Source organism: Melozone crissalis, unplaced genomic scaffold, assembly GCF_028551555.1.
Source record: "Melozone crissalis strain CALT ecotype California unplaced genomic scaffold, PUWL_Pcris_2 ptg000073l_1, whole genome shotgun sequence".
Lineage (NCBI taxonomy): Eukaryota > Metazoa > Chordata > Aves > Passeriformes > Passerellidae > Melozone > Melozone crissalis.
The window spans coordinates 4,170,355-4,313,794 of NW_026535850.1; positions in this window are offsets into that span (position 1 = coordinate 4,170,355).

Here is a 143,440-nt window from a genome sequence, read left to right on the forward strand (position 1 = left end):
GATCTGTCTATCTATCTATCTATCTATCTATCTATCTATCTATCTATTTAACATTTACATAATTGCATCTTCCTGGTTCTGGTCCAAGGCAGCTGGAGGTGCAAAGCTCATCGAAAGCATCCCTTTCAGGAGAGGATTAGAGACATGTTCCCTTGACCAATTCTGAGCAGGCAGAGATATTTTCCCCTCCAGATATGGTGGGGCTTTTCCCCCCTCAGAGTTGTTTTCCTCCTCTGGCCTCTTCTGCCCTCAAGTCCCCAGTTAATTCTTTCAATTTCTGCCTGTCCCAGAGCTGCAACAATTCCATGTTTAGGTGGTGTTTGGTGACTCTGGTCACACATGCTTTATGTGACACATGGTTTCCTTCACTGGCATCCCCAGGGCTGCGTAAGTGCATTCATTCATGGAGCCTTAGGAGAGTCTTCTCTTTCCCTCAGCAGCAGCAGCAGCAGGGAGCGGTGGCAGGGTCAGGACGAGGAGGAGGTGCCTGCCCTGGCCCTTTGCTCCCGGGCCCCAGGCCAGGAGGGCTCTGGCTGCAGCAGGGCGCTCTTCAGGCAGCCCCTGGCAGCCTCTGCACGGAGCACGGCACGCTGCCCCATCCTGCTGGTGCCACTTTTCTTCAGCAATACCCTAGCTCCTCCTCACAAGGAAAAAACTCCAGCAATCTAAAAAGAGATCATTCAAGTACAGTTCTACCTGCCTTTGCATTGTAGTTCAGGGCATGTATTTTTTGGTCTATAATTTCATGATTTTTATGAAAAACTGCATTCATATCTTCACATTCTTGTGGTTTTAATTATTCATATACCTAAACACTCCATTTTAAACTCTTGATTTATTGCAGTTGGTGATTTTGAGGTAGTATATTTTAAAATGCCACAAAACAACACCTTTTGGGTAGTTTTTCTCACTCTTAAAAAAACCCCCATAAGCCATTTTAGTCTCTGTCTCTCCAAATTGGTTGATATCAGCCTATTTTAAATCAGGGCTACAATACTTTTATAGGATTGAGAGAGCTCCAATTAAATGCACACCAGTGATTCCTCTTGTGCAATGTCATGGCCCCACCGTAAAGCCTCTATTTACTTTTTTTTTCTCTCATTAGCTCAACTGCAAACACACATTCAGTTGCAAACTTACACAAGATGAGCAAAATCAAAATGATGTGATGGGCCTTTGGGAGGTCCTTTCTGATCTTTCTGCTTCTTCAGCTGAGCAAGGCTCTGATCCAGGCAAAGAGATTGCACTTAGTGCTACACAACCATTTGGCTGGAACTCTGCTGATTTCTAGGAACAGCTGGAGGCCTCTCTCTCCCCAGGATGTTTTGGCTGAGCCAAGCTTTGCTGGGTTTTGGCTGCAAATACCATTGTCCTTGCTTTCTTCTATCCACAAGTACCATGGCTGGGCAAAAACTGCCACGTGGGTCATCTTCCAAAGGCACTTTGGTCTGGAGTTTGTGAATGAACGAGAGCCTCATCCACTTCCAAACCACATGAAAAAAATCAGGAAAGAAAACTTCCCATCCTTAACAAACAACTGACAATTCACAAGTGGATCTAGAGCTTCTTTACGCAATGAAAAGGAAGGCAATCTTCCAATGGAGTCGTGCTTTCGGGAGTTTTTCTTCTGACTCCAACTCCCAGCTGGCACTGGAAAAAGTCACGTCTCTGCAAGTGTCAGTGCCTTCTGTCTGCCATCAGTTGTTTTGCTGCAACAATCAGAACAGGCATCAGGCTGCAGAGAGGCTCAGCTGATGCTAGGAACAGGAGCTGCCCCAAGGAGAAAAAAGACATGAACTTTTACCTCCCAAACCCATCTCCCCAGAGGCTCAAACAGGATTCCTCTGGTTCCCAGAAATACAAAGAAATAGGGCTGAGAAGACCCTTTTGCAGCTATGTGTTCATGCCCAAGACTTTGCTGATGCCATTTGGGTTTTGCCTTTTTTCTTTTCTGTCTTTTCTGCATTCCTTGCACATCAATTTAGAGCTCTGTAGGCTACTCGATTTGTGACTACTTTTCCCAGTCCTTTTCCATGGCCCTTGCCTAAGCAGAAAGACAAACTTCCAGCGCTCCAAGCGCCGGTGGGTAGAAGGCCCCAGTGTTATCTTGGTTCTTCCTGGGACAGACCCCTGCAGGGAGCTGGTGGACTCACCATCCCTGCAAGCCTTTGAAAGAAGACTGGATGTGGCACTCGGTGCCGTGCTTTAGTTGAGGTATTAGGCCACAGATTGAACTCGATCATCTTGAAAGTGTCTGTCTTCCAAGCCTGGGATTCTGTGATTCTGTGACTGAGGCAGCTTTTCCTGCAGCCCTGCAAAGGGCTGCGGGGGCCCTTGGCCAAGGACGGGGATCAAGGCTCATGGAAAAGAAGCAAAGGGCTCAAGGCGAAGGCTGACAGGGCACAGCTGCCACAGCCTGGCCCAGAGCGAGCCTCATGTCCTCCTCCTCAACCTGCGCCCTCTGCGCTGCCCTTTGCGGCGCCAGCGGCTCCTCTGGCTGCGGGGTTCCAGGGCGTGCTGGGGGCCGGGCCCTTCGTCATAGGGATGCGCCGGAGCCTCGGAGGCGAGCGGCTGCTGCTGTGGCTGGCAGGGGAGACCTGCGGCTGCAGCCCCGGGCATGGCGAGCTGCCGCTATGGCCGGCTCCTGCCGCGGCTCCTGCCTCTGCTCCAGCCTCTGCTCCTGCCCTGTGCGCACAGACACGGCCGAGGGCTGCCCGGCAGCTCCATGCCGCTCCGCAGCGGGCCCGGCCAGGCTGCTGCTCTCTGCGGCCTCTGCCCGCCGCTGCCGGCCCCGCTGCGCTCCCGCCTGCCTCTGCCGCAGCCAGGCCCACACAGGAGGCAGCACATTGCGGCCGGCTCGGAAAAGCCCTGCCCGCAAACCGCCCGCCACGGCCTCGGCCTCAGGGCACAGGCTGCGTGCATCCTCGCAGCTGTGAGCCGGCCTGGGCCGCCTGCCGGCCTCGGCCACAGCTTCCGCCTTTGTCTCCATGGCCGCGGCTGCTCCGCACAGCGGGCTGAGCACAGCCAGCGCCAGCAACAGCTCCTCACGGGCCCAGGCTCTGGGCGCTCAGAGCCCGCCCTCCCCCGAATCCCAGCCCTGAGGGGCTTGGCGTCCCAATGCATCCCCTGGGGACAGCACAGTTGGCCGCTGAGCTCAGCCCATGGTGACACCACCAAGTGACCAATGGAAAATTCACCAAATCCTCATCAGAGACAAGAGAAAACTCCCATGGTGCCTGACAGCCTGAAGCAACTGCCAATTCCAGATCATTCCATCCATGTATGAAAAGAGGCTTTTGCATTAAAGCAGAAAAGAGTTATCAAAAAGGAGGGCAGGAACAAACAACAAAGTTATTTGGACTCATGCTTCTTGTGTCTGTTAGAAAGGCCAAGAAAATGCACTCCTTCCTCTTCTGACACAGCTCTCTCTGTTCATAATGTGGGACAGCGAGTGCTGATGATGTGCAGGAGCTGATGCAAGGGACAGGGACAAGGACGCAGCAGGCACAGTGCCAAGCTGACAGAGGGATGATCTCTGGCAGTGGCACTGAAGAAGAAGAGTTTGCAGGCAGCACAGAAAATGGCTCTTTGTTTCACCTCTTCTTTCAGTGCTGCTAAGAATGTAGCCTGGAGCAAGCTGGGAACACCAGAGCCTGGAACCCTTTCCAGGCAGGGCTGCATCAGACACAAACCAGCAGGGGACTGAGGAGCCCCTGGGGTGGCAGTGAGCAACCTCAGGCTCTGCTCACTGCTGCTGGCATTTTCTATTGAACCATCTCCAAGGACTTCTGTTGTGCTCTGTATTTCTAAGGGTTTTCCCCCTTGTTTTTTTTTTTTTTTTTGTTGTTGTTGTCTCCTGCACCTTTTTTCCTCCATATTTTCCTATCCTGTCAGCAGCAGCCCTTTTCCAGAACTGGCTCTAAAATATCAGCAAAGTAGCTAGGAACAACAATGGGTGGAATCCTGCGGCTCAGGAATTCATATGCCAGAGCCCTGCCTGTGCCTTATGCTTTGTCAGGACCTCCTTCTCTGTGCAAAACTAGGGATTAGTGGAGTTGTTTTGCCGAAGACCTCCTGAGAAGCAAATGTTGTGCTAGGTTTCTCAGGAGTGTATCCGTTAAGTTCATTGCTGGCAAACAGAAAGTAAGGCCAGGGTAGCAGAGCAGCTGGGAGCTGGTCACTCCCTGCAAAGGGCTGGTGTAGGATGTGGGAACACCACGTTCCAGGAGGGGTGAGCAGGGTCAATGTGCTCAAGGTGCTGCCAATGAGGTTTGGGTTCACTTAGAGAGTAGTCAGGGCTGGTGAGCATTGCAAGATCCAGCTGCAGTCCCCATCCACGTCCCTTTCAGTGATGGCTTTAGGGTGTCTGCAGCCTGGATCCAGAGCGCCCTGGGGGCTCCTGAGGCTGCCTTTGCACTCAGGGTGAGGATGCCCAGGAGCCCTGAGGCCGGCAGGGGGGACCAGGGCTGGGGCTTGTGGCCTGGCAGGTGTGGCTCTGGGGGCTGTGACATGCCAGGGCATGGGTCACTGTCACTGCCCTCCGCAGCCCTGGCTAGCTCTGTGATGCTCCAGGGACAACGGCAGGAGTGGGGATCTGGCTAGGTTAGGGTTTTGCCTGAGCCAGAACCTCTAGGCCAAATGCCGAGCAGAGACCCCTGGAGGACCGAGTGGAGGAAGCACAGGAGGCTCTTCTGCGGTGTAAAGTGCAGCAAATTCGTCAGGAGAGGCGGGGGGGAGGTTCTACAAGTCAGAATTCCCAAAGGGAACAGATGTTCAGAGAAGCCCCAGCACCCCTGTGCACTGGTTTTTAAAATCTTTCAAAACAGGGGGTGGACACCATATAGTAACCAATAAGCGACTCTTGGGGTGTGGTTTTGAGGGCTACAACAAATCAGAACAAGGGGAAGAGAGAGCGTTGGGATAGGGATTGGATCTTAGGGTGAGAGACAGGGAACTTTCTGGAACAAAGGGTAGGGTTTGGGCTGAGGGATGGGGCAAAGGGGCCGGGTTGTCTTCACTGACAGGGAAAAATCTGGTGAGGAGGAAGGGAATTCCTTGAGAGACACTTGGGTAGGAGGGCCTAACACAGGGGAGAGACTAACTCTAATAGCTCGGGGAACACTTGAACATACCACTATATAACAGAACATTTGGCTCAATAAAGTACCACACTGCAACACAGAAATTCAGGCTTTCAGCAGCTGAGAGGTGGCACTATTAGAACCCGCAGCAGCTGGTGAAAGCCATCTCTCTCCTTCAGGTTCTTGCTGTGTGGGAAGGTGCTGCGAGTTGTGGTGGCTGCACTCCCCCTTTGCTGGGAGGATGATCTGTACCAGGGCAGAGCAGAAAGCTGCCATGGTGAGCAGAACATGCTCAGAGCATTACAGTTCAGAGATTGGCACTGCCCGTGAAGGGCAAAAAGCTTGAAAGCATAGAATTCTGTGCGGAACCATTGCACAAATTTTCTCTTCTAGAACATGCCCATTTGTGTATACTGTAGATGAATACTCCAGGTTTTATAGAATACATGGGGTTTTTTCTTAAGGTTTTTGGGAGAACTCTCAAGTTTATTTCTGTTTGTATTTTACATCCAGCATGCATACAGGTTTTTTAATTATTATTATTTTTCTTTAGTAAATACTTAGGGAACAAATACCTAAGCATTTTTTAATCCTTTGGGATATTGTGACTAATATTCTTAGAAAGAAAACCTTGTTGAACAAGTGTGAAAACACAGAGAGAGGGAAAACAATATAAAAGTCTTTTAGAACAGGGCGTGTAATAAGGACTGCAGAACTGCGTAATTCCTCCAAGGGCAGAATTAGCAAGATATATTACCAAGAGTAACTGCCAAGATACTTCCTTAAGCCGAACGAAATGTGATCTGCAGCCATACTAAGTACAGCCAAAGCAAATGAAAACCTTTGGAAAAGAGGGAATTTTTCCAGTGACATCAGTCTGTGATAAATAGGTATGATTTGTGCTGATAAATATTGAAACAGGAATCAATATTGATACGATAATTAATATTTGAGAATAATAAAATAGTTTAAAGTTGTAATGCCAAAGAAGAGAGGGAGAGGAGGGGCTCCACCCGCCCTTCCCAGCAGATGTTCTCAAGGACCACAGGAAAGAAGCTGAAGATACAGTTGCTAAAAATTATTCTGCAGTTTCCTTTCATAGTCATTTGAAGCTTTGAAACTTCACATTTTAATTTGCTTTGCTTTAGGGTAAAATACTTCTGGGCCCAGTGCAAGCTGTAACCTTTTGACAGCAAAGTCCTCATGGTTGCCAGCTTTTGTTGTCACACAATGTCACCTGGCTGCATGTGCTTGCTTAGCTCTGGGTCTAGTCCCGGCCTAGTAAAGCCCAGGCAGGGTGGCACGTTGCAGGGAAAACTGGTCCGTGAGCTTATGGGGTTGTCATCAGCAGCAGAGTGAATGTGCCCTTTGGGGATTCCTCTGGAGACAAATTTAGTGACCTACTCCATGCCACAATATTACCTTAGATCTTTCTGCAATATCCTAGAAAAGGCTGTGAAACATCACATCTCCTTGCACAGCCACTGTTTGAATAGGGGCATTTTTGTCCCTCCTCAAAGTCATTGCTCTTGCACACCAGAAGCATGAACAGCCACCAACAGGAATGATGCATGGTCCTGCTGCTGCGGCTGCAGAGCACTGGGCAGTGCAGACCTGGGTGTTACCATTATGAGCACTTAATTAGCATTTCATGCTCCTTCAAGCTGTCCAGATCCCAGGGCTTTTTTTTTTCAAAGCAGCCACTGCACCATCTCTAGGGAAGAACAGGAAATGGGAAACAGTGACTGCCAGCCTTGCAGGGGTGTGGGGGAAAACCTGAAGTGTCTGCATCAAAAGATGAATGGGAAGAGTGTAATTGCCAAAGCAAATGCTTTGTTAGGATAGCAGGACCAGTTCTTTACTGCATGCTTGCATGAAGATCATTTGGGATCTCCTTTTTGTGTCTCATGCAGAAAAGGAGCTCTTAATAATCCCACGCTACTTAAACCAGATTGGGATGCAGCTCTGTAGTGGTTCACAATGAAGCAGACTGCCTGCTGTGTCACTGCCAGCCCTGGTGAGCCTGTGAGGGACTGTAGTGTATCCCATGCCTGTTTTGCCTCCAAGCAAAGCTTGGTTTTCCTTATTAGTGTGGAGTAAATACAAGAGTAATAAAATGGACAATTAAACTGGCCACTTTGGAGGATATGCTCATGCTTTCACACATCAGTCTTGCACCTCACACTCTCAAGGCTTCATACTCATCATGAAATATTTTAACAAAAAAACCTCAGCTCCCATGTTACATCTGAAAAAATTGCACAAGATCATAAAGAATTCTGCTGTCAGGAACAAGACAAGAGCCTTCCAACACTCACGTGCAGCTGTCCTGGATTTCTGCAGCCCTTTGTGAAAAGCTGCAGAAGACAGAGTGTTTGGAGTTGGTTTGGGCCTTTATGAAAGATCTGTGGAGCAGTGTGCAGGGCTCTCCTGGCAGGAAACTGTTTGTCCAAGCCCAGGGACACGGTGCCGGCAGGAGCGGAGCGGCCCCGCTCCCAGCCCGAGAGTCTGTGAGCTGAGCCACGCCGGGGAGAAAAGGCAGCAGGGGCTCCAGCCCAGCTGCTTCACTGCCCTGCCCGCTCCATGCAGCTCTGCCACGGGAGAAAGCCGACGCCGGACGAGCCCCCGAGCTTCCATCAGCTGCTGGAACTGCTCCGTGACAGCTCCTGTTCTTCCCGAGAGTGACACCGGCGCCTTCTTGTAACGCGTGTCATGGGGGGATTCTGTTTGTTAATAAACTGTTGGGGTTTTTCCACTGTCATCTATTAGTAATAATTTCCTATTGCTGGAAAGGGATTGTTGGAACACTTTAGAGGAGACGACTTATTGCACAATATCCTGTTTGAAGTTGTCTCAAACTGTGTGAGACAGATGGCTTCACACAGGAGCATCCCCAAGGCTGCTGAGGGGAAGGCACAGAGGAAGACAAACCCAGTATTTCTGAGGGAACTCCTTGACACCAAACCAACCTGAGTTGTCAAACAGCAGACCTGATGTTTCGAGACATGGGCCACAGGGGAAACCTTTCAGTGTGTTTGGTCCAGGCTGGGTTATGCTCAGGGCAAAGGTGTGTCAGTGTGTTGGATAATACTCTTTTCTTGACCTAGAGATGGGGCAACTGAGAGGTGTTTTAAAAACTTTTCTTCCATTTTCAGTCTCATGAGAAGGGTGAGACAATACAGATGTTATAATTCACGCCATCAAAGTTAAGAAGCCAACTATTTCCTAATTACAGTATTTCTTGGTCTATGAGCTTTTTGCCATGCCATGTTGTAGATGCCTTAAAGCCAATTATTTAAAACTACCTCTTGTGTGTCCCACTACAATGCATCTTTCATAGCTCTGTTTTTCCAAAGTCTTATTTGCAAGGCCATCTTTTGAAACTTGTTTCCAGCTCCATTTCTCTCTCAACAATATCTGTCCTATTCCATGGCATTTTTAAGTTAGCGTTTCCTGTCTCAAGGGTTATATACAGATGCATATATTGTGGGCCTTCTATTAGGCCCTAAAAGCTTTCTACAAATCCATTTCCTACATCAGTGCACTTGGCTCCTTCTTTCCTCATTGTGCCTGGCAAGCACAGGAGCCCAGAGCTCCTGCAGAACCCATCACAGCACTCAGTGGGAGCAAACTTGTGTCCAGTCCTCACCTGGAGCTGTGGTGCCCAGCATTCCACCACACTCGAATGAGGAACTGTTCCTGCTCTTTCAGAAGGAGCTAAGGAGGTTTGGCCTTCAGATCAATTGTCTGCAGGCTCCTGCAGTGCCTGGTGCTGCTCCCTTGCCAGAGGCACCCCAGGCCAGGGGAGCACATCTGGGCTGCTGTGTCTGGCTCTGGGGCTCCCTGTTCTGGGCAGTGAGGAGGAGCTGCAGAGGCTCTGCAGGACTGACAGGATGGGCTTTGGGGCTGGCAGGAGAAGCTGAGGGACCTGGGCTGCTGAAGCTTCTGAAGAGGAGGCCCAGGGATCATCCTGTGACTGCTCCAAGGGTGGTTTCATGGAATCCCAGAATCAGCAAGGGTGGAACAGGCCATGGAGATCATCAAGTCCAACCTGTGCCCTGACACCGCCTTGTCTCCCCTGAGCCTCCTCTCCTCCAGGATAAACAACCCCAGCTCCCTCAGCTGCTCCTCACAGGACTTGTGCTCCTGACCCATCCCCAGCCTCGTTGCCTTTCTCTGGACACGCTCCAGCCCCTCCATGTCCTCCTTAATTGGGGGCACCAGAACTGAAACAGCACTCAAGGTGCTGCCCAAGCAGTGCTGAGAACAGGGGAAGAATCCCTGCCCTGCTCCTGCTGGCCACACCATTCCTGAGCCAGGCCAGGAGCCATTGGCCTTCTTGGCCAGCTGGGCACACTGCTGGCTCATGTCCAGCCTGCTGTCCATCAGTCCCTGCAGGTCCCTTTCTGCCTGGCTGCTCTCCAGCCCCTCTGGCACCTTGTTGAGGGAGGGAGGCAGGGAGGGAATGGGTCCAGATCCAATCCTTCCTGAAATGTGGTGTTTGCTGGCACTGCCAGTTCCCAAATCTTGATATTTCCCTATTCTGGTACAGCCCAAGTGCAGCAATTTGCTGGCAAAGAAAGTCAAAACCAAGCAAAGACCTGGTACCTACTGCAACTCAATCTCAGGTTTGCTGACACCGCCACTACCCAGATTGAGAATGTTTCAGATGCCTGCACAGCCTAATTCCAGCAGTTTGCTGGCACAGAAAATTAGCATCTGGAAATTTCTCAGTGCCGGCACATTCCTCACCCAGATCTGGTGTGTGCTGGCACTGTCAGTGCCCACATCTGTCAATTTCCCTCTTCTGGCACCACCCATGTCCAGCAATTTGCTGGCAAAGAAAGCTAAAACCTGGCAATTTCCCCTTGCCAGTACCGCCCAATCTGGAGTTTGCTGGCAGCAGGACCCCAGGAAAGAAGGAAGGAAAGAAGGAAAGAAAAGAGGAAGGCATCCAGATCCAATCCTTCCTGGAGCCTGGAGCCTGAAATGGGCTGTTTGCTGGCACTGCCAGTGCCCAGATCTGGAAATTTCCCTATTCTGGCACAGCCCAAGTGCAGCAATTTGCTGGCACAGAAATCCAAAACCTGTGGCAGCTTCCTGCTACTGGGTCTGGCTCCACCCACATCTTGTTTTTCATGTAACCAGAACCCAGATTTGGAAATTTCCCTGTGTCAGCAGAGCCCAAATCCAGCAGATTTCTGTCGCTGGCAACGACACCACCCAGATCTGGTGTTTGCTGGCAGTGCCAGTGCCCAGATCTGAAAACTTCCTGGTGCTGGCACAGCCCAAGTCCAGTGATTTGCTGGCACAGAAAGCCAAAGTTTGGAAATGTGCAGGTTCTGGCTCCAGCACCATCCAGCTCTGGTGTTTGCTGGGACCGCCAGTGCCCAGATTTGTAAATTTCCCGATGCCTTCACAGCCCAGGTCTAGCAATGTGGTTTTAGCTAGCTTAGGAAGAGAAGTTCCTCGGACTGTGACTTTCCTTTTTCTTGGAACTGTTTAAACCTGCTCTGGACTGAAAACCCACACAAACACCGGCAGCTCACACCTGTGGCCCACCGAGTTCTGGGACGCTGCATTCCAGAACCAGAGGGACTTAGAAGAGACCGAGTGAGCCAACTACAACCCACAAAAAGGACTTCCTGAATTTGCCATCTCTTCAGCACTGTCAGAGGTTTGATTTAATATTGTTCATTTTTCATGCTTGTGAATACTTTACTTGTTAAATAAACTGGGGTTTTTTCACTTTTCTCCAGGGAAGTATTTTCCTGAACTAGTAGGGGGAGGGGCTGCTTGAACTTGCTTTCTAGACAGACCCCTTTAGGAGGTTTCCTCTCCAAATTTGCCCTAAGCCAGCACAAACTGTCACAATGAAAATTGCACCAGTGGCCTAATTTCCTGGTGGCAAATCTTGTGACAGAAGCTTGACCTCGTTCTCCATGAGAGATTCTTGGGAAGAGCAGACAGTAGAAGATTCCTGGAAAACTGAAACAGCTTTACAGAAGTGAAATGAAAAATGAAAGAAACAATCCAAGATATTTCCCTCTATTTGTTTCTATGCTCTCCTTTTCCATGTTGCATCCCAGTAATTCCAGATGCACCTCACCTCTAGGATCGATGACTTAGTGATTTTTAGACGCTCTAAAATACCATGAGCCACACACAATGTTTTCCTTCCCTTGTTTTTACAGGAAAGCAACACTGGAGATGTAAGTGCAGTGCTTGGGTCAGGTAGGAATCCTACCCCAAGGGAAGGTGGCCCGACAGTGTTTGACCCTCAGCAAGGACAATGCACAGCAGCAGGCGAGGGGATCGCTGTGCCAGTGCGCAGGAGTCAGGGCTCTGCATCCGGGCTCAAGGCTGCAAAGTTCCCGTGTTTGGGCAGACGGAGGGGCTGTCGCCGGGGCGCGCGGGGCTCGAACGTGGGGCTCGTGGGGCGAGCGGGGAACAGACACGGGGACGAACGGCCCCGGTGCTTCAGTTGCAGCAGCGGCAGCAGCGGCAGCAGCAGCGGCAGCAGCAGCGGCGAGAGCAGCGAAACCGATAATTTAAAACACGCTTTCTCCTATTTTTCTTCCTCTTTCTCTTTGTCCCTTTATTTCTCTTTCTCTCCCTTTCCCGCTGTCGGGCACCCTTCTCTCGGGGTCCCTTGCCCGGCGTCCCTCTCCTCTCCCCGCCTCCCTCTCCCCTGCCGGGCCGGGCCATGCTCCCGGCCCGCCCCCGGCCCCGGGCGGGGCTGCCCCGTGCCCGGCCCCGGCCGTCCCGCCGCGGTCTCGCCTCCGCTTGGCTCTGGCCGTACTGGCGGTGGCGCTGCTGGGCGGGAATCAGTGGCTGGTGCGGGGGCGGCATCGCCGCCCTTCGGCTCCGCCTGGCCCGAGCCCGGCCCCGGCCCCGGCCCCGGCCCCGGCCCCGGCTCCTCCCGGGGCCCGCAGAGGACACACGCGGCGCGGCCGCTCCCGCCGCCTCCGCTGCGGCTTCCCCGGCCCGAGCTCCGCCTCTCTGCAGCGCGGCCGCCGGCCCCGAGCCTCCCGTGCCGCGTTCCCGGAAGCGAACGCCTGGGCATGGCCGGCCCAGGGCGGGTGAGGGGCGCTCGGGGGCCGTTGCTGGCCCCGGGCCGAGCGCTGACCGCCGCGTCCCGCCCGCAGGTGAGGCGCAGGAGGCCCTGCAGGAGCGGCACCGACTGCGTTCGGTGCTGGGGCGCCAGAGAGCCTCGAGAGTGCCCAAGCTGGCCACTGTGGAGGAGGAGGAGGAGGAGGAAGAAGGCCCTGGAGCTACTCCAGCACAGGAGAATGAAGAGGCGGTGCCGTTCCATCCACCGCAGGAGGGTGAGTGGCAGAGCTGGGCTGCAGGACTGGAGCCTGCAGCCAACTTGGCTCCATCCCATCCCATCCCCTGGGGAAATGCCCAAGGACAGGACGGAAGAGGGGCCGGGCAGACATCCCGCAGGGGCCGTGCTCCATCCCCTGGGCCATCCCGGGGCTCTCTCTGCCTGGGGAGCGCAGGGCTGGGCTGTGTTCTCCGGCCTCTCCCGCAGCCCCTCAGCTCTGGCTGCGCTCGCTCTTTGCCAGATGCAGCCCTGGAGCGCACACAGCAGCAGGAGCGCAGACGTGGCCGCTTCAGCAGCACAGCACAGGTACCTGCAGCCATCCCCACCTGGGCTGGGCCTGCTGTCCCTGCTCAGCCCAGCCCCCTGTGTGCAGCATTCCGTGCAACATCCCCGGCTTCTTGCCCTTCTGCTACAGCTTGTTTGCGACTTCATCAGGAGCATTTGGCAGGAAGAGACCAGCACCATGGGCACTGGGCTCAGAGCACACTCAAAGCTCCTCAGTCATGAGACCAGTGCCGCCCTGCTGGATTTGCTCCTGGAGAAGGGTGTTGCCAGGCCAGAACAAGTAAGCAGCCTGGGGCCAGGCTTCAATTCCGCCATGAGTCCCGTGCCTTCCCCAGCCACGCCTGGTGGTCCCTGGGAGCCTTTGAGGCCATGGCAGTGCGCTGGGAAGGGAAGGACTTCTCTGGGGACCCTGGGGACATTGTTCCCTCTGGCAGCTTTCCAAGTCTCCCCGTGCCTTCTCCAGGTGCCCGCCATGGTGAGGTACATTCACCGCTGGCTCATGGCCAGTGATTCTGCCGAGCACAGGCTGGACAAGGCCCTGCTGAATCTCACCGCAGCACACCCGGGTGACGCAGTCGTGACGCTCCTGCGTGTGGCCCCGTCCTGTGACAGGTATGGGGCCCACCTGCCCAGAAGGCTCAGGCCTTCCCAGCCCATCAGCCTGTACCACCTGTCCCAGGTGTCTGAGCAACAGAGAGTTCCAGGGCCCTCTGGCTGCTCCTTTTCCCAGCCCTGGCACGTCAGCCCCCGAGCCTGCTGCCATGCTGCCTTGCTGCCCCTAAGGGCCCTGTCTCCACAGGGCTGGGCTGCCTGGCTGCTGCTGGCCAGGGCCAGTGGACAGAGGCAGAGCCCGTGGTCAGCCGGGCCCCTAGGGATGCCCAGGCCATGGTGCCGTGTCTGAGACCCCCCCTGAGACAGAGCTCTAACCCTACAGAGCTGCTTTGACCATGTGGAAGACCATCATGTGCTCGCTCAGGACTGCAGAGCCAGTGCAGCTGATACTCCTGGATGTGCTGGGGAGCTGGCCAGAGCACAGCATGTGCACCTCTGACAGGGACAAAACGGGTGTCTTTGGCCTGGCTGTGAGTTTCTGCAACTGGCCTTTGCTGGCCCCAAGGCTCCCTCTCCAGTAGCTCTCCTTCCTCCTTCCCCCACTGCATCTCCCTGCCTCAGGCGCTGATCTGAAACCTGGCCCAGGGGCAGCTTCAGGCCCACCAGGCTCCGTGCTCCCCCTGCCAAGGTCTCTTGGGGCCTCTCCCTGCTAAGCTTGGGCCCTGCCACACGGACCCCTCGGCACTGAGTGCTGTCTCGGGGGGCTTTGTCCCTTGCAGGCAACCGTGGTGATGTGGAAGATCCTTCAGGAGGCCCCTGTCCCACGTATAGTGGCGCCGCATTTCCCCCACCTGTTTGTGCATCTGCTCTTCCAAGTGTTCTTCAGCACAGAAGAGATGCCAGAGGAGGTTGATACCTTCTGGAAGCAATGCCAGGAAGAGCACGGCCTTGCCACCAGCCCCAACAGGTGCTCCATCCCACTCCTCCTGTCCCTGCCACGTGGCCTGCGAAGGAGCCAGTGCTCCCAGTGTGACCTGGGCTTTGCTGTGCACACAGGTTTGCAGTGCAGACCCTGAAGTCCCTGCTCTGCCTTCTCCAGTGTGAGCAGGTGGTGGTGTCAATGGAAGGCAAGCGTGGCTGGGACACGCTGCTCTGCGTTGATACCCATCACTCTGCCGTGGCTCTGCTAGCCAGGTGAGACACCTCCTTCTCCCCATTGCTCCTGGCATTTGTGCCCTGTGCCCGGGCTGTCCCACACAGTCCCCGTGGCTGTGGGTCAAAGGGACGAGCGACAGCCAAGCAGACTGGAAAAGGCTGGAAAAGGGGGAGCCAGATGTGGCCCAGGAGCGGCCACATCTCAAAGGGCCCAGGTCCCCTGGCAGTGGGTGGTGGGGAAGGACAAGAACCATGTGAGTCAGTGCTGGGAGAGGCTTCCCCCCGCGGCTCAAGGTCTTAGTGACACTTTCCACCTTCCAGGGAGATGTGCCATGCATCCAGGCCCTTGTGTAAAAGGATCTTATGCTGCCTCCTTGAGATGCTCAGCATAGAGATGCCATACTGGGATTTCCCTGCCCTGGCATTCCTTGTGGAGGTGAGCCTGATGGCCAGCGCTGCCTGGCTGAGCTGCCTCCCAGCTCTCTGCCCTCTTGTCGCCGCAGCCGCCTGGGACGGTGCCCGTGCCCTGCGCTGCTGCCTGGGCCCAGCCCCGTGCGGCTCCGGGCTCCTGCCGGCCGGCTCCCCCGTCACTGCCCTGTGCCTTGCAGGTCCTCGAGTGCCTGGACTTGAGGGAATGCAGGGACAGCATCATGGATCTTGTCTTGTCATGGCACCTGCAGAGGGACCGCGCAGACATTGGCAGCCAGCTGCTCAGGGCCCTCCTCCCGCTCAGGGACCATTCCCCGCTGGTGAGAAGGGGGCAGTGGCTGAAGCCGTGCAGGCAGCGTGGGGCTGGGCAACGCAGTCGCTTGGCCTTGCCTGGCCTTCGGGCGCTGTGGCAGCTGCTCCCAGCTCTCCTGCCTCCCGCTTCAGCTGCCCCAGTGCTTCAGGACAGGCCTTTGGCCTCTGGGCCCTGCGGCAGCAGGGTGGCCTTTCACAAAGTCGTGTTCCACACAGGCCGAAAGAATGTGGAGCCTGACCGAAAGGCTCGTGGAGCTCCTGCGGGTCAGGATGACCACCATGCTACTGGGTTATCTGTTCCTGGATAATGGTGCCCGCATACCCAGTCCCATTGCCCTGCATTTGGCTAAGGTGTTCCTGCCACTCTTTGACCACGTAAGGCTCTGTGCCCCCAGCCACGGCCACTGGCTGCTGCCCGGACACTTGGGGCCCTGTGCAGATGCAGGCCTGTGCCAATGTGGGCCAGAACCAGCTGATGATGAGCTCTTGCTGCCTTCCTGTTCTACAGGGTGATAGCCAGGTGCAGCAGCTCTCCATGATTGTCTTTCACACCTTGATTTCTGCTGTAGAAGAAGAAGGAAAAAAGCCCCTGATGACACAAGTGTGGCAGAGCCTGCTCCCACTGCTCTTCCACTGCCATGATGAGAATCTGCGTGTGGCACAGGTGAGGACTCGTGGGCTGCTGCTGTCCCCCTGGCAGGGGGCTCGGCTGCTTCCTGCCCTGCACCTGCTGGACCGCAGCCTCCTCCAGGCTGCGGCTCCTGTGCCCTGGGCTGTGGGGCCATGTCCGCATCTCTGCTGCTCTCCAGACTTCTCGGGAAACGCTGCTTTGTGCAGTCAAGTTCCTGAAAAGGAAAGATCTTGAAAAAACTGTGAAGAAACAGAAACTCTCGAAGTTCACTGAGCTCCTGGTAAGGAGGGCCTGCATGCCCCAGCCTCAGGCTGGAGAAGGCCCCTGAGGGTGGTGCTCAGTGTGCGGGGCTGGCAGCTGTGCCCCTGCCCGCTGCTGCAGCCAGAGGCCCCGCGGGCTCTTCTCCAGGCTCCCGTGGGCCCGAGCCGGGTGCCCATGGAGCCCCGGCCCGGCGGGGCTGCGGGGCGGGCCGGCACCGGGGCTCCCCGGGCAGCAGCCGGCCCTCCGCCCCCTCCCCTCGGGAGCCCTTGGCCAGCGGCTGCTGGCCGCGCCTCAGGGCGGTGCGGGCAGGGGAGGCCGGCGCTGGGCTCAGGCAGCGCCCGGCCCAGGGGCTGAGCCCGCACCAACCCTTCCTTCCTGCCGCTCTCTGCAGCTGGCAGAGGACAGGAGCCGAGCGGCCGAGCACCTGCGCCGGGCCCTGTGCTACGTGGAGAGCCCACAGGAGCCCCTGCGAGAGGCGGCCGTCAGGTTCATGGGTGAGTCCCGCGCCCGGGCTGCCCCTCCCCTCCCCGGCCCGCCGCAGCTTGGCCCCAGCCACACCTGCTGCCCCGGCAGCGCCAGCCGTGCCCTGGGGCGCCGTGGAGCCCCGCCTGGCCTGGGCATTGCTGCTGCCGCCCTCTGGCAGCCGTGCCCTGGGGCGGCAGCATGCAGCAAGGGCCCGGGCTGAGCCCTGCCGGGCCAGCAGCCCGTGTGGCCACAGCGCCGGCAGCGCCGCTGGCAGGGAGCTGTGCCGCTGGGGCCGTGACAGGCTCTGTGTTCACAGGCATGGCCGGGCGGCGCCTGAGGGGGCAGCAGCAAGAGCTCCAGCTGATCTGCAGTGGTGAGTGAGTGAGGGCAGCGGGCTGAAACCGGGGGCTGCCAGGGGGAGAGCTGCAAGCCCTGCCCCGGCTGCGGAGGGCACTGCTCCCGTGGGGAGAGCACACGGAGCTTTCAGGGCGACGTGGGCCATTCGTGGCCAGCAGCTTCGGGCTGATTCCCTTGCTCCCTTCTCCCTCCTGGCCATGGCAAGAGCCGGCTGGGATGGCCCTTGCAGGGGCTCTTCTTGGCTCCCCGCAGATCCAGCTCTGACCATAGCTCTGTTCCTCTCTCTTGCAGCCCTGGAATGCCTGATGGAGGACAGGAGCAGTGCCGTGTCACAGCTGGCACTTGAAACACTGCATGTCATCCTGGCAATACATCATGGGCGATATTCCACCATCCAGAGGCTGCAAGATCAGCTGCGCAGGGCATGGAGGGCTCGGCCTCGCCTGTCGGGGTTCGGCTGCCTGCTCTGCCGCATGACTTAGGAAGAGAGCTGATCCCGGGGGCTGTCTTTGCTGGGGCAACCTGTGCGAGGGGTAATTTTCCTTTTCTTTAAGATTTTTCTTTTCTTCATTTCCCAGCTAGGGTCTGGGCTTTGGCCTAGCTGTGTCCCCTGCTGATTGTGAAGTGTGCCATCAGCTGCAGGGCTTTCTGGGCTAAAAATATCATCAAGTCACTTGGACTTGCTCTTTTTGGCCTCTAAAATCTGGATCCAATTTCGGGGCAAATTTGGAGACCTCATCTATGGGTGGATGGAGCACCTAGGATTTTCCCAGTTGCTGGGAATGGTTCTCCACGTCCCTGGAATATCCATGGCCCTGGTAAGTTCCAGCTGCACACATGCCTTGGCAATCAGAAGCAAAGGAACCCAGCCCTTTTTGTGTTGCCTATGTCACTGCACCGGGCTCATGGGATGGGAACACGCAGCCCTTGGGCTGGAGCTGAGCTGCTCTGCCCAGCACTGGTGGCCGCCATCCCAGCTGGTTTTGCTTGTCCTGGTTCCCTGACAGCTGGGGCCCTGGGCAGAGCCCTGAGAGCCTGGTCTGCCCCCAGTGAAGGAGAAGGAGCCCCTGGAGAATCTGTACCGGGTGGGGATGCTGCTGCTGCTGCTGCTGCTGCTGGAGACAGCGAGGATGACATCAAGGATGACAAGCTCTTCCTCAGCCTGGCCACGGGAGGCTGAAGGTGATGGACTTTGATTCTGGCACCTTCTTCAAAGCCAAACTCCACAGGGAATTTGCAGGTGAGTCCCACCTGGGCAAATTCTGCCAGATTTGGGCATGGCCCAGCCTGGTGGGGAACCAAAGGCTCCCCCCTTGCTGTGGGGAGATGCAACTCATTCTTCAGTGGCTGCCCAGCTGCTTTTGGCAGGGCTGGGGCATGGGCTGGGGTGGGTACGAAATGGGAGCGGGCTCCTGGCCCTGCCAACAGCCCCCAGCACCCACTGTGGCCTGGGCTGGGGCTGGGGCTGGGGCAGCCAGCCCGACACAAACAAACCCCTATGGTGGGAGCAGAGGTGGGACTCCAGAACCTGAGCACAGCTGCTTTGCTGTGCAGGCAAGGAAAGGCTTGGGTTGCTCCACTGCCCTTGTTTGCTTTGGGGTCACTGTGATTTTTGGGGGCAGTGCAGAGGGGAAGAGAGAAAGTGTGGGCTTCCCTCACCCATGGCTGGGTTTTTCCCTGGCATGTGGGGGTTGGGCCTTCCTCAAGGCCCTGACAGAGATAGGAGTTTTTACCGTTTTTCTTGTTTTCCCTTTTTGCATCTAATCTCTTTTCAATAATGTGTTGTTTATTTTTCCAGAGGAAGCATTCCAGGTGGTCCAGTGTGGATGGGGAAGTGCTTGGGAGCAGCTGTGGTGTGGATGGGCCATGCCCTTGGAGAAGGCTGAGGCCGTGGTTTGGGAGCAGCTTTTCTTGCAGCCCTGGCTGGTGTGAGGTGGGTCCCTGTGTGCTTGGCAGGGTGGGATCAGAGCTTTTGGGAGATGGCAGCAAGCACAGGAGCATCCTGGTCCAGGCAGCTGCTGAGGGCTGGATGTGCCGTGGCTGGCTGCAGGCTGGGCACATGTGCTGCCCTCCTGCTCTGCTACCAAAGGCAGCAGGGATGGGCAGCTCTGGGCACAGCTCTGGGCACAGCCAGCATGGCCTGGGCACCGCAGGCCTTGTCACAAGGGCACAGGAGCCCTCAGCTGACGGGTGGTTTCTGCTTTCTCTCCTTGCAGCCGGGCTCTACGGGTGCTGAGGCTGCTCTGGGCTCTGCCAGGGCTCTGCTGGGCTCAGCCCTAGGCCCAGCTGGGCTGGCTCTGCCCTGACATTGCTGTCACAGCTCTGCATCAGACGAGCCCGTTGCGAGCACAGTGCCTGAGCTTTCTGCTTTGGCAGGTGAGTGAGACTCTGCTGCAGGCCCAGAGATTGCAGCTGGGGACACACATCCAACTGGCAAGGACCCAAACTCTCCACAGTCCCAGCTGAACGCCTGGATCTGTACAGGGTGTTTTGTCTGTCCCATTCTTCCTTCTTGATTGGCTGGAATTGTGCAATTGCACTTTCTTCCTCCTCTAGAAGTGCCACGAGTGGGCCAAAGCTGGCGAGTGGGCTGTGCTCCTGAGGCAGTGCAGTCTGGAGCTGGTGGATGGAGAATTGCCCTTCTGCACTTCCAAACCCGAGCAAAAAGCCGTAAGTGAGACTTTATGTCACTAAGAAATCCCTGACAGTTTCAAAAGGAATGTGCAGCTCATTCCCAGGCTGAGAAGGAAGGTGATCTTCTAAAGGATTTGGGCTTTGACAGAGTTTCCATTCCCAGTCCTGCTTGGAGCTGGAAGGGCACAAAGCAATTTCCTCTTGCTTCGACCGCAATTTCAAATACCAATATTGGAAACAAAGCCCAAAGTCTTTTAAGAGGCTTTTGAGGTCACAAAGATGGATCCCCGCCATCAGCACATTTACAATGTAAATAACTGAGTTGTCTTTTTAAAAAGATCATTTACCTCTTAATGCAAAGAATGTAATTTGGCATTTATGTTTTGTTTTTTTCATTAACTGTATGGTTTTTTTTTCACTAACACTTGGATTTTATTCTTATATTTTACAATTTTTTTTTCTTTTTTCCTTTTTTTTCCTTTAAATAGAAAACATGTCCTATCAAAGGAATGTCCTTTGCTCCTGATTCCCGTGTGGAGCAGCTCCCTTCCTGCTGGCTGAGCTGCTCAGGCAGAGCCCGGCAGCTCCTGGCCCTGCAGGGCTGAGGCTTTTCCCCGTTGCTGGGCACAGACTGATGGAGCAGCACTGCTGAACACGGGCACACAGAGGGACCAGCAGCAGCTGCCTTTGGCCACCTGAGGCTCCAAGGCCCAAACTCTGAGCAGCCAGGGCTGGAAGAGACTGGCAGGATCTGATCCCTGACTCTGGGCCAGGGCTGCACAAATGACCCCACAGCAGCAGCAGCAGCAGCAGCAGCAGATGGAGCTGACTTTGAGCACAGCCCCTGCCCCTCTTCCCTCCCGTGTGCAGCAGTGTCACAGCAGCCTGAGGCACCTGGGAGCCCCCAGTGCCAGCAGGGACTGGAGATGGCAGCCCTGGGCTCCTGGAGGCTGTGCAAGGAACAGAGCTGGGCACTCCCTGTCCATGGGGAGCTTCCAGATGGAAAAGGCTGCTGTGCCCAGGCAGCTTCAAGGGCACAGAAAGGAGGCTCTGGAGCGCTGGATCTGTGCCAGTGCCACAGTCCTGGGCAGCAGCCAGCGAGCCCTGGGGAAACAGAGGGCACAGCACGAGGGACAGAACCAGGCAAGGGCAGAGACTGGAGAGAGCCAGGCCCGGGAGCAGGAGCAGCTGCTCCATTGCACTCTTGGAGAAAGCTCTTGGCTGGTTCAAAGCGCTGAAAGGCGTGAAGGGCAGAGAGGAGGCCCCACCAAACAATGCTCCTGTTTGCACAGCCTCCCCTCTCCGTGTCCCAGAAGGAATTGCATGGACTGTGTTCTTCTCTCTGATTTGTCTCGTTCAGCAGGAGCAGCTCAGCACCAGGAGCTGAAGGAGCTGAAGCCTCAGGCCACAGGAGCTGGGCAAGAGGGAACTTTTGGAGCAAAGTAATGCTGCTAAAATAGACCCAGCTGAATGCAGTGGATAGAATCATGGAATCACAGAATCGTTTCTGTTGGAAAAGCCCTCTGAGCTCACCCAGTGCAGCCGCTCACCCAGCAGTGCCAAGCCCAGCACTAAACCACGTCCCTGAAGTGCCAAGGCCTGGACACCAGCCCTGAGTGAGGCCTGGACAGCAGGCCCTGAGCCAAAGGTGGCCTCTGGATGAACCTTCCAAGCAAAGGTTGTCTTTGTATCTGCTCCCTGATGAAATATGCATGGTCATTAGCACTGAGATAGATGTAGCCACTCATTAGTGCGACATGGATTGACCTTTGTGTATTTAGAAGCCAGACAAGGCCATGAAATCTGACATCTGGCCTTGTTTGGGGCTGTATGGTCAAAGTCAGCTCCCTTGGTTCCTCCTTGATCCCTGGCCAGGCTTTGGGAGGGACCCAAGAGGAGGATGAAACCAGATGTTGCCACACTAGCAGTGCTGTCAGTTTGTTCGTTCAGCACTGTCAGAGCTGGGCCCTCTCCCAGCGGGGTTGGAGCCTCACCTGGGGCTGGAGGCACCTGCAGGAATTCCCAGTGCCCAGGAGTGGCTCTGCAGCCCTTGGCTGTGACAGCTTCCCCAGCTGCTGTGTGGGTCTGGGAGATGGTAAAGCCTGAGGGTAAATGCTGCTGGATCTTTGTTAATCTCTGCAGGCAGTCTTTGTTGGGGATGGTTGGGTGCATTGCTGAGCTGCTCCTTTTGTGATTCTTTGCTGCTCTGAACTGCAGTGAATGACACTGATTCCTTCAGTTGGAGTCTGTGTCTCTGGTGCTGACTTTGGCCACTGGTAAAACAAAACTGGCACAGTCTGGCCAGATCCCAACAAAATGTCACTTGTTCAGTGTAAATGTGAGGAATCAGTCCCATCAGAAATTCCCAGCTGGGAAGCCCTTCCCTGGAGTTCCCTTGCTCTGGAGTGGGCTGAGTTTGGAGCCCCGTGTGAGCAATGAGACTGTTGGGTAAAAGAAGCTGCACCCCTGGATGGCTTCAAATGCATCCAAAAATTGCAAATGGAAAAGGAAAAGACTTTGTGGATTTGGGCAGACAAAGATGAATTTGTTGAGAGTACATAGGAAACAGCACCTTCAGAAGGAACAATCATTGTTGGAATGCTCCCACATGGAGCAACAAAAGAAGGTTTTCATCTTGAGCTCAGATGCCCTTGTGCAAGTGAAATATCAATATAACAAATAACTATATACATATTTATAGTATAATAAGACCTTCCTGTTTATATTTATAGATTTTTATGTATATATGTCTATATCTACATGTCTATATCTGTATTTATATATAAGTATGTACATATAATAATAATGTGAAATAGTGCTGACAATACTAATTTGGTATCTTTGGCTGCTGAGGGATGTAACACGAAATACCCTACAGAACAGGATTGGCCAGGACCCTAATGTCAGTGGTCAACTTTGTGAGATTGTATACAATGGAAAAAGGAGGAAGGGAGGAAATTGGTGATTTTTACAGGGTGTGCTGATACTGTGATGCAGAGTGCTTTGCCTGTTCCTGTGAAAAATACAGTGATTTTTCCTGCAGGGTTTTTCATGTACCAGACTATGCACAAGCTGCAGGATTGGTTGAAAGGGTGAAGGGGTTCTTAAAAGAGGAGTTGGAAAGATGAGGAGATGGGAACCGTTGCCCATGGAGAACCCATCTCCCAGATGTGCTCCATGCCCTTCACAATGGCCCATGGGGGAAATGAAACCCCCTGGCTGTGCACGGCTGCCCCCAATTTGCAAATCCAGCCATGGGCAGTGAGACTTGGGCTGCCTGGGAAATTGTTCTGGCTGTGATGGCCCCTGGCAGGGCCAGCCCAGAGGCTGCAGGGCTGGGCCTTCATGCATTGGAATTAATGAGGATAAATTCAAAGCAAATGAGAGCTATCAATTCTGAAACAGGAATTCAGATTCCTTCAGGACACTTTGCTTTGGTAACCGCTCCCTTGGAGCTTGGCCTTGCAAAGTGTTCCTGTCATGGCAGGAGGAATTGATGCAGAATATCCAGGAGAAATTACAGTAATTCTGTTAAACAATAATGAACGAGATTGGATTATTCAACCCCATGAGAGGGTAGCACAATTATTGATCTTGCAATTTTAAGAATGATTTTGAAAAAAAGAGATCCAGCTCCAATCACCACCGTTTGTGGAGATAAAGGGTTTGGATCCAGCAGCCCTAATAATGGAGCCAGTGTTGGTCCAGAGGCCAAATGGCCCTCCCGAGGCAGCTGAAGGAGCAGCTCCTAGGAAAGACAACTCTGAGTCCTGAAACCTGGGCAGGAACAATTGGAATGTGTCCCTGCAGCCAAGGATTGTGTGTGAGAACAAGTAGATCTGACAGGATATTGTTTTACACATCCTGCCAGACCAGATCTCCCTGTTTGCCCCAAGGGCCCCTTTGGAAAATGCTCTGATCCACAGGGCTCCATGTGAAGGCTGCTGTGACACTGAGGGACTTGCACAGGAATTCCATCCAGGAGCCTGGGTGCCCCTCAGGGACTGGGACCCGGCCCCTTTCCAGCCAGAGGGGAAAGGAGCCCCCAAGCCTTGTTAGCCACAGACAGCGTGGTAAAGCTCAACAGCAAAGGGCCTGGGGGCATTATTCTGGAATTAACATGGTGGCAGCTCCATGGACAACAGAATTCTTGTTCCTAATTGGAATGAGATTGAGAAAAAAGAATGAAGAACAGTGTCACTAAAGTACAGCTGATGTCTGTAAGGTGTACCTTGATAGTCAGCCAGAATCTTTGTCTGCCACAAACACCTCTGGTGTTTCACCAAGGGATTGGTCATCAAAATGTAATGATGGCTTATGATGGATTGCTGAGCTTCTTTTGTAATTCTTTGCTAATGATAATGTGCTTTGCTGAGCTTATCCTTTTGTAAATCTTGGCAGCTGTGCTCTATATAAATGACACAATTCCTTAAGTTGGTGTCTGTGTTTTTGGTAGTGACCCTGCCCACTGCTGAAACAGGGCCCCCTCTTGCCTAGGTGTTCCCTGGGAAGGCAAAAGCCCTCCCTCCCAAATTCCCCCCTTCCTCCCTGTTCCCCCACTTCACGCCCTGAGCATGATGTGCTCTGGTCTGGGCTATGCCCGGGTCAGTTGGGGTCCCCTGTCCTGGCTGTGTCCTCTGCCCAGCTTCCCTGCAGCCCCAGCCCCTCCCCAGCGTGGCTGGACGAGGGGCAGGACAGGCCTTGGCTGTGCTGCAGCTCAGCAAGAACAAAACCATCTCTGCGTGCTCAGCCCTGTGCTCAGCACCCGGCCCAGCAGTGTCTCAGTGCCAGGGGCTGTGCCCTCAGTCCCTGCCAGGGGTTTCCATGGCAACTGCCAGGCCAGGTGACCCAGGTGTGCCCCCAGTGCCCATTGCCATGGAAACAGTGCCCAGCCCTGCCCCTTTCTGTCTGGCTGACCTGGCCTTTGGCCCTGGCAGTGCCGTTGGCTGCTGGTTCCTGATGCCTGAGCGGCCAGCGCGGCACAGGGCAGGTGGCCATGGCACAGCCCCCAGCAAGGGATCCCCTCTGGCTCTTGGCAGTGACACCAGCCCTGAGCAAGGGGCCAGGACAGCTTTCCATGGCCACCAACCATCACAAGGGGGCCGGGCATTGGCTGCCATGACACCAAACCAAGGAATGGGTCCCAGTGGCCATTGCCATGGCACCTGGTGGCACCAACGAGTGTCACTGCAATTGTACCTGGAACAGCCCTGGCACCGCTTTGTCCCAGGGTTGCCATGGCAACCGAGGGCAGCAACAGCTCTGCAGGCAAGTGGCCATGGAACGTGGCTGCAGAAATGGCTCCTTGGGCTGGTTTCCAAGGAAACCTGAACTGATGGGGGTCGCCATGGCACCCAAACCCAGCAGTGGGGTCCTTGCAGTGTCCATGGCAATAGTCCCTTGCAATGGCACCACTGCATGTTGGGATGATGATCCACCCTCACAGCTGGCCCAGGGCAGGTCTGGAGTGCTCCTGGTGGCAGCTTGGGCTTGGCACACACTTGAGGAGGATGTCTGTTTGCAGTGGGGAAACTCAGGAGTTTTAGATTGCTTCAAAAAGAAATGAAGAAAAATCCCTCTTTGGCTGTGTGCAGCCAGTTCTTCAAGCAAAGCAGGTCCCAGGTGAGTGAGGAGGGACACAATGGGCTTGGGGAATGTGGAGCAAGGTTGTCTACACTGGCTCCGAGCTCAAGACACAGCTTCTGTGAGCAGGCCAGACCTCCTTAGGAGAGTCCCTGCATCAATATCAGTCACTGAATGCTGCAATCATCTCTTGTGTAATAGGAACAGCAATAAAAGACACCCTTTAAAATAGGACTACATATTTCCTGGAAGGTCTTGGAACTATTTCTCCATAACTGTCAAAGGAAAACCTCCTAATGAACTACACTGGAGCAGAGGGAAATCAAGGCAGAGCCAGGGTTTGTCAGGACTTGCTTGATCCTCATGAGCCTCACTGTGCATTTGTAGCTGAGCCCTTGAACATCAGGGTCTGGGAGGAGATTGCACAAACCTTGCCAGGAGTCAAAGGCAGAGGAAACACCCAGAGTGTCTCCAGGCATTCATGGCTCCCACTGAGGTCCCTCTCCAACACAGGCTCCTCATGGACTCCTTGGAGGAAAGAATTGGTGGCCAGGATGGCACAGAAACCTCTCAGACACTCAGTGTGGGAAGGAAAATCCAAAGTACCTTCAACACATTGAAGTGTCTCAAAGCATTAATTGAGGCCCCTGGGATGTGGGCTAGGGGAGGATGCTGAGGGCAGGACAAGGGGCTGACAGTGCCCAGCCTGGCTGGGGCTGTGCCAGGAGGCCCCAGGGCCTCAGGACAAGGTGTCTCCTCACAGCCCTTGGTGGCACAGACCCTGCTGTGCCCTGTCAGAGAATGACTTAAAGAAAAGGCCATGAGACATACAATTGAGAGAAAAGTATAGGGGAAAAGTAAAAGCAGTTTCTAACAGTTCTCAGCCTTCTGATTTGTATAAACAATTAGACTCTCTCAGGCATCATTCTATAAACAATGGAGTTCTCAGATTGTCTTCCCATAACAAGCAGAACACCGTCTCTGGGAAGGCCTGCCATCCTGAGAACAGATGTAAAAGTTTTGGGAACACTGGTTTCTGTTTTAGTTTCTGGTTTCTGTTTTGGTTTCTGTTTTTAATAAACAATTGTAGGTATTCTAAAACAAAGGGAGTGGTTAGAAATTTCTCTGTTAGCCTATCATGACATTGGATTACAGAATATGCATGAAGTTCGTTAACTTTGTTATTTAAGGTGATTGATTGATCAATAAAGTTGGAGTTCGATGCATTACCAGAATGGTCGTTCTCCCCTTCACTTCAATAGTGCCCCAGGGCACCAAGACTTGGCTTCTCTTTGTCCCCACCTGTTGTCACTTCCTCCAGTTCTCTGCTGTGCCTGGGGCCTGGGGACACTTTCTCAGTCGTGTCCCTGACAGGGATGTCTTCAAAGTACAAGAAACTTCAGTGTTTCAATGGAATTGAGTTCTTGAGGGTTCTTGAGGGTTCTGTGACATCACAGAGCTGGTGGTGACATCACAGAGCTGGCTGTGACATCACAGACCAGAGTGTGAGGCCATAGAGCAGAGTGTGCCATCATAGAGGGTGGCTCTGAGGCATCAGAGAGTGGGTTGTGACATCACCTGGTGACTGTGTAACATCATAGAGGAGGCTATGACATCACAGAACAGATTGTGACATCACAGGGTGACTTTGTGACATCAGTCTTCTGTGATGTCACAGCATTGCTGTATGAAATCACAGGGTGACATAGAGTTGGCCCTGTGACATCACAGGGTCAGTGTGACATCACAGGAGCAGTGTGACATCACAGGGGCAGTGTGACGTCACAGAGATGGCTGTGTGATATCAAAGGGGCAGTGTGACATCACAGGGGCATTGTGACATCAAAGGGCAGTGTGACATCCCAAGGGCAGTGTGACATCACAGAGGCAGCTGTGTGACATCACAGGGGCTGTGTGACATCACAGGGGCTGTGTGAGGTCACAGGGGAGGTCACTCTGCCCCGGCCCCCCTCATAGTTCTCCCCAGAGCAGTCCAACCCTGCTTGTGCACAGCGGGGTCCCCTGTCCCCCCAGGTCCCCCTGCCCCCGGCCCCGCAGCCTCCCCCAGAGGATGTTCCACGAGATCGACCCCAGAGCCTGACACGGGGATGGGGGGACAGGGCCCTGGGGGTGGGACAGGGGGACAGGGACCCCCCGGCAGCGTCCCTGTGTCCCCCAGGGCCAGAGCCTGGGCCAGGGCTCCTTCACCCTGCTACCAACAAGGGCTTGAGAGCGCTGAAAGGATCCCCAGCAAGGGATCAACAAAAACCAGATTTAATATTACGGAACAGCAGCACAAAGTTCCTTGGCAGGAGTCACTCTGCTCCTGACTGGACACTTCAGGCACACCAGGGAAACAAAGCAACAACAAAACCAAACAGAATCCAGGAATCAAACCAGAAATTAACTGAGAAATGTCCCTGCGTGTGTGTGTGACACAAGTGAGGGTAAGCATAAAAGGAATATGGCCTAAAGGCTTAACAGGTCTCACACTTAACAGGACTTAAATTACACCTTAAATGTGACCAATACCTTAAACAACAAAGTTTAGCAAAACAACCGTACTTAACACTTTTTAACCTTACTTATAACTATGACTTCGCAATTTAACAGAGGAATAACACTTAACAATATTTAACTTAACCAATAACTTAAATAAAATGTGGCAATTTAGAAAAAGAACAACTCTTAGCAGCATTTAATTTAGCTTAGACCTTGTGACTTAACCTTACTTACTGATATCTGGATATCTGACTGACTCAGCTATCCAAGGCACTCAAACTCCTCAGAGAGCAGCATTTCTGCCACATTTCCCCAGCACAGGCACTCCTGTGTGCACACAGACACAAGGAGTCAGTGCAAGACACCTGTGAGCAATTCCCCTGAGGGCAGGCAATGCTCCCTGTGGATCCTTTGGCATCTCCCCAGCGGGTGAAGAGCTGAGCCTGGAGGAGTGGGGGGATTGGCCCAGGCTCCGTCGTGGTTGGGGATCCCCGAGTGCAGAGAACGGGAGAGTTCCCGGCTGGGAGAGGCCCCACTCAGAGGGAGTCGCTGGCCCAGGAGAGCTCCAAGGGCTCCTTTTGGAGCGCTGTTTGCAGGGCTCCAAGAGAGGGGCTTCAGTCCCAGCAATGGTTCATCCTGGCCGCACTTGGCACCAACAGCTTTCTTTGGCAGTGTGAGAACAGGGATGTTGTGCCACTGAGGGAACAAAAACAGTTCCCAGGGCTGCTCCTAAAGGAACCAGGAGCTGGTTGGGCAGCAGCAGTGCCTGGAGCAGACAGTGTTTGTGATGAGCTGCAGAGGAGCTGAGCCCAGGTGCTGTTGGCCAAGGCCGAGGCCCAAGGAGCATTTCTCAGCTGGCAGGGCAGCCTGAGAAGGGGAGGGGGGAATGCAGCAGCACAGGGCCATGGAATCAAGGGAGCATTGTCACACTGGGGCCCTGTGAGACCAAGGGACCACTGTGACACTGTAGGGCCTCATGGAATCATGGGGAGCACTGTGACATTGCTGGGCCTCATGGAACCAAGGGGACTGTACTGACACTGTGTGGCTCCATGGAGTGTAGAGATCATTGTGACACTGTGTGGCCCCATCAAACCAAGGGTCCATTGTGACACTGCGGGGCCTCATGGCACCATGGAGACCATTGTGACACTTTGGGGTGTCATGGGATCAAGGGGCCATTGTGACACTGCGAGACTCCATGGAGTCAAAGGTCCATTATGACATTGCAGGGCCTCATGAAACCATGGGGAGACCATTAAGACACTTTCACAGCCTCATGGAACCAGGGAGCCATTGTGACACTGAGGGGACTCATGGAATCATGGAGACCATTGTGATACTGCAGGGCCTTATGAAACCTAGGGACCATTGTTACACTGCTGGACCCCTTGGAAACAAGTCACCATTATGGCACTGTGGGGCCCCATAAAAGCAAGGGAACACAGAACAGCTCTGGCTGGTTTGGCCTCCCAGGGACCATCTGACTGGTCCAGCTGACCTTGGCATGTTGAGGGTCTCTTCTCTTCTGCTGCTGAAACACTGGGGCTCCATGTTTTCCTTCCTATGGAAATGATCTGTCCTCCTCCAAGCACCCATGACCAGAATTGGGATTTCACCTCCGAATTTCCTTATATCCAGTGATTGTTCCAATAGGAATATTGCCAGAAGTCTTGCAGTGGTTTCACAAGGGTCACTTCCCATCTCTCCTCAAACCACTGGGGAAGGCTCCATGCTTTCCTTCCCATGGAAAAGAACTGTCCTGCTTCTCCAGGTGCCTATGGCCAAGACTGGGCTTCCACCTCCAAAATTCCCATAATCCAAAGACTGCTCCCAGACAAAATCTGCCATTCCTGACAAGTCTGGCTGGCCTTGGCCTAGTCAGTCTCTCACCTGCTTTTCAAACATTAGGCTTTGTGCTTTCCTTCCTATGGAAAAGAACTGTCCTGCACCTCTAGGTGCCCATGGCCAGAATTGGGATTTCACCTCCAGCATTCCCTATTCTGATAGACTGGAGGAGATTGTTGGCTTGAAACATTTCATGTGTAGGGGAGGAAGGGGCAGGTCCAGCCTTGCCCTGCCCTGTGACCCCAGTACCCCCAGAGCCTCCATCCCAGCCCAGCAGTGTCTGCCAGTCCCTGGCACAGCACAGGCAATGCTCCACAGCCACCTCTGCAGCCCCAGCCCAGCTCCTGAGGGACCAAATGAGCCCAAGTCCCACCAGGGGGAAGGGCCCAGGAAGATCAAGGGGAATTTAAGGCTGACCACAAGTCAAGCACACATCTTGACCCTACCTCCTCTTGGAATTTCCATCTTACCAGTACTGGAATCCAGGAGCTGGTACCTGTGTATGTGCTTCTCTGGATCTTTTTTGCCTTTCTCTCTTTCTGTGTCTTCTTCTGTTTCTGTGCTCCTGCAAATGTTGAGTAACTTAAAATTGAACAGGCTTAGAGTTTGTAAAGTTGAATGGGCCAAGTCAATGCTTTCAGAAGTGTTTTTTGTTGACTGATTATCTGTCGTGGTTTGACAGGAGAAGAATTTTAAAAAGTAATACAAAACTTTTTGTGTAACTGACAATCTGTTAAACCACTAAGATACTGAACACGCCTCTGTTAAACACAAATGTAAAAGACAAAAAATCCCAGGAACCTCCTCTTTCTTTTCCAGTCAACAAAGAAGCAGCAAGCCCTGGCCCTGGCCCCCATCTCAAACATACCAAACCAAACCAAACCAAACCAAACCAAGCAACCCTGCTGTGGGCTGAGCCCCTTCCCCCCTCCCCAGGCTGCCCCCCTCCATTGGCCCCATTCTGACCAAACCAAACCCCAGCAACTACCAAACAGGAAAACAAAAGAGGCTACAAAACCCCAACCAGAACAAAGCCAGTCACACAACATTAAAATCTTACCATCAAGTCCCCTCCCCAAAACACAACTAACACCAAAACCACTACAACCTACAACCCATACAAAATAACCATACAACTAAAAACTTAAACACAAAAACCACAAAAAGCAGCCAGAAAACCAGTCCTAATACAATCCAACCACAACTTCCACTGCAAGTTACCAGCAGATCAGGTGTAAACCCTTTCAAAACTTCAATCCTCTCTTAAGTAAAAGAAAAAAACAAAATACAAACATTTAAAAGAAACCATTACACCATCAAAGTCAGCAAAGAACAAATTAAATACCCAATAAAAAAGAAGAAAAAATACCTTAATCTTAAAACTAAAATCCTCTTATAAACTATAATTTTAAAAACTCCTTTTCTTTGTAACACATAAAACTTAAAAAAATTATTCCAAATAATATCAAACAAAAACCTCCATATTAAAATGAACAAATGATAAGATAACTGTGATTTCATAAAAAGTTCGGGCTGAAAAAAAAAGTAATCCAGTACCCCCAAGAGAAGATCACTATTCCCAGAGATAAAAATAATTTAATAAGGAAATAATAAAAACTTTTACCTTTGAAGAACTCATCTTTAAAACAATACCCCATAAGTTTTCATGGCCCATCAACAAGCTGTAAAAAAGCTTGTAGCAATAAAAACAACTACACAATAACAAAGTTACCCAGACAACTGTTATCCATGACAAAAATAAGAACAACAAAAAAATCTTTTTTTTCCTCTTGTAAAAAATCTGCATAACCTTAACAAGCTGAAAAAAGACTATTCTGGAAATAGCAAGCTAACTAGAAATTTTAAGGTTTTTTTCTTTACATTGTCAGTAAAAAGAAAAAGTTGTAAAGAAAAAAAAAGGACTCTACAATGTTTATTTTAATACTTACCACTTTTTTTCTTTTAGTTACTTTTAATAAAATTTTCTTTATACCCTTTTAAAATTTTAGACCTACTTTACTGTTCTCCTAAATCTATCTCTCAACAAAATAAATTCATAAATTATTAACTGACACTAAAATCCACCCTCATAAATATATTAATTAAAAAATGTCAAAATTAGAAAAATCCTAAATTAAAAAACCAAAACCCCTACAATGTCATATTAAACATTTTGCCAAAGTTTCTCTGACTTTCTAAAGATGCCAAAAATGACTGTTTGATTGTTTTGAGCTCCTGAGAATCTCTTGGTGGTATTTCTCCAGTACATCCAACTCAGAGTACACAAATAATTGTAATTCCTTTTAAATGTCTCCTTGAGAGAGTTGTTTGGGGAATGGGGGTCAGGGCTGGTCTGTCCTGCTTGGCACAGCCCAGGCAGGGCTTTCCCAGCCACATTCCACACTCCATTGCCCAGCTGGAGCCCCTGCTGCCTCTGAGCTGTGCTGTCCCAGCCCCAGGGATGCTCTCCTTGTCTGCCCATTCCCCCACGGTCTCTGGGCAGGGATGGCCTCAGTGGGGGCTGCTGACATCCTCAGCACCTTGGAGGCTGCTGCTGAATTTTCCTGCTCCAGAGGCTTGTTCAGCCTTGAGCTCTTCAGTTCAGTTCCCAGGGCTCATTAACATTCAGAATGCCTTAACAAGCCAAGCCTCAGGGAATAATTTAGGTGTTCAAATAATTTGTGGTTAATCAGGCAGATTTCAAAGTGTATTCAAACTGATTAGATTCTATTTAAAAAGACAGTGAAAAAAGATATTTTAGGTCTTGTTTCATTTTTCTCCTGTTCATAAATAATTATGTGCAATTTCCAGTTGACACTGAATCCAGGTACCTCCTCATGCAGTTTGAATAGAGATGAAAATCAATACCCTTCATGGCGGACAATCAATCAGACTCTGTCCCTACCCCCACCCCACCATTTTCCCCATCCAAGCCCTGGCACTCAGAGCAGCCTTGTGCAAATCTGAGCTCCCTCCAGCCCAGGATGCACCTGCAGCTTTCAGCTCCTTGGCTCCAACTCCCACCTGCTTTCCTTGGAGAAGGAGCTGCCCGAGACACAGAGGGATGTTCATTTCTTGTCAGCCAACAAAGCCAGGGGAAGGCACAGCTCCATCAATGCAACAGTCATTCTTCTGCTGGATAATAAATCCACTTTGCACAGCAGACAGTCTCAGAGCAATGGAAAACACCTTCTGTGCCCAGCACAGATCCAAAGGTCCCCCCAAACCCTCCCTGCCCCGATTCTGCCCAGATTTACTCTTTGCACACACGAGTCACACGCTGAAGTCAGGGGCCCTCTACATTCCCAGATGGAGGAAAAGAGAGAAAGGGGATGAAGAGCTCTCCTGTGCAGAGCCAAGGTCCTCTCAGTTGAAAGGCACTTGAATGACCAGAGAGCATCTAGAGGAAGAAACCTGGGAGCAGTGGGAAGGAGAAAGATCCAGCTGGTCTAGTAAAGATATATACTCAGATATGGCCATTTAAGCAGGAGAGCTGAAAACATCTGAAGGCAAAGGGAGATGATAAACAGAATATTGGTGATGCAAGTAGAAGGGAAGATCAGCATTTCTTTTCCTGCCATCAGTAAACTTCGAGGAAGTTGCTGTTCCTGGTGGGAAAACTTTGTCATGTCTTAAAAGTATTCAATGATGCAGATAATAAAATGTGCTTCCATATTATAAAATAAATAGGGATTAACACTGTGCCCCTTTTCAGGCAGGCATCAGTTGTGTGCCCATGAACAGGCAGTGCCACTTGTGCCCTGATGTTCCCAGCTGGGATTGGAACTCTCAGAGAGCACCTGAGGGAGAGCAGAGCACCTTGCAAGCTGCAGGTCCCTGACAGCCCCACAGGGCTCCTGGCCCATCAACATCTGCTCTGCTCCAGTCTGAAACAGGGCCCAGCATAGTGCCAGGATCATCAGAGAGCTGAGGTGTGTGCTGGAATTCAATGCCCTCCTCATCGCGCAGCAGCCCTGCATTTCCCTGCTGCAGCCTTGGTCTCCAGCACAGCCATGGAGGCTCTTTGGGCTCTGGACTGTTGCTGCAGCCCCCAAGGGCAGCTGAGCTCTGCCTTTGGCACAGTCAGGTCTGGCCAGCGCAGGCCATGCTCAGCAATTGCTTGTGTGTGCCTGGCCTTGCTGTCAGCCCCAGCAGCGGCTACGTGGCCCCTTTGTGGCCCTGTGCCAGCCCAGCCATGGTGGCCCAGCCCCTGTGCAGGCCCAGGCCAGGCCAGGAGCATTGTGACTGGGAATGGCTCCTGTGCCGTGGTGCCCACAGCAGCCTTGGGGCTCTGTGCCCCATGGCCTCCCTGCTGGGCAGCCTCTGCCAGCTCCTGCAAAGCCCGTGGCACCTGTGGGGCTGCACAGACAGCCCTGCCCCGGGCTCTGCCAGCCTCTGGGCCAGCAGAGAGGCCGGCCAGGGCTGGCCATGGCCGGGAACAGGCCCTGACGCCACAGGAGGATGGAGCTGGGCCACAGCCAAAGTCAGCCCAGGCCAAAGCTGGGCTCAGCAGCCATGGCTGCCAAGGGCTGGGCACAGAGGCTGGCACTGACAAATGTCCTGGGCCCCCTCCCTGCTCTGTCCATGCCACCCAGGGCACAGAACAACCTCCTCTCTGGGCCACTTGCCTGTTTGCAATGCCTTGCACAGGCGCTGGCCCTGCCCCACAAGACCTGGCCTGAGTCCTGCCCCTGCACGCTCAGCCAGGCTGAGATGGACACTGATGGTTTCTGGGCCAGGCTCTCTGAGCCCAGCTCAGCTCCCTGCAAGCTCTGCCAGCTGCCCTGAGCTCTGGGCAGCAGCAAGGGCCTCTCCCCAGCCCAGCCCAGCCAGCTCTGGCCCCACAGCTCTGCTCAGGCAAATGATCCAGTGCTGAGGAACAGTGAGACCACAGCCAGGTGAGGGAGGCAGGTGGAAAAGGCTTTGTGCCGTCCCTGCTCAGAGGGGATCCTCTGCACAGCCCTGAAGATCTACACATAGGAGAAAACAATGAACACAAAACAACAAAATGCTAAACAAACACTAACAGCACGAAATCCCAGTTCCCTGAGGTAGGATTTGGAACAGGAGAGCTTGAGGATTGGGGGAATTTCACAGAAGAACTGGCCCAGGGCGTTGCCATGGCACAGGGGCAGGGAAAATGTATTGGCCGTGTGCAGCAGTGAATAGACAAAGCCACTGGCCCAGGCAGCTGCTGCCATGTGGGCACAAGCTCTGCTGCCCAGGAGGGTCCCGTAGTGCAGCGGTTTGCAGATGGACACGTAGCGGTCATAGCACATGATAGTCAGGAGGGAAAACTCTGCTCCAGTAAAGAACAGAAAGAAAAAGAGCTGAGCAGAACATCCTGTGTAGGAGATGTTCCTGGTGTCCCAGAGGGAATTGTGCATGGCTTTGGGGACAGTGGAGAAGATGGAGACCAGGTCAGCGAGGGCCAGGTTGAGCAGGAAGAAGAACATGGGTGTGTGCAGGTGGTGGCCGCAGGCTACGGCGCTAATGATGAGGCCGTTGCCCAGGAGGGCAGCCAGGGAGATGCCCAGCAAGAGGCAGAAGTGCAGGAGCTGCAGCTGCCGCGTGTCTGCCAATGCCAGCAGGAGGAAGTGGCTGATGGAGCTGCTGTTGGACATTCCTTAACTGTGGGCATAGTGAACTGTTGAAAGAAGACTTTGACAAGCTTGGAAGATTTCCTTGAGTCCATCCTATGCTCTTTGTTTAGGAATCCTCTCAAAATACTTATCTTGTTTTGAAGGAACTTTTCTTAATTTCTTTATTTTTGATTTTGGATTTCTGCTCTTTCTGAGTTACTGCTTTATCTTCAGCATTGCTCTCAGGCTGAACACTGGGGAGCCCAGAGGGAAAACAGGCTTGCTGTGCCCCAGTGCAGTCAGACCTGCTGGTCCCACAGAGGTGCCCTTTGTTCATTTAACCTCTCTCTATTTCAGCATGATCACACTTAAATCTTTCTTGAAAAATACAGTGGACTTTTGGAATTCTCCAGTTTAAAAATAATTTTTTCCAAACCCTTCTCTCTTTCCCTATGCAGCTTAACAGGATGGGATACCAAGGGTTGGTCTGGCTCTCTGCTGCCTGGAGTTGTGCCTACTGGGAGCTGTTTCTCTCTCTCCAAGCCATGTCCCTGCCTGTGCTGCCAGGGCCCAGCCCAGCCCTTGGGGCTCAGCTCTGCCCTGCAGACACCTCCCAGCACAGGGCACTGCCCAGGGGCATCTCCCTGGCAGCAGGGCCTTAAGGGCAGGCCAGACAAACAGAGATGCTGCAAGCCAAGGTGCTGCTGCTGCTGTCTGTAGGGAGAGGAGGCTGAGGAGGACCTGTCTGAGGGAGATCTGAGGCCCATCTGCTGATGCCCAGGGTGACAGTGCAGGAGTCTCAGTGACACAGCCAAAGCTGACAGCCCCTTTCCCTTCCCTTCAGGAGAAAGCTGAGAGCAGCCCTGGCCATGCAGCACCATCTCCACAGCAGGAGGAATCTGCCCTGATGGGGGTGGCTCCTTCCACCTCAAATTTCTCCCCTGCAGCGTCCATGGGGAGCTGCCAGGCAGGCTGGGAGCTGCCCCTGGCAGGTGGCACATGCCCTGGGCTGGCCAAGAGCCCTTAGGGCTGCAGGAGCTGCTCTGCAGGACAACCCTGGCTGCACATGCAGTGCATGTTCATGTCCCAGTCATGCTGTGCTATGGCTGCTTTTCAAGTCTGCTTTGAGCCAAATAAATAGGAGAGATAATATCAGGAAGGGGAAATCCTGAGCTGGCCCTGTTGTGCCTTCTCCTCCTGCTGCCTTTGCTGATCCAAGTCTTGGCCAGCCCCCTGGCCTGTTGGCTCAAGGTGCTGATCTCCTGGAAAACCTTTTTGTTCCAATGGGCTTCCAGCACAGCCAGAGCTCTGAGCCAGGTCCTGGCAGGGCCATGTGCAGGCAGGATCTGGGGGCTACAGCTGTTTGTTCCATCCCTTACCTGCTTGACTACCTGAGCAGATTTAAGGACAGTGCAAATCTGGAGAAGATCTGGGTATTTCTGAGAGCTGAAAAGTTCTGGATGTGTCCCAGGCATGTCTGGAATCACTCTGTCTCCAGTGGTTTCCTCCTGTGTTAAACACCTGTCTACAGACAAGGCCAAACTCCCTCTTCCCGACTGAGCTGTGCCAGGAGTTACTGACCTCCTGTGCCAGGCTCTGGAGCTGCTCTCATCATGCCCAGATTTCCCTCTGGGAATGTTTGCCTGGCTTGAAACCACTGGCCTGAGCCAGCCTGGCTGAAGAGACCTGGGAGGTGGCCACAGACCCATTTGGTGAGCAGCAGACCATTGCCTCTTCCCAGGCTCAGCATCCAGCAGAGGATCTGACACCAGCCCCAGGCACACACGCACAGAGCAGATCATGTCCCTGCAGCCCAGCGAGCTGTGACACCTCTGGGAATTTACTGGAAAGCCCTACCACCTCTCTAAGGCTCTCAGGAACAACCATGAGGGAAGGAAATAAAAAATAAGCCCTCAGAAAAACAGAAAATGCTGTGTGAAGTACCTGAAATGCCCCCAACAGTTTAACTAGAGCATGGAGTAAGCTGAGAAAATGTATGAACAAATGAATCAAACAAGTGAGCACACAGCAGACAAGTTGGCATGTAGGTGTCTACTGAGAAAGCTTAAGCACAGCCAGGGGAGAAAAAGCAAACTCAAACCAAGGCATAATATCCCTCACATTTTGGAGCAGAGCTCTCAGACCATGTATCATCCAAACCACTCCAAATTACCATCTGCCAGAATGTCCTTCAAAGAAAAAAGGTCCACAAGTTTGCAAAGCAGCAGTTTAATGTTGTCCTATCAGATGAGAGGCTCTCTCCAAAGAAGATTTTTGCACTTGAGTAAGAAACACTACACAAAAGTGTGACTCTCGTGGCCACTGCTACACTGTCAGGTACCATGAGACAATGAATTTTTGGAGTCCTGGCCATGTCATGGCAGGTACATCTGGAAAGAAGCTCTTTAGCAGCCCCTGTCATTTCATAAGTTACCTGCAAATGTTTCCAGATCCTCTGCATGATCTTCTCTGTATGCAGAAAGAGTCTACATAAAGAACCTGAGCAAACCACTCTGGTATTGTTTCAGAGACAAAGATACACCAGAATATGAAGAGCAGGTTTTGTTTCTCGTGTATCTTCCTGTCATCCCTAAATCAGGCTCTGTTTCAGACTAGAAGCTGGATCCTTCCCTGGTATAAACCTGGGTACCTGCTCCTGTCCACGAGGCCCATCACTCCACACATGCTGAGGGCCAACGGCATTGCATATGAGATTGCCAAGTAAATGCAGGTCTTTGCATGCACCATGTGTTAGACTAGGCCATAAATAATTTATGATGCTGGAGAAGGTGACTGTATTTTTAGGTGTAGAAATATGCAGATAAGACAGTCCTGACCTTCAATTTTCACTCTGCACTTCTGATCATGAATTTGAGTCCATCCAATGCATTTCTAAAGCCTCTGCACCTCTGAATGAGCAACACATCCCCTGCAAAGCCCCAAAACCCATAAATCAAAAAAGGGGCACCAGGAAAACCCATGGAGCCCACAGGATACCTCCTGTAGCCAGCACTACACAGGATGCCCCAGCATAAGGAAGAGCAGGCTCCTTCCCCTGAACCTCAAATATTCTGCAGGTCAGTCTCCTCTGGATTCTGGCTGCTGACCCTTATTCCTGACCCCACATCTAATCAACACGCCTTTGATGTCAGAGGCACGTGTTCATGGGGCCCAAATCTCTCTCTAAAGACCATGGGAGCTGCTCAAATCAGCCCCTTGCCATCCTGAGGCAGCCCAGGAGCAAGGATGAGGAAGGACAAAGGTGCTCACTGGGGTGCTTGTAACTGTACCCTCTGTTACATCTTCCCCCAGAGAGAGCTGTCAGTGGGACAGAAGGAGAATTATTCCTTCCTTGGACTTTGTAGAAACAGGGAGCCCAGGGAAACCAAGAAACAATCATAGATTTGACACCACATTACTTCTGGATGTGTCCAATGAGCAAGATAAGGACACACTGAGGAGAAGGGGAAACATGTTGCAAGGGCGAGGAAGGGGACAAGACAGCTTTGTGGTGTGTCACAACACAGCTTTTGGTCTCTGCTATCAGAAATAAACCAAGGGAGGTGGAGAGAGGCACAGAGCCCAGGCGAGGGCAGGTCTCACCTGGACAGGGCAGCTCCCAGGACAAAGGCAGCGTGTTCCTTCAGCGAGGCCTCGCTGCTGTTCAGCCCCTCGATCATCAGCCGGAGCCCACCCATGGACAGGAAATCCTTGGCATTGTCCACCTGGGAGAGAGCAGCTTCCATCAGCACAAAGCCCCAGCCCCTGGAGAACACCTCCCTTCACACCCACAGCATCCCTTCCCTCCTGCTCTGACCAGCAGGGAGTTTTACAAGGGATTAAAAATTCCGAGGGAATGGCTGTGGCTGAGCTTAGCACAGCCCTGCCCACGAGCAGAGATGTCACAGCTGCCCAGGCACAGTGTCCTTGTGGGAGGACATTATCACACTCAGAAGGCATCACTGGAAACTCAAATACTTTGATTATAGCTATCAAAACTGCTCTTGACATGTATTTTGGCAATTCAGGTGGTGTCAAAAACTCGATATATCTGCTGATGTCAAAAAACTCCAGCTCTTTGCTCTCCCCTGAGCAAGCCTTTACTAGGGATCCAGGGAATTGCATGTTTTGCAAATGAAGTTAATTAATTGATGCTGTAATTGTAGCACCAGGAGTCAGGGATGTTTAGGAGCCTGTCAGCACCAACAGGGTGCAAAGGGGGCATGGGAGCAAGTAGCATGGGGAGTTCTGGGAGTTCTCCATGAGTTCCATCAACAACTTCCCATGGACAAGGAAGGAAAAAGCCAGTCCCAGCTTGGAGGGGTCATCCAGGAGCTTCTCCAGGGAGCAGCCCCACAATGACTTTTCTAAGCAAACAATAATGGATTAACTGCCAGTAGGGAAAACTTTGCACATTAGTGGGAATTCATCAGCCTCTGGCTCTAAGTGGATCAGGGGCTAGCCAGGCACAGTCCCAGCGGGCATCTGCTCTTGGAGAGGAGATCAGAAAAGGCTCTGAGTGCTCACAGACAAAATTTAGAGAAACAGCACAAACTACTTCAAGTACAAAATTCAGTCCAAAGTCAAATCAATGCATTTTGGTATTCAGTGATTTTTTTTTTTCAGTTTAAAAGAGGATCTGATGAATGCTCAGAACTGCCTGCACAGAAAAATCAGTTTCTGCCTGCACAGAAAAATCAGGTTTAGAAATTCAACATATCTCTCTGAAAGACAGGGACACAACAGCAATCATTGGCTGATGGAAACAGAATATAAAAATGAGTTATCAGCAGGGCAAGCCGACCCCCTGATGAGGTGGAACAGGACCACAAGCCATGCAGGGCATGTGGGACCCTCTTCTAGTCAATGACTTCATGCTCAGTGTTATATGTATCTCAACCATGTGCCTTCATCAAAATTGGCCCTAAGTCAGATATTTCAGGTACCCAGGAGAAGAAGAAGCTTTGTGTCCTACAGGTCTGTTGTTACCAACCAAAGCAGGACCTGGGGAGCTCCAGCTCATCTCTGCTCCCCAGTGGGACAATACCCACCAAGCTGCTCTCTGCAGGTCTGCTGGGGCTGATTCAGGATTTGCAGCAGCTTTTGTATCCTTTCAGATGCTGTTCATTTAACTGTCCCTATAAACTAGGCCTGCCAGAGCTCTCACTTTTCTGCAGACCCATCTTTATCTACAACGAAATCTATGCAGCAACCCAGTTTCAGCTGCCAGTGGGTCCTTTTATTACTCAGCCTCTGTAAAAACTGGTTTAGTGCTGGAATCAGACATTGACTTCTGCATGAGAGGGAATATATGGACAGGCAGGAATTTGCATCCAGCAGCTGGAGTGGTAAAACCATCCCCTGCTGTAACCTCAGCAGCACCAGAGTCCTTTGTGCTGCCCCAGCGTCAGTGAGACACCACAACAGCAGAATGTATTTGTGCTGTTGTGCTGTAAAGCTTATTCTGAAGATGTGTTTATCTTTTTTAACCAGAGTCTGTTGTGAGAGCTCCAGTTCTAAAACTAACAAAATCCCCAAACTTAACAACTTGAAGGTATTAAGCTCTCTGGGGAGCAGTGGATGCTGCAAGGCAGCAGCTTCTACCTCACTTCAGTCCACTGAAATCAGCACAGAAGAAAAACCAAAGATCAAAAGAGCTCTTGAGTAAAGTACACGGGCAAAGCAGGTGAGGGGAGGGATGGGAGAAGAGCAAATATGACAGCAGTTATTCAGGGAGCAGGTTTGAATTGGAGGAGAAAGAAAATAGGGAGGGAAGGTGAGAGAGAAAATTTTAGAAAACAAGAGCGAGGGAAAGCAGCATGTCAACTGCACATGATGGAGAGGAAATTAGCAGAGAGAGATGGTGTAGCATGTCAGAGCAGAGGAGAGGGGAAGATAAGCAGAGTAAATAATTGAGAGAAAGAGCCTGCAATGCCTGAGAACGGGCCTTGGCTCCACACACTGCTGTGCAAGCACCGTGAATGCTGTTTATGAGTTACGCTCTGACCTCTTCACATTTGCATTTGGGTTTTATGCGTTACAGATAACCCAGCAAGCCAAACCTCCCTACTCCTTCTCCAAGACGGGCTCCCAAACATGCCAAGCTGAATCGTGGCTGAGGAGAAGCAAACCAGAGCTGGCAACCAAAAGCTGAGCAAAGTCAGAGCCCTTGGGCTGACTCTTCAAAGGCAGGAGAGAGCATCTCCCCGGGCTGGACACCAGCCATGGCTCCCACGGCACGCTCCGAGGCACGAGCTGCCCCGCACCCACTGCTCCAGGGTGACCATGGCACAGAGCAGGGAGCAGCCTTTGCTTGCACGCCCTCCAGGGCATGGCATTTTCCACTCCACAGGGCATCCTGTGTCCCAGAGACAGCAGCAGGATGGCCGGGAGCTGAACAGTTCTGAAAAGCCATGGCACGGCATGGTACTGCTCTGATGGAGGCTGGGGAAGGTGGGACTTGCAAAGTGGCCCTACACAAGTCCTTGGCCACCCACATCTGCAAGGATCCCCTGCTCCCACAGCAGGGCTGTGACTCGCTGCAGAGGAGTCCTGGCAGTTCAGCCCTTCCAGAGTTATGCGGCACCAGTGTCCTTTGGCTGCTGCTCAGTAATTACATTAAGCCACTGCTGCTAAAGTCAGTCCCAAGCAGAGATAATGCTCTGGACACATTCAACTGACTGGAAGAAGAAAGAGGAGGAAAAGCCATGCTGGCTTAGAGACAAGTCATATTTCTTATCAGCTTCCTGCCTGACGAGAAGGTGCTGCCCAGCCATCTGCCCCGGCAGCGCGGGCACAGAGCAGCGCTGTGATCGGCGCACAAAGGAGCCCCTGTGCTCCTGCCAGCCTCCTGCCATTCCCCCTCTCTGACCCCTTTGATGCTGCATGTGTTTCCCTTTGATGCTCCAGTCCCTGCTCCTCTGCCATTCTGAAATTGTTTGCCCCATCCTGTGCTGCAGGGATTTTCTGCTGGAATAGTCCAGATCGCTATGCTGGAATTCAAGGCATGCCAGGGCATTTGGGGGTTGCTTTTTAGCACAATGGCCTGATGCTCTGGCACCCTTAATCAGGCAAGATTAGCCCTGAGTACAAATATGAAGCTCTTTGGGTGCCCATTGTTCACAGTTATTCTCTGAGTCACAGAGATGCCGTCAGTGACACAAAAGCAGGGAGAACAAACAGCAAGGAAGCCTCTGCATGCCCACAATGACAATTCAGAGTGGAAATTCAAGACAAAGAGCCCTGGAAATAACACTTGTATCAGCTGGCACATGGACTCTCTCTCTCACAGCAGCAACACTTCAGCTGCCTGCCTCCAAATACCACATTTGGTTCAACAAGTGCTGTTCCAGTGAAAGGGCTTGCACTGGCACCTCCCAAGAGTTGTCCTATTCACCCTCTGAAATGACAAAGTGCCATTGGAAACTCTCCCAGTGCACTCCAGACTCTCCCCAGTCACTGGGGAGGGAGAAGCCAAGTCCCTTCCCACACGGCAGAGCAGAGGCTGGATGCCCAGACACCCTCCCAGGGGTGGCACCAAGGCAGGCACCAAGCCCAGGGCAGCAGAGCTCTGTGCCTGCAGCTGCATCCAAGGGGAGGTAGGAATGTGTGAGCTGAAAGCAGAGCAAGAGAGATCAGAGAGAGGGGGGAAAAGTGTGAGCACAAACCCGAGGAAGCGAGATGCCAGGAAATATGTTCACCCTCACAAAGAGCTAATTAGCACAGCGAGGCTCTGCTTGCCACTGCTTACTCACACCAAGACAAAATAGGGGGTTTGGGGTGGCTGTCACCTTTCCTGGTACAAAGACGTTCTCTGTGAACTGATATAAAGGCACCTACCATCAACCACGGCAGCTTTCCATGGAAGCAGAGAGAAAATAATTATTTTCTGAGCAACCACCACTCTACTTACCCAAAAATGGCAGCTAAAACCCGATTTTGTAAAATTAAGGAGATAAAAAAGGAAAAAGAGAGGATAAGAAAACCAGCCTGAGAACAGACAACAAATCAGGCAACCACCAGGATACTGCTGGCTCCTGGCACAAGCGATGATTAATTCCAACCTGGATATAAAATAAGCCTGCACTAGTCCTCTGCTGTCTGTTATTGTCCCAGGATTATGGTAATTAAGCAATTTGTATTACCTGATACTGATAAGAAAAATAAAGCCCCGTTTATGACACCGTATCCCCTGGATTTTACAAGGTAGTTACTGAGGCATTCTTGTTACCTGGTGAACATAATATTCGAGATCATAAAGCGCCGCGACTTTCTCATCCAGCGTGGAGGCAGAGCTGTTGAATTTGCTGATTAATTTAAGCATAATTTCATAATCTGTTTCTATCTTCATGTTCAGCTTTTCAAACTCCTCCTTCAGCTGCTCTATGGGCCGGAACTTCTTCCTCACCTCTTCCTCTCGGGCCTTGGAAACAAAAGGAGCAAAAACCAGATGTGAGATAACAAGATAGGAGATGAAGAGAGACAAGACAGACACAGAAAGGAATGCCAGCCCCAAAATTCACAAAGGGAACCTGGCTGTCTGTGCCAATGGATTTATTGCTCTACATCAGAAGTGCAGGGGCAGGTTCCTTCTGAGAAGCCCAGGAACCCAGTTAGCTGTGATATATCCACAATATGAGAGAACAGTAGAGCTCTGTGCACCACTTCTACATCTCTACAGCATTTGTGCACTATTTCTACATCCCATTTCCATCCAATTCAACATCAAGCCCACAGGCAGCAGTACTGCTGTTCTCTGCTTGACTGCAAGTGGATCTTCTCAAAACCTGGCTGCAAAAAGCCCTGAGGCACCTCCCTGATCTTACAGCTGAACCTCTCTGGAACTGGACATGAGGCTGGAGAGCTCCAGAGGTCCCCTCCAGCCCAAAGTGCCCAGTGACTCCAACGAGTTCTCAGACACAGACAAAGATGCTTTTGCCTTTCCAAGTGTTGAGCAAATTCCTGGAAGGGTCTATCTCCTAGGGAGAGGTGTGAGGACAGAAGCTGTCAGAAAGGGAGGCAGAAGGAGCAGTGATAAGCTGGGGGCAGCTGACGTGCTGTGCCATGGGGCTTGGCCAGCACACAGCCTGTCCTGAGCTCATCTCCCTCGCAGTAACAGCACCCCAAGGGCTGCCCTGAACAGACATGCTGGAGCTGGGCTGCCCCAAGGACAGGAGAAAGGCAGAAAGCCCCTTTTGGAAGGCATTTGTCACAAATGCCAAGATGTGTTTGTATGTGGAGTGAGCCTCAGCTGGAGGGTTTGCACTGTCCTGCTCCCCATGAGGGATCAGAGAGGGCTGGAGGAAAACCAAGTGAGCAATGGAGGTGAAAGCTGTGTCAATGGAATGGTAAATTACCAGAGGTACCACACCAAACCCATCCCTCCCCGAGCTGCCTCTGCCGGAGCACAGAGAGGCTCGGTGTAACTCCATTTCCTCTGACACTGAGCCTTCAGGGATGGATTTGCTCTCTGCAGGAGTGACTGCAAATGGAATACTTTAGGTTCATTAGATGTAGCTGCTTTTAGCCTAGTTGCTGGGACAAAAGCTATTCTAACAGGGGGTTTTAAAAGATGGCTTATTTTCACCTAATAGAGTATCACTAATTTTTGCATTTCAATGATCCTCATTTCCAGCAGCCCTTTTCAGCAGCCCTGCAATCAATCAGCAATGCTACTATGGAAATAATCTCCAGCAAATGAAATCATGCCGTGCTGCCACATAAGGGAAGAAAAAGCCTTTCTGTGACACCAGAACTTTAGAGCCTTGACTCCTCTTTCAGTTTTTGTTTGAGTGAGCCAAGACCAAGGCAGCAGGAGGAGCGAGGGTTAAAGAAATACTGCTGAGGGGGAGAAGGGAAAGAGGCTCTGATGTACCTGATGAGTCACACATCTTCCCACCTATTTACTTCAGGTAGTGGGTTGTTTTGTAACTAAATGGACAACTTGGAGCTTGTGTAAGGAAATGTCAGCCCCTGCTTCCCCATGGCCACTTGGGTTTTGCTATCCAGAGCACAAGGTTGGAAATCCAAAGCAAGGAGAGTAAAGGGAAATACCCTCTGTAAATACCATCAGCTGCAATCCAGTTCCCTTTGGGGTCTGCAGACATTTTTGTGAATTGAGCTGCAGTGAAACAGATAAATTACATTGTTCAGAGCAGCTGTGGCTGCCCCTGGATCCCTGGAAATGTCGAAGGCCAGCTTGAATGGGGCTTGGAGCAACCTGAGATAGTGGAAGGTGTCCCTGCCCATGGCAGGGGTGGGACTGGATCACCTTTAAGGTCCTATCCAACCCAAACCACTCACAGAATCTTCGAGTCATACAGAAAAGTCAGGGAACAATATCACTAACAGGTTAATAAAGGTATTTTAGGTCCATATTCACTACAAAATTAGTTTGCATAGTGTTTTCCAAGCAATCATTTTAACCATTGTGTTTCAGCAGAGTGTAACAGGGTGTTTTCAGATCCCTGCAATGTGCATTGCTTTAGAAATGGGAAACTCACCTTCCTTTCTGCCTTCTCACTTTCCTTCATTTTAGCCAAGGCCTTTTTAAGCTCCTCAGATGTGAATGAATTTGCATCGAGATCAACCTTGCCCAGCCTTGCAGAAGAAACAAAACAAACAAGAACATGTAATGAGTGAAAAACGGCCTCAATTCTATTTTCACTGTGACATTCTAGCAATGGCTAAGGGCAGGAGGAAAGGAATGAAAAAACCTACCATACTCAAGAAAAGATTAGTCTGAGTGCTGGATTCTGTGTCAGGCTCACAGACACCACCCCCTGACAATAAAGGGCTCTGCTGACCCAAATTCTCAGATCCCACCACAATAAAAACAGCTGATGAATTGATACCTCAGAATTTCGTGTTGCCATTGAGGAACCACCCCAGCGCCACTATATAACTGCAGAGGGCCTACAAGCTTCAACTTGCAGATTTCAGCTTATGAACATTGTACAGAGAATCACAGGAGACTTCAGCACCTTTCCAGTGAGGGAAGGGACTACAGAGAAGTGGGAGAGGACTCTTGGTCAGGAACTTTAGTGACAGGACAAGGAGGAATGGGATCAAACTGCAAGAGATGGAAGAGATTTGATGATGGGAAGAAGTTCTTTACTCTCAGAGTGCTTGTCCCCGACACAGGGACCAGTGCAGAGAGGCTGTGGATGCCCCATCCGCAGCAACATCCAAGGCCAGGTGTGACAGGGGCTGCAGCAACCTGCTGTGCTAGGAGCTTGCTCAGCTTGGAACCAGATCATCTTGAGGGTCCCTTCCAAGCCAAACCATTCAAGGATTTGATCAATCTAACATCCCCATCTCCCACTGAGCAGCGGCCCTGAAACTTCAGTGACATCACAGCTCCCAGAGGGTTCCAGGTGGAATATCCAGGACCTGGAAACGAGCACAGCAGACACTTCACTGGTTGCCAAGGGTCAGTTGCTGCCCGCCCTGCACTCTGACCCTCAGCGCTGAGGTGCTGCTGCTGCCTGGGCTTTTCCTGCAGCCAGATCTGGAGCGCTAATCCCAGCAGGACATGCTCTGCTGTGCCCATGGAGGTACAGTGCCATTCCAGGAAGGGGGCACCCGGCTTGGGCAGGCTGCAGCCATGTGGGAATGGATGGTGTGGGACAAGAAGCCCACTGGGAGATTGTGCTGCCCCTTGCAGAATGACAGAGACACTGTGAAGGAAATGGAAGTGGACCAGGGGCTGGATAAGGAAGAAATGATGGAGGTGGACTCCTCCTCTACTTCCATGTCCAACCTGGTTGAGGACATGGAAGTAGAGGAGGACGACAACATCGACAAGATGGAGGTCGATGAGGAGGATAACATCAAGGACATGGAAGTAGATGAGGAGGATGAAAATGAGCCCATGGTCCTTGGATGAAGATGCAGCCCCACAGGTAAGACAGGCAGATGCTTCCCACATCCTGCCCACACACACACTGGGTCCCCTGACGCCAGGCTGGGGCTGGGCTGGATGGCCCCGCTCAGGGACACGGTGCCCGCAGGGGGCCTGACTTGTGCTGCCACAAGCACCAGCCCCGGCCTGCCCTGCGCTTGCCTGGGGCCACGCCAGCCCTGCCAGCCCCAGCCCAGCCCCTGGGGCCCAGCTCCCAGCCCTGCTGGGCCCTGTGCTGCCAGCTGAGTCCAGCTCTGCTGCTTCCTTTCTTCCAGGACTCATGCACATGATGGCACAGATCTGATGCCTTTGTAAATACGATCGAAGTTTAGAAGTTCCTTGTAAATATGTTTACTACGTTGGAAGTTTTTTGTAAATACATTTTGAAGATTGTTAGTCCATCAGATCCCATGTCAATATGTTCTGTATGTTTTTGTGGTTGTTGTTATAACAGTTGTTATAATGACACATGTTCTGTAAATCCTAGGTTTGCCGATCTTCGGCAAATAAATACTGTTTCTTTTTAAAACCTCACTTCTTTTGGCCATTCCTTTGGGCACAGGCAGCCTTTGCACACTTGTAGGTTCCACTTGTTCCGCCTTCCCGGGGCTGGAGGTCCCTGGGGGTGTTGGAAAAGAAATGAAATTTAGCAAAATGTGTAATTATAGTTTAGTTATGAGTTGTGTGTGAATTGGTTTGTTAAAAGCAGTTTTGCAGTTTTGTAGCCGTTGATAGTGTGTGTGTTGGGTTTGTGCGTAACCTAGCAGGTAGTCTTAGGAATTTAATAAATAATTAAACTAGTGCAGGAAAGTAAGAATGCTAACCTGTCTGGAGGCAGCATACAATGCTCTTAGAATAAGATAAGCAGAAGATTTATGATCTTGCTTGTGAACTAAGGAATGTATTACAAGGGGACCGTGACTAGGCAAGGGGAACTGTTTCTTGGAGACTTTGTTATGAATCGCATGTATAAGAGGGAAGCACCCATACGTGAAATCGGGGGCTCGGGTTTTTTTTGGGACGTGAGTCCCCCCAGCTCCCCGGGCCCTTAATAAAGCACCCACAAAACTTATTCAAGTTTTGTGTCATTTATCAATCGGGCAACAGTTTTTATGGCGACCGCGGCAGGACTCTGAGGGCAGCCGGGGCGGTTCCGCGTCTCGATCCACTCCGAGCCGGCACCGAGCATTTCTCGGGGAGTCATTGGTCGTGTCCGACCCCCGCGCCTGTTGGACAAACTGCATCAAGGTAAGCCCAAAGATGCTTTATATTGGAAAAAGGTGATAATTGGATTTGGATTTAGTGGTTGGTAAAAAAGCCTAGGCTCCGGCCATAAGACGTCTAAGGACGCAGGACCGGAACTCGCCTCCTGTTTTTTTTTTTTTGGGGGAAGGACGGCGAGAAGGTATATTGGTTTAAGGTGTATTGGTTTACTGGGACTAAAGGTGGAATTAAAGGTTGTAATATGATGTCTTGTAAAACTTTTAAAACCTTACTGCAAGCCAATGGTAAAATACCTGGAAATACGCCATTAGGTTGTATATTGAAACGGTGGAAAAGTGAGGGGTATTATCAAGAATTGGATAAAAGTAAAATGATAGATTATTGTAATCATTGGTGGCCTGAATATGAGATTGGGCAAGCAGGATGGCCGGTGAATGGTACACTGGAATTGAGGATAATAGAATCTTTGATGCAATTTTTAAGGAGAAATGAGAAATGGGATGAAATACCATATTTGGATTTGTTTTTCGTTTTGTACTGGAAAGATGAATGGCAAAAGGAGTGTGGTATTTTGGTTTTAGAAGTGAATGATGAGAGGGAGTGAGTGGGATGTAAAGAAAGAAAGGAGCGTAATTTGTATCCTTCAGTTGAGGAAGATTTGTCTTATTGTATAGCACGCCCGAGGGCTCTGGTTGCTCCTAATCTGCCCCCTGCTCCCCCTGCGGATATAGCTATAAAAATGGGATCTAGTGAGAGTGATAGTGATGGTGATAGTGAAAAGAATGAGAGTGTTAAAAGAACTCCGTTAGCAGGGCGGACTTGCAAGGGGAGGAAGGGGGCAGAAGGGGCCACAGTTAATTGTGCCGTTAAGGGAAGCTGTGGGACTACAGGGAGAAAGGATACTTATAAAGGTGCCTTTCTCCCCCGGGGATTTGGTAATATGGAAGCAATCAGCGGGGAGTTATCGGGAGGATCCTGAAAGGGTGGCAAGGGTGGTTAAAATGGTAATAAAGACTCAGAATCCGGACTGGAATGATTTACAGGTATTATTAGATACTATAATGGATTCCACGGAAAAGGAAATGGTTATTAGAGCCACTAGAGAAAAGGCTCGTGAGGAAATTCAGTTGAGACAACTAAATGAAACAGTTGATGAATTGGTACCTAGTGAGGAACCAAGGTGGGACCCAAACTCTACGGGAGGAATAAGGGCTGTAAAACGATATCAGGAATTGTTGGTGGAAGGAATTAGAACAGGAATACCTAAGACTATGAATTGGTCCAAGTTGTATTCGGTCAAGCAGGACAAGAATGAGTCTCCGTCTGCCTTTTTAGAACGATTAAAAGACATGGCTCGGAAGTTTACTAATTTACATGTAGAGGATCAATCAGGAAAACTTCAATGGGCATTGTTGTTTATGGGGCAATCACAAGAGGATATTAGGAAAAAGTTACAAAAGCTGGAAGGAGAGGACACTCGGAGTTTGGATAAAATGTTGGAGGTAGCGTGGAAGGTGTACAACAACAGGGAAAAAGAAACTGCAAAAAGACAACAAGCTAGTATTCTGGCTGTAATGCAACAGACAGGGGCAGGAGGAAGACCCATTAGGGGTCGAGGTCGGGGAGGAGCTAGTCACGGACAGAGGGGGCTGGCAAGAGGTCAGGGAGGATTTGGGTTTGCACCTAACATGGGGAGGTTGGATCCAAACCAGTGTGTGTTTTGCCGACAATTGGGACACTGGAAAAATGAATGCCCGGTTAGAGGAGGTATGGGCATGGGAAACATAGGATTAAGGACAGGTCCAATGGGGAATGCTCCTGTGGGAGGATTCACGGGAGGACCAACAGAAGTCGCTCAAGCACTAGTTTTGGGAAACTATCAGAATCAAAGCTGACTAGAAAAGGATCTTAGGGTAGTTTTAGAGATAGATGGAAAGGATCAAGAATTTATGGTAGACACTGGAGCAACATATTCTGTTCTTAATAGACGATTGGGACCTTTGAGTGACACAACAGTACAGGTGGTGGGGGCAACAGGGAAGCTAGAGGAACAACCATTTTTAAAACCTTTAAATCTTAGGTTTGGGGGGAAAGAATTAGATCACCAATTTTTGTATATGCCAAATTGCCCCACACCCCTTCTTGGCAGAGACCTGTTGTCCCGACTTAATGTGAAAATAATATTTGAGGGAGGAAGGGTGAAATTGGAAATACCTGAGGAACAAATAGCAGGCATTTTTGTGATCAAGGAAGTGGATGCCTCTCCTATTCCAGAAGAAATTGAGCAGGCTGTAATACCCTGGGTATGGGAGTCAGGGGTCCCCGGAAAATCTAAAGCTGCACAGCCAGTAAAGGTGGAACTAAAGGAAGGGGCCCAACCAGTGAGGGTAAAGCAATACCCCTTGAAGCTTGAGGCAAGGAGGGGAGTAGCCCCGTTAATTAAACAATTTTTGGCTCAAGGAATATTACAGGAATGTGAATCGGAGTATAATACTCCAATTTTTCCAGTAAAGAAACCTAATGGTAAGTACCGTTTGGTACAGGACTTAAGGGCTATTAATGAAATAGTGAAAGACATACATCCAGTTGTTGCTAATCCTTATACCTTGTTAACATCTGTATCGGAGGAGTTTAAATGGTTCTCAGTGATTGACCTTAAAGATGCCTTCTTCTGCATCCCACTGGCAGTAGAGAGTAGGAAATATTTTGCCTTCGAGTGGGAGAGTCCTGATTTTGGGAGAAAGAAGCAGCTTACGTGGACGAGACTCCCACAGGGATTTAAATGCTACCCTACTATTTTTGGAAATCAACTGGCCAAGGAGCTGGAGGAATGGAAGATAACCCAGGTAACAATATCCCCATCCTTGTATGTAGTCCTGCAGTAGGTGGACGACGTTTTTCTGGCTACTAAGGAAAGGGAAATGTGTGTGGAATTAACAATTAAATGACTCAACATGCTGGGCCAAGCAGGGTATCGGGTTTCTAAGGAAAAAGCTCAATTGGTCAAAAATAGCGTTAGTTATCTCGGTTGTGAGATCACACAAGGGCAGAGACGTTTGGGAGTAAACAGAATAGAGGCTGTGGGATCTCAGCCTCTCAGAACTGGGGGGCAGAGTGAACGAGACCACCCCTGGGGGGCTCGGGAGTCCTGGAATGTTGCCAGAAATGTCTGGTGGCTGGACTTGGATCCCACATGGGAGATGACATCAGTATGAGGATGGGAGGATTTCACCGGGGTGAACGGTGAAGGGACAGGTTAATTGGAGTGTGAGATACAGGGTTTAAAATTTCTGTACAGGGGGGTCGAGAGAGGTAAGATGGAGGAATTGGGGCGTGCCCTTCTCCTTCTTCTTCTTCCTTTAGGCCTCCATTTTCTGTGGTGATGTTGGCACTCCGGGATTGGACCTTACTAGGGGAACACTGGTTAATAAGGGTAGAGGGTATTGGAGAAAAATGATAAATATTGTGTACGTAACTCCGGGTATAAAGATAGGTGGCCGCCCCAGGGGCTCTCAGTGTGTGCCCATGGCTGACTGCTGAGCAGAACTCTGTCAGGCCAAGAGAAAATCTTTTAGATAAGCATTTAATAAACACCGAGACCGAGAAAAAATCTGAAGTTTCCTCTTGTCCTTTCGAACCTGGGGGCCCAAGGCCATCTTTGGGCTTTTTCCAGACCATCTAAACAGCCCCAAAATCCGACAACTGGAATCCCTGGGCGGGCTATCTCCCACCAAACCTTTCGGGGGGGGGAAAAGCCCTGAAGAGCTGAAGAGCCAAGAGGACAGCACTGATAACTCCTGAGGAGAGAAGCCTGAAGAAAGAAAGAAGAAAAAGAAAAAACCGGCCAGGAGGAACTGCAAAAATCAGCAGTCACTGAGAACTCCATCTCTCAGCTTCTGCTGAAGACAGTTCGTAGCAGAGCGGCCTGGACTGGGACCAGAAAGGTGCCTCTAGACCCATCTCTCGTGATCTGCTGGACGGAGACTGAGGGCTTTCAGACCACTCTGACGACAGATTCGGTAAGAAGGCCAAAATAAGATCATGAGGGCCACACTCTCCCAGGAACAACGGGAAATCTTATCCACCTTACAAAGTGTAGCAGAATTATATACAGAAGGGATCCCAAAGAAAGAATTAAAACAGCTGTTACTATGGGCAAGGCTCAATTATCCACTTGCAGAGACATGTTTGTTGTTCGAAGTGGGGTTTTGGCAAGAAATTAATAGGCATTTATATATTTTAGCAACAAAAAAAGATGAGACAGTGTTAAAGCTACTCTCACCGGCAAGAATCATGTTACAAGGTATCTCAGTGCAGTCTAAAAGACTGGAAAAGCAGCGAGAAGCTGCGGTACCCTCAGAGGTGGGGGCGGAGCGGAGCTCCGGGAAAAAATTAGCTCTGGCTTTAAAAAGCCAGGGGGAAAGGGCTCTCGAAAAAAGAGAGCAGGAAAAAATATTAAACCCCCCGATCAAAAAATGCAACAAACCCCAAGGGCGTCCTGAAACTCCAGAGAGTGTAGAGGAGTCAGGAGCGGAAGGGGGGGAGCAGGAAGATAAGGGATCGGGGGGGGCGCTTGTTCGCGGAGAAAGCGGCGACGCGGCGGCAGCGGCAAACGCGGGCAGCGCGGGTGAAGATGAGGAGACGCGTGCGGAGGGCGAAATTCGCAAAAACCGGGGTGTAGACTCACATACGAGCGCGGGGGCGGCGAACGCGGGAGGCGGACTAGGGGTAAATGTGCAGCCTCAGAGGGCCACCGTGGTGAGACGCAGGAGGCGCGCGGTTGTGACGTCAGACCCGGTGCGGAGGTCGGCTCGGATAGCGGCGCGAGCTGGGGTGCCGGAGGGAAAGGTGAACACAACGTCAGAGGAGGAGGAGGTGGACTCAGGGACAGACCGAGGGGCGGGGACCTCGGAGGTGAAACGGGGGGGAGACGATGACGTCAGCTTGGGGGACACAGGGAGCGGCTCGGAGAGCACGCATGCGCAGAAAGTAGGGCGCGGGCGAACCCGAGCCCGGTCCCCTGTGACGTCGCGGGTGAGGAGGGGCCGTGTTAGGGATTCTACGTCCTGGGGCTCCACACCATCTCCAGATCCGGTGCCTTTGGTTCAGACCCTCGGAGTCCTAGTCCCTTCCCTTCCCGGGAGACGCCGAGCCGGAAGATGAAGTGGGGCAGTCGAGCTTGCTCCGTCATCCGAGCCAGGGAGGCCGGTGACAGCGCCACCTAGTGGCAGGAGGGCAGAAGTGCACCACATGCCGGGTCGGCTCGGCGGAGCCACAGCGCCATCTCGTGGCGAGACTGCAACAATGCAGCAATTTTTTCCAACAATATATAAAAAGAAAAGCACCTCGAAGAAGAAAATGTTAACACGACAAAGGGATTATCCATCCACTTCGGAATTTCATGAAGATGATGAAAGCTCAGATGAAGAACAGCTACAAGGGGAAGATGTCATAAGGATCACAGCATCGGAAGGTGTCCCAACATGGATGCTATCAGCAGCAGAAGCAGCAAAAAGCTTCTTGCATTCATTCGATACAGTAAAGAAGAAATATCAACAGGATCCTCGAGTTTCCTTTTCGGATTTAGGAGCAAGGCCAAAAACCTCAAGGCGAAAAATGAGACACCATGAATCACCGATGACATCCACAACACCATTATTCATGCAAATCCCAATGGAGTCTGATGAAGAGGGGTTTCAAGAGCCGGTGAAGACGATGGATTGGAGGCAAATCAGAAAAGCATTGGAAAAGGAAAAGCATTTATTCCCGGGATCAGGGGATTTGACAATGCCAGTGACATATGATGCCCAGGGACAGAATCCAAGGTGGGAAAGGATGGGTCATGAGACACTCAAAGACTTAGGGAAGGCGGCTCAAACTTTTGGGCTGAACTCACAATACTTCAAACAGCTATTAAGAGGGACATTCTCTATATATGATCTCACACCATATGATATTCGAAGTATTGTGGCAATGATCCTCACTGACACACAGAGTCTTATCTGGGAAAAAAGGTGGAGAAAATATCTTGCTGAGTTGCGGAACAGATACCAAGGTGGGCCAAATGCGAACCTCACAGAAGGGCAATTAGCAGGGGATCCTCCAGATGACAATCCAAGGGAACAAGCAGCGCGGCTTCCACGAAGAGTGTTAAGCGACATCAAAGAAGCAGCGCGATTGGCAATCATACAAATTACGCCGACAGGAGCTCCGGATGTTCCGTTCTCTTGCATCAGGCAAGGTCCCACAGAGCCATTCATGTCATTCATCGACCGACTCACGCAAGCCGTGGATCGACAGGTGACAACAGAAGAAGTGAAGAGGCCTCTCTTGGAGAATTTAGCTTTCGGCAATGCCAACCCGGATTGTCAACGGGTGATTAGCACCATGCCAGGACGGCCATCCTTGGCAGAGATGGTGGAGGCATGCAGCAAGGTGGGGACGCCTCAGCACATCGCAGCGATTGTGAAGAATGAATTAAAAGATGAATGGGAAGAACAGCTGAAGGGACGCTCAGAAGGGCAATCAGAGAACAAGACATTGGAGAAGATGTTCGAGAAATTACTCCATCAACAGGACGAAAACATCAACAAAGTTCTTGCGGCAATGCAGAAAGAGAACAACCCCCAAGGAGGACAGTGCTACAGATGCGAGGGAGATCATTAGTGCTTGTCCAGACTGTCAGCTTGTGCAGCCACCTTCTTCTACCGGGGCCATCAATCCGCGGGGGCTGCAAAGTCTTCAGTTGTGGCAAGCTGATGTCACAAAATACCCATCTTTTGGGAGGCTCAAAAATATTCATGTTTCTGTAGATACATTCTCAGGTGCAGTCTTTGCTTCAGCACATGCTGGGGAAACAGCAGACCATGCTTGCCGACACTTTCTGCAGGCATTTGCAGCCTTAGGTGTGCCTCAGGAGATAAAAACAGATAATGGTCCAACATACACAGGCAGGGTGCTTGACAGATTCCTGAAAAGATGGGGTGTCAGACACACGTTTGGTATTCCGCATTCACCCACAGGTCAGGCAATCATTGAGAGAACACATCACACCCTAAAATCCCTTCTGGACAGACAGAGAAGGGGTGAGCCAGAGGCAACACCTCACATGAAATTAAATAAGGCACTGTATGTGCTGAATTTCCTAAATAGCTCATCCTCGGAACCTGATCCACCGATCGTGAGACATTTTCTAAACAACACACAGGCAAAGCTAAGGGAAAATCCTTTAGTTTTGATCAGAAACCCAGAAACAGGACAAATAGAGGGTCTTTTCAAACTAATCACTTGGGGCAAGGGTTTTGCTTGTATTTCCACAGATCAAGGTCTGAAGTGGGTGTCGGCGCGGCACGTGAAGCCCTTCCGGACGCGAGAGCACGAGAACACTGATCCGAGAAACAAAGAGACGAGTACTCAGACAGAAGTCGAGACTCAAACTGCGAAAAGCGACCCGGAAGAGAAATAAAAAGAAACTAAGAACTTTGGGGGGTTTTCACATAAAAACGAAAAAGATCTTTTTGGTGCAAACAGAAGGGGGAGATGTGGGATCTCAGCCTCTCAGAACTGGGGGGCAGAGTGAACGAGACCACCCCTGGGGGGCTCGGGAGTCCTGGAATGTTGCCAGAAATGTCTGGTGGCTGGACTTGGATCCCACATGGGAGATGACATCAGTATGAGGATGGGAGGATTTCACCGGGGTGAACGGTGAAGGGACAGGTTAATTGGAGTGTGAGATACAGGGTTTAAAATTTCTGTACAGGGGGGTCGAGAGAGGTAAGATGGAGGAATTGGGGCGTGCCCTTCTCCTTCTTCTTCTTCCTTTAGGCCTCCATTTTCTGTGGTGATGTTGGCACTCCAGGATTGGACCTTACTAGGGGAACACTGGTTAATAAGGGTAGAGGGTATTGGAGAAAAATGATAAATATTGTGTACGTAACTCCGGGTATAAAGATAGGTGGCCGCCCCAGGGGCTCTCAGTGTGTGCCCATGGCTGACTGCTGAGCAGAACTCTGTCAGGCCAAGAGAAAATCTTTTAGATAAGCATTTAATAAACACCGAGACCGAGAAAAAATCTGAAGTTTCCTCTTGTCCTTTCGAACCTGGGGGCCCAAGGCCATCTTTGGGCTTTTTCCAGACCATCTAAACAGCCCCAAAATCCGACAGAGGCAATATGTGCTATTCCTTTGCCTCGTAACCATCAGGAATTGAGATCTTTTCTAGGAATGGTGGGATGGTGTCGACTGTGGATCATGAATTTCGGTCTCCTAGCCAAGCCACTGTATGAGGCCTTGAAGCAGCATCGACTGGAGTGGACAACACAGCAAAAGAAGGCCTTCCAGGAATTGAAGCAGGCACTAAAGGAGGCCCCAGCCCTAGGACTCCCTGACCTGACCAAGGAATTCCAGTTGTACGTGAATGAGAGGCAAAAACTGGCATTGAGGGTCCTCACCCAGAAGGTGGGATCCTGGAAGAGGCCAGTGGGATACTTCTCTAAACAACTGGATTCGGTAAGTTCCGGGTGGCCCTCAGGTTTACGAGCCGTGGCGGCAACAATAATTCTTATTCAAGAGGCCCGGAAATTGACTTTGGGGGCAAAAATGAAAGTGTTTGTTCCCCATATGGTCATGGCCATTTTGGAGCCAAAGGGGGGTCACTGGCTATCATCCAGTCGAATGTTGCAATACCAGGCCATCCTGAGAGAACAGGATGATATTGAAATAAGGACTACTAATCATGTTAATCCAGCAGAATTTTTAGGCAGTGATCAGGAGGCTGGGGGACTGGTGCACGATTGCGTAGAGGTAATTGAACAAGTATATGCCAGCAGACCCGACCTAAAGGATGAACCATTGGAAGACCCTGAATGGGAACTATACACTGATGGATCCAGTTTTGTCGAGAATGGGACTCGCTATGCCGGGTATGCAGTGGTAACATTGGATCAGGTAATAGAGGCAAAGGCTTTGTTACCTGAAACTTCGGCCCAGAAGGCAGAGGTGATTGGACTCACCAGAGCCCTGTATTTGAGCAAGGACAAAAGGGTTAATATCTGGACGGATTCTAAATATGCCTTTGGTGTGGTTCATGTACATGGGGCGTTATGGAAGGAAAGGGGGCTTTTGAATTCACAGGGAACTAACATCAAGCACCGGGAAGAAGTGCTACAGCTACTGGATGCAGTACATAGTCCCAAAGCAGTTGCAGTTATGCATGTTAGAGGACATCAGACTGCGGAAGGAGACGTTTACAGAGGAAACCGATTTGCTGATGCTACAGCACGGCAAGTGGCATGGGAAATATGGATTCAAATGGCATTGGTACCGGTAAGAACGAATCCGGCTACCCCATACCTGAATCAGGAGTCCAAATATTCAATAGAAGATGGAAAACTAATAAACTTGCTAGGGGCACAGAGGAATCAACTTGGGTGGTATGTTACACCAATGGGACAAATAGTGGTACCAACCCGCATAATGAAATTTATTTTGGAATCAGAACATAACAAATGTCATTGGGGGGCAGAAGTATTGGTAAAATTTTTGAAGAATGAGATAATCTCTAATCAGATGTTAACAATGGCAAAAAGAGTTAATGCAATGTGCCCGGTATGTTTGAAAAATAATCCAGTAGTTAGGAGACAAATACAAATGGGAAAGCTGCAAGTCGGGTCACAACCGGGAGATTACTGGCAGGTTGATTTTTCTGAATTGCCTAGGGCACAGGGATACAGATATTTGTTAGTGTACGTATGTATGTTCTCAGGGTGGCCAGAAGCTTTTCCATGTAGAACTAATCAGGCTAAGGAGGTGGTAAAAACCTTGTTAAAAGAAATAATACCAAGATTTGGAGTACCTTTAGGATTGTCATCAGATAGGGGTCCGCATTTTATAGCCGGGGTAGTGCAGGAATTAGCACGACTGTTAGATATAACCTGGAATTTGCATACCCCCTGGAGACCTCAGTCTAGTGGGCAGGTGGAAAGCATGAATCAAACCCTGAAAGGACAAATCAAAAAGATTTGCCAGGAAGCTAAACTGCACTGGCCTCAAGCTTTGCCTTTGGCCCTACTCAGGATTTGAATTAAGCCAAGGGAAAAGGTAGGCGTAAGTCCATATGAGATACTATATGGCAAACCATATCATGCAACTGTATTAAAAGGGGAGGTACATGTGAGTGGGGACCAGGCAATTGCAGAGTATGTTATGTCACTTAATAAGATCTTAAATTCTTTAAGAAATACCTTACAGTGGAATAGACTGCTCACGCTGGAGAATTCTGTCCACGACATCCAGCCTGGGGACCAGGTGTACGTCAAGAAGTGGATCACGGATCCGCTATGGGAATCATGGAGCGGACCCCACCAGGTGATGATGATGACCTACACGGCGGTGAAGGTCCAGGGGATGGATGCTTGGATCCATTACACCAGGGTAAAGAAGGCACCGTTCCAATGGGAAACCCAGATGGTGTCTCCAACCCGGATGATCTTCCGCGCAAAGCCGCCTTCTTAATTATATTACTGCTAGTGATCATGAGACTATTACCCGTTCAAGGGTCTACTCTAGTACAGGTTGAAGAAACAAAGGTTACAGTCATGGAAGGGATGGATGTTCAATCAACTTGTGTTATATTTGACAGCCAGAGAGTTGAGGCCGATGAAGTTATTGCAATATGGCAACGGGGGGCTGAAAGAAGCCGAGGCAAGATGGGAGTCGGTTGGGATCAGGATAAACAACAAGGAAACACAGTACTGAATCTTACTAAGGTAACCACAAACGATACGGGAGAATATGTATGTTTGATCAAGATACGGGATAGTGTTGATTAAAAAAGAGTGAGTATGAGGGTTTTGCCAGGGACAGGGGATCGTGCTGAAAACATAAAGGTTGATCCAGTATCAATGACAGCGAACATGTGGGATGGGCCACCCCTTAGAATAAATTGTTCCTTCCTAGTAAGATCAAGATATCAAAGGAACCTACGGGTCAAATGGTGGAAGCAAAATAGGGAACTGACCTGGGACAGAATAGAGGATGGGACCAGTTGGTGGGAGAAGGAAGGCAAAGGTTGTGGGTGGTTGAATGTCACTAATCCCAGAATAGGAAATGCATGGTGGAGGCATGACAGAATGATGTTATCCTTACAGAGACACGGTAGAAGGAGTAGACGGGAGGCTAATGATACAATAGAACGGAATACTGAGCAGGAAAACTTAGTGGTAGGATTAATTAGAGATTTTGGGATCATGCAGAACGTGACTAAAATAACAGCTTGCCTACCATTACCACAGGCTGCAGGTGAACCAATTCCCTGGGGAATAATACCGGTAACCAAAATGCCTGAAACATTCAAGAATGTTTCATGGTCCTGCCAGTCAGTTCCCAAACCAGTAGATGTATGGAGGGATTTGTGTATGACCTTTCGGGCTATGACTAGAGAGGAATGTGAAAAGAAACCCAATCATTACGGTTGGATTCAAAATACCAGGAGGTGTTTGATTGCAACCCCAATAGATGAGCCATGCAATACAGTACGAATAAGAACGAAATCCCACCGAAATGAGATGAGTTGTCAGAATGTCACACAGAATTTTGACACCTGGAATAGTTGGAAGACATTATGGGGACCTAGTGTTTTGGAACACTATAATTACCTTGGGGAAGTACAATGGTGCATCCAATGATCAGGAGTAAAGAATCAGTCACATTGTAGGGCCCTTATCACATCTACATCTTCCCGAGAGTTCAGACCGCAGAAAGAGGATTGGAATTGTACTGAGGTTTTTACATGTGATACACCAGAAGACCGAATTGGATTGGTACCGGTGAAAATGGCATTAAAGTGGGGATGCGAGTGTAGGGGATATGATCATACGGTTAGCAGAGAGTCCATGGAGGGACCTATAGATTGCAGATATACTACTGTGCATAGCCCTGGAAATCTAGTCTGGGTGTTGGGACATGGACAGTGGACCACACATTTACCTCTAGATGGAACAGTAACACAAATCACCCTAGGGGTTCCCACATTGTGTCCATACTGGAAACAGAATAGATTGATCCAAAGGAAAGGACTCAGAAAGAGGGAAGAATCCCTAGAGGAGCAGTGGCGTGAACCTGGCTCAGGAGTACACTTTGGATGGATACTAGAGTCATTATTCCCTCTGGTAGCAACATATTGAAATAGGGAGATGCTCAACAACTTGTTAGGACAGAAAGGTTGGCAGCAGCTACTAAGAAGGGTTTTAAAGATCTAAATTTGCAATTGCAAGCTACATCAAGAATGACCCTACAAAACAGAATGGCACTGGACTTGCTACTGTTAAAAGAACATGGAGTTTGTGGTTACCTGAGTAGGAGAATAGATCATTGCTGTGTACACATTCCAAATGTTACACTTGAAGTTGAGAAAGATATTTCTCAACTGGCAGAAGTGGAAACAAAAACCAAGGAAATTGAAAAGGAAGCACAGCATAACTGGATAGGAGCAGTATTTGATTCTTTGGGGCTTCACCTGTATGGCTGGATTACGTCTGCTATACAGTATACACTAATGTTTTTAGTATTTTTAGTGACTGTATGGATTGTATATAGATGCCGCTTAGGTGTGATCGAAAAGGAAAAGAAACGATCTCTCCGGTTGCTGAAGGCGATGACCCGCGGGCGGCAGAATGAAGAACACTCCCTACCTCGTTATGAAGATGTTACTGTCAATACTGTTGATTGAGCATCCTTGCAGCAGGACTGAAGGATGCTCAAAAGGGGGGAAATGTTGGAAAAGAAATGAAATTTAGCAAAATGTGTAATTATAGTTTAGTTATGAGTTGTGTGTGAATTGGTTTGTTAAAAGCAGTTTTGCAGTTTTGTAGCCGTTGATAGTGTGTGTGTTGGGTTTGTGCGTAACCTAGCAGGTAGTCTTAGGAATTTAATAAATAATTAAACTAGTGCAGGAAAGTAAGAATGCTAACCTGTCTGGAGGCAGCATACAATGCTCTTAGAATAAGATAAGCAGAAGATTTATGATCTTGCTTGTGAACTAAGGAATGTATTACAAGGGGACCGTGACTAGGCAAGGGGAACTGTTTCTTGGAGACTTTGTCATGAATCGCATGTATAAGAGGGAAGCACCCATACGTGAAATCGGGGGCTCGGGTTTTTTTTGGGACGTGAGTCCCCCCAGCTCCCCGGGCCCTTAATAAAGCACCCACAAAACTTATTCGAGTTTTGTGTCTTTTTTCAATCAGGTAACAGGGGTGCTGGCACGGCGACCCCGGGGCTGGGGGTCCCTGTGCACAGGGGCTCCCACTGACACCACTCCTGGCACTGGGCACTGCTGCTCTTCCTGGCCTGGGGCACAGCGCTGCCCCCAAGAGCTCAGCTCTCACCAGCTCTTACACAGGAGGCTCTCCCAGCACTGGCCCTGGCAGCCAGGCCACCAAAGCAGGCAGCAAACCTTCAGCCACCCTTCCTGCTGCAGCCACAGGGACTCCTGGGCCCAGAGCCGCCAGAAGGCCACAGCCATGCAAAATCCACCTGCACGCTCTCAAGGCCACCACAGCCTTGGCAACTGGGCCACCTGCATCTGGGCTGCTGCAGGGACTGATCTTTAAGCCTTGCAGCCTCCAAAGGCCCTGGGCTCTGCTTCCCAGCCTGCTCTGCACTGCCCTGAGCCCGCTTTGTTCCAGAGACAAAAACCAAGCCAGGGCATCCTCACCCTGCCCGCATTCCTGCTGCTTCCAGCGGCCACTGGCCCCTGGGCCCCACTCAGGTGACAGCTGCAGGGACAGGGCAGCCTGTGCTGGGCAGGGGGAATGGAGCTTTAGGCCCAGGGGCCGCTGCTGCTGCTGCTGCTGCTGGGGGCCATGGGCCAGACAGGGCCCCGAGCTCAGCCCCTTCCCGGGCTGCTGCCCCCAAAGCCCCACACTCCCCAAGCATCCCCATCACATCTGCCAGGGGGAAATCCCACGGGCTTCAGGAAAGAAATTCCCAATAGTGACTAAACCAAGGGGTCCAAGGGGAAAGTCAGCACCAGCTGATGTTTACAGCACCTTGACAGTGGTGGCTGCAGGGTAGGTGAGATCTCCAGCGCCTTTGGCAGTGCCTGCTCTGCACGTGAGGCTGTGGGGCTGCTCCCAGTGGGACACAGCACTGGGCTCAGGAAAGCCCTCAGCCCCTCACAGCTGATCCCAAGGAGCAGGCTCACAAAGCAGTTTCAGACCACTGCCTGCAGATATTTCAAAGGACTACATGTCATTCAAAAACCCAAACTGCTGATTTATTTTTGGTGTCGTGGCATGAGAAGCCATGAAGGTGTGTCTAAATGTGCACTCAGGGCACTTCCACTGCCATCCCAAATGGATCACAAAGGACAGGCCTGTGCTTTCAGCACTGATGAGTTCCTCACCCAGCAAAGAAATCTCAGGAAGATGCAGGAACAAAGTTCACCAGAGAACCTGGCCTCTAATAAAAGGCATGCATCCAGTTGCCGACCCAAACCAATGCCTTACGTTTTCCTACATTTTCCGTCTTCTCTCATCTCTCGTGTCACTTTCCCCATTTTCTCTGACTGGGAACTTGGCTTCCCTGTCCTGTCTGCAGGTCCAGCCACATGTGTGACCCTGCAGGAACAGCCTGAGCCACAGGGAAGTGGAAGAGGACTCTTGGTCAGGAACTGTTGAGACAGGATAAGGAGGAATGGGATCAAACTGCAAGAGGCGGAAGAGATTTGATGATGGGAAGAAGTTCTTTACTCTCAGGGTGATTGCCCCCGAAACAGGGACCAGTGCAGAGAGGCTGTGGATGCCCCATCCGCAGCAACATCCAAGGCCAGGTGGGACAGGGGCCGCAGCAACCTGCTGTGCTGGGAGCTTGCTCAGCTTGGAACCAGATCATCTTGAGGGTCCCTTCCAAGCCAAACCATTCAAGGATTTGATCATTCTGCCATCCCCATCTCCCACTGCACAGCAGCCCTGAAACTTCAGTGACATCACAGTTCCCAGAGGGTTCCAGGAATGTCCAGGACCTGGAAACGAGCACAGCAGACACCTCACCGGCTGCCAAGGGTCAGTTGCCACTCGCTCTGCGCTCTGACCCTCAGCGCTGAGGTGCTGCTGCTGCCTGGGCTTTTCCTGCCACCTTCTCTGGAGCGCTAATCCCAGCAGGACATGCTCTGATGTGCCCGTGGAGGTACAGTGCCAAGCCAGGCAGGGGGCACCCGGCTTGGGCAGGCTGCAGCCATGTGGGAATGGATGGTGTGGGACAAGAAGCCCACTGGGAGATTGTGCTGCCCCTTGCAGAATGACAGAGACACTGTGAAGGAAATGGAAGTGGACCAGGGGCTGGATAAGGAAGAAATGATGGAGGTGGACTCCTCCTCTACTTCCATGTCCAACCTGGTTGAGGACATGGAAGTAGAGGAGGACGACAACATCGACAAGATGGAGGTCGATGAGGAGGATAACATCAAGGACATGGAAGTAGATGAGGAGGATGAAAACGAGCCCATGGTCCTTGGATGAAGATGCAGCCCCACAGGTAAGACAGGCAGATGCTTCCCACATCCTGCCCACACACACACTGGGTCCCCTGACGCCAGGCTGGGGCTGGGCTGGATGGCCCCCCTCAGGGACACGGTGCCCGCAGGGGGCCTGGCTTGTGCTGCCACAAGCACCAGCCTCGGCCTGCCCTGCGCTTGCCTGGGGCCACGCCAGCCCTGCCAGCCCCGGCCCAGACCCTGGGGCCCAGCTGCCAGCACTGCTAGGCCCAGTGCTGCCAGCTGAGTCCAGCTCTGCTGCTTCCTTTCTTCCAAGGCTCATGCACATGATGGCACAGATCCGATGCATATGTAAATACATTTGAAAGTTTTGAAGTTCCTTGTAAATATGTTCACTACGTTCCGAGTTTCCTGTAAATATGTTCACGACGTTCGAAGTTTTCTGTAAATACGTTTTGAAGATTGTTAGTCCATCGGATCCCATGTCAATATGTTCTGTACATTGTTGTTCTTGTTGTTATAACAATTGTTATAACGACGCATGTTCTGTAAATCCTAGATTTGCCAATCTTCGGCAAATAAATACTGTTTCTTTTTAAAACCTGACTTCTCTTGGCCATTCCTTTGAGCACAGGCAGCTTTTGCACAATTGTGGGTTCCACTTGTTCCACGTTCCTGCGGCTGGAGGTCCCTGGGGGTGCTGGCACGGCCACCCTGGGGCTGGGGGTCCCTGTGCACAGGGGCTCCCACTGACACCACTCCTGGCACTGAGCACTGCTGCTCTTCCTGGCCTAAGGCACAGTGCTGTCCCCAAGAGCTCAGCTCTCACCAGCTGTCACACAGGGGGCTCTCACAGCACTGGCCCCGGCAGCCAGGCCACCAAAGCAGGCAGCAAACCTTCAGCCACCCTTCCTGCTGACGCCACAGGGACTCCTGGGCCCAGAGCCGCCAGCAGGCCACAGCAATGCAAAATTCACCTGCACACTCTCAAGGCCACCACAGCCTTGGCAACTGGGGCAGCTGCATCTGGGCTGCTGCAGGGACTGATCTTTAAGCCTTGCAGCCTCCAAAGGCTTTGGGCTCTTCTTCCCAGCCTGCTCTGCACTGCCCTGAGCCCACATTGTTCCAGAGACACAAGCCAAGCCAGGGCATCCTCACCCTGCCCGCATTCCTGCTGTTTCCAGCGGCCACTCGTCTCCCTGGGCCCCACTCGGGTGACAGCTGCAGAGACAGGGCAGCCTGTGCTGGGCAGGGGGCACGGGTCTTCGGGCCCTGGGGCTGCTGCTGCTGCCGCTGGGGGCCATGGGCCCAACAGGGCCCCGAGCTCCGCCCCTGCCCGGGCAGCTGCCCCCAAAGCCCCACACTCCCCGAGCATCCCCATCACAGCTGCCAGGGGAAATCCCACGGGATTCAGGAACGCAATTTCCCATAGTGACTACACCACAGGATCCAAGGGGAAAGTCAGCACCAGCTGAGGTTTACAGCACCTTGACAAAGGTAGCTGCAGGGCAGGTGAGATCTCCAGCGCCTCTGGCAGTGCCTGCTCTTCACGGGAGCCTGTGGGGCTGCTCCCACTGGGACACAGCACCAGGATTAGGCCAGCCCTCAGCCCCTTACAGATGATCCCAAGGAGCAGGCTCACAAAGCAGTTTCAGACCACTGCAGATATTTCAAAGGACCACATGTCATTGAAGGAAGCCACCTTGCATATTTAGTTTTGGTGTCGTGGCATGAGAAGCCATGAAGGTGCCTCTGAATGTGCACTCAGGGCACTTTCACTGCCATCCCAAAGGGAACACAAAGGACAGGCCTCTGCTTTCAGCACTGCTGAGCTCCTCACTACAATGATATCTCAGTAGGACGCAAGGTTTTGGAGGTCCAGGGGCCTATTACAGGAATTATAATACCGCACGACAAAAATGATAAATTACAATAAAGTGAGGCAGCCCTTTTAATGCAATGTTTTATCAGTTTTACCTGGGTATACTAAATGCAGCGTTGACACCCTGAAGCAGCAACAGGGCCCTCTCAGCTGGTGAAGCCCAGGGGATATTTTGAAACATCTGCATCCAGCACCACCAGAGCAGGGTATGTGGGGACAGGCACCTGCAGTGCAGGATCCTTGGGTGATTTTTTAGTCCTGTGGGTGGGCCACCCTTTACATCAGTGGCAGCTCTGAGTAACAAATTATCCAAAGCTGAGAGGGACATTTATGTTCCAGTTAGGTAGTCTCTCCTTGCAGAGTGGAAGACTTTTACTACAGGAAGTTGGAAGTCATTTGTTCATTGGCTTTTTACGGAGTTCCCAGACATTTCTGTGTATTCTTTTTGTCTTATAGCATTCTGGGACTGAGTCAGAGAAAGTCTCTATTTTTAGAAAATTCAGGGAGTGATAAGAGTCACAAAATTTTTTCCCAACTTTTCATATGATATATGGAGTTTTCTCAAGGGTTCAAAGTTCTTATATTCAATCCAGTCTTCCAGTTCTTCCCCCCGCATTCCTGAACCGTCTGACACCATTAGGATGAGAGATGGAAACTGCTGTAAAGCACAGACAAGCCACCTTCTGTCTGACATCTCCCCTCCTTCTCTACCCCCTTCCCACCTCTGTAGTGATCACACAGGACTGGATTCTACCCTAACCTATTCTCCAGTACCTCTCCTCCCTGGATCCCCCTCAGATAGCTCACAAAATGGAGTCCCTCCTCTGGAAGGGGTTGTCAATGTCAAACTCCCTCCCACCCCCAGCTCTCTCATCGTGTCATGCCCCTGTGTTGGGTCCCAGCTCTGTGTCAGGTACCACCCCTGCATTGGGATCCAGCGCTTCCTTGCCTACTCCCGCTGGCCTACTCCCTCCAACTCAGCCCCTTGTGGATCCCACACTGTTGGAGCTGGAAGTGTGAGGGGCCGTTACCGGAAGGCCGCCATCTTGGCTGCCAAAGGCCCACAACACCGGGCCTGGCCAGTCATCCCAAGGCCCCGCTCCTCTGCCAAAGAACAAGTTCCCTCTTCTGGAGAGGAGAGGGAAGGTTCATCTGACGTTCAGCATGAGCCTGAGGATTCTTGGCAGAGGATGCGGAAGCTGGCGGCTGAAGAGGGGGACTGGGAATTGGTAGCTGAAATACAAGCAGCACCGGTGCAGTACCAGAGTGGGGCTAACCCCCAATGGGAAGCTGTCACACACAGGGAGATGAAAGACCTTTGTAAAGCAGCGAAAGACCATGGGAGGGGGTCACTGTATTTTAATAATTTGTTAAATGCCACCTTCACTGCACATGTTATGGTGCCTCACGATCTGCTCCATTTTATGCACATCCTACTTTCTCCCACTGAAATTATTCTGTGGGAAGAAATGGGGAAAAAACTAATAAAACAATTATTAAAAGACTATACTAGCGAAGACAGGTGGGCACACCTAACACTAGTCCATCTAGCCAGTGAGGAAGATTTCACAAAACCTCATTCAATAGACCTTCCCAGAGCTCTGTTAGAAGAGATAGAAGTGCTTCAAAGACAGCTCTCATGCAGACACACAATGGAACAACACCTACTCTAGATTTCACAGACATTCTGCAGGGACCTGGGCAAACCTTTCTAAAATTATTTGACCACCTTCCACAAGCAATAGAGAAGCAAGGTGAAAATCCAAAAGCCAGGAAGGTACTCCTTACTAAACTTGCTGAAACAAATGCTAACAAGACTTGTAAAGACATTTTACCTTCTCTACCAGTCACCACAAAGCCTAGCATTGCGCAAATGGTCGAGGCATGCACACTTAGGGCATCCTTACTTTGTCACGCCAGCCTAGCTAAGGCTACCAGTCAGGGTGTGGTAGAGTTGCTAGTAGCCTCCCAAGTTATTCTCTGGCATACACATGAAAAAGGACCTGGCTTTAAGTCTAGGGAGATGGGGCATTTTCAACAGAATTATAAAAATAAAGGCTATTACCAGGGACCTTCTAGCTGTTACAGCCACTGTCCTCACTGCCCCCCTCGTCTACATGCTTTTAAACACCGGCAAAACCAGTGGCCTGCGGGAAAACCCACACAGACACAGAAAGGGCCTGTGCAATGACACCAAACGCAAGGCTGTTCCGCCCTACTCTCCCCAACACTGTGGAGAATCAGCAAAGCGACCTTCTCAGATCCAGCAGGACACCTCGATCACTGCAGAAAACGCGACAAAAGACTGTTCTGCCCTGAAGCCGAAAGACAGCTGGTAGGGGCCTTTTCATTTCTAATCCATGATATTTATGTTCATCATATTCCAACAGGCAAACACAGGCCTGAAGAACGGCCCAGAGACATTTTGATTTTAACCAACACCAGGGAAGGGATGGAGACACTCAGTATATTACCTGAGGTAGTCACCTTGATATCTTTGCAGGAGATAACTGTCCAGGAGTTATGCTTAGACTCTCCCCTTTTCATTCCAAAAGGAACAGTTACAGCCAGACCCATCCTCCTACGGGACATGATCACCACACCATCTCATCCAATGGTGATGTGGGCACAGACAACATGCAGAAATAGACCTGTTCTAAAGTGTGCTTGGTCATTTAAAGCGAGAAAGAGATGTCTTTCAGGACTATTAGATACAGGAGATGACATCACCATAATTTCCCACTCTGATTGGCTAAAACAATGGCCCCTGGTTCCAGCTGCTGGGGTAGTTATTAGGTACCAGGGGAGCCACTACCAGCTTCTGGAGTCAAGGTACCATCTGCATGGAAGGTCCTGAGGGCACAGTGGTACACCCGGGCACCAATAACAATTTGAGGAAAAGATTTCTTGTCCCAAAGGGGGACAAGGCTAGAGATCCTATCAACACCTCAGGATTTCTAGACAGGGCCACTGAGCTGCGTGCCACCCTTCAGTCAACCTGGAAGTTCCAAAACCCCATATGGGTGGATCAGTGGCCCCTCCCAGGCAGAAAGTTAAAGGCCCTGCAATCCCTCGTACAGGAGCAGCTGTCTGTGGGACACATTTTTTTTTGTACCATCTACTAGCCCCTGCAATGCGCCTTTGCTTGAAATACGAAAGCCTGGCAAAGAAAAGTGGCAGCTCCTGAGGTCCTCAGGAAAATCAACGAGGTCATTGAGGACATTGGTGCCCTCCAGTCCAGCCAGCCCTCAGCCTCCATGTTACATCGAGTTTGGCAGATGGTTGTTATACATCTAAATTACTGCTTTTTTGACACCCCCTTGCACCCCAATGAAAACCCCTTGCTCGCCTTTTAATCCATAAGTGGACAAGCACCTTTTACAGAGGTACGAGTAGACCGTATTGCCTCAAAGAATGAAGAAGAACCCAAATACTGATCAATACCTTGGAGCCCAAATTCTCTTGCCCCACTGGAAAAGACAGTCTAATGTTATAATTTTTCATTACATGGACAATACAGTTGTTTGTGCAGAAGCTCAAATAGTTTTGGCTGTTGCAGTACAAGATGTCATCACGGTTGTACAGCAGAAAAGTTTTAAGATTACAGCACATAAAGTCCAAAGACAGCGCCCTGGAAGTAGCAAGGCCTAAAAAGCACAGAGAAAACCATCACACCCCAAACACTGCACATCAAGGACAAGCCAAAGACTCTGCAGAGACTCCACCAGCTCTGTGGAAGCATCAGTTGTGTACGTTCACTGCTGGGAATCACCACAGAAGATCTCACGCCACTATTCCTGCTTCTCCTTGAAGGCCGTGAAGGACTCGATTCCTGTGATCACTGACACCAGAGGCCAAAGCAGCTGTACAAAAGGTATCCTGGGTGATTCAAACTAAACAGGTACACAGATACCACCCTAATTTTCCTTTCTCCCTGGCAATCCTTGGTGTAAGTCCAAAATTCCATGCATTATTCTTTCAGTGGGACTATACTATCTCAGATCCTGATAATATTTGAATGCGTTTTCAGAGCACACCAACCTACTAAAACGATTACAATCCAACAAAAAGTTATTGCAGAACTATTGCAGGAAACCTAGAGTGCGTCTGTGCACTCTTGCAGGAATAGACCTTGTGAATATTTACTTACTTCTCACTCCAGAGCACCTCAATTGCCTACTTCAAACATCTGAGCCAGTGCAATACGCCTCAAATCAAATTTACACAGACTAGGATCAGCCAAAAATTCTACCACCAAAATATTCCTGCGCTGCTCAGGATGTTCAAAATTACCTGAGACCTGGCAAGGTCCATTGTAGCCACCTGCCCAAATTGTCAGGAACATGGCCTTGCTTCTGTCAGAGCAGGAGTCAGTCCAAGAGGATTAGAGAGTCTCCACATCTGGCAATCAGACACCACACACTAAGCCCCTTTGGGTACACTAAAATTCATCCACTTCTAAATCAATGTCTTTTCCAGTGTGATTTTTGCCTCTGCCCATGCTGTTAAAAAATCAGAAGATGCTATAAAACATTACTTTTTCGTTTTTTCCACCTTAGCAATCCCACAGGAAATTAAAACTGCTAATGCTCTTGCTTATACCTTGCACTGATTCCAACAAGCTTCTGACCACTGGGGTATAAAACATGTCACAGGCATACCACACTCTGCCACAGGACAGTCCATAGCCGAGAGGGCCCACTGATCCATCAAAAGGATCCTTGATCAGCTGAGCTGGGGAGTCCAGATATTATCTTCCATTGAGAGACTGGCCAAGGCCTTTTACGTATTCAACTTTTTGAACAACCCATTTATGGAGACAACTCCCCCAGTCATCAGGCAGTTTACTAATTCAACTGCAGCCCAATTACAACACCAGCAACCTGTGCTGAGCAAAGAACCTGATTCTAAACAAATTATGGGCCCTTTTCCATTAATTACTTGGGAAAGAAAAGATGCCCTTGTCTTTACAGTAACACTCCTAAGATGGATCCCAGCAAAATATGTAAAAACTCTTTCTGGGAACTGTGAGGCAAACACCAAAGCTACCATCAGAAGAACAGAATGAAAGCCTAAGAGAGACAGCAGCAGCCTGGAAAAGAAGAAGGAGAAGGACAGAAGAAGATCTCCTAAGCAGCGTTGACCACACACACCAAGACCAAGATAGCTCAGACACCACTAACTAGGATCTATGTCTTAACATTTGTAAAAACTATATTTTAGCATTGCTCTATGATTGTTGTAATAAGCTGTGTTCACACCCTTGCCTTACAGAAGAGAAAGTTTAGTGGGAACACAACTTACGTTTCACTTTCTACTCGCTTTATCTGTTTACTTTTAGGCCATCAAAGCCTCCAGATAACAAATTATCAAAGTCAGAGGATGCTGCCATTGGTTGCTGCTGCAGCAGGAATCTGGATGCTCTTCACTGAGCCGCATGCTTTCAGCTGGTTGCTTGCACAGACAAGCCACAATTTCTTGTCCATAACCATGCCTGTCAGGCTTTTGATGGCATGTGTTTTTTCTACCTGCTATCATATAGGGAGTCAGTATACCAGGGCATCCAGCTGCTAAAAGATCAAGGAAACAAGATCCAGATGGAAGGCAACAAGGACTGGTTCACTGGACTTTTCAAATATTGGGGGATGAAAGGCTGGCTTCCATCTTTAGTTAAGACCGTTTTGTGGACTTGGTTTATTGTATTCATTGTGTTGGTTATTTTATCCATTTTTGCTAAATGCCTGCAAAATTCTATGGCAGAAGCCTTGTTTATAGGCAACAAAAAGGGGGGAGTTGTGAGGGCCCCGGGGCCTACCATTGGAGCTGTAATACCTCAGGGCAAAGTGACCATGGTAAAAGAGAGACATGGCTCTGAATGCAATGGTGTCGCCCATGGGCATTTGCAGGTTCATGTTGATGCAGCACGTTTTCTCCATATCACCCAGTTCAACTGCTGTATTTTCCATATATGTGTTCCCCTAGACTGTTCCAACTCTCTTTACCGTTTTGCTCCTGGCTTACTGTAATGATCCTGCACTGTTCACCCCCATATTGTGTGCCCAGCCCCATTTTGGTCTCCCTCCCAGGACCCTCCTAATTGCAATCCACATTGGTTAGAGTTCCACAAAAATCCCACACTCACCTTGTTAACAAGCAGTTAAACAAGCGTGCTCCCAGCTCTGGGAGTGCAGGTCCCTCACACAGGCTGGCTGTGGACAGGCTGCAACACAGGAACTGAGTGCACAAGGGAACGTGGCCTCTAATGAAAGGCACGAATCCCACATACCACACAACCCAAACCAATGCTTGCATGTCTCTACTTTTTCCGTCTTCGCTCAGTTCTCAAGCCACTTTCCCCATTTTCTCTGACTGGGTACGTGGCTTTTCTCTCTCCTGTCTGCAAGTTAAGCTACATGCGTAACCCTGCAGGAACAGCCTGACCCACAGGGAAGTGGGAGAGGATACTTTGTCAGGATATGCAGGGGGAGGAAACGGAGGAATGGGATCAAACTGAAGGAAGTGGATCAGATGTAATGATGGGAAGTTCTTTACTCTCAGGGTGCTTGTCCCTGACACAGGGACCAGTGCAGAGAGGCTGTGGATGCCCTATCCCCAGCAACATCCAAGGCCAGGTGGGACAGGGGCCGCAGCAACCTGAGACGTTGCTCAGCTTGGAACCAGATCATCTTCAGGGTCCCTTCCAAGCCAAACCATTCACGGATTTGATCATTCTGCCATGCCCATCTCCCACGGTGGTGTGGCCCTGAAACTTCAGTGACATCACAGCACCCAGAGGGTTCCAGGTGGAATATCCAGGACCTGGAAACGAGCACAGCAGACACTTCAGTGGCTGCCAAGGGTCAGTTGCTGCTCACCCTGCACTCTGACCCTCAGCACAGAGCTGCTGCTGCTGCCTGGGCTTTTCCTGCAGCCAGATCTGGAGCGCCAATCACAGCAAAATGTGCTCTGCTGTGCCCGTGGAGGTACAGTGCAATTCCAGGCAGGGGGCACCTGGCCTGGGCAGGCTGCAGCCATGTGGGAAAGGATGGTGTGGGACAGGAAGCCCACTGGGAGATTGTGCTGCCCCTTACAGACTGACAGAGACACTGTGGAGGAGATGGAAGTGGACCTGGGCCTGGATGAGGAAGAGATGATGGAGGTGGACTCCTCCTCTACTTCCATGTCCTCCACTGTGGAGGACATGGAAGTAGATGAGGAGGAGACCATTGAGGTGATGGACGTAGATACGGAGGGCAACATCGAGGATATGGAAGTTGATGAGAAAGATGAGGATAAGTCCATGGTCCTTGGATGAAGATGCAGCCCCACAGGTAAGACAGGCAGATGCTTCCCACATCCTGCCCACACACACACAGGGTCCCCTGACGCCAGGCTGGGGCTGGGCTGGATGGCCCCCCTCAGGGACACGGTGCCCGCAGGGGGCCTGGCTTGTGCTGCCACAAGCACCAGCCCCGGCCTGCCCTGCGCTTGCCTGGGGCCACGCCAGCCCTGCCAGCCCCAGCCCAGCCCCTGGGGCCCAGCTCCCAGCCCTGCTGGGCCCAGTGCTGCCAGCTGAGTCCAGCTCTGCTTCTTCCTTTCTTCCAGGACTCATGCCCATGATGGCACAGATGCCACGCATTTGTAAATACGTTTGAAAGTTGTGAAGTTCCTGTAAATATGTTGACTACATTAGAAGTTTCCTGTAAATACGTTTTGAAGATTGTTAGCCCCTCAGATCCCATGTAAATATGTTCTGTACATTGTCATTGTTGTTGTTATAACAATTGTTATGACACATGTTCTGTAAATCCTAGATTTGCAGATCTTTGGCAAATAAATACTGTTTCTTTTGAAAACCTCACTTCTCTTGGTCATTCCTTTGGGCACAGGCAGCCTTTGCGCACTTGTAGGTTCCACTTGTTCCGCGTTCTCGGGGCTGGGGGTCCCTGGGGATGCTGGCCCGGCCACCCCGGGGCTGGGGGTCCCTGTGCACAGGGGCTCCCACTAACACCACTCCTGGCACTGGGCACTGCTGCTCTTCCTGGCCTGGGGCACAGCACTGTCCCCAAGAGCTCAGCTCTCACCAGCTCTCACACAGGGGGCTCTCCCTACACTGGCCCCGGCAGCCAGGCCACCAAAGCAGCCAGCAAACCTTCAGCCACCCTTCCTGCTGACGCCACAGGGACTCCTGGGCCCAGAGCCGCCAGCAGGCCACAGCCATGCAAAATCCACCTGCACACTCGCAAGGCCCCCACAGCCTTGGCAACTGGGCCAGCTACATCTGGGCTGCTGCAGGGGCTGATCTTTAAGCCTTGCAGCCTCCAAAGGCCTTGGGCTCTGCTTCCCAGCCTGCCCTGCACTGCCCTGAGCCCGCTTTGTTCCAGAACCAAAAGCCAAGGAAGGGCATCCTCACCCTGCCCGCATTCCTGCTGCTTCCAGCGGCCACTGGCCCCCAGGCCCCACTTCGGTGACAGCTGCAGGGACAGGGCAGATTGTGCTGGGCAGGGGCCACGGGGCTTTGGGCCCTGGGGCTGCTGCTGCTGCTGCTGCTGCTGGGGGCCATGGGCCCAACAGGGCCCCGAGCTCAGCCCCTGCCCGGGCAGCTGCCCCCAAAGCCCCACACTCCCCAAGCATCCCTATCACAGCTGCCAGGAGGAAATACCACAGGCTTCAGGAAAGAAATTCCCCATAGTGACTAAACCAAGGGGTCCAAGGGGAAAGTCAGCACCATCTTAGGTTTACAGCTCCTTTACAATGGTGGCTGCAGGGCAGGTGAGATCTCCAGCGCCTCTGGCAGTGCCTGCTCTGCACGTGAGGCTGTGGGGCTGCTCCCACTGGGACACAGCACCGGGCTCAGGCCAGCCCTCAGCCCCTCACTGATGATCCCAAGGAGCAGGCTCACAAAGCAGTTTCAGACCACTGCCTGCAGATATTTCAAAGGACTACATGTCATTCTAGGAAGCCACCTTGCACATTTAGTTTTGGTGTCATGGCATGAGAAGCCATGAAAGTGCCTATCAATGTGCACTTAGGGCACTTCCACTGCCATCCCAACACAGGGAACACAAAGGACAGGCCTCAGCTTTCAGGACTGCAGAGCTCCTCACTAGCAATAAAGTCTCAGGACAGGCAGGAACTGAGTGCACCGGGGAACCTGGCCTCTAATAAAAGGCATGAATCCAACAGCCCATCCAAACCAATGCCTTGCATGTCTCTACATTTTCCGTCTTCTCTCATCTCTCGTGTCACTTTCCCCATTTTCTCTTACTGGGAATTGGCTTCTCTCTCTCCTGTCTGCAGGTTAGGCCACACGTGTGACCCTGCAGGAACAGCCTGACCCAAAGGAGAGTGGGAGAGGACTCTTGGTCAAGAACTGTAGAGACAGGACAAGGGAGAATGGGATCAAACTGCAAGAGTTGGAAGAGATTTGATGATGGGAAGAAGTTCTTTACTCTCAGGGTACTTGTCCCTGACACAGGGACCAGTGCAGAGAGGCTGTGGATGCCCCATCCGCAGCAACATCCAAGGCCAGGTGGGACAGGGGCCGCAGCAACCTGCTGTGCTGGGAGCTTGCTCAGCTTGGAACCACATCATCTTGAGGGTTCCTTCCAAGCCAAACCATTCACGGATTTGATCATTCTGCCATCCCCATCTCCCAATGCACAGCGCCCTGCAACATCAGTGACATCATAGCTCCCAGAGGGTTCCAGGTGGAATATCCAGGACCTGGAAACGAGCACAGCAGACACTTCACCGGCTGCCGAGGGTCAGTTGCTGCTCACTCTGCGCTCTGACCCTCAGCGTTGAGGTGCTGCTGCTGCCTGGGCTTTGCCTGCCGCCTGCTCTGGAGCACCAATCACAGCACAATGTGCTCTGCTGTGCCCATGGAGGTACAGTGCCATGCCAGGCAGGGGGCACCCGGCTTGGGCAGGCTGCAGCCATGTGGGAATGGATGGTGTGGGACAGGAAGCCCACTGGGAGATTGTGCTGCCCCTTGCAGACTGACAGAGAAACAGTGGAGGACATAGAAGTTGACCGGGGCCTGGATGAGGAAGAGATGATGGAGGTGGACTCCTCCTCTACTTCCATGTCCTCCACTGTGGAGGACGTGGAAGTAGACGAGGAGGACAACATCGAAGAGATGGAGGTGGATGAGGAGGATAACACCGAGGAGATGGAAGTTGACGTAAAGGATGAGGAGGAGCCCATGGTCCTTGGATGAAGATGCAGCCCCACAGGTAAGACAGGCAGATGCTTCCCACACCCTTCCCACACACACACTGGGTCCCCTGACGCCAGGCTGGGGCTGGGCTGGATGGCCCCGCTCAGGGACACGGTGCCCGCAGGGGGCCTGGCTTGTGCTGCCACAAGCACCAGCCCCGGCCGGCCCTGCGCTTGCCTGGGGCCACGCCAGCCCTGCCAGCCCCGGCCCAGCCCCTGGGGCCCAGCTCCCAGCCCTGCTGGGCCCAGTGCTGCCAGCTGAGTCCAGCTCTGCTTCTTCCTTTCTTCCAGGACTCATGCACATCATGGCAATGATGCCACGCCTTTGTAAATACATTTGAATGTTTTGAAGATTTCTGTAAATACGTTTGAAACTTTAGAAGATTTCTGTAAATACGTTCACTACTTTTGAAGTTCTCTGTAAATACATTTTGAGGATTGTTAGCCCATCGGATCCCATGTAAATATGTTCTGTACATTGTTGTTTTTGTTGTTATAACAATTGTTATAATGACACATGTTCTGTAAATCCTAGATTTGCCAATCTTTGGAAAATAAATACTGTTTCATTTTAAAACCTGACTTTTCTTGGTCATTCCTTTGGGCAAAGGCAGCCTTTGCACACTTGTGGGTTCCATGTGTTCCACGTTCTCGGGGCTGGGGGTCCCTGGGGGTGCTGGCACGGCCACCCTGGGGCTGGGAGTCCCTGTGCACAGGGGCTCCCACTGACACCACTCCTGGCACTGAGCACTGCTGCTCTTCCTGGCCTGGGGCACAGCGCTGTCCCCAAGAGCTCAGCTCTCACCAGCTCTCACACAGGGGGCTCTCACAGCACTGGCCCCGGCAGCCAGGCCACCAAAGCAGGCAGCAAACCTTCAGCCACCCTTCCTGCTGACGCCACAGGGACTCCTGGGCCCAGAGCCACCAGCAGGCCAGTGCCATGCAAAATCCACCTGCACACTCGCAAGGCCCCCACAGCCTTGGCAACTGGGCCAGCTACATCTGGGCTGCTGCAGGGGCTGATCTTTAAGCCTTGCAGCCTCCAAAGGCCTTGGGCTCTGCTTCCCAGCCTGCTCTGCACTGCCCTGAGCCCGCTTTGTTCCAGAACCAAAAGCCAAGGAAGGGCATCCTCACCCTGCCCGCATTCCTGCTGCTGCCAGCGGCCACTGGCCCCCGGGCCCCACTTCGGTGACAGCTGCAGGGACAGGGCAGCCTGTGCTGGGCAGGGGCCACAGGGCTTTGGGCCCTGGGGCTGCTGCTGCTGCTGGGGGCCATGGGCCCAACAGGGCCCCGAGCTCAGCCCCTTCCTGGGCAGCTGCCCCCAAAGCCCCACACTCCCCAAGCATCCCCATCACAGCTGCCAGGAGGAAATACCACAGGCTTCAGGAAAGAAATTCCCCATAGTGACTAAACCAAGGGGTCCAAGGGGAAAGTCAGCACCATCTTAGGTTTACAGCTCCTTTACAATGGTGGCTGCAGGGCAGGTGAGATCTCCAGCGCCTCTGGCAGTGCCTGCTCTGCACGTGAGGCTGTGGGGCTGCTCCCACTGGGACACAGCACCGGGCTCAGGCCAGCCCTCAGCCCCTCACTGATGATCCCAAGGAGCAGGCTCACAAAGCAGTTTCAGACCACTGCCTGCAGATATTTCAAAGGACTACATGTCATTCTAGGAAGCCACCTTGCACATTTAGTTTTGGTGTCGTGGCAGGAGAAGCCATGAAAGCGCCTCTGAATGTGCACTCAGGGCACTTCCACTGCCGTCCCAAAGGGATCACAAAGGACAGGCCTCAGCTTTCAGCACTGCTTAGCTCCTCATTAGCAATGATATCTCAGGAGGACGCAGGGTTTTGCAGGCCCAGGGGCCTCTTACTGGAACTATAATACCTCATGACAAAAATGATAAATTAAAGTGAGGCATCCCTTTGAATGCAATGTTTTATCAGTTTCATCAGGGCTTGCTGATTGCAGCGTCGGCACCCTATGGCAGCATGAGGGATGAGGGCTGGCTCAGCTGCTGAAGCCCAGGGGACATTTTTAACACCTGCATCCAGAGCAACCAGGGCAGTGAGCTGGGGGATGGCAGCCTGCACTTCAGGATCCTTGGTTAATTTTTTAGTCCTGTGAGTGGGCCACCCTTTACATCAGGGGCAGCTCTGGGTAACAAATTATCCAAAGTTGAGAGGGACATATATGTTCCAGTTAGGGAGGTTCTCCTTTCATGGGGCAAGAGTTTTATTAAGGGAACTTGGAAGTCATTTGTTCATTGGCTTTTAAAGGAGTTCCCAGATATTGCTGTTGATTCAATTCGTCATGTAGCTTTTTGGGACTAAGTTCGGGAAAGGTTCTTTCTTTTGAAAACTCAGGGAGGGATAAGAGTCGCAAAATTTTACCTAATTTTTCACATGATTTATACAGTTTTCTCAAGGGTTCAATGTTCTAATACTCAAATCATATTTTGAGTTCTGCCCCTGGCATTCCTGAACCCACTGATACCAAGATAAGGGTGAGAGACAGGAACTGCTGTAAAGCACAGACAAGCCACCTGCTGTCTGACATCTTCCCTCCTTCTCTACCCCCTGCCCAGGTCACACAGGCCTGGATTTTACCCTAACCCATTCTCAAGTACCTCTCCTCACTGGATCCCCCTCAGATAGCCCATAAAATGGAGTCCCTCCTCTGGAAGGGGTCGTCAATGTCAAACTCCCTCCCACCCCCAGCTCTCTCATCGTGTCATGCCCCTGTGTTGGGTCCCAGCTCTGTGTCAGGTACCACCCCTGCATTGGGATCCAGCGCTTCCTTGCCTACTCCCGCTGGCCTACCCCCTCCAACTCAGCCCCTTGTGGATCCCACACTGTTGGAGCTGGAAGTGTGAGGGGCCGTTACCGGAAGGCCGCCATCTTGGCTGCCAAAGGCCCACAACACCGGGCCTGGCCAGTCACACCAAGGCCCCGCTCCTCTGCCAAAGAACAAGTTCCCTCTTCTGGAGAGGAGAGGGAAGGTTCATCTGACGTTCAGCATGAGCCTGAGGATTCTTGGCAGAGGATGCGGAAGCTGGCGGCTGAAGAGGGGGACTGGGAATTGGTAGCTGAAATACAAGCAGCACCGGTGCAGTACCAGAGTGGGGCTAACCCCCAATGGGAAGCTGTCACACACAGGGAGATGAAAGACCCTTGTAAAGAAGCGAAAGACCATGGGAGGGGGTCACTGTATTTTTATAATTTGTTAAATGCCACCTTCACTGCACATGTTATGGTGCCTCACGATCTGCTCCATTTTATGCACATCCTACTTTCTCCCACTGAAATTATTCTGTGGGAAGGAATGGGGAAAAAACTAACAGAACAACTATTAAAAGACTATGCTAGGGAAGACAGGTGGGCACACCTAACACTAGTCCATCTAGCCAGGGAGGAAGATTTCACTAAACCTCATTCAATAGACTTTCCCAGAGCTCTGTTAGAAGAGATATAAGTGCTGCAAACACAGCTCTCAAGCAGACAGCCAATGGAACAACACTTACTCTAGATTTCACAGACATTCTGCAGGGACCTGGGCAATCCTTTCTAAAATTAATTGACCACCTTCCACAAGCAATAGAGAAGCAAGGTGAACATCCAAAAGCCAGGAAGGTGCTTCTTACTAAACTTGCTGAAACAAATGCTAATAACACCTGTAAAGACATTTTACCTTCTCTACCCCTTAACCCAAAGCCTACCACTGCACAAATGGTAGAGGCATGCACACTTAGGGCATCCTTACACTGTGATGCCAGCCTAGCTAAGGCTACCAGTCAGGCTATAGTTGAGGTGCTAGTACCCTCCCAAGTTATTCGCTGACATACACATGAAAAAGGACCTGGCTTTAAGTGTAGGGAGATGGGGCATTTTCAACAAAATTTATAAATAAAGGCTATTACCAGGGACCTTCTAGCTGTCACAGCTACTGTCCTCACTGCCCCCCTCGTCTACATGCTTTCAAACACCGGCAAAACCGGTGGCCTGCGGGAAACCCCACACAGACACAGAAAGGGCCTGCGCAATGACACCAAACGCGTGGCCGTTCCACCCCACTCTCCCCAACATCGTGGAGAACCAGCACAGCAACCTCCTCAGATCCAGCGGGACAGCTCGATCACTGCGGAAAACTCGACAGAAGACAGCTCTGCCCTGGAACCCAAAGGCAGCTGGTAAGAGCCTTTTCAATTCCAATCCTCGATATTTATGTTCACCATATTCCAACAGGCAAATACAGGCCTGAAGAACAGGCCAGAGACATTTTGATTTTAACCAACACCAGGGAAGGGATGGAGACACTCACTCTACTACCTGAGGTACTCGCCTTGATGTCTTTGCAGGAGATAACTGTCCAGGCTCTATGCTTAGACCCTCCCCTTTTCATTCCAAAAGGAACAGTTACAGTCAGAGCCATCCTCCTACGGGACATGATCACCACACCAGCTGATCCAATCGTGATGTGGGCACAGACAACAGGCAGAAACAGACCCATTCTAAAGTGTGCTTTATCATGTAATGGGAGAAAGAGGTGTCTTTCAGGACTATTAGCTACAAGAGCTGATGTCACCGTAATTTCCTGCTCTGATAGGCTAAAACAATGGCTCCTGGTTCCAGCTGCTGGGGTAATTATTAGCTACCAGGGAGTCACTACCAGCTTCTGGAGTCACAGTAACCTCTGCAGGGAAGGTCCTGAGGGCACAGTTTCTACAGTAAGATCTTTTGTCACCCGGGCACCAATAACAATTTGAGAAAAAGAGACCTCTTGTCCCAAAGGGGGACAAGGCTAGAGATCCTATCAACACCTCAGGATTTCTAGACAGGGCCACTGAGCTGCGTGCCACCCTTCAGTCAACCTGGAAGACCAACGATGCCATATGGGTGGATAAGTGGCCCCTCCCAGGCAGAAAGTTAAAGGCCCTGCAGTCCCTCTTGCAGGAGCAGCTGTCTGTGGGCCACATTGTACCATCTACTAGCCCCTGCAATGTGCCTGTCATTATCATATGAAAGCCTGGCAAGGACAAGAGGCGGCTCCTGCAGGACCTCAGGAAAATCAATGAGGTCATCGAGGACAGTGGTTCCCTCCAGTCCAGCCTGCCCTCAGCCTCCATGTTACCTTGAGATTGCTGATGGTGCACCATGCTGTAGTTGTGGGTAGCAGTTTTTGTAGTCCTCCTATTTTTCGGATATCTTGTTCGACATTTAGGCTGTGATTGATGGAGCCTGAGCATAGGAAGAGCATTGCTTTGAAGATTGCATGGGTAAGATCTGAAGGAAGGCTAGTTCAGGGAGGTTTAATCCAATTGTACCTATGATTACACTGTTATTGGCAGATGGTTGATATAGATCTTAATGACTACTTTTTTGACACCCCCATGCAGCCCAATGACACCCTCCTGGGTTGCCTTTTCCATCACTAAATCGACAAGCACCTTTACAGAGGTACCAGTGGACTGTATTGCCTCAACGACTGAAGAGTAGACCAAATATTTGTCAATTGCTTGATGTCCAAATTCTCTCGCCCTAATGGTAATCGCTTTTCATTATATGGACCATTAAATGAACATCCTAATGCTATCATTTTTCATTACATGGACGACACAGTCGTTTGTGCAGGAGCTCAAATCATTTTGGATGTTGCAGTACAAGATGTCATCACTGCGGTACAGGAGAAAGGTTTTAAGATTGCAGCAGATAAAGTTTGAAGGACAGCCCCTTCGAAGTGTCCTGGCCTAAAAACTGCAGAGAGAACCATCACACCACAAGCACTGCACATCAAGGACAACCCAAAGACTCTGCCAGAACCCCAAATGCTCTGTGGAAGCATCAGTTGGGTACATTCACTGATGGGAATCACCACAGAAGACCTCACGCCGCTGCTCCTGCTCCTTAAAGGCAGTGAAGGACTCGATTCCAGTGATCACTGACACCGGAGGCTTAAGCAACTGTACATAAGGCATCCTGGGTGATTCAAACTAAACAGGCACACAGATACCACCCTAATTTTCCTTTCTCCCTGGCAATCTTTGGTCTAAGTCCAAAATTCCATGCATTATTGTTTCAGGGGGACTCAACTATCTCAGATCCCCTCAAAGAAATTGAATGCGTTTTCAGAGAACACCAACCTAGTAAAATGATAACAACCCAACAGAAAGTTATTGCACAACTAATCAGGAAAGCTAGAGAGCATCTGTGCTCCCTTGCAGGTACAGACCTTGTGAATATATACTTACTTCTCACTCAAGAGCACCTCAATTGCCTACTTCAAACATCTGAACCACTGCAATACGCCTTAGATCATTTTTACACAGGCTAGGATCAGCCAAAAATTCTACCACCAAAATATTCCTGCGCTGCTCAGGATGTTCAAAAACACCCAAGACCCGTCAAGATCCCTTGTAGCCACCTGCCCCAATTGTCAGGAACATGGCCTTGCTTCTGTCAGAGCTGGAGTCAATCCAAGAGGACTAGAGAGTCTCCACATCTGGCAATCACACATCACACATTAGGCCCCTTTTGGCAGACTAAAGTACATCCACGTCTCAATCGACACCTTTTACAGTGTGATTTTCATCTCTGCCCATGCTGGTGAAAAATCAGAAGATGCTACAAAACATTACTTTTTAGTTTTTTTCCACCTTCGCAGTTCTACAGGAAATTAAGTTTGATAGTGCTCTTGCTTATACCTTGCACTGATTCCAACAAGTTTCTGACCACTGGGGTATAAAACATATCACTGGCATACCACACTCCACCACTGGAAAGTCCACAGCGGAGAGGGCCCACTGATCAATCAAAAGGATCCTTGATCAACTGAGAGGGATAATCCAGATATTATCTTCCATTGAGAGACTGGCCAAGGCCTTTTACGTATTCAACTTTTTGAACAACCCATTTATGGAGACAACTCCCCCAGTCATCAGGCAGTTTACTAATTCAACTGCAGCCCAATTCCAACATCAGCCACCTGTGTTGAGCAAAGAACCTGAATCTAAACAAATTATGGGCCCTTTTCCATTAATTACTTGGGAAAGAAAAGATGCCCTTGTCTCTACAGCAACATTCCTAAGATGGATCCCAGCAAAATACATAAAAACTCTTTCTGGGAACTGTGAGGCAAACACCAGAGCCACCATCAGAAGAACAGAATGAAAGCCTAAGAGAGACAGCAGCAGCCTGGAAAAGAAGAAGGAGAAGGACAGAAGATCTCCTAAGCAGCGTTGACCACACACACCAAGACCAAGATAGCTCAGACACCACTTACCAGGATATATGTCTTAACATTTGTAAAAATTATATTTTAGCATTGCTCTATGATTGTTGTAATAAGCTGTGTTCACACCCTTGCCTTACAGAAGAGAAAGTTTAGTGGGAACACAACTTACGTTTCACTTTCTACTCGCTTTATCTGTTTACTTTTAGGCCATCAAAGCCTCCAGATAACAAATTATCAAAGTCAGAGGATGCTGCCATTGGTTGCTGCTGCAGCAGGAATCTGGATGCTCCTCACTGAGCCGCATGCTTTCAACTGGTTGCTTGCACAGACAAGCCACAATTTCTTGTCCATAACCATGCCTGTCAGGCATTTGAAGGCATGTGTTTTTTCTACCTGTTGTCACATAGCGAGTCAGTATACCAGGGCATCCAGCTGCTAAAAGATCAAGGAAACAAGATCCAGATGGAAGGCAACAACGACTGGTTAACTGGACTTTCCAAACACAGGGGTTTGCGAGGATGGCTTTCATCTTTAGTTAAGACCGTTTTGTGGGCTTTGTATTTTGTATTCATTGTGTTGGTTATTTTATCCTTTTTTGCTAAATATCTCCAAAAGTCTATGGCAGAAGCCTTCTTTATAGATAACAAAAAGGGGGAGATGTGAGGGCCCAGGGGCCTTCCACTGGAACTGTAATACCTCAGGGCAAAGTGACCAAGGTAAAAAAAGTCACCGCTCTGAATGCAATGTTGTCGCCCATGGGCATTTGAAGGCTCATGTTGATGCAGCACATTTTGATGGCATCACCCAGTTCAACTGCTGCACTTTTCTTATATGTACTGGCTCGGAATGTTCCAACTCTCTTGTATCAATTTGGTCCTGGCTTACTGTAATGATCCTGCACTGTTCACCCCCATATTGTGTGCCCAGTCCCATTTTGTCTCCATTCCTGGACCCTCTTCAGCGCAATCCACACTATTTGGATTTCCACACAACGATCCCTCTCTTGCCTCATCCATCAGCCATCCAAGCAAGCCAGCTCCCACCTCTGCTAGTGCAGGTCCCTCACAGAGGTTTCTGTGGGCAGGCTGCAACACAGGAACTGAGTGCACCAGGGAACGGCCCTCTAATAAAAGGCATGAATTCCACAGCCCATGCAACAAAAAGCCTTGCATGTCTTTTCTTTTTCCTTATTCTCTCAGTTCTCAAGCCACATTCCGCATTTTTCCTGACTCGGAACTTGGCTTCTCTCTCTCCTGTCTGCAGGTCCAGCCACAGGTATGACCCTGCAGGAACAGCCTGAGCCAAAGGGAAGTGGAGGAGCACAATTCGTCAGGAACTTTAGAGAAAGGATAAGGAAAAATGGGATCAAACTGCAAGAGGTGGAAGATATTTGATGATGGGAAGAAGTTCTTTACTCTCAGGGTGCTTGACCCTGACACAGGGACCAGTGCAGAGAGGCTGTGGATGCCCCATTCCCAGCCACATCCAAGGCCAGGTGGGACAGGGGCCACATCCACCTGGTGTGCTGGGAGGTTGATAAGCCTGGAACCACATCATCTTGAGGGTTCCTTCCAAGCCAAACCATTCACGGATTTGATCATTCTGCCATCCCCATCTCCCATGGCGGAGTGGCCCTGAAACTTCAGTGACATCACAGCACCCAGAGGGTTCCAGGTGGAACATCCAGGACCTGGAAACGAGCACAGCAGACACTTCAGCGGCTGCCAAGGGTCAGTTGCTGCTCACCCTGCACTCTGACCCTCAGCACAGAGCTGCTGCTGCTGCCTGGGCTTTTCCTGCCGCCTGCTCTGGAGCGCCAATCCCAGCAGGATGTGCTCTGATGTGCCAATGGAGGTACAGTGCAATTCCAGGCAGGGGGCACCTGGCCTGGGCAGGCTGCAGCCATGTGGGAATGGATGGTGTGGGACAGGAAGCCCACTGGGAGATTGTGCTGCCCCTTGAAGACTGACAGAGACACTGTGGAGGACATGGAAGTGGACCTGGGCCTGGATGAGGAAGAGATGATGGAGGTGGACTCCTCCTCTACTTCCATGTCCTCCACTGTTGAAGACATGGAAGTAGACGAGGAGGACAACATCGAAGAGATGGAGGTGGATGAGGAGGACAACATCGAGGATATGGAAGTTGATGAGAAAGACGAGGAGGAGCCCATGGTCCTTGGATGAAGATGCAGCCCCACAGGTAAGACAGGCAGATGCTTCCCACGCCCTGCCCACACACACACTGGGTCCCCTGATGCCAGGCTGGGGCTGGGCTGGATGGCCCCGCTCAGGGACACGGTGCCCGCAGGGGGCCTGGCTTGTGCTGCCACAAGCACCAGCCTCGGCCTGCCCTGCGCTTGCCTGGGGCCACGCCAGCCCTGCCAGCCCCAGCCCAGCCCCTGGGGCCCAGCTCCCAGCCCTGCTGGGCCCTGTGCTGCCAGCTGAGTCCAGCTCTGCTGCTTCCTTTCTTCCAGGACTCATGCACATGATGGCGCAGATCTGATACCTTTGTAAATACGTTTGAAAGTTGTGAAGTTCCTGTAAATATGTTGACTACATTAGAAGTTTCCTGTAAATACGTTTTGAAGATTGTTAGCCCCTCAGATCCCATGTAAATATGTTCTGTATATTGTTGTTGTTGTTGTTATAACAATTGTTATAATGACACATGTTCTGTAAATCCTAGATTTGCCAATCTTTGGCAAATAAATACTGTTTCATTTTAAAACCTGACTTCTCTTGGCCATTCCTTTGGGAACAGGCAGCCTTTGCACAATTGTGAGTTCCACTTGTTCCACGTTCCTGGGGCTGGAGGTCCCTGGGGGTGCTGGCACGGCCACCCTGGGGCTGGGGGTCCCTGTGCACAGGGGCTCCCACTGACACCACTCCTGGCACTGGGCACTGCTGCTCTTCCTGGCCTGGGGCACAGCGCTGTCCCCAAGAGCTCAGCTCTCACCAGCTCTCACACAGGGGGCTCTCACAGCATTGGCCTCTGCAGCCAGGCCACCAAAGCAGGCAGCAAACCTTCAGCCACCCTTCCTGCTGACGCCACAGGCACTCCTGGGCCCAGAGCCACCAGCAGGCCACAGCCATCCAAAATCCACCTGCACGCTCTCAAGGCCCCCACAGCCTTGGCAACTGGGCCAGCTACATCTGGGCTTCTGCAGGGGCTGATCTTTAAGCCTTGCAGCCTCCAAAGGCCCTGGGCTCTGCTTCCCAGCCTGCTCTGCACTGCCCTGAGCCCGCTTTGTTCCAGAGACAAAAGCCAGGCTAGGGCATCCTCACCCTGCCCGCATTCCTGCTGCTGCCAGCAGCCAGTGGCCCCTGGGGCCCGCTCGGGTGACAGCTGCAGGGCAGCCTGTGCTGGGCAGGGGGCACGGGGCTTTGGGCCCTGGGGATGCTGCTGCTGCTGCTGCTGCTGCTTCTGGGGGCCATGGGCCCAACAGGGTCCCGAGCTCAGCCCCTGCCCGGGCAGCATTCCCCCAAAGCCCCACACTCCCCAAGCATCCCCATCACAGCTGCCAGGGGCAAATCCCACGGGCTTCAGGAAAGAAATTCCCCATAGTGCCTAAACCAAGGGGTCCAAGAGGAAAGTCAGCACCAGCTGATGCTTACAGCACCTTGACAATGGTGGATGCAGGGCAGATGAGATCTCCAGGGCCTCTGGCAATGCCTGCTCTGCACGTGAGGCTGTGGGGCTGCTCCCACTGGGACACAGCACCGGGCTCAGGCCAGCCCTCAGCCCCTCACTGATGATCCCAAGGAGCAGGCTCACAAAGCAGTTTCAGACCACTGCCTGCAGATATTTCAAAGGACTACATGCCATTCTAGGAAGTCACCTTGCACATTTAGTTTCGGTGTCATGGTATGAGAAGCCCTGAAGGTGCCTCTGAATGTGCACTCAGGGCACTTCCACTGCCATCCCAAAGGGATCAAAAAGGACAGGCCTCAGCTTTCAGCACTGCTGAGCTCCTCACCCAGCAATGAAATCTTAGGAAGAGGCAGGAATTATGTGCTTGTCCTGGTTTAGGACAAATTAGGGGAAATCTCCAAAAGGGTGTCCCCCCAAAAAAATAAACCTCCAACCACCCCTCCCCCCAATACCAGGTTCGGGAAGGAATTTCTTGGAGGAGCAAAGTGGAAAAGAAAACCTGTTTATTGACAAATGACAAAAGAACACTCCCCAACACAAGAAAAGGAGAGAAACCAGTCAGCGTTGTGGAGGGCGCCGAGCTTCTCTCGCAGACTCCGGGGATCCCGGACATCCCAGGTCAGGTCCGGAGCTGGTCCAGTATCTTCAGGGTAGGGTAAGAAAGAGAGGACGAAAGAGAAGGAAAAAAAACAGCACAGAAAGCAGAAAGCAGCAAAGGGAAAAAAGGCAGCTATCAGCTAGGGCTAAGGCAGTAGCAAGCAAGCAAAGCGTCAAGCCAAGCAAGCAGGCCAGCCAGCAAGCAAGCAGCAAGCAAAGCCAAACAGCCGAAAGCGAATGTGCCCCAGTCCCCCTCACTCCTCCCTCCCCGCCTCACCGCGGCAAGACGGCCGGGGGGTGGGGGGGAGAGAGAGAGAGAGAGAGAGAGAAAAAACACAGCTGCCAGACCAATACACGATACTGGGATAAAGGCTGTCACCCCATGACACTCCACCCCTTATCCCATATCGTGAACATACAATAAAAAACTTTCATTTTACTTACTCACACCTTTGACACTTACGCATTCCTCTCATCTTACTTGCTCAGACCTTTGACACTTACAGTTTCCTTCTGTCTCACATTCAACAAACAATGACATTCATATATGAGTCTCACCCCACAATCGGGTCTCCCTGAGGTACACACCATGTTGTTCCATCTTTCTGCATTATCCACCATGTATAACCTGGTCCTTGAGGAAAAACAATCCCACGGATGGGTTTGTCTGTACTCGAGGCAGGGTTGATCCATACTGTCTTTCCCAACAAACCTCTGACATGGGCCACTGGGGCTTTATCCCCATCTACTATATTAAGGAGCTCAGACTGAGCAGGACCCGCTCGGTTGGTGGAACCTCGAGTGTTAACTAACCAGGTAGCCTTTGCCAAATGCTGCTCCCAGTTTTTTAAAGACCCCCCACCCAATGCTTTTAAGGTGGTTTTTAACAATCCATTATACCTTTCCACTTTCCCTGCAGCAGGTGCATGATAGGGGATATGGTATACCCACTCGATGCCATGTTCCAGTATGTCCGGTACAGCCGCACTCAGTGGTGGAGTCACTTCATTCAAGGCACGATAGTCCACAGTCAATCTCCATTCTCCGTCAGATTTTCGCACGGGCCAGATAGGGCTGTTAAAGGGTGAGTGGGTTTTACTGACCACCCCTTGGCTCTCCAGCTCTCGGATCATCTTGTGGATGGGGATCACGGCATCTCGATTCATCCGGTATTGCCTGCGGTGCACTGTTGAGGTGGCAATTGGTACTCGTTGCTCCTCTACCTTCAAGAGTCCTACTGCAGATGGGTTCTCTGATAGTCCAGACAAGGTATTCAATTGTTTAATAGCCTCTATCTCCACTGCAGCTATTCCAAAAGCCCACCTGAATCCCTTAGGATCTTTGTAATAGCCATTCCGGAGGAAGTCTATGCCCAAAATACACGGATCCTCTGGACCAGTCACAATCGGATGTTCCTGCCACTCCTTCCCAGTCAAGCTCACCTCAGCTTCCAATAAAGTCAACTGTTGTGATCCCCCCGTCACTCCAGCAATGGAAACAGATTCTGTCCCCACGTGTTCCGATGGCATTAAGGTACACTGTGATCCATTGTCAACCAATGCTTCATAGTCTTGTGGCTCTGATGTGCCAGGCCATCTGATCCACACCTTCCAAAAAACCCGGTTTTCCCGTGCCTCTTCCTGGCTAGAGGCAGGGCCCCTCTAAGCCAGACTGTCCTTCTTTCCTTGGGCGTATGCCTTAGAAGTTCCTTCAAGGGGATCGGACATGTCATCGTCATACTCAACATCTCAGCTACGAGCAACCAGAGCTGCTCTCTTTTTGGTGATACTTCCTCTTTTCTTCAAATCACGCACCCGTTGTGCCAAAGCAGCGGTGGGTTTTCCATCCCATCTCCTCATGTCTTCTCCAGACTCACGCAGAAAGACCCATAACTCAGCCCATGGGGTGTACCTTCTCTCCCCATCAAAGGAGCGCCAGCGTTGGATACCAGGGCCTCTAATTTGCACAGCTGAGATTTGAATAAGGTCCTCCTTAATCTCTTCCCGGAGTTTCTTATGATTCTCCTCTATTTTGTCCTCTAGTTTCTGCAGTCGGGTTTCCACTGCTGCAATTCTGGCATGAGTTGGTCCATGCACAGCATCTGCATACACTCGAAGCTTCTTCGCCATATCGAGCACAGTCTCATATGTATCATCCCGCTTCATTATTGCTAGGACAGAAGCGTATTCAGGTGGCCCAAGTCGCACAAGTTTCCTCCACATTACGGGTGTGCATGGTACCAGGTCCGGATTCTTAGTTGTTATATCATCTGAGAAAATGAGCTCTGCCACCGCCATCTCTCTCAGGCGTTGGATCCCCTGTTCTATGGTCTTCCACCGTGTCTGCTGTATATAGAGATCATCTGCACATAAGTATCTTTGTGCTACACTATCCAGGACCCGTTCCCAGAGGCTGTGAGGGCTAGCCCTGCTCATCATACCTTGATCGATGACAGGATCATGTGACAGGGATCCCAAATGCCTCGCTTCAATACCATCCAAAATCGTAACCTCCCCTGCAGCATCCCAAAGGCGGACTAACCAACTAATTATAGATTCGTCAGGTTGTCGTCTGTAATCCTTTCTTAGGCCTCTGAGGTCCTTCAGAGAAAAGGAGTCAATATTAGCTCCAGAATCTGTGCCCTTTGATGTGGCCTCTGATTTTGGTGAGGGTCCTTCTCCTGCATCATCATCATCATCTTCCACCTTTCGATCGGTCTTGCCTTTACACTTTCCACCTCTTGTATTAGCTGCGACAGCCATGGGTTGAGGCCTATTGTCTGATTCAGCTGCTAGCCTGGAGCCTGGGATGTTAGCTGCAGCCTGGGTCACTGGGATAGTAACTAACTTATCTCCCTGTTCCCTTTCTGCTATCTGCTGCTCCACAGTATCTAGCAGAGTACGGTAAACAAGCGCCAAGACCCAGCTCGCTGCAGTAATCCTTTCCTCCTTAGTATTACAATGGCACTTCTCCCTCAAATACTTTGCCACCTCGACTGGGTTCTGAATTTGATCAGATGGAAAGTCCCAGTCTATAGGATCAGAAAATTCCTTTAAAGTCTGGCCCATATCCTCCCATTTCCCACTCCAGTCAAGATTTTTCCTGCTTTGTTTTACTCCTGAATCAGGAGTCTCTCTAACCCCTCTAGAAATCTCGGCTTTCATTTTATATACACTCCAGACAGTATAGAAAAGGCTTAATAAATTAAATGCCAGAAAGATGGTTTCTTTTAAACTCAGGGGAAATTCAATATTTTCTAATAGAGATGTCAACAATTTGGAGGAGAAGAAGGAAGACAAAAGCTGAGAAGCCCCTTCCCCTTCTTCTCCCCAAACAAACTGAGTACACAGCCATGACAGCAATCCATACATTCCTGAAACAAAGTCTTTCATAAACCTCCGACAAATCAGCACACATACGACCAGCCCAATGACTATTCTGGTTAGTGCCCCCCGCTTACAATGGTTACTTATTAGGGACAACACCAGAGCTATTTCTGGGTAAGGAAATAACCCTAGGGACCACAAAGGTATTAAAGCTTCAAAAACCCCAAGGGACCAGAAATACCGGCAAGCTTTCACCCCAAATGACATTATGAATTACCAATATGCCCACAAAACAACCAAAACCAAAATATTATTGTTATAGGTTTTTTTCCACTGGCTTTGGCCTCTGTTTCCTGGCCAACGCACCAAAAAGATTGTCCTGGTTAGGACAAATTAGGGGAAATCTCCAAAAGGGAGCCCCCGCAAAAGACAAACCTTCGACCACCCCTCCCCCAATACCGTGTTCGGGAAGGAATTTCTCGGAGGAGCAAAGTGGAAAAGAAAACCTCTTTATTGACAAGTAACAAAAGAACACTCCCCAACACAAGAAAAGAAAAGAAACCAGTCAGTGTTGTGGAGGGCTCTGAGCTTCTCTCGCTGACTCCGGAGATCCCGCCGGACGTCCCAGGTCAGGTCTGGAGCCAGTCCAGTATCTTCAGGGGCGGGTAAGAAAGAGAGGACGAAAGAAAAGAAAAAAAACAGCGCAGAAAGCAGCAAAGGGGAAAAAAAAAAGGCAGCTATCAGCTAGGGCTAAGGCAGAAGCAAGCAAGCAAGCAGGCACGCAAGCAGGCCAGCAAGCCAAAAGCGAAAGTGCCCCAGCCCCACTCACTCCTCCCTCCCCGCCCCGCCAGGCAAGACTGCCGGGGGGGGGGGGGGGGGGGACCAGGCAGTGCCACTTGTGCCCTGAGGTGCCCAGCTGGGATTGGATCTCTCCGAAAGCACCTGAGGGAGAGCAGAGCACCTTGCAAGCTGCAGGTCCCTGACAGCCCCGCAGGGCTCCTGTCCCATCAACATCTGCTCTGCTGCAGTCTGAAACAGGGCCCAGCATGGTGCTGGAATCATCAGAGAGCTGAGGTGTGTGCTGGAATTCAATGCCCTCCCCATCCTGCAGCAGCCCTGCATTTCCCTCCTGCAGCCTTGGTCTCCAGCACAGCCATGGAGGCTCTTTGGGCTCTGGACTGTTGCTGCAGCCCCCAAGGGCAGCTGAGCTCTGCCTTTGGCACAGTCAGGTCTGGTCAGCACAGGCCATGCTCAGCAATGTCTTGTGTGAGCCTGGCCTTGCTGTCAGCCCCAGCAGCGGCTGGGCCTGTGCTGGCCCAGCCATGGTGGCCCAGCCCCTGTGCAGGCCCAGCCCAGGCCAGGAGCATTGCGGCTGGGAACGGCCCCTGTGCGGTGGTGCCCACAGCAGCCTTGGGGCTCTGTGCCCCATGGCCTCCCTGCTGGGCAGCCTCTGCCAGCTCCTGCAAAGCCCGTGGCACCTGTGGGGCTGCACAGACAGCTCTGCCCCGGGCTCTGCCAGCCTCTGGGCCAGCAGAGAGGCAGCCAGGGCTGGCCATGACTGGGAACAGGCCCTGACCCTGCAGGAGGATGGAGCTGGGCCACAGCCAAACTCAGCCCAGGCAGAAGCTGGGCTCAGCAGCCAGGGCTGCAAAGGCCTGGGCACAGAGGCTGGTGCTGACAAATGTTCTGGACCCCCTCCCTCCTCCATCCCTGCCATCAAGGGCACAGAGCAGCCTCCTCTCTGGGCCACTTGCCTGTTTGCAATGCCTTGCACAGGCTCTGGCCCTACCTCACAAGGCCTGGCCTGAGTTCTGCCCCTGCACGCTCAGTCAGGCTGAGATGGACACTGATGTTTTCTAGGCCAGGCTGTCTGAGCCCAGCCCAGCTCCCTGCAAGCTCTGCCAGCTGCCCTGAGCTCTGGGCAGCACCAAGGGCCTCTCCCCAGCCCAGCCCAGCTGGCTCTGGCCCCACAGCTCTGCTCAAGCCAGGCTGCTCTGGGCACTGCCCCACGGCCTCAGCCCCTGGCAAGGGCACAGCAGCAGCCACAGGACTCGGCTCCAGCCATGAGGGAAGGTGCTTGGCCAAGGCCAAAGGAGGCTCCCTGGATGCCCTGCTCCCCTCGGCCTGAGGTGCTGAGAGCTCTGCAGCCCCTGCTGCCATCCCATCTACCCAGGGCAGCACAAGAGCCCCGGCCTTGGGGACCTCAAGAGCTGCTCTTGCTCCAGGCCCAGGGCCCATGCCAAAGCTGGGGCAGCCACAAAGCTGTGCCCATTTCTGTTCATTGCTGCTCTGATGGAGATGGAGCCTCAGCCACTTGGAGGGTGCTGATGAATTTTACTACTCCAGAGGCCTCTTCTTTCTTGAGCTACTCAGTTGAGGAATTCAGTGAAAAAGGCTATTAAACATTTGTTTAAAACATTTCAACAAGAAAACCCCGTGGGAAATATTGAAGTTTTCAATTGTTCTGTGGTTAATTAGTCAGATTTCAGAGGTGTATTTAAAGTGAATATGGTATATTGAAAACTAAACAGAGAGAACTGGTTTTGTCCAGTTTTCTTTTCTTGTTTATAGATTGGTATCTTGTTTATAGATTGGTATCCAGTTGATATGGATCCCCAGCACCTCTGGACTTCAGGAATTAAGTAAGAAAAGCTCATAAACATTTGTTCAAAACACCCAAAACAAGAAAATCCCATGGGAATAATCTAAGTTTTCAGATCTTCTGTGGTTAATTAGACAGATTTCAGAAGGCTATTCAAAGTGAATATACCATATTGAAAACAATGCAGAGAGAACTCTTTTGTCCTGTTTTATTTTCTTCTTTATAGATTGATATCAGCAATCCCCAGTTGATATTGATCCCCAGCACCTCCTAATGCAGTTTGAGCAGATATGAAAATCAAGACCCTTCATGGCTGACAGTCAATCACACTTTGTTCCTACCCCAACACCACCATTTCTCTCATCCAACCCCTGGCAGTCAGAGCAGCTGAGGAATGGGGTCACATCCAGGGATGTCCCCAGGGCTCAGGATTGGGGCCAGGTCAGCGAAATCTCTTTATTGTTGATCTGGATGAGGCCATCAAGGGCACCCTCAGTCAGTTCCCAGGTGAGCCCAAGCTGGGTGGGAGTGTGGCTGTGCTGGGGGGCAGGAAGCTCTGCAGAGGGATCTGGCCAGGCTGGAGCCATGGGCCCAGGACAATTGGATGAGGTTCACCAAGGCCAAGGTCTGAGTCCTGCCCTCGGCTCACAACAGCCTCCAAATCCCTGGCTGTGCCCTGCCCCTGATCCCCAGAGCCTGTCCTGTTTCCTTCATCCCTGCATTGCCAAGAACTTTCTGGGACAAGGGAGCTCTGCTCTGGCTATGGAGGGAGGTGCAAGTGCAGCCACTGGAGTGGGAAACACAACTCATCGGGTTTGTGTCCTTTGGGGGTCAGGAACTGGTGAGACTCAGAGGCACAGAAATTTTCCCTTCATGGCCAACAGACCACAGTTGAACAGGAAACAATTTATTAACAATTATTAAGGGCAGACTTTGGCTTATTTAGGATGCAGATTTGGGGAGTAATGAATCAGGCACTGATTTCTTTTTAAGGAAAATATCCCTTACAAACAAAGGGGTCCAGGAAGGATGGACACATTTCAAGGAAGTAATCTTAAGGGGGAAGGAGTAGCCTGTCCCAGTGTGGCAAAAGATGAGCTAGTGAGGAAAATGACTGGCCTGGCTGGCCGTGGAGATTTTGTGGGAACTCAAGGGTAACAAGAGGTGCATCAACTTTGGACAGAAGGTCAAGCAGCTTAGGAAATGTTTAAGGATGTTGTAAAGTCGTGCACAAAAAAAGTCAAGAGGTGAAAACTCAATTAGAGTTTAACCTGACCACTTCTGTGAAAAAAAATAGACAATGTTTCCACAATTAAATTAATAGCAAAAGATGGGATAAGGAGAACCTCTACTCTTTATTGGATGCAGTGGGGAATATAGTAACTAAAGATAAGGAGAAGGCAGAGCTACTTAACATCTTGTTTCTCTCAATTTTCAATATTAGGACAGGCTGTCCTCAGGACAAGTACTCTCCTGAGCTGCTAGATGGGCACAGGGACCAGAACAGCCCCCCTGGAATCCAGGAGGAAGCAGCTGGTGACCTGTTGAGCCACTCAGATGCTCACAGGTGAATGGGATTGGATGGGATCCATCTCAGGGGGATGAGGGAGCTGGTGGATGAGCTCCCCAAGCTGCTCTCCATCATTTACCATCAGTGCTGGCTCAGCAGGGAGGTCCCAGAGCACTAGAGGTGCCAGTGTGAGCCCATCCTCAAGAAGGACAGGAAGGAGGAGCTGGGGAACTCCAGGCCTGTCAGCCTGACCTGGGTGCTCAGCAAAGTTATGGAACAGATCACCTTGAGTGCCATCCCAGGTCACCCACAGGATGGCTGAGGGGTCAGAGCCAGCCAGCGTGGATTTCAATATCTGCATGGAATGGTCTGGATGACGGGATTGTCTCCAACATCAGCAAATCTGCAGATGACACCAAACTGGGTGTGAGTGTGGATCTGATGGAGGATGGAGGTAGGAAGGCTCTGCACAGGGCCCTGGACAGGCTGGATCCAGGACCCAAATCCAACAAGGTGAGGTTTAACAAGTCCAAGTGCCGGGTCCTGCACTTTGGCCACAACAACCCCTGCAGCAATACAGCCTGGGGACAGAGCGGCTGGAGAGCAGCCAGGCAGAAAGGGACCTGCAGGGACTGATGGACAGCAGGCTGGGCATGAGGCAGCAGTGTGCCCAGGTGGGCAAGAAGGCCAATGGCTCCTGGCCTGGCTCAGGAATGGTGTGGCCAGCAGGAGCAGGGCAGGGATTCTTCCCCTGTGCTCAGCACTGCTTGGGCAGCACCTCGAGTGCTGTGTCCAGTTCTGGGTCCCCTGAGGAGGGCAATTAGAAGAAATTTGTATCAGGAAGAGTAAAGAAAGCAAAGGTGAAGCAGAGGAAATGCTGAGGGCAGTTTGGGGGTGGCTGCTAGGCAGCCCTGGCTCTGAGCAACAGTGTCTGCAGTGGGACAGGAAACTCCCAGCTGATGGGAACAAACTTTCTGGCTGACTGCAGAGGCCAGGACAAAGCTGAGTGGTTTCCCTGGTGTCCCTCAGCCCTTGCTGGCCCCAGGGGCTGATGGCATTTGTGCTCCCTCAGGTTCATGTCCCCACACCAACAGCATGGGGGTGCTCCCGCTGCTGTGTGCAATGCAAACAGGGGCTGCTGAGCCAGTGCTGCCGTGTCTGTGCCTGCAAGGATGGGGCACCTGTGTGAGCTGGGGAGAGGCCAGGGCTGCAGAGGGGGGATGTTGTTGGCAGCTCCATGTGGACGCTCTGGGACGCTGCCCTGGGCTGTGCAGCGCACTGGGGATGGATCAGCCCCTGCTCTGCTGCTCCTTCCCATCTCCCCCAGGGCCCTTGCAGAGCCCCAGCTGTTGCTGCCCTCAGCTGCCATTGCAACCCTCAGGACAAAGCGGTGCCAGGGCTGTTCCAGGTACAATTGCAGTGACACTTGTTGGTGCCACCAGGTGCCATGGCAATGGCCATGGGGCCCAGTCCTTGGTTTGGTGCCATGGCAACCAATGCCCAGCCCCGTTGTGATGGTTGGTGGCCATGGAAAGCTGCCCTGGGCCCTTGCTCAGGGCTGGTGTCAGTGCCCAGAGCCAGAGGGGATCCCTTGCTGGGGGCTGTGCCATGGCCACCTGCCCTGTGCCGCGCTGGCCGCTCAGGCACCAGGAACCAGCAGCCAACGGCACTGCCAGGGCCAAAGGCCAGGTCAGCCAGACAGAAAGGGGCAGGGCTGGGCACTGTTTCCATGGCAACCGGCACTGGGGGGACACCTGGGTCACCTGTCCTGGCAGTTGCCATGGAAACCCCTGGCAGGGACTGAGGGCACAGCCCTGGCACTGAGACACTGCTGGGCCGGGTGCTGAGCACAGGGCTGAGCACACAGAGATGGTTTTGTTCTTGCTGAGCTGCAGCACAGCCAAGGCCTGTCCTGCCCCTCGTCCAGCCACGCTGGGGAGGGGCTGCGGCTGTGGGGGAGCTGGGCAGGGGACACAGCCAGGACAGGGGACCCCAACTGACCCGGGCATAGCCCAGACCAGAGCACATCATGCTCAGGGTATGAAGGGGGGAACAGGGAGAAAGGGGGGAATTTTGGAGGGAGGGCTTTTGCCTTCCCAGGGAACACCTAGGCAAGAGGGCGCCCTGTTTCACCAGTGGGCAGGGTCACTACCAAAGACACAGACACCAACTGAAGGAATTGTGTCATTTATATCATGCACAGCTGCAAAGATTTACAAAAGGATAAGCTCAGCAAAGCACATCATCATTAGCAGAGAATTACAAAAGAAGCTCAGCAATCCATCAAAACCCATCATTACATTTTGATGACCAATCCCTTGGTGAAACACTAGAGGTGTTTGTGGCAGACAAAGATTCTGGCTGACTATCAAGGTACACCTTACAGACATCAGTAGTACTTTAGTGACACCGTTCTTCATTCTTTTTTCTCAATCATTCGAATTAGGAACAAGAATTCCGTTGTGCATGGAGCTGGCACCTTTTTAATTCCAGAATAATGCCCCAGGACCCTTTGCTGTTCAGCTTTCCCATGCTGTCTGTGGCTAACAAGGCTTGGGGGGCCCTTTCCCCTCTGACTGGAAGGGGCCGGGTCCCAGTCCCTGAGGGGCACCCAGCCTCCTGGATGGAATTCCTGTGCAAGTCCCTCAGTGTCACAGCAGCTTTCACATGGAGCCCCGTGGATCACAGCATTTTCCACAGGGGCCCTTGGGGCAAACAGGGAGATCTGGTCTGGCAGGATGTGTAAAACAATATCCTGTCAGATCTACTTGTTCTCACACACAATCCTTGGCTGCAGGGACACATTCCCATTGTTCCTGCCCAGGTTTCAGGACTCAGAGTTGTCTTTCCTAGGAGCTGCTCCTTCAGCTGCCTCGGGAGGGCCATTTGGCCTCCGACCCACACTCTGGCTCCATTATTAGGGCTGCTGGATCCAAACCCTTTATCTCCACAAATGGTGGTGACTGGAGCTGGATCTCCTTTTTTATCAATTGCTCTTAGAGTTGCAATATCAATAATTGTGCTACCCTGTCACACGGTTGAATAATCCAATCTTGTTCATTATTGTTTACAGAATTACTGTAATTTCTCCTGGATATTCTGCATCAATTCCTCCTGCCATGACAGGAACACTTTGCAAGGCCAAGCTCCAAGGGAGCAGTTACCAAAGCAAAGTGTCCTGGAGGAATCTGAATTCCTGTTTCAGTATTGACAGCTCTCATTTGCTTTGAATTTCTCCTAATGAACTCCAATGCATGAAGGCCCAGCCCTGCAGCCTCTGGGCTGGCCCTTCCAGGGGCCATCACAGCCAGAACAATTTCCCAGGCAGCCCAAGTCTCACTGCCCATGGTTGGATTTGCAAATTGGGGGCAGCCGTGCACAGCCTGGGGGTTTCATTTCCCCCGTGGGCCATTGTTAAGGGCATGGAGCACATCTGGGAGATGGGTTCTCCATGGGCAAAGGTTCCCTTCTCCTCATCTTTCCAACTGCTCTTTTAACAACCCCTTCACCCTTTCAACCAATCCTGCAGCTTGTGCATACTCTGGTACATGAAAAACCCTGCAGACAAAATCGCTGTATTTTTCACAGGAACAGACAAAGCACTCTGCATCACAGTATCAGCACACCCTGTAAAAATAGCCAATTTCCTCCCTTCCTCCTTTTTCCATTGTATACAATCTCACAAAGTTGACCACTGACATTAGGGTCCTGGCCAATCCTGTTCTGTAGGGTATTTCGTGTTACATCCCTGAGCAGCCAAAGATACCAAATTAGTATTGTCAGCACTATTTCACATTATTATTATATGTACATATTTATATATAAATACAGATATAGACATGTAGATATAGACATATATACATTAAAAGCTATAAATATAAACATGAAGGTCTTATTATACTATAAATATGTATATAGTTATTTGTTATATTGATATTTCACTTGCACAAGGGCATCTGAGCTCAAGATTAAAACCTTCTTCTGTTGCTCCTTGTGGGAGCATTTCAACAATCATTGTTCCTTCTGAAGGTGCTGTTTCCTATGTACTCTCAAAAAATTCATCTTTGTCTGCCCAAATCCACAAGGTCTTTTCCTTTTCCATATACAATTTTTGGATGCATTTGAAGACATCCAGGGCTGCAGCTTCTTTTACCCGACTGCCCCACTGCTCCCACGGGGCTCCGACCTCAGCCCACTCCAGAGCCAGGGAACTCCAGGGAAGGGCTTCCCAGCTGGGAATTTCTGATGGCACTGATTCCTCACATTTACACTGAACAAGTGACATTTTGTTGGGATCTGGCCAGACTGTGCCAGTTTTGTTTTACCAGTGGGCAGGGGCAGCACCAAAGGCACAGACTCCAACTGAAGGAATCAGTGTCATTTCCTGCAGTTCAGAGCAGCAAAGAATCACAAAAGGAGCAGCTCAGCAATGCACCCAACCATCCCCACCAAAGATTGCCTGCAGAGATTAACAAAGATCCAGCAGCATTTACCCTCAGGCTTTACCATCCCCCAGACCCACACAGCAGCTGGGGAAGCTGTCACAGCCAAGGGCTGCAGAGCCACTCCTGGGCACTGGGAATTCCTGCAGGTGCCTCCAGCCCCAGGTGAGGCTCCAACCCCGCTGGGAGAGGGCCCAGATCTGACAGTGCTGAACGAACAAACTGACAGCACTGCTAGTGTGGCAACATCTGCTTTCATCCACCTCTTGGGTCCCTCCCAAAGCCTGGCCAGGGCTCAAGGAGGAACCAAGGGAGCTGACTTTGACCATACAGCCCCAAACAAGGCCAGATGTCAGATTTCATGGCCTTGTCTGGCTTCTAAATACACAAAGGTCAATACATGTTTGTTGGAGAGTTTTTCAAGAATGACTTAAAGAAAAGGCCATGAGACATACAATTGAGAGAAAAGTATAGGGGAAAAGTAAAAGCAGTTTCTAACAGCTCTCAGCCTTCTGATTTGTATAAACAATTAGACTCTCTCAGGCATCATTCTATAAACAATGGAGTTCTCAGATTGTCTTCCCATAACAAGTAGAACACCGTCTCTGAGAAGGCCTGCCATCCTGAGAACAGATGTAAACGTTTTGGGAACACTGGTTTCTGTTTTAGTTTTTGGTTTCTGTTTTGGTTTCTGTTTTTAATAAACAATTGTAGGTATTCTAAAACAAAAAGAGTGGTTCGAAATTTCTCTGTTAGCCTATCATGACATTGGATTACAGAATATGCATGAAGTTCGTTAACTTTGTTATTTAAGGTGATTGATTGATCAATAAAATCGGAGTTCGATGCATTAAAGGATGGTCGTCTCCCCCTCATCTCCAACACATGTTTCACTAACGAGTGGCTGCATCTATCTCACTGCTAATGACCATGCATATTTCATCAGGGAGCAGATACAAAGATAACCTTTGCTTGGAAGGTTCATCCAGAGGCCACCTTTGGCTCAGGGCATGCTGTCCAGGCCTCACTCAGGGCTGGTGTCCAGGCCTTGGCACTGCAGGGACGTGGTTTAGTGCTGGGCTTCGCACTGCTGGGTGAGCGGCTGCACTGGCTGAGCTCAGAGGGATTTTCCAACAGAAAGGATTCTGTGATTCCATGATTATATCCACTGCATCCAGCTGGGGCTATTTTAGCAGCATTACTTTGCTCCAAAAGTTCCCTCTTGCCCAGCTCCTGTGGCCTGAGGCTTCAGCTCCTTCAGCTCCTGGTGCTGAACTGCTCATGCTGAACGAGACGCCTCGGAGAGAAGAACACAGTCCATGCAATTCCTTCTGGGACACGGAGAGGGGAGGCTGTGCAAACAGGAGCATTGTTTGGTGGGGCCTCCTCTCTGCCCTTCACGCCTTTCAGTGCTTTGAACCAGCCAAGAGCTTTCTCCAAGAGTGCAATGGAGCAGCTGTTCCTGCTCCCGGGCCTGGCTCTCTCCAGTCTCTGCCCTTGCCTGGTTCTGTCCCTCGTGCTGTGCCCTCTGTTCCCCCAGGGCTCAGTGGCTGCTGCTCAGGACTGTGGCACTGGCACAGATCCAGTGCTCCAGAGCCTCCTTTCTGTGCCCTTGGAGCTTCCTGGGCACAGCCGCCTTTTCCATCTGGAAGCTCCCCATGGACAGGGAGTGCCCAGCTCCGTTCCCTGCACAGCCTCCAGGAGCCCTGGGCTGCCATCTCCAGTCCCTGCTGGCACTGGGGGCTCCCAGGTGCCTCGGGCTGCTGTGACACCGCTGCACACGGGAGGGAAGAAGGGCAGGGGCTGTGCTCAAAATCAGCTCCATCTGCTGCTGCTGCTGCTGCTGCTGCTGCTGGTGCTGCTTCTGTGGGGTCATTTGTGCAGCCCTGGCCTAGAGTCAGGGATCAGATCCTGCCAGTCTCTTCCAGTCCTGGCTGCTCAGAGTTTGGGCCTTGGAGCCTCAGGTGGCCAAAGGCAGCTGCTGCTGGTCCCTCTGTGTGCCCGTGTTCAGCAGTGCTGCTCCATCAGTCTGTGCCCAGCAACGGGGAAAAGCCGGGCTCTGCCTGACCAGCTCAGCCAGCAGGAAGGGAGCTGCTCCACACAGGAACGAGGAGCAAAGGATGTTCCTTTTGTAGGACATGTTTTCTATTGAAAGGGAAAAAAAGGACAAAGGGAAAAATAGGTAAATGTTAAAAGATAAGAGTAAAATCCAAGTGTTAGTGAAAAAAACATAATGTTAGTGAAAAAAAACAAAATATAAAGGCAAAGTTAAATTCTGTGCATTAAGAGGTAAATGATCTTTTTAAAAAGATAACTCAGTTATTTACATTGAAAATGTGCTGATGGCATGCATCCATCTTACTGACCTCAGCAGCCTTTTAAAAGATTTTGAGCTTTGTTTCCAACATTGGTATTTGAAATTGTGGTTGAAGCACAAGGAAATTGCTTTGTGCCCTTCCAGCTCCAAGCAGGACTGGGAGTGGAAACTCTGTCAAACCCCAAATCCTTTAGAAGATGACCTTCCTTCTCAGCCTGGAAATGAGCTGCACATTCCCTTTGAAACTGTGTCTCTAAGAAATCCCTGACAAAGTCCCACTTACAGCTTTTTGCTCTGGTTTGGCAGTGCAGAAGGGCAATTCTCCATCCACCAGCTCCAGACTCCACTGCCTCAGGAGCACGGCCCACTCGCCAGCTTTGGCCCACTTGTGGCACTTCTAGAGGAGGAAGAACGTGCAATTGCGTAATTCCAGCCAATAAAGAAGGAAGAATGGGACAGACAAAAGAGATCCAGGCATTCAGCTGGGACTGTGGAGAGTTTGGGTCCTTGCCAATTGGATGTGTGTCCCCAGGTGCAATCTCTGGGCCTGCAGCAGAGTCTCACTCACCTGCCAAAGCAGAAAGCTCAGGCACTGTGCTCGCAACAGGCTCGTCTGATGCAGAGCTGTCAGAGCAATGTGAGGGCAGAACCAGCCCAGCTGGGCCCAGGGCTGAGCCCAGCAGAGCCCTGGCAGAGCCCAGAGCAGCCTCAGCACCCGCAGAGCCCGGCTGCAAGGAGAGAAAGCAAAAAGTGCCCGTCAGCTGAGAGCTCCTGTGCCCTTGTGCCAAGGCCTGCGGTGCCCAGGCCATGCTGGCTGTGCCCAGAGCTGTGCCCAGAGCTGCCCATTCCTGCTGCCTTTGGCAGCAGAGAAGGAGGGCAGCACATGTGCCCAGCCTGCAGCCAGCCACGGCACATGCAGCCCTCAGTAGCTTCCTAGAGTCAAAAGCAGCTGGGCAGCTGACTGAAGAATTCATTACATCTGCCCCAGCAAAGGGGGAACCTTTGGTGCCCAGCCAGGCCGTGCCATGCCCAGATCAGGGAGCATCCCCCTGCCTGTGGACTCACCTGCGAATTGGGCCTGGAGCCTGGCTTTGAAGAAGGTGCCAGAATCCAAGTCCATCATCTTCAGCTGGCCAGGCTGGGAAGAGATTGTCATCCTTGAGGTTGTCCTTGGTGTCTCCAGCAGCAGCCCCACCTGGAACAGCTTCTCCAGAGGCTCCTTCTCCTGCCCTGGGGCCAGACCAGGCTGTCAGGGCTCTGCCCAGGGCCCCAGCCATCCATGAACAGGACAAACAAAACCAGGGGGATGGTGGTCACCAGTGCTTGCCACACCAGGTCTGCAGCTCAGCTCCAGCCCAAGAGCTGCATATTCCCTTCTGCTGACCCCTGCTCAAAGCTACAGGCAGGACAAAACCAGCCTGGTTTGCTTTGTCACTGATTGCCAAGAGATGCGTGGAGCTGGTACCTGCCAGGCCCCTGGATCCAAATGTGCACGTGGATCTCTCCCATCTTCTAGGGCAGAGGAACACCCTTCACCCAAGGATGACAGAAAAGATCTTCTAAGGATGGCCTCTCCGAGGGCTGCATGGACAAACACCTCTTAATGATATCCTGGCAGTCTGGGGAGAGAAACCAGAAATCATCAGTCAGTTGGAGAAGTTGCCCCCCTGTTCCCATGCCCAGGCCATGCTGGGTGTGCCCAGAGCTGGGCCTAAACTTCCCCATGGATGTTCTGTTTGGAGGACAGCAGGAGAGCAGGACATGTGCCACCTCCTCAGCAGCTGCCAGAGCGGGATGCCCATGAGCCTGCTCCTGTCTCCCAGCAATGGTACTGCCCCCGTGCCCAGAGATGAGGATCCACCTTGAGAGAGCCATCGTGGGAACAAGATCCGCCCCCGGATGATCTCCTGGCCCCTCCTGAACGGGTGCTTCCCCATGACCAGGTGACACAGCAGGAGGCCCAGGGACCAGATCGTGGCTGCCTCGCCGTGGTAGCGTTGGTGCTGGATCCACTCTGGTGGGCTATAGGACAGAGTTCCTGTGGAACACAGACAGAGATCAGCAGGGGGATGCTGCTGCTCCCAGAGCCTGGCCCCAGAATCCCTGGGCATGTGGGGGCTGCCCCAGAGGCACATGGAGTGAGAGCTGCCCTCTCGCCAGCACCTGGGACTTGTGCACAAACTCGGGGCTGGAAAAGAAGCCACCGGTGCTGGAAGAGGGCAGCACAATCCCTGGGAAGGCCAAACCATGACACACAAAGAAGAAACCCACCCAGTAGTGGAGAAAACTCACTCTCCTCCCCACCTCCATGGCCCCCAAAAATGTTAATAAGCCAAGGCAAACAAGGAGAGCGGAGCAGTCCAGCCCTTCCTCGCCTGCACACCAAACCATCCGGGGCACGCGGTCAGGCCTCCCTCTCTGCTACCCCCATGGGGGTTTGTGTTGGGCTGGCTGCCCCAGCTCCAGCCCCAGCCCAGGCCACAGTGGGTGCTGAAGGCTGTCAGCAGGGCTGGGAGCTGGCCGCCCTCACACCCCACCCAGAACAACTCGGCTCCAGCATCAATCCTATCCCGGCTGCAATAGGGGGAAGCCCCAGTGCTGCACCCAGGCTGGGCCACAAGATGCCCAGGAGCATCCCCTGCGAGGGCTCACCTGCAAACTGGGTGTAGGCTGTGTCTTGGAGGAAGGCGCCACAGCCAAAGTCGATCAGTTTCAGCTGCCCACTGGCCAGGTCGAGCAGGACATTCTCGGGCTTGATGTCCCGGTGCAGGACCCCGCAGCTGGTGCAGTGCCGCACGGCCTCCAGCACCTGGCGGAACAGCCCCCGCGCCTCCTCCTCGGGCAGGAACCCCCGCTCCGCCAGGAAACCCGAGAGTTCCTGGCACCGCTCCGGACGCTCCAGCACCAGCAGGAAGCTGTCGGGGAGCTCAAGCCACTCCAGGAGCTGAATAACACCACCACAGCCACGGGACACCTTGGCCAGCAGCACGATCTCCAGCGGGGCGCTGGTGCCGTCGGGCTGCAGGAGGAGCGCGGTGCCGTCAGTGGGGCCGAGGCCGTGCCGGGGCTCTGGGAGCCCTCAGCCAGCCCGGGATGCTCTGCACGCCCCGCTCAGCCCACGCCCGCTCTCCCCGCAGGGCTCCCAGCGGCTCCCACCCTGCCGGGCCCCGGCTCCTCGCCGCCTGGCACGGCCCGGCTGCTGCCGCTGGCCCTGCTCACTCACCAGCTCGCCCCAGTGCCGGATGCGATCCCGCGGCACGCGTTTGATGGCCACCTGCGAGCGAGGGAGAGCAGCGGGCTGAGCTGGCCACCCGTCCCGCCGCGCCCCGACCTTCTCCTCCTCCTCCCTCCTCCTCCGCCCCCTCCTCCCGCGCCCGCCGCCGGCCCCGCCGCTCACCGGGGCGCCGTCCGAGAGCCGCGTGGCCGCGAAGACGCTGCCGAAGCCGCCGCGCCCCAGCAGCGATCCCAGTCGGTACCGCTCCTGCAAGGCCTCCTGCGCCTCACCTGCGGGCGAGACGCGGCTGTCAGCGCTCGGCTCGGGGCCAGCAACGACCCCCGAGCGCCCCTCACCCGCCCCGGGCCCGGCATCCCCACCCGCCCCGGGCCGCGGCGGCTTGGGGCTGGCGGCCGCGCTGCCGAGCGGCGGAGCTCGGGCCGGGGAAGCCGCAGCGGAGGTGGCGGGAGCGGCCGCGCCGCGTGTGTCCTCCGCGGGCCCCGGGAGGAGCCGGGGCCGGGGCCGGGGCCGGGGCCGGGACTGGACCCTGCGTCGGGTCCGGAGCCGGGCTCGGGCCAGGCGGAGCCGAAGGGCGGCGATGCCGCCCCCGCACCAGGCACTAATGCCCGCCCAGCAGCGCCACCGCCAGTACGGCCAGAGCCAGGCGGAGGCGAGACCGCGGCGGGACGGCCGGGGCCGGGCTCGGGGCAGCCCCGCCCGGGGCCGGGGGCGGGCCGGGGGCATGGCCTGGCCCGGCAGGGGAGAGGGAGGCGGAGAGAGGAGAGGGACGCCGGGCAAGGGACCGTGAGAGAAGGGTGCCCGACAGCGGGAAAGGGAGAGAAAGAGAAAGAAAAAGAGAAATGGAAAGAGTGTTGAAAACTATCTGTTTGCTGCTGCTGCTGTCGCCGCTGCTGCTGCCGCTGCTGCTGCCGCTGCTGCAACTGAGGCACCGGGGCCGTTCGTCCCCGTGTCCGTTCCCCGCTCGCCCCACGAGCCCCACGTTCGAGCCCCGCGCGCCCCGGGGACAGCCCCTCCGTCTGTCCAAACACGGGAACTTTGCAGCCTTGAGCCCGGATGCAGAGCCCTGACTCCTGCACACTGGCACAGCGATCCCCTTGCCTGGTGCTGTGCATTGTCCTTGCTGAGGGTCAGACACTGTCGGGCCACCTTCCCTTGGGGTAGGATTCCTACCTGAGCCCAGCACTGCACTTACATGTTCAGTGTTTCTTTCCAGTAAAAACAGGGGAAGGAAAACAGTGTGTGGCTCATGGTATTTTAGAATGCCTAAAAATCCCTAAGTCACTGATCTTAGAGGTGAGGTACATCTGGAATTACTGGGATGCAACATGGAAAAGGGGAGCATAGAAATAAATAGAGGAAAACATCTTGGATTGTTTCTTCCATTTTCATTTCACTTCTGGAAAGCTGTTTCAGTTTTCCAGGAATCTTCTCCTGTCTGCTCTTCCCAAGAATTTCTCATGGAGAACAAGGTCAAGCTTCTGTCACAAGATTTGCCACCAGGAAATTGTGCCACTGGTGAAGTTTTCATTGTGACTGTTTGTGCTGGCTTAGGGCAAATTTTGGGAGGAAACCTCCAAAAGGTTTCCATCTAGAAAGGAAGTTCAAGCAGCCCCTCCCCCTACTAGTTCAGGAAAATACTTCCCTCGAGAAAAGTGAAAAAAACCCCAGTTTATTAAACAAGTAAAGTATTCACAAGCATGAAAAATGAATAATATTAAATAAAACCTCGGACAGTGCTGAAGAGATGGAAAATTCAGAAAGTCCTTGTTGTGGGTTGTAGTTGGCTCACTCAGTCTCTTCTAAGTCCCTCTGGTGCTGGAATGCAGCGTCCCAGAGCTCAGGGGGCCACAGGTGTGAGCTGCCGGTGTTTGTCTGGGTTTTCAGTCCAGAGCAGGTTTAAACAGTTCCAAGAAAAAGGAAAGTCACAGTCCGAGGAACTTCTCTTCCTAAGCTAGCTAAAACCAAATTGCTGGACCTGGGCTGTGAAGGCATTGGGAAATTTCCAAATCTGTGCACTGGCAGTCTCAACAAACACTAGATCTGGATGGTGCTGGAGTCAGAACCTTGAAATTTCCAAATTTTAGATTTCTGTGCCAGCAAATCACTGGACTTGGGCTGTGCGGGCACCAGGAAATTTCCAAATCTGGGTACTGGGGCAGCAAACACAAGACATGGGAGGTGCCTGACCCAGTAGCAGAAAGTTGCCAGGTTTTGGATTTCTGTGCCAGCAAATTGCTGCACTTGGGCTGTGCCAGAATAGGGAAATTTTCAGGTCAAGGCACTGGCAGTGCCAGCAAACCCCACATTTCAGGAAGGATTGGATCTGGACCCTTCCCTTCCCTTCCCTTCCCTTCCCTTCCCTTCCCTTCCCTTCCCTTCCCTTCCCTTCCCTTCCCTTCCACAAGGTGCCAGAGGGGCTGGACAGCAGCCAGGCAGAAAGGGACCTGCAGGGACTGATGGACAGCAGGCTGGACATGAGCCAGCAGTGTGCCCAGGTGGGCAAGCAGGCCAATGGCTCCTGGCCTGGCTCAGGAATGGTGTGGCCAGCAGGAGCAGGGCAGGGATTCTTCCCCTGTGCTCAGCACTGCTTGGGCAGCACCTTGAGTGCTGTGTTCAGTTCTGGAGCCCCCAATTAAGAAGGACATAGAGGGGCTGGAGCGTGTCCAGAGAAGGACAACAAGGCTGAGGATGGGTCTGGAGCACAAGAGCTTTGAGGAGTTGCTGAGGGAGCTGAGGTTGTTTATCCTGCAGAAGAGGAGGATCAAGGGAGACAGGGCAGTGTCAGGGCACAGGGTGGACTTGATGATCTCCAAGGTCTTTTCCAGCCTTGCTGATTCTGGGATTCTCTGGAACCACCCTTGGAGCAGTTGCAGGAGGAGCCCTGGGCCTCCTCTTCAGAAGCTCCAGCAGCCCAGGCCCCTCAGCTTCTCCTGCCAGCCCCAAAGCCCATCCTGTCAGTCCTGCAGAGCCTCTGCAGCTCCTCCTCACTGCCCAGAACAGGGAGCCCCAGAGCCAGACACAGCAGCCCAGATGTGCCCCCCTGGCCTGGGGTGCCTCTGGCAAGGGAGCAGCACCAGGCACTGCAGGAGCCTGCAGACAATTCCTGCAGCACTTGTAGGATGATCCTGCTGCCCAAGGGACGTTCCCATGGTGCCAAGTCAGGAACTGCAATGGGGAGTGGGGCCAGAGAGGAAAGGGCAAACAGGGATGGGCTGTTTCAGGGGAGGGGACAGGGCTGGGCAATAGGAAGAAACTTGCGGCAGGAAGAGTGAAAAAAGCAAAGGTGAAGTCAAGGAAATGCTGAAGGCATTTTGGGGGTGGCTGCTAGGCAGCCCTGGCTCTGAGCAACAGCGTCTGCACTGGGACAGGGAACTCTCAGCGGATGGGAACAAACTCTCTGCCTGACTGCAGAAGCCAAGAAAAAACTGAGTGGTTTCCCCGGTGTCCCCCAGCCCTTGCTGGCCCATGGGGCTGATGGCATTTGTGCTCCCTCAGGTTCATGTCCCCACAGCAACAGCATGGGGGTGCTCCCTCTGCTCTGTGCAATGCAAACAGGGGCTGCTGAACCAGTGCTGCCGTGTCTGTGCCTGCAAGGATGGGGCACCTGTGTGAACTGGGGGAGAGGCCAGGGCTGCAGAGGGGGGATGTCATTGGCAGCTCCATGAGCATGCTCTGGAACGCTGCCCTGAGCTGTGCAGCCCACTGGGGATGGATCAGCCCCTGCTCTGCTGCTCCTTCCCATCTGCCCCAGGGCCCTTGCAGAGCCCCAGCCATGCTGTTTGCCCCCAGCCTGCCCACAGCCAGCCTGAGGCTGCTCACGGGGGTTTCTGTGCAGAGCATTGGCCTGGGCGTGTTCTTGAGAGAGCCTGGGCAAGGAGCCTGGAGCCCCCAGGCCCTGGGCTGAGGCGTCAGTGCTGCCCCAGCAGTGCCCATGGCCTGTCCCTACTGCAGCCCTGGCACTGCCACCCCCAGGGCTGTGCCCAGCCCCAAGAGCACTCAGGCCCTACAGCAACACCAGGGCCACCAGGGCAGCGGGGCAGGGCCACGGCAGCAGCACTGGCAACACCAAGTGCGGCTGCTGCTGCTGGGCACAGCTGCTGGGCCAGCACTGATCTGCCCCCAGCTCTGCACACAGACATTGGTGCTGCACCTCCAGAGAAGGCAACAAAAGGGCATCTCTGCAGAAAACTTGGCTGGGAGATCCTTTAGTTCCTTTAAAGCCACCAAGACTGCAGCCCCTCCTTGACACAGTCTGTGGCCACAGGAACTCTTGAGATACACAAAATGTGAAATGGAATGAACTGTGGCTTTTCTTTTGGAAAATATGGAAAAACTACAATCAAGGGAAAAAAAACCACCAGCAAGAAAACCAACAAGAGCTATCTAAGATGACTTTTATTACAAGTGATTTGCAAAAACTGTCATCTAATTTAGTCTTTCTGAATGCATCCAGCCATCAGTCTCCACACGGCAGCCTTGAGCTCCTGGTTCCTCAGGCTGTAGATGAGGGGGTTCAGGGCTGGAGTCACTACCGAGTACAGAACTGACAGGGTCAGATCCAGGGATGGAGAGGACATGGAGGGGGGCTTTAGATAGGAAAATATACCAGTGCTGATAAACAGGGAGACCACAACCAGGTGAGGGAGACAGGTGGAAAAGGCTTTGTGCCGTCCCTGCTCAGAGGGGATCCTCAGCACAGCCCTCAAGATCTGCACATAGGAGAAAACAACGAACACAAAACAACCAAAAGCTAAGGAGGCAGTGAAAACAGAAACTCCAAGTTCCCTGATGTAGGGTTTGGAGCAGGAGAGCTTGAGGATCTGGGGGATTTCACAGAAGAACTGGCCCAGGGCATTGCCATGGCACAGGGGCAGGGAAAATGTATTGGCCGTGTGCATGAGAGCAGTTAGAAAGGCACTGGCCCAGGCAGCTGCTGCCATGTGGGCACAAGCTCTGCTGCCCAGGAGGGTCCCGTAGTGCAGAGGTTTGCAGATGGACATGTAGCGGTCGTAGCACATGATGGTCAGGAGAGAAAACTCTGCTATGATGAAGAAGAGAAAGAAAAAGAGCTGAGCAGCACATCCTGTGTAGGAGATGTCCCTGGTGTCCCAGAGGGAATTGTGCATGGCTTTGGGGACAGTGGTGCAGATGAAGCCCAGGTCAGTGAGGGCCAGGTTGAGCAGGAAGAAGAACATGGGCGTGTGCAGGTGGTGGCTGCAGGCTACGGCGCTGATGATGAGGCCGTTGCCCAGGAGGGCAGCCAGGGAGATGCCCAGCAAGAGGCAGAAGTGCAGGAGCTGCAGCTGCCGCGTGTCTGCCAATGCCAGCAGGAGGAAGTGCCTGATGGAGCTGCTGTTGGACATTTGCTGATCCTTGGCATGTGGACCTGTTCATGGAGAAAAAGACAGTGTAGAGATAGAGGAGACACCCGTAAGCAAAATCAAAGCAATTTCCCATACGCTGTCCCCTGTAAGTGACACAGACCTCCTTTTGTGTTCAAGTGTTCTGCAGTTTTCTTTTTAAGCTCCCTCCATGTCTGTCTTGGTATTCTTGGATATCATAAGCCCTCAGCATTTTTGCTGCCCCCCGCGAGAATAGAGTGATTTCTCTGAGACAAAGTGATGAGTGGAGACTAAGGGGAGGTGTTCTTTCATTCTGATCTGTTCAGATTTTGTCAGGGGTTTAAACTTTAGCAGGTGGAGGGTGATCAACTTCCCATGTTTATTCCCAAAAATGCCTTAGGTACTGCTGAGAGCAGATGGATCCACCACAGCCCAGCTCCACATTTGTGGCCAAGGGCTCTCTTTGCTCATTTCACCAACCCAGCAGCATTTTCAGTGTAACAACACCGCTGCCTTTCCCCACCAATCTTATATCTCAGAGATACTCCAGGACAGGTTTGCGCCCTGGATTGAAGCTCCCAGCTTGGACTGAAATCTCAGGGACACTTCCAAGTGTCCTTATGATGGTATTGGATGAAGGGAGATGCAGCTCCTTCCCTGGCTGCACTGACAGCATTGCCCAGAGCCGGGCACTGGGGACAGCGTCACCCTGAGCCAGCGGTGCCCCCTGCCAGAGCCCCCAGGGCCGGGCAGCTGCTCCCAGCCCTGTGCTCTGCAGAGGGAACTCGGCCTGGGGCTGCAGAGCTGCCCCACGGCTCTGCTCAGCTCTGCCTGCACAGGAGGGGCTGCACGCCTTGGAGCCCCGGCCCTGAGGGCAAAGGCTTGGCTGGGGCACAGGAGGGAGGGGGCTTGTTCAGAGGGAGGGGCTGCACTGGAGGGGATCCTGTGGGCATCTCTAAACTCTCCCTGCCACAGCATTGCTGGGTTTTGTTTTCTTTCATTCCCTGATCTTCTCTCTGCTTCCTGCAGATTTCCCTGCTGCAGGTGTTTCCCTGTGCCTGATCTCTCTGTGCCAGCACTCACAGACCCCAAAAAATCTCTGTGCACTCTCCTTGGTCCTACAGAACCCTGCCTGTTTGCAGGGCACTGGATGGGGCAGGTTCTGTTTGCAGCTTGGAGAAAGGACAGCTCAGACTGAGCCTGATGGGTCATGCAAAGGTGATGCTGGTGCTGTCCATGGGCAGAGGAGTGGCTGAAAGTACATTAGGAATCTCCTGTGAACCTATTGATCACTAAAAGTAACAGTTCAGATTTCTCAGGTACTTGTCAAAATTCATAATCATCCTTTAATATTTATACCCCCTCCCCGTCATCCTCCAATAGTAGGAAACTGAATACAGTCTTAGGAATTTTCCTCATTTTTATCAAAATCCTTGTCTTGGAAATATTCTGTGACTGATCAGAACCCATCAGTACATCAGAGCTTCATGAGCATTTCACCTCCCCTGCACCAGAAATACCCAGAGTTGTACTCACAGAGTCTATAGGCATTGGAATGGTCCAGCAGCAGGAGATGGCTCCAGGAGCTGCAGCTGCATTGTCCTGCAGCCAGAGGTTCCTGTGCCAAGGGCTGGCAGTGATTCTGCCCCAGGCACTTCTCAGCACCTTCCCAGCCGTGACTGATTGAAGCTCTCTGTGCCTCTGTGCTGTGCCTGGGCTGGCTGCAGGCAGTGTCCCAGCCCTGCTGGGCTGGCAGAAGAGCTGCTCATCAGGAGAAATGTGCTTTTGAAGCTCTTCTTGGTTACCAGGAGCTGCATCTGTACCAGGAGCCCAGCTCAGCTCAGCAGCACAGATACAGGACTAGGACTGTAATGAGCCTCTGGGGCTTTGTGCTCAGGCCCTGAACATCAGTCCCTGAGAAGGAGCTGAAGAAACCTCTCCAGAACTCCAAGTCAGAATCCAACTCCAAAGTTTCTTGGACTTGTAATGAGTCCCACTGAGGGACACGACTGAAAAAGTGTCCCCAGACCCCAGGCAGAGCAGAGAACTGGAGGCAGTGATGACAGGTGGGGACAAAGAGAAGCCAAGTCTTGGTGCCCTGGGGCACAGCAGGGTCTGTACCACCAAGGCCTGGGAGGAGACACCTTGTCCTGAGGCCCTGGGGCCTCCTGGCGCAGCCCCAGCCAGGCTGGGCACTGTCAGCCCCTTGTCCTGCCCTCAGCATCCCCCCCTAGCCCACATCCCAGTGGCCTCAAGGATCTGCTGGAAGGAGTCCCTGGGGAGCCTTGCTCAGGAATGGGGACTCCTGAATGCTCCCTGCAGGGATTGCAGGTTTTTCAAAGGACTTTGGGTTTGGCTTTTGCCTTGGAGTCTCTGAGAGCTTTGTGCAATGATGGCCTCCAATTATCTGCTGTAATTAGTCCCTGGAGAGGCTTTGTCAGTAACAACACTCAGTGGGGCTCATTAATGCTTCAAGGTACTTCAGTTCTTTTAAGGTACTTGGTGTTTCTGTTTTGATACAGACTCTGTGAGAGGTTTGTGCAATCATGACCCCAATTATCTACTTTAACAAGTCCCTTGGGAGCTTTGTACTGACACTCAGTGGGGCTCATTAATACTTTGAGATACTCAAGGTTTTTAAGGTACTTTGGAATTTCCTTTCCACGCTGAGTCTCTGAGAGGTTTTTGTGCCATTCTGGCCTTCAATTCTGTCCTCCAAGGAGTCCATGAGGAACCTGTGTTGGGGATGGACCTCAGTGGGAGCCATGAATGCCTTGAGACACTTTGCGGTTTTCTTCTGACTTTGACTCCTGGAAAGGTTTGTGCAATCTCCTCTCAGGCCCTAAGGTTCAAGGGCTCAGCTCCAAATGCACAGTGAGGCGCATGAGGATCAAGCAAATCCTGACAAACCATGGCTCTGCCTTGATTTCCCTCTGCTCTCATGGAGCTCATCAGGAAGCTGTCTGTAGTGGTTTTTGTTCACTAATTTGAGATTTCTTGGAGAATACAGCAATGATTGTGATGGGTTCAGTGTTGGCTATATACCAGTACACTCACTAGATTATACGTACTTATTTCCTGCTGTGAGGTAGGATTAGGAGAAAGGCAAAGTAGCCTCAAAACTTTAAAAGGGTATAAAGAAAAGTTTATTACCAGTAACTAGAAGAAAGAGTAATATGAATGCAAAAAAAACTTTTGGAATACTTCTCCTCTCCCTGCAAGCTTTTCTTTCTTACTGACAATGAAAGAGACAAAACCTAAAATTTTCAGTCACTTTGCCACCTCTAGAATAGTTTTTCTTCAATTCACGTAGGGAAAGGAGTCTCTCTTCCATGCTATGGAAGCTTTACAAGAAAACATATTTCTCGTGGCTCTCAATTCCCATGAACATCAGCCTCCCAGAAAATCTGCAATCATGAAGTCCCTCCCATTTTTTCACATCTTTTGCCACATCTGTGTTTATGGGCATGTTAGTTTATGGGGTATTAGTTTAAAGATGAGCTGCTTAGGAACAAAGGTTCTCTTCATCTATTTCTGAAATCATCTTCATATCTACAAACAGAGGTCTTCTTCTCTTCATGAGGCACAGGGTCTCATCACTAGTCTCTCTTTGTTCAAATTTCTCATGGGATCATAGCTACTTCAAGGTTTGCTTACTTTAGCATGGAGGTTTTTGCTGAACAAGTCATCTTCCCATGCTTTTCAATGCCTTATAGGGAAAAAGAGAGTCTGATGTATCAATTACATCCTTCTCCATTGCTTTACAAGAGCATTTCAGCTCCAAGATCAAGACATCTCCTCGTCCCTCCTATCTGGGACTCAGCTTCCACTTCACTGACCTCCATGTCTTTGTGCTGCTCATGTATGTATCTGCACTTTGTCCTTTTCTCTCCCTCGAGGGAGGATGGAAGCACTGAAAGAGTTCATATCTCACCCGGGGCCTGCAGATGGTTCTGTGACCCCAGCTGGGCTCGGTGCTTGTGGCTGGAGCTGTTTTATGATGGAGGTTTCTGCAGCAGCTGCGCTGGGGCTGTGTCAGGATGGGCCGCGCTGGGGCAGGGCCAGGATCTCAGCAGCCAGGCCAGAACACAGCAGCAGCAGCATGGCCGGGGCCGATGGCTTCTCCTCCCCCTGCCTGGGGCTTGCGGCTGAACCCCAACGGTGGCAGAATCTTGGCCGAGCCAGCCCGGCCCAGGGCTGCTCCTGGGGCCCGGTGGATCATGGCTCAGCCTGGGCTGGCGGCGGGGCAGGGCTCAGCAGAGCCCAGATGGTCACAACTGCAGCCATGGCCTGGCCGGGCCTCGGCCCCGCGGCCTCCCCTGCCCTGCCCAGCAGCCGATGGGGCCTGGCGGGGTCCCTGGGAATGGGCCCGGCCCCACGGCAGGAGCCGCCCGGCCCGGCCTGGCTGAGATGGGGGCCGGGTCGGCCTTGTTAACTCTTTGCCAGCCAGAAGGTAAAGAGACCCTCTGTCCTGGTTTGAAAAGCAAGTGAGTTTTTTGGGATGCTGTAGTTAAACCAATAGGTGCCCAGATTTGAATATTGGCACGTGGTGTGGCCACTGAGGACATGGATACGCCTCTGAGAACACAGGGGGTTAAAAGCAGAGAACTGCCAAGAAAACTTTCTTTTGGTTCTGGTGGGTGAAAGAAACCTATGTTGTTAGCTTTTTCTGCTATTTGAAATATTCCTGATTGTTGGATCCAAATTATTCCTAATTGCTGTAAGTTTCTTGTTCACTGCATGTATTATTTTGCTATGATGTTTCATCATACTTATAAAAAAAGACATGCATCTCATTCTTAAAAAACAAAAAAGAAGAGGAATGAACGCCTTATGAACATTCAAGTAATGCAATATGTACATGAGAAATTTGGACAACTAATCATTTTGAATAATGCAATATTTACATGAGAAATTTGGAAAAAAGATCATCACATCTAAATCCCAATAGGCTCTATCACAGTGAAGCCTAATTAATTCATTAACTTCAGGAGAAGATGTGCCTGCGTTTTATCATCAGCAGTTCAAAGCAGTCACCTGTTCATTCCATCAGATACTGATCAGTTCTGAAAAAATGAGGCCCAGTGAAAGGAGAAATAACCCCATCACCTTGCAGCCTTTGTGGCCAGAGCAGGAGCAGAAGGAGCACTGCCAAGACATGGCTGTGGCTGGAAACTGACAGAGGCAATTTGCCAACAAAAGCCTCATGGCATCCTCATGGTACAGTGCTCCTACGAACCTTCTGCAGTTATTCCCTGTTCCAGTGCCCAGAAGGACATTCAGTGATGTCAAAGATCAGCATTTCCAGCTCACAGACTTTCTCATCCTTCTCAACTAATTGGAAACAATGGTCATTTCTTTTCATTTCCCTAAGAGACATTGGACATTTTTCTTTTGTTTTCTCATGCTGCAAAACCCTGTGTCAATGACTTGATAGAATTTGGTAAGTTTTGTTGATTGTAATTGGTCATTTATCTATCTTATCCCATATCTAATAGATAACCAGGGACAACTGTGATGAGATAATACCCTCACAAGAGTGAGCTGTTTCAACATCAGAACATAGGAGCCTTTTTTAAATGAACGAAAAGGGGGAGATGTCATAGACCAGTAGAATAATGATAAAAGAAAGGCCTTTTGAAATCAGGCCTTCTTCTGCCATATTAATAGCTGGCCTGTCATCTCTTCTGAGTGCAGCTAAGCAGTTACAAGTTCCCATGTGAAGCTATTTGGAGAATGAGACTTTGTGAACAATCTATTCTGAGGGTGAAAAACTGCAAAAATGCACCTGCAACAACAAGGGATTAGTCCCATGAGACTCGGTGAAGAGAACAGGTAAACAGTACAATAGAGAGATTTGATGCACAAGTAAAATCTAATTTATTAACCAATAACAGAAGAACTGCTAGGAAATCTATGAACTAACTAATGTTGCACACGAGGTCTGTCAAACTGTGTAAAACGAATTTTGTGAATAAAGAGTAAAGAGTTCTCCAGCTCAGCTGGGTCTTCTGGGATTGCAGTTCCCCCCTTCTTTAGGGCTTTCCTTTCGCACTCCTTAGGGCTTTGGTTTCGCTCTTCTCTGGAGATTTGGGTTCCTTCTTCTTTAGGGCTTTGGTTTCCTTCTTTTCTGGCGCTCTGGTTTCCTTCTCTGGGATTTTGGTTTCCTTCCTCTCTGGGAATTTGGTTTCCTTCTTTTCTGGGATTTTGCTTTCCTTCTTCTCTGGGATTCTGCTTTCCTTCCTCTGTGATGCTTTTGCATGGGCTTCTTTCTTCTCCCGGGTCTTGGTTTTCCCCTTCGCTGGTCTTGGAGCTTGCTTCCCAACAGAGACACTCTTCTTTTCCTTCTTCTGCCTCTCTTCCTCCTTCCACCTCCCTTGCTCCTCTAAGGCTTTTGCCTCCTCCTCGACCTTTTGAGCTGGCTCCTTCAGCTCCCTTCTGCAGACAAAACAGAAAACATGGCTGCGAGTCCCACCAGAAACTTGGGCTCCCTAGTCCTGGCTGGCCCTGCACTTCATTCCTTGACCCTGAGGCCATTTCCATGAATTCTCCTCAACCCACATAGGTTGGGAACATCCCAAGTGAGGGCATGGGTGGAAGGGGACCTCCAGGACCAGCCAAACCTGAGCTTTGCCATCATAAGGTGTTGGCTGTGCCAGCTCCCTCTGAAGGCACAGCCAGACCCCTCCAGCCCCTGCCAAAGGCTGATCCAGCAGCTCTCTGCGCTGGTGCCTGGAAACGCCCTTTGTCTCTTGGCTTCCCATTTTAAAGCAGAGCACAGATTGCTGACATCTGCTTAGCTCTCCTACAGTTCTTACTCAGCTCATTCAGCCCCCTTCTCCCTGGGCATAGCTGAAGCATGATTTTAAAGAGTTCAGATTTCAGCTGAGGGTTAGAAGCAATTCCCATAGATCAGGATGTAGGTTAGATAGGCAGACCATAGGTTAATGATTATGAGATGCTTAAGCTGGAGCTGATTGTGCTATTGTTTACCATTAGGAGCTTCTTTCTAGAAGGAAGTGGAGGAAGTGAACTGTTATAAGAACATCTTGAAACCAGTAGAACAATGGTTAGCACCTGGGCTTGATGTCAATCAATCACTAAGTTGGGGACCTTGGATGGTGCCAGAGGGTCACAGAGATCTGATGAAGATATTCCTGACTTCATCCCTTAAGACCACTGACCCAATTCGAGACCACCAACCCAATTCAAGGGAAGAATTGCACAGGAGTGAAGGACCAATGACCTCATTTGAATACAGAGCAGGGATGGGAGGTGCTGGGGTTGTGCAGATGTATTGTATGTAAGATCTTGGGAAATAAAGAGAGGGCAAAGAACCTTGGACAACGCGGGCACGCCTTTTAGGGACGGCTCTGGTGCCGCCCGCCGGTGTTATTAAACATCCCACAATCTAACTTTAATTAGTTAGAGAGTCTCTGCCTGTGATCTTCGGTTTTAACGACTCCTAGCCTGCTCCTTCATGAGAACAATCCTATCAGTCAGAAAGCAAAGGCTGCAGGAACTCCTCTCCTGCAAGACAGGCTCTTGTCAGGCAGATTTCCTGCTGGAACCCGGCTGGGACCAAGCAAACCAGTGCTGGCTGCCATGGAAACCATTGGAAGCAGCCTCATCCATCTCCTCCCCATGAAACCAACTTCAGCCTGGCCTGAAGAAGTCCTGATGCACAGGCTTGCTTTAAGCACCTCCACTCCCAGCTCCACACTTGTGCCTGTGGGTCCTGAGCTGGGCTGCCTTGCTGGAGCTGAGCTTCTCCTGTGCTTGCCTACGGCTGCAGCTGCAGGGGAGCCTAAAGGACAGGAGCTTTTCTGGCTGCTCTGCCACCATAAGGAGAACCCTGGCAGATCAGCAGTGCAAGGACTTCATCTGTGGCAGGAGCAGGACCCAAAGCAAGGTTTGCTCTGTGCCCCACGCCTGCCCATACCACAATCCCACTGTTCTGGTGAAGAAGGCAGATGATGAAGAAGATGCCACTCAACACCATGGACTTCAAGACACCTCTAGAGGTGGTGCCAAGGCAAGCCCAGAGCCCAGCTCCCTGCAGGCAGCAGCTAAGCCAGGAGGGCTCAGAACTCAAATAGAGAAGAAGAGGTACTGTCTCAACAGAAGAAGGTCCTTCCTCTCTTGGCAGCCAGGGAGCTCAGAGTGGCCATCCCTGTGTTGCTGCTGGCCTTTGCTCTGCAGCTCCTCTGAGCTCAGAGGCCTTGGAGCAGGGAAGCCCTGCAGGGACAATAACCCATGGCAGAGCAGGAACCCACAGAAGGCTGACTCACCTGTCCCTGAGAGGGGCCTGAGAGCCACAGCTGATCTCCTGGGGGCTCAGGGAGGAGCTGACACGTGAGGCCGCCCTGGGCACCAGCACCTCGGAGGTGGAGCCTCCCTCCATGTGGCACAGCTCCGGGACATTGCAGGTGATGTTTAGGTTGCCAGAGAAGGTGGAGGAGACCTGCTGGCTCTCTCCTGGCTGCAGCACACCTGGCAGTGGCAGGATACTGAAAGCCTGGATGGAAGACAGGAGAGATTGAGGTGTTGAGCATGGAAATGGAGGCAGAAGAGCATCTTGGAGCAAAGTGCAGCTGTAGCCAGAGGGGCTTATTCCCCAAACACTGCCAGAATCACCCTCACCTCATCCTGCATCCATGCCACTGACCAGTGCAGGGACCATGGGGAAAATCTTCTCCCATACTCACGGGTCAATGCATTAATTAGTACATGACATGAAAGTGAACTGGGATGGCTCCTGGCAGTAGAAATTCTCTCTGATGCCCAACTTGCCTTTAAAAAGTTTCAAAACTTCCTGCTTTTAGAAAAGGAGGAGACTCAGAGTGAGAGCTCTTGGAGCTGAGGGAAGGAGTCCAGCCCAGCTCATCTGACTCCTGAGGCTCTTCCCCTCTGTCTCTGATTTAAATGCTTCTTTCTAAAGGTGCTACAGCAAAAGCTCCTGCAAAAATTTCCTATGGAGCACCTGAGGAGTTCCAGGGGGAGCAGTGCCCTCCACAGGTGCCGCACAGCGTCCTTGGACAGCCCTGCAACGTGTCCTGCACGGCCTCTCCAACAAGCAGCTGCTCCAGCAGCACTTTGTGATGGGCCTGCAGGGATGGGAGGCCCCTCTGTGGCCAATGCTGAGGGCCCCCAGTGGCACTGGCAGCTCCAGCCCTGCTTGCCACACTGACAATGGGCACGGGAGACAGATTCCCTCTTGCCTTCTCTGCTCCCAAGGCAGTGTGCGCCACGTCCAGGGAGCACCTGAATCCCTCCAAGCCTCGAGGGAGGTGAGGGTGCTCAGCAGTTGGTGCTGGCACCCAAAAAACAAGCCATTTTCTATGCTGGGAGGAAGAGACAGCCCCCCTGCAAAGTCTCCCTTTGTCAGACAGCTCCAGGGCCAGCAGTGCAATAGCAGCTCTGGGTGAAAGCAGAGCCCTGCAAACAGGGAGTCTGGCTGCCTTGGGAAGAGGCTCCATGGAGATCAGGATCAACCCAGCTTGCTCTGAGAGGGAAGCTGGAGGTGTTACCATTATAATGCAGAGAAAAGCCTCATCTTACATTGGGAAGGAAACAAGGCAAAAAATCCCACACTCAGCACAGGCCTGTAGGATCTGAGTCAGCTTCTCCAAGGAAAACTCTCCTATTTCTCCCTCCCCCTCAGCCCATGTCCAGCCACTGGCCCTGCTGCCCAGCCCACTGTCAGGGCACAGCACAGCAGGGCAGCAAAAAGGGAGCTCAGCATGAGCAGGACTTGGTGCTGGCAGGCTGGGGAGGCAAAGCAAGCAGTAGGTGTACAAGAAAATCTACCTCTGCTCCTGAAGATTGGCTAAAATCCTGCACTTCTTTCAGGGCTCTGGCTGCCTCCTCCTGTCCAGTCCTGAAGTGCCTCCATCGAGTTGCTGCACAATCCAGACTGGTTCTCCTCTCCTTCGGTGGCTGGGGTTTGAATTTAGGTGGGTGGAGCTCATCTCTGGAAAATAAATAACTATGAACAGGGACCTGCAGTGGGAGGGAGGGAGGGACACCTGCACGAGCAGCTCCCGGCCAGGATGCAGCCCCTGGCGGAGTGCTCGCACGTTGAACTGAGAAATGGTTTGATCCAGCCCTTCCCAATCCAGGCTGGGGCAGGTCTGCTCTAAAGGCAGCCCAGGGATGACACTGAGGTGCTGCAGCAGCTGCAACTGCTTGCATTGAGCAACTACAGAGGACAGGCATGAACACCTGGTGGGGATGCAAAAAGCACAGTGGGAGAGGAAAAGACAGAGAAGGCAGCAAAAAGGTGAGATTTGAGACACCGAGGGGCAGACCCAGCCAGTGCCCAGCCAGCACAGCCCACCCAGTGCCCAAGGCCAGAAACTCGGCAGCTCCACCGGGGATTTATCAGGAACGTTCCCCTGACACCGCTGGGGGATTGGTTGACATTTTCCAACACTCCCAGGTGACTCAGGTCGCATTCCCCATCCATCCATCCTTCCATCCATACATACACAGGCTGTGGTGCGGGGACCCTGCCAAGCTCTGCCAGCCTTGGGCTTGGGGAGATTTCTGCCAGCCGTCCTGAGCTCCGTAATTGTGCCCTCTGTTCCAGGAAGCAAGCAAGAAAGATTTTAAAAAACCCAAAACAAACCACAACAGAGAAACCTAAAAAAGCTTCAGCAGCTCAACCCTGCTCAAGTTTTTTCTTTAGGGACAGCTACCACTCTCCAGCTGAAATGCTGGGCTTTTGGGGAAAAAGAAAATTACATGTTCACCTCCAAATCAAAAAGGATTAAGGTAAGAGAACCTTTCCAACTAAAAATTATTGGCCCAAAGCTTTTATCTTTCCAAGAAATCTCTAATGAAGACCAGGCTGACAGTTAAACAACTGGTTCTTCTGGTGGGGAGAAACCCTCCTCTTTAAGGGAAGCAGCCTGATAGTTGAAAGCAACTGTTTGGTCAAACTTCAGGCTCCCTGGCACAGCCTGCATTGCCTTTCCTACCTGTTCACTGATTTACAGGCAGTGCCACGATGGCCCAGGTTCAGATGTTTGGTGCCATCCAAGGAATTTGGCATTGCCATTTCCATATGTTTTAATCGAAGTTTCAATCCTTTCAACCAGTCGTCAAATGCCAGCTTTCCTTTCTTTTACAGAAAGCTCAAGGTTCCTAGAAGACTCCTGACATCCTCTTTTGTGCTCAGAGAGATGACATTTTCAAACAGATGTTTCCAAAGTTAACAGCATTTGAAAGAATAATGAACTCAAATGCCCCTGGATTCCAGCTTCGCCCAACTCCATTCTGTGTCAGACACTGAGATTCCCACCTCTAAGGCAGGAGCTGTTTGTGCCCCCATCCCTCCTGTCCTTCTCCCCAGCAGCCTGTGCCTGTTTTCCCCAGCACAATCCCTGTCCCTGTGCACCCTGCCAGGAGCAGCTGCACACAGGCTCACATCTCCCCTTGCCCTCACCAGGGGGTTTCTCTCATCCCCGAACACGCCGATGAGAACGTTGGTGCGATGAGTGCCCAGGGCCTGCACTGCCACCACAACTGGGATCTCTGCTGTGCTCTGGGGCTGCACAATCCCACAGGGCCTGGGGCTGGAGTAGAGCACAGCAGAGTCCTCCTTGCGTTTCTGGAAGGGACACAATGAAATGCAGATTCAGAGGGACCTCTCAAGAAACTTTAGGCTCCTTAACATCCACCACAACAGACACTTACACACACCTTTAAAACTCCCCAGGACAAAGGTCAAAGGCACAAACAAGATGCAAGAATTGTAGGTTTACCGCTCCCAGGGCATCCTGCAAGGAGGCTGCCAGCACAGGCACTGGTGTCTGTGGGTGCAGCAGCTTTTCACAACCCTCTAAGATCTCCCACAGGAAAACGCCCTGAGGACTGGAACATCAACTGTTTCCTCAGGAGCTTAAACTGCCTCCTAAAGTTTACAGTAGGGTAGGATCCTGTTCTCAGCAGATCTTTAGGACTGATTAGAAACCAGCAAGGTCTTATCCAAACCCTTTTTTCCCTTAATAATCTCCTCAGGATTATTTGACAGGAGGAGGTGGATGTGATGCCAAACCTGGGGAATAAGCCCGTAGCAGCCAGGAAGGTGGCTGGGATTCCTAATGAAGATCTTCCTCTCATAGGGCACCTTCAGGTGGCACTCATCACACAGCAGCACTTGGGGGGACACTTGGAGCTCAGGAACGAGACATCTGGGCAAAGAGATGACCCCAGGACAATCAGAGATACTGAGAGAATGGAGAATGCCTACCCCCAAAGATTGTGAAATGGAGCAGAACATGTTGGTCACTGTCAAATGCACATTGAAGAGCCCTACAGGGATAAATTGCCTTCTACCTCTTCCCACTCCAACATGTCTTGTCAAGGAGGGGCAAACCCTGAGAGGCAGCACCCAGAGGCTGCCAAGTGCCCCAGGCAGAGCGCTTTGCCCCACAGCTGCCTCAGCCCCTGCTTTACCCAAGAAGGCTTGCAAGGACTCCTGGAAGAGTCCCAGTGACCCACGAGCTCTGGGGGAGCCTTGCCAACAAGGATCAGTGCTCCCTAAGGCTCAAGGAACACACAGCTCCAGGGTCTCAGTAAAAATGACTCCCTTCTCTGCCATGGTGCTGTTGCCCTGCCTGAGAACTCAGCTCTTTGCCCCAGCCCTGGAGGGCACAAGACAGCAGCTGCCCCACAGAGGGGCTGATCAGCCCCTGCCAGGCCCTGCAGCTCCCTGGCTCCTTCACTGCACAGCTCCAGGCACTGCCTGGCCCCAGCTCCACCTGCTGTACACAATGGCAGCCCAGGCACTGCCTGGATGGCTCTGCCTGGCACAGGGAACAGCACCAGGGAGCTGCATCCCTCTGGGCATCACACTGACACCCACAGCAGCACAGCAGCATGGAATTCTGCTGCAGCAACGACGACTTTTGGCCTCAACTCTGACAACATTAAAGGTCAAAATGGGAAGCAGAGGGAAGGACAAAAACTGGAGCTGACCTGCCACATCAAGGGCTGCTTTCCCCTTGTCAGACCTTGCCCTCCCCACTCTTGCTGGGAGCCACTTCCCCCCTGCCATGTGCCCTCACGGACAGAGCCAGAGCCTGACTCTCAGCAGCTGCTTGCTGTGGCCCAAACCAGTGCACGGTGCTCACAACCAGCACAACCCCACCTCTTGCAGCCTGAAGGAGAGGAGGCCCTCAGGAAATTTGTTCCACCTCAAGCACCAAAAACAAGGCCAATCAATGATATCATTCCTGGTGCCTTTAGAAGAGGGCCCAGGACCATGCTGAGCTGTGAGCAAACGTGCTTTTCACCACGGGCTGCTGCCCAAGCACTGCTGTTCTCGTGTCCAGCTGGCACAACATGAGGGCATTCAGCAGCACTTCTCCTTGGCAGCTGCAGCCAGCACAGCCTGGGCAAGGCAGTGCCTGCGGGAGGCCAGGCAAGGGCTGGTACCTGGCTGTGATGATCAGGGCTGCCACTCCCTTGCCAATACCCTCCAGGTCCACCAGCAATCTCCGGTAGAACTCCATCACCGTGTTGGAGCACAGGGTCACCTGGTGGAAGAGAAGAACAGTCAATTCTTCCTTCCAAAAGCTCATTACCCACGGGTGATATCCTCCAGTTCCTGAGGGAGGATTTGCCCTTCATTCTTCTGCTGCTCCATATGTAGAGCACAGTCTCAGAGTAACAAAAGCCTTCTGGCAATACCAGATTTGTTTAACACACCTTGCTATCAGGGCACAGGACAGCTACATTAAAACATTAGACTACAGCTCCATGCACCACTGCATTCAAATTAAGGGGCCAATTGCTCATCTGACTACAAAGACATCCATGTAGAGGAAATCTGACTTGACCACAATGAGTTCAGCTTTGCAGCAGGAGGCTGAGGGCAAAGTGTGGCCCAGCAGGTGCTGGGCAGTTCATGGCTGCCCTGGGACCCCGAGCCCAGGCTGGCTCTGAGAACTCCAGCCCCAAGCCAGGAGTGGGGAACTGTGCTGGGGTGGGCATTGACCAGAGGCAGAACCCTCAGAACTGCCCCAGGCTGGGCATTGACCACAGGCAGAACCCTCAGAGCCTCTTGCTCAACACCGCAAGAGACAAGCCACCAACGGGACCAGGCAGAGAAGAAAGGAGAAGGATCTCTATCTTGAAGTTCCACAAGGAAGGGTTTATTCCAAGCAAATGGATCAGAGCCAAAAGAGCCCTGCACACTCCGGTGCAAGGAATTTTGTAGAGATACAAATCAGGGGGTGGATACAAACAGCAAACCAAAAGAGAATCCTCAGCAGAGCACTGAGGGGATTACATCAAGTGTCTGGGGCCACTTTGGATAGGAGGGTGGGGAGGATGGCTCACATGGGCCAATGGGGCCTCCAGGAATAGGGGAATTCCAAAGGGGCATTGCAGACAGGGATTGGCTCCAGGTTAAATTGGCAAAGAAGGTTGGGGAACAAAAGGGGCTGGGTTTGACAGGAAGGAAGAGAGCTGGAACAAGGGGCAGGGAATGGCATGAGGGACAGCTTTGTGGGAGGGTAAAACCCAGGGGTAAACCAACTTGGGGAGAACACGGGGTACAACAGAACAAACCACTTAACAAGGAATCAATACAATAAATTTGAACCGCTACACATGGCTGCAGATTTTTTTGTCTCCACTGGAGCTTCCTGCAGTGAACACAAATCATTCTGCTCCCCAGGAGGAGGGAAATGACACCACGAAGAAAAGCTAACTGCTTTATACAATGACATCTCTCTAACAGCCACCTTCTGCCCTCATCCTTGCTCTGCCCCGTTGCAATCAAATCAGTCGCTCTCAAAAACACAAGAATGGCTTCAGGCCTTGGCCATAAGGTCTGTGAGCTCAGCATATGATTTTGGAAAGCAAACAGTGCTCCCTGAGGAACATCCCGAGTAAGCCAGCTAGCAGAGGCCCCCAGCAGTGCAGATCTCTCAGTGCCAGGATGCTCCAAGCTGGCACCAGAGCTAAAGCCCTCCCACCCTGCAGTGCAGCTCCAGCCCTGGTGCTGCAGCGGCTGTGGCTGGGCTCTTGCCGTACCTCGATGTCCTGGTGTCCCTGGGGGAGGATGGTGCCTTGGCTGGGATTCAGGGTGAACTCCTTGGGCTCCACATGGAAATGGATTCCCTTGCTCCAGGCCGGGTCGGTGTCCCTGCGGATCTGATCCACGCTGTCCACAGCCGGCTGCGTGCCATCGTCCGACATGCGGAGCTGGAACGTCAGGGGCACCGCGGAGCTGTTGGTGAGGCGGCAGCGCTGCGTGTAGGGAAAGCCTTGGCAAGGACACAAATATCCATTCAGGCACCCAGCAGGGCATGATCCTGGGGGCAAGATCCTGGCAGGATCAAAGTGGGATTGGAGCTGAGCTCTTTATTATCTGAACTACAGCTCACCTAGAAGCTGCATAAGGAACTAATCGTCACTTAGTTCCCTTTGACACAGATTCCAGACTGCAGCCTTGAAAATGCCCACTCCTAGCCCTGCTGAACACTGCAAGCTTCTCTCTTTGGGATGGGAACCAGCTCCCTCACCTGCCCCAAACCAGCACCAGTTCTCTCTCAGTGATGAGTGTGCACCCAGACCCAGCATTTACTCTGAGAATTCAAGCTGTCCAATTCCCTGCTCAGCCTGCCAACACTCCCACCTTTTTCAAGACATATAAACAGTGAGTTGTCAGTGAGAAGAAGCTACAGCGAAAGAAAGTGAGGATGGAATCAGGAACTAGAACGTGATGCAAAGCACCCTAATGCAGCTTCTCTCTGCAGGACCCTTAAGGCATCTCTTGCTTTGGGCCAAACAGACTGAGCACGTGACAGCTCAGAGCCCACTCAACTGGGGGCACAGCCAAGCCTTGCTTTGAGATTAGCAATTAGGAACCAGGTCCCACCTCAGCCCACAAACAGGGACATCACAGCCATGCTGCTCACTGAGAGTGCTGCCTGCAAGGCTTCACCCCACCTTGGCTCTGAGATTTGCTTTCCATCCTGCAAAGCCAGAGATACAGCCACTCATAGTGGGGATGTCCTGCAGAGCGCGCAGAGCAGCCACAGCCTGCTCTGCACTGCACATCTGGCTGGGCTGGCCAGCTCTGTGGGGAGGAGACTTCTCCCCAGGCCTGCTCACCAAGAACATCTGGGACACAGATGGGGAGAAAAAACAACTGCAGCTGCAGCCCAGAGCTTCTCTGTGCCCATCCAAGTGACCACTGCCAGCTCCAGAAGGGACTCCAGCAGGGAGGCAAGAGAGGCACAAAAAGGACAAACCCAGATGTCAAAACCTCCAATGAGACTGAGGCCAGCACATGCAGACAACAGTCAACAGTTACAAAGAAGCAAAGATACAACAGCTGCCTTCAGCCAAAGAGCCCTTAGGAATGAAATTGGATTCAGCAGGATCTGAATCTCCTGCTTCAGACCCATATTTCCATCGCTTGCCTTTCGTGTTTCATTCCTTCCAAAGGCAACTTGACAAGCGCCTCCGTGGTGATGCAGGCTGGGGAAGAAGCAGCTCAAAAAAGGCAATGAGTTTCCTTCAGAAGTTCATGAACTTCATTGTTCTGGGTTTAGGCTTGGCAGTGAATGTTGCCCTTGGTCTGGGAAGGGGGATAGCAGTTCTGGGAGGTTCTGGGGGGGTTTGGCCCTGGGCTGGGCTTTTCCCTTGGGGTTTTTTGGGAGTTGTGGCGTGATTCCGTGGGCGGCTGTGCAGTGGGAGCTGAGGCTGGGCAGGGAGCGGAGCTTCCCTTCCTCCCGCTCGGGGGTCGCAGCTTGGCCGCTGCTGCTGCGGGAGGTTTGTGCTTGGCCCGGGGCTGCCCTGGCCGCAGCTCAGCGCTGGCACCGACCCTGCCTGCCTGCCCCGCTGCTGCTGCTGCTGCTGGGCACTGCCCACATCCCCCTGCCCTCTGGGGCTGTGCAAAAGGAGCATTTCCTCCTTCCCTTCCCTTCCCTTCCCGCACCGGCTGGGGGGGGATCACTGCCCTGCCAGAGCCCACAGCTCCTCCTGCTGTGACCACAACTCCACCAAAGGGGAAAAACAGGACTTGGCATCTGGGAGATGTCTGTTCTTGTCTTGTCTGTGCTCTCCTGAGATAGTCTAGCAAAGAACTGTTATTCCTTTTCCCACAGTTTTGCCTGGGAGCCCTGTCATTTCAAAGGGATAATCATTTGGGGGGAGGGGCTCATCTTTCCATTGCAGCAAGATTCCCACCTTCCTTGGCAGACATCTGTCTTTTAAAGCAGCACAGAGACACCAGAAAATACTGCCTTTCTATTCCTTGCTTCCATTGGATCTCACAATGGCAAAATGCCCCCTGAGGCAGCAGCAGCAGCAGCAGCCCTGCAGTTCACAGCCTGAAGAGGCTGCTGGGGCAGAGCAGGAGTGAGGGATGCTTTTCTGTTGGAAGGCACAGAGCCCTGAGGCTGTGTCCCAGCCCAGGGAACACTCACCAAAGGAGATGTCCCCGAAGTCGAGCTCAGCCAGGTCGAAGTGTAAACTCGGTGCAGTGACGCTGCCCCTGGAGGCCGAGGACAGAGCAGGCAATGGCTCGGTTAAAGGCACAAGACTCTGTGCTTTGATGCTCAGGAACAGCTCATGGGAAATGTGCTTCTGCCCAGCAGCTGCTGGGCTTTGTGCCCTTCTACAGCCCCAGTGAGGAAACAAAAGTTCCTGGCCCTGGTGCTTTGTTGCTGGTCAATCTGTCACTTCAAATGTGTTCTGGGGACTTTGTTGATGAATGCATCACACACAGAAACAAAGAGAACATCTGCCAAGCTGAACTTTGTTCATGTCAGTAGTAACAGCTGATGAACTCACTTCAGGTTCTGCTCATTAAGGACCTCTTGCTGTAATTATGGGCTGACCTGTTCCCATTGCCACTGGTGAGAACATCACTGCTGGCTGATGGAGAAGCCTTGGGCCAGCAATGTTCATGTGCTGGACGTGAGACTTTGGAGGGAGGGGAGGAAAGACAAGGCCCCAGCAGCCCCAGAGCCAGATCAGTGCTCGTGCTCCTGCATCTGCCCCGGGGCTGATGCCAGCACTGCTGCAGCTCTGCTGGGGCTGGGGGGATCAGGGCCTGCTGGGGGCAAGGCACAGCATTCTGTTCTTAGTCTTTGGCCAGAAATTTCACCACAATAGAGAAGCTGCCAGTTAGGGGAATCCCTGGCCACGCTTCAGCACTACCTTCCATTCCATTCCCTTCCCACTCCTGCCCCATGTTACATGCTCCTGCCTTCAGGTGGCAGGATGGGAATAACATTCCAGGGATGACTTCAGGGCTTGCCTGAGAAAGAGGGTGTCTTCTACTTTTCAAATTATCAGGAGAAGAGGATCCAGCCAAGTTCAGGACTCAGCTGTCAGCACTGAAAAACTGAGTGCAAATCAGCCCGCACATCTCTTCAATCCCTGGGCGGTACCCACCAGACTCCTCTGTTCCTGCTGTAGCAGTCATCTCTCACACACACCTGGCTCCCCAAGACCCAAAGACACAAGCTCTACAAGTCTACAGCTAAACGTAACTCCTCTGAATTTCAGCCAACACCACTAAATTGTTCCCTGAGCCCACAGCTAGAAGAGCTGTGAAGGAGACATCCCTGACACTGTAAGAACCAAATGAAAATCACTGCCAAGAGATAGGCCTGGAAAGCTAAATTTTGGGCTTTTCTCTGTTAATTGTGAGCTGCTCCTTAAGACACTTCTCATCCTGTTAGATCCATCCTCTCAATGAATCACTGCTGCACCTGACAGGCAGAAAAGATAAGGTATGGAGGGGTTTTAAAAAGGTTGTTTTCTTCTGCTTTTATAACTAGGTCCATTGACATGTTTGTTTTCTTGTATGGCATCTAAAGACAGGTCCATGTCTCCCAATGGCACCTTGCAACCCCCAGACACTGCTCTTGCTTTGAGCAGTGTGTTTGCTCAGATGATTTCCAGAGGCCCCCTCCAGGACCACTGCAAAGCCACGTGCCTGTGGCCTCCCAGAGAATGGCTCTGTTTGGCTGACAGTGCTGAGGAAGCATTTCAGAAGCTGCTTGTGCTCAGCAGGGTGCAAGCCAGCTCCCAACATGTTCCAGCAGCCTCCAGGGAATCTGGGACACAGAAAGCTCCAAGGCCACTGAAAGCAAGAGCAGATGCCATCCATCCTGCTCACTTCCAGCCAGGCTGCAGGGCAGCAGATCCGATGCTTGGTTCCTTCTATAGCTCTTTCCCAACTCTGCTCTCACCCAAAGGTGTTTGCACAGTGACAGATGAGCTGCCTCACCTCTGGGTGCTCAGCTGGTACCGAGCTGCCCGGGCACCGACATTGCGCACCAGCCGAGTCTGCTGGGCGCTGACCTTGACTGGACACTTGGAGAAGTCCAGCTGGGCAGGGAAGTCCAGCACAGCTCGGGCACCAATGGCCCGAATTGGCACAACGATCCTTTCCCTTGCAGTGAGGCACACCAGCTCGTGGCAATAATCCTGCAGGAAAAGAAACTGGCTCAGCACAGGACATTTAGTGCCATCCCCATGGCAGAAGAAAAACCATTTCCTATACCCCTTCAAGGGCATCCATTTACCTATTGCACCCTCAAATGAACACGAAGTTCTACTACTATGTCACATTTTAAAGGCACCAGTGCACTTTGCAAAATCTGTCTCAGTGGCATTCAGCTCTTGTGTCACTTGGCTCATAGAGATAACAGCCCTAGGCCACCATCATTCCTACTCTAAACTTTAATGATGTTAAAGAATTCCTAAGCCCCTTCTAAGCAACATGGAGCTGGGGAACACAGGACATTGCTCTTTAGGCTTCTATATTCCCACTGTCTGAGAATAGGACAAAGTGTTCAACTGACTCTAAGCAGCAAAAGGAAGAGGAGAAAACAGCTGCACCCAAAGACATCCTGCACCTCTGGCCTGGTGCAGAAACATCAGTTGGCTCACAACTCCCCTCTAACTTTGCCTGTCCAACCAAGTCAGGAGAAGAACAGTGCTAAGAGGTAGCAGGATGCTGTTGGAAAGGGCCTCTCTTTGTTTCCCTGCCAGGCTTCCTCCCTTCCATGCCATGCCCTCAACCCTTCTGTATGAACAAGCCTCCAGATCAGAACATGAACCCTCCAGATCCCAGCACTGAGATCAGACTTGCCAGGGCCTCAGCACTGCTGTTCAAACCTCCCCACAAAAAGCACCTTTGGCACGGAATGGGTGCCAGCTGACAGAGCAAGCACAGCGACAGGCATGAAGACAGAGCCCCAGCAGTGTCACTGCCACGGGCACTGGGCCCACAGCTCTGCCTGCAGCTTGTACCTGCCCTACACCAGCTCCTTCAGGCAGGTGTCCAAGTCCCCTGCAGCTCAGCAACCTCCTGCTGACCAAGGGCACCCAGAGCCCAGTGTGCCTGTGCCAGGCCGGGCTCACAGGCACAGCACATCCTCGGCCCTGGCCCTGCAGCTGTGCCATGCTCATTTGTGCTCTGGGACAGCACAGCTGCAAGGCTGCACAACAGAGGGAGTGAAAAAGCACCGGCTTTGCTCCAGCCCAGGGGCAGGCAGGGAAGCTGTTGGCAGTCCAGGAAGGAGGAAATCTCTCTGACCTCTTTGTTCCTCTGGTGTTTTCCATCAGAATGAAACCCCTTCCACTGCACCTAGAGATGGCCCAACATCTATCAGCAGCCCTCTGTCATTTTCATCCTGTTTCCTGTGCATCTTCCCTTGGCAATGCTCAGCAATGTGCACGGAGGGGAAGCAGAGCCTCTCAGGCCTGGCTGCAGTGCCTGCCAGCAGTGCCAAGGTGTGACTGGCTGCAGGCTGCCTGCCCACGCCTGGAGCCCAGCTCACAGCATGCAATGGGCTGGAGCCAGAGTGCAGGGAAAACAATGGCTGTGGAGATCATTGTGTGCTGTGGCTCCTCCAGCCTCACCTCGTTCTTGCTGGGGGTGAAGCGGATGCGCACAGGGGCAGAGGGGCCCGGCGGCACGGCACGGTACGCATCGCTGGAGCTCACCAGCTGGAAGTAAGGTGAGCTCTCCATGGAGACCTTCACCACGTGAGGAAACTGCAGCAAAGACATGAAATTTGATTTTGCCACTTGTGGAAACAGGACGAGAGGAGACCTGTCCATGGCCTGCTACCATCCCTCCCTTGCCCCTTTTCCAAAGCACTTTCAGCTGAGCAGGCACAGGCACATCATTCACAAGGCTGAACTTGAATCCCTTCTCTCTGGCTCCCGCATTTTGGCCAGGGGCAGTAGGGCAGTGCCTGCTGGGAAGGAAGGGCTGAGCAGGTCAGCACCAGCAGGATGGAGACACAGCATCTGAACCAAGTCACCTGCGTATTCAACAAGGCCAAAAAAACCTGCTGGCTTCTGCCTGCACACAGCCATGAAGTTGTCATGTTCCAGAGGGGGAATGTGCTACCTAAAAGCAAACCAGCACATTACTGTGGGGCAAGGAAGAAATTCCCTTCCAGCAGATCAGGTTTGGGTAGGGACCTTCTGGGGATACAGTCAGGCAGGCAGAGCAGCAAGACAGGAGACCAAACACTGTGGTCTTACTGGGAATAAAAGCCAACCTGAAAAGCAAAAGAAGGAATGAACACAGCAAGACAATCCCTAAAACAAGGAGATGGCAAAGAGAACTTAAATGGGCAGTAAAGCAGCAAGGAAGAATCATAAAACCATGAGAGCAACCAGCTTGCCAAAAGTAACAGAAACACAGACAGGCGGTGTCTATTGACCATGGGGCTTCAGAGGCATTTTCTGCCTGGAGAAACAGGACCAGCGCTGACTGACAGTGTGGTTCCAGTATGCAAAGCCAATCTTGGCTCTCCAGGGCTTCCTGCTGCCTGTGAAGGCAAGCTGGGCTGCTGGGCATTCCTGCCTGCAGCCAGGAGGCCAGGTTCTGCCCTCTGGGGTACCCATGCACAGCACACATGCATTTTCTAACACACTGATATCATAACCCCTGAGCACCAAAATGCTCTCCAAAAGTCTAAACCAGATGATTTGGACTCCCTCCTGTCTCCTCCCACCAGCCCACCCTTGGCACAAGCCTCACTTGAGAAAATGTTTCCCTGACTGAAATTCAAATGGTCTCAAGTTTTCCTCTTTACAGTGGAACACAACTGACATTTTTCAACTTTTCCCCTCTCAGCTCTCTTGGGAAACTGCAAAACAATCCCAATTTCTTCAGCTGAAGGTGGAAACCTCCAGGAGCACATGGCTTTGGATGTGCTGTGCTTCTGCAAAGGGAAAGCAGAGCACCGTGTTGCTTTTGGAAAAGCTGAGCAGAGCTGGATGAAGCTGAGCAGGAGCCTCAAGTGGCACCTAAAGGCCTCTCACTGCTTCTGCTCCATCACTCTGATTGCAGGGCTCTTGCAGAACACGGCTCCTGCAGGGCCAATGCCATTAATGAGAAGTGATTCCAGCATAAAGTGCAGGAGGCTCAGCCCCTGAGCTTTGCCTGTGAACTGCATAAAGGGAGCCAAACTGGTTGAGAGAGGCAGAGATTCCTACCAGGAGCCAAGATTAACCAAGGACACACAGGGTGTGCTATAGACCCAAGGCAAAGCATGAGAGCAGGTAAGAACTGTACAGCCCTCAACATTCCTGTCAATCCAGAGCTTTCGAGAGAAGGAAACTCCTTTGGGATAGACACCATCAACGCCTGGCCAAAATCTGGGCACAATTCCCAGCACAGGAAGATTTCCACCATCTTGCAGAACAAGGTGCTGAGACATTTTCTTCTGCATGTGCTGCAGCAGATAACTTGCTTTGCTCTACACTGAGGGAATGACAGCACTCTCCTCTTCCAGCACAGCGTTAAAGCTTCACGTGCCAGCACTTACCTTGTCCTTATTCATGAGAGACAGCACCATTTCAGAGACCTCCCGAGCGACGAAGTTCTGAAATACCAGCTCTGGTGGGGAAACCCCAAACCAGCTCTGTTTCGGGGCAGCTGATGGCAGCTGGAGAGGAGAGAGAGCAGGGAGAGCTTCAGCTGCTGGGAGGAAGGTTCATGCAGGAGAATCTTCCACTGATCCCCAGTGAAGTACAGACTCTGGGGGAGCACTTCTGCCCAGCCCACACTGGGCAAACAGTGGCTCACCCACCTCTGCTCTGAGCTGATCCACAGCTGCTGGGCCACACAGAGCAGGCTCAAGCCAAGCTGCTCTTCTGGCATGGATTTCTCCAGGTTTCTTTCTCCAGAATGCCAGGCAGCACTTTGCTAAAACACAGCCCTGTGCCCACGTCGTCACAGAGCTCTGGGGCACTGACTGAGCACTCATGGAGTAAGTAAAACCCATGAATTTACAGGAGACTCCATAGGAAAGGATTTGGGATGTCTTTTACTCTGAGACAGGGAAACCGAGGCCCACACAACTGCAAATATCTTTTCTGCTCTACAACTTAGACATCAGTAAGAAGAGCACAGGACCAGAGAAGGTTTGAGAGATGAGGTGACACTTGGCTGAAGCCAAAAGGTTATTAAGCAAAAGAATGGAATTTGTTGGTTCTGTGTGTTATTTTTGGTTTGCATTTGTTCAGGTTGGTTTGTTGAGTGTCACAGCGAGAGGGACAGGGTTGAAGACCTGACCAAAAGGAAGGAGGACGAGAAGGGAGGGCACAGAAAAGTTGGTGCTCAGTAGAGAATGGAAGCTCCTGAGTAGCCATCCAATGGCAAAGGGCACAGGGACCGCCCCAGCCGGGTACAAAGGGGATACAAAGATTGCCATTTTCTCAGAGGGTGTGTGTGTGCGCTTGGCTCTCAGGGAGGGAGACATCCCCAGCTCAGCTGAATCCTTACTAAGATACACTTTTCCTTTGCTTTGATGATTTTGTTCCTTTTCATTGTATTTAAAAGTTAGTGTGTTCCAAAGAGAGGAAAAGGCAAAAATAAAAAGACAAATGAGCTGAAAATAAAAAGACAAGTGAGGTGAATGCTGAATGAGGATAAGTTTCAGTTATTTTCTCAGCAACTTGGGTAAAAGTAGAGTTGGTATCTCCTTTTTCAGTGGCCTTTAAATGGGTGCTTTCTTGTCATTACTGCGATCTTATTTCATGCCATTGCAGAGGCACGTCTGGAATGACACAACAACAGCAAATGCTTCTGGAGCAGAGACATTGCTTGGAGAAAACTCTGCCCTGCTTTGTCTGCCTTCTCCAGCCACACTGCTGTCACTGCAGAGACACAAGCAGGTCTCCTCTGTGACTTCACAGCAGACACATTCTGCTGAAGGGAGTGGCTGCAGCACACTGTCCCTTAGCTGTGCCCTTCCCTGAGGTGTTCCCAAGGCCCCTCTCCAGGACAATCCTTTACCTGGATTGTGTTCCATGTCTCTTGCTTCCAATTTCCTACTCAACAGCCCACCTCAGTCACCTACCCGTTTGGACTGTGCTTTATACCAAACTAGTCCTGCCAGAAAAGCAGCTTTAAACACACCTCTGAGAAGGCACTGATCCAGACAAAGCACATCCATTCCCCTCTGCCCAGAGCCAGTCCCCTGTACATCTGGCAGCCTGCAAAATCTAACACCCCGTCAGGGTCCAACACATTGTTCCAGCCCAAAGCAGAAATGCAATTTGTTGTGTTCAATCTGAAGTAATTCCTGCAGATCCTTGGCCTTCAAAGGCCAACGCTGCCACTCTGCAGCGAATCCTGTGACCCCGAGCATTTGATGGTGACCACACCAAAGCAAGAGGTGGCTCCTTCAGCAGGAGAATGGCAAAGGGCAATTTTGGGCCTCTGTGTCCCCAGCCTTCCTCCCATTGTTTTAGCAATGGCAGCTGCGCTCCAGCACACCCCAGCAGCTTCAGCAGAGGGTATTTGTGTTGGCTTAGTGCAGATCAGGACTCCCAGTCCACCACTCCCAGCACTTTGCAATGACAGCAGGACCTGGACACTGAGGTATTTTGCTGGAGGCAAGCCTGTCACAAACACACACCCTCTTCAAACTTCATGGGAAACAGAAAGGAAAAGAGCAGGAAAAGGCTACCTTTGGGCGAGTCTCACTCCTGTCTAGAAATGGGCCAATTCTGGGCAGAATACTCCCCCCAGTGCTGGCCTCCTTCTTCCTGCTGAGAAACTTCTCCCTCTGGAACTTAGAGGGAAGCAGCTGAAAGGCAAAAGTAAACCAGCTAGAGCCTCAGAGTTGTGCTTGTTCAGAAAGGCTTTTCTTGAACAAGTGGCACTGCTGAATAACTTGTGATCACAGCCACTAGGACATTCCTGGAAGCCCTGGGGGTTTCCTGCTGAAATACTTAGCATCAGTGAATTAATACAATTAATAATACAGAGTGGAACACACATACTCCAGCCATATGGCTCTGTCCCATTGCCTTCTCCATGATTGCATGGGACATGGTTGGGGATTTCTGCTCTTTGGGCATTTGTTTCCTCTTACGTGTCATTGGACTGAGGCAGTGACCTTTCCAGAGAATGGGGAGGAGCTCTCAGAACTGCCTGAACTCCATCCCTGCACAACGCTCAGAACTCACAGCAAGGAGATATCGCTGCTGGATGAGTCCAAGAGATGCAAGAAGGGAACACTGTACCAAGAGTGAGGTGCACAGGAATGTGTCCAGGTTTTAGTTCTCCCTGTTGATTGTTTTCTCTGTCTGGGCTGACAGAGCCCTCCACAGAAGAAAACAGAGGCATCTCCTTGACAGAGCCTCAGCAGTGGGGCATCTTCAGCCAAGTGAGCTTTGTGGCCCTGGCTCCAGCGCTGCCTGCAGGGCTGCATCTGTGCCCACACAGGAGCTGGGAGAGAACAGCTGCTTTGGAAGCTCTTCCAGCTGGGACCAGCCGTGGCTCTCAAGGCTTTGGGCAGAGTTTGAGCTTCCCCCCGCAACATGCCCAAGTGCCCAAGGGCAGGATGGTCAGAGCAGCACAGGTGAGTGCCCAGCCTGACAGAAGGAATTCCTGTGGCAAAGGGAAAGGGACAGAACACATGCTCAGGCCTTCAGCTGTGCATTGGTTTCACTTGGCTCTGCTGGCACAGACAGGCAAGACACAGCTGAAGCATCCCACAGTGTTCCCTATTGCACCAGGACAGCCCCAGCAACAGCAGCACAGCACAAAGGGCTGGGCAGGGGCTCTGCAGCTTCACAGCACTGCTGGACAACAGGGGCAGGGAGAGCAGGGACACCAGGGCAGTGCCAGCCTTAACACAGCCCCAGTGGGTACTCACAGTATGAGGCTTCAGCCCTTCCCTGGACAAAAGACGAGGTGTTGGTGTCTTCTTTGGCAATCCAGACGCCATTTCCAAGGGACGATGTCGCAGGTTAGCGACAATGCCTCAACAAAACTGGAAGGAGCAACAATGGAACTCTGAAAATCCACAACCCAATTCATGGCAGCTTCAAGGCATATTCTGGTGCTAAAAATGGTACATTACTTGAAAGTAGCTAAGTGCTTGTTTAGTGTAAGTAGCTAGTATAGTTAGGCCGTTAGTTGAACTTTATTTGAACTATATGGCTACCTTGTGCAATTCAAAGTTAGATCATACTGAAACCTGGAGCTAAAAATCTGAACATTAATAACAGTTCGAAGAGACAAAACTGTAGCCTAAATATTACTCAAAAATAGCTAGAGTGGGCCTCCTCTTCTTTAGGCTAAAGCACCCTTGCTCTATCAGCTGCTCCTCACAGCTGAGAGACTAATGAGAGACTGGAATGTTATGGCTAATGGCTTAAATATCATAATAAAGGACTTTCTGCCCATTGTGACAAAACTGTATAAAGAAGCTGCGACCACCCAAGCCCACCCCTCCTGACTGGAACATGGCACTGTGAGTTAAGCTGCCTAAGGGAACTTGAGACAAGATCAAGATGATACTATTGTCTCATTAGCTCAGGTCTGGGGAGAAGTACACAAGGCTGAGGAGAAAAACCTATCCACAACAAAGCCAAACCCAGCAGCTGTCCTGAAAATCAGCTCTGTCTGGGTTCAGGCTGGGGAAGTCATAGCCACAGACTCTTCTGCTGAGGCCAGGTTTGCACACAAACCTCCCAGCTAAGACCTCCACAGTGCCTCCAGACCCATTCCTGAGGCCTTGCACCAGACGACTGCAGGGCATGCAAAGCAACACAACAAATCAGAAAATCCAGAACCCAACTCATGGCAGACTCAAAGGATATATGGGTGCTAAAGATTTTATATTATTTGAAAGTAGCAAGAGACAGATTCCAACTTGCCCCACCCCTGGGAGGTACCTGAGCAAGGTATCACCTTGCCCAAATCTGCATTAACCCAGTGGAGTCTTACATTTTGCCAGACCTCACCACAGAGAAGACCAGAAGAGGATTTAATGGTAGGCCAATGGGATCCATGGAATGGTGATATTTTCTACTAAATCTCTCTGTCACTCTCTTTCTCCTCCCCCCCTTCCCAACCTCCATTCCACTCCCACTTTTTCTTTTCTTTCTCTCTCTTTCTCCCTCACATTTACTGTTCCATAAAATCCAGACCATTGGCTTTGGCATATGGTCTCGTCTGCACCTCAATACAGAGGCATCTCCCTAAAAATTTTAAAACCCAGATGATAAAAACCCACTGAAACTTGAACAGAACTCATTCACCTTTAAGCAGTTTAAGCAGTTACTATAGGGAAAAAATGTATAGACTACTATCTTTAGAAAATGTTGCACTTCTTCAGTAAAAAAAGCACAATCAGTAGTCCATTTATTGTTCATCCTCTCAGGTGTACATGTCACTGAACTACTGCGCCAGAAGACTGGCATGATCACATTCTCTGTATCCCTTTGGCATTCTCTTTCAGAGCACAGATGAAACAAAACCAAAAAGTTCAACTTTAGTCGGTCTTTACCTTCAAATGAAATTCAGGACTCCCTAGCAGACACCAGTGTTCTGCACGCTGAGGAGCTTTTCGCAGAGGCCAATGCTCTGCACCTTTAGCAATTCTCTACGCCGATAGTTCCCCTGGCGAATGGCCCGGTGCAGCCGCCTGCAGGAGCCCAGGCTGCGCACACCCAGCCAGGGCCGCGCTCTCACGCAACTGAGGCCGCGCCGCTGTCACAGACGCTGAGGGCCCGGGCGCGGTTACCGGGCAACCGCGGCACCGAGTGCGGGGCCGGGTGGGGCCGGGCCGGGCCGCAGGGATTTGCAAAGGAGATTGGCACTGCAGCGACGGACTGCAGTTTGGGGCTTCCCAAGAGTCTTTCTGTAACTAATGAAAGGTTAAAATGTGGTGACGAAGGCACCTATGCCAGGTCTGTACATTGCTCTTTGCAGCACTAGTATCCGACTCTGGCTGGAACAGCAGGAGGGGCTGAGGCAACAGGGAAGGGGGCTCAGCCTGGAGGAAAGGAGGCTCAGGGGGGACCTTCTGGCTCTGCGCAACTCCCTGACAGGAGGGGACAAGAGGCTGCTGCAAGTTCAGGCAGCGCCGGAGCCGCCTGGCTCCCCCTCTCCTCCCCCGCTCCGCCTCTTCCTCCCTCCCTCCTCCTCCTCCTCCTCTCCCGCAGCCCTCGCAGCCCCCGGGAGGGGCGGGGATGGAGCCGGGACAGGTCGGAACGCAGAGAGGCCTGGGGAGATGCCAGGACTGGGAGTGACTGGGCTGTACTGGGATCATCCTGGGAGCAGCTCCTGGGTGACTGAGTTCTACTGGGATCATCCTGGGATCACACTGGCAGTGAGGAGGAGCAGCGCGATGGCTCCAGCACTGGGGCTGAGGGCGCTCCTGGGGGGAGTATTTTCTTGTTGGGAAAATTAATCCAGAAACACCAGAGGTTTATGTTCACAAAGGAGACAGAGGAGTCCTTTCTGGCTTTATTCCAATAAAGGGAGAGGCCATGGGGCATTCCCCTGGGATCTCTTGAAATTTTGGAGGATGCAACCTTCTTTTTATCCTAATTTCCTGGCCACATTTCCCTTCTCTCTTTCCCCTTGGCTGAGGTGCTTGAGAGGTACAGATGCCCTGATACGCCTGACACCGAAGATTTCCCAAAGATTTCCCTCTAATGTATAACCCTCCCTTTTAGTTTTTAATTCTTACGGAGTTTAGGGGTTTTTCTTCCCCATTGTTTCTTTCATTTCTCAATGGCTTATTTTGTTTATCTGCAAACCTAAAGTGTATTTGTAAAAGCAAATATCTTTTTCCAATCATCAATCAGTGGAATCCTTCCCATTGTTTCTTTTATCTTCCAGAGCTGGTTTTATCTACGAGCAGACCCACAAATTGTTAGTAAAAACAAATCCACTATTCCTCTCCTTTACAGCTTACAAGAAGATTTCAGCTCTAAAAACAAAGCATCTTCTCAGCCCTCTCATCTAAGACTTAACTTCTTCTTTATTGACTTTAGTGTCTTCATGTTGTTTTTTATATACTTGCATTTTGTTCTTTTCTCTCACTCAGAAGAAGACTGAAGTACTGAAAAACTTAACATCACGCATGAGGCCTACCTAACCCACCAATTACTACTAACAGAAAGCTGTGGCTCAGTTGTGTTCAGATCAGCTTTATAGTTAGTGTTTAGTTTTCTACACCAGCCACAGAAGTCTCTGGTCTCAGCCACGCTAAGAAGAAGAAGAAGCAGCCTGACAGCGAGATCTTCACAGCCACAGCCAGCCCTGCTCTGGCTAAAGCTCCGCAGCCTCCCCTGTCTCCTTGCCCAGCAGCTGCTGAGGCCCAGCGCGGCCAAACCAGAGCCCATGGAGAGAGAAGCTAGCAAGCAGCCCAGAAAATAGAAAAGAAGCCCAGCCTGCAGCAAGACTGCCCAGCCCAGCCCAGACACAGAGCAGAAGCCAAAACCCAGCAGCTCCCTGCTGACCAACAAAGAAAAAAAGTTTCTGAATTTTTTCATCTTTACCATGTGTGTTTCACAAAAGCGTGTCTAGCTTTCAGTAGCTCAACAGACTGTCAGATACACAAAAAACTTTGCATCACTTCCCTAAATTTCCTCCCACTCCAAAGCATAACACAGGGCCGCTGGGAGCAACTGGGATCGGACTGGGAGCAACTGGGAGCAACCAGGACCATACTAGGAGCAACTGGGATCATCATGGCATCAGAGAAGGATCATATTGAGAGGGACTGGGTCTGTGCTAGAGGCAACTGGGATCACACTGGGAGGAAATGGGGACATGCTGGGGACCAATGGGATCATACTGGGAGCAACTGGCACCACACTGAGGGTGACTGGGATCCTTCTGGAATCATACTGGAAGTGATTGGGAACAGGCTGAGGGCAACTGGGACCATGCTGGGGCAACTGGGATATACAGGAAGTGACAGGAATCATGTTGGAGGTTACTGGGAGTGGTTATGAGCAATTGGAATAATGCTAGAAACTACTGGGAGCAACTGGGAGTGAGTGGAAACACATTAAGGACAACTGGGATATACTGGGGGAGACCAGGAGTGACTGGGATCACAGAGGAAGCTTAAAGTTACTGGAATAATACTGGGAGTATCTGGGAGTGACTGGAATCATACTGGGGGCAAATGGCACTGTACTGAGAGTGACTGGGTTCATATTGGAATCATACTGGGAAGGACTGGAACCATACTGGGAGTGCCTGGAACTATGGTAGGGGTGAATGGGAACAGCTAGGACTGTGCTGGGACCATGCTGGGATCATACTGGGATCATGCTGGGCGTGACTGGGATGATACTGGGATCACACTGAGTGTAACTGGAAGTGACTGGGAGCCACAGGGCCCATGCTGGGAGTGACCTGGGGGGAACTGGGGTAACTGGCCCAGCTGGGGCTGAGGGTTGTTCTCCCCTTGGGCTGCCCTGCGTCCTGCTGCTGTCCCTGGCCTCACAGAGCCGAGGGACAGGGGACAGCTGAGGGACAGGAGACAGGGGCAGGGACGTGGAGAGGTAGAAGGGAATTCCAGGGGGTCCTTGAGCCCAGGAAATGGGAGTCCAGGGTTTCCCAAAAAGGGGGGACCAGGGTGGGAACACTCGGGATGGGATGTTCGGGAAGGGGGAGTTTAGAGGGTCTCTGTTTTTGCAGAAAGGTGGGGCTGGGGGCTGGGAAAGGCAGGAATGGGGATCCAAGGTGCTCCAGGGCATCCTAGGGTGACGCCCATGGCAAGTCTGGAGGTTGGGAGCCATGGGATGGCCAGGAAAAGGGGAGCAGGGGGTCCTGATGTCCAGAATGGGGGATTCAGGGGGTCCCTGTGCAGGATAAGAGGAGCAGGGAGGTCCCGGTGCCGGGGGTCCCACTCCCCCCTGGGGCCCAAGGAGCGCCCCCAGCCCCAGCGCTGGAGCCATCGCGCTGCTCCTCCTCACTCCCAGGATGATCCCAGTAGAACTCAGTCACCCAGGAGCTGCTCCTAGTATGATCCCAGTTGCTCCCAGTCATTCTTTATTATGATGCAATTTGCCCCTGGCACAGTTCCAGTTGGTCTCAGTTGCTCCCTCTTTGATCCAGTGTGTTCCCAGTTCTCCCAGTTGCCCCTAGTGTAGCCCCAAGTAACTCCCAGTATGATGCCAGTCTCTCCCAGCAGGGCCGCAGTCATTCACACTTGCCCCCAGTTGCCCCCAGCATGGTCCCAGTTCCCCGCAGCACGCTCCCAGTGGCTCCCAGTCGCTCCTAGTCCAGTCCCAGTCATTGCCTGCATGGTCTCAGGCACTCCCAGTATATCCCAGCTGCCCTGAACATTCTCGTAGTCATTGCCAGGCACTCCCAGTTACCTCAGCATGGTTCAGCTGCCCCCAGTTTTATCCCAGTCACTGCCAGGACATCCCAGTTGTCACTAGCATGCATCCTGTCATTCCCAGTTGCTCCCAGTTCCTCCCACTGTGTGCACAGAGAGCTCCCAGCATGGGCCTGGTAGCTCCCAGTAACCCCAGTGTCACAATCCATCCTTATGAACGGGTTTCGTGATTGTTCATGGATTGATCTCAGGGTGCAAAAAGCCGACACAGTACAGGGGGATTTGCAGTAATAATCAAAACAAATGCACCTTTATTGAATGACCACAGCAAAATGCGATAGAGGGATTAAGGGAGAGAAAAATACAGAGAAAGAGAGAGAAAAGAGAGAGAGAGAGGGGGGTATAGCTACCAAACGTAAAGATGAAGTCCTTTGGTCCAGTCCAGTTGAGGATCCGCCTGTTACGTCAGGGAGATCTCAGAGGCACAGTTCATCTGGACCCCAATTATACTCTTTTTCAATGGGGGAAGGGAGAATGAATTTTGCAACTGAATCAAAGGTAGTTTTGGGGAAAGAATGGTGTTTTGAAAGGGTACACACAGTCCATGTTCGGCAGTGGGCGTGAGCCATTGTTTTTGTGGTCCAATGCTCACACCTGCAACATCCATCTTGCTTTGGTCAGCTTGCCTCTCCCCACACGCCTCCCCCGGGTTGGGGGTCTCAGTCCCAGTCCTTGGAAAGTATAAGAGGGGGCCTTCTCACATGGGGGTTTGATGTCTCGGTCTCTTGATGAAGAGGCTTCTTACATCTCAGTCTGTGTGTCACGGTGGTTGCAAACGAGTGAGAGGGGTCTTCGGCAGGGTTCCACCACTCAGGAGAAGTCCAGCCAGACCGAGAGGTGGGGCAGCTTCCAAGGCTGTTGTTGCAAAAAGGGCACGGTGCCCTCTTCTTCTCATTGGGCTCAGTGTAGCATACAGCAAACAACACCTGTGGAAACAGTAGCTTAGCAATGCTCTCAGGTCTCAGGGCCTTGTGGCATATGACTTTCTCCTACAGAGGAGACAGGGGGATCTTCTCTTCAGTGGTCCTCAAATGACGATCGTGAGGCAGGTGAGGGAAAATTCGGACAGACTCTTACACCTGCTCAAGGGGAGGTCTCTGTCCCTGTCACTCCCTTGCTCTCCCCCCCTTTTCTCTTTCTTTCCATCTCTCTCTCTACCTCACATTTACTGTTCAATAAAATCCACTTTGGATTTGGTCTTGTTAGCGCCTTAATTGGGGCTGAGGCATCTCTCTGACAATTTTCTTAACCAGATTGCGACATGATTTTGGCACAGTGAGTTCAGGGCACTGTTGTCTGTCCCCAAGTGCCTTTGACAACAGCACGGTTCCTGTCCTCTGAGGAGGTTGTGGTTCTCTCTGGAGGAACTCTTGGAAACTTGGACACAGCTTCCTCTGAGCAACTTACGGGAGAACTGATGAGGAAAATGGCTGTTGTGGGTGGCCAGTGAAAAGAAAATATTTTGTTGTCCTTCCTTGAAAAGTGTGTTAAAATCATTGGAGGAAAGGGAGCAAATGTTACCAGCGAGACTGACAAGGTTCATTCACCCCACAGTGAGGAACATAAGGCTGCTGAAAGTCCTACAAGAAGCCCAGCTCAAGTACCTAAATTCCTGAATATCTCCTGAATTCCCAGGCTTGGGTTCTTTGCCAAATGTGAGAATCATTTTTCTCTTGATCCCTGTCACCTTTGTGACAGCTACACAGAGCTTCCCCTTCCTTTTAATAATCTGTATTGGGCCAAATTTTCTCTTTTCTTCTATCAGAACCTGCCAGAAGCTGAGCTAAAGC